This window comes from Cavia porcellus, unplaced genomic scaffold (genome assembly GCF_034190915.1).
Source record: "Cavia porcellus strain 051 isolate PalLab524CR breed Dunkin Hartley unplaced genomic scaffold, mCavPor4.1 scaffold_1, whole genome shotgun sequence".
Classification (NCBI taxonomy): Eukaryota; Metazoa; Chordata; class Mammalia; order Rodentia; family Caviidae; genus Cavia; species Cavia porcellus.
In genome coordinates this window covers 14379277-14518867 of record NW_026947484.1, presented here as the reverse complement: position 1 = coordinate 14518867, position 139591 = coordinate 14379277, and the positions used below count along the sequence as shown (strand labels likewise).

The 139591-nt window shown below is 49.9% G+C and overlaps 5 protein-coding genes and 2 pseudogenes across 22 annotated transcripts in view; 4 read left to right on the top strand and 3 right to left on the bottom strand.

Annotated features, from left to right (window-relative positions):
• Positions 1–32813, top strand: part of Cfap65 (cilia and flagella associated protein 65) — a 38247-nt gene extending 5434 nt beyond the window's left edge. For 5 of the 11 annotated variants that reach the window (XM_063245411.1, XM_063245397.1, XM_063245407.1 and 2 more), the window contains 31 exons: positions 652–836; positions 4272–4374; positions 4935–5101; positions 5224–5423; positions 5704–5849; positions 6308–6530; positions 6885–7150; positions 8010–8210; positions 8432–8791; positions 13182–13319; positions 14615–14860; positions 15342–15566; positions 16425–16583; positions 16773–16923; positions 17342–17470; positions 18460–18673; positions 19003–19131; positions 24132–24308; positions 24601–24667; positions 24828–24938; positions 26759–26950; positions 27048–27206; positions 28300–28443; positions 28626–28739; positions 28926–29033; positions 29888–29932; positions 30182–30384; positions 30821–30937; positions 31436–31912; positions 32417–32554; positions 32639–32813. In XM_063245411.1, coding sequence (XP_063101481.1) covers positions 652–836; positions 4272–4374; positions 4935–5101; positions 5224–5423; positions 5704–5849; positions 6308–6530; positions 6885–7150; positions 8010–8210; positions 8432–8791; positions 13182–13319; positions 14615–14860; positions 15342–15566; positions 16425–16583; positions 16773–16923; positions 17342–17470; positions 18460–18673; positions 19003–19131; positions 24132–24308; positions 24601–24667; positions 24828–24938; positions 26759–26950; positions 27048–27206; positions 28300–28443; positions 28626–28739; positions 28926–29033; positions 29888–29932; positions 30182–30384; positions 30821–30937; positions 31436–31912; positions 32417–32554; positions 32639–32759 — 5415 coding nt within the window. In that variant the 3' untranslated portion in view covers positions 32760–32813. Of the gene's footprint in view, positions 1–651; positions 837–4271; positions 4375–4934; positions 5102–5223; positions 5424–5703; positions 5850–6307; positions 6531–6884; positions 7151–8009; positions 8211–8431; positions 8792–9806; positions 12800–13181; positions 13320–14614; positions 14861–14952; positions 15305–15341; positions 15567–16424; positions 16584–16772; positions 16924–17341; positions 17471–17651; positions 18301–18459; positions 18674–19002; positions 19132–24131; positions 24309–24600; positions 24668–24827; positions 24939–26758; positions 26951–27047; positions 27207–28299; positions 28444–28625; positions 28740–28925; positions 29034–29887; positions 29933–30181; positions 30385–30820; positions 30938–31435; positions 31913–32416; positions 32555–32638 lie in introns of those variants that run through there. The other 6 variants (XM_063245417.1, XM_063245423.1, XM_063245428.1 and 3 more) reach the window with 6 other exon arrangements.
• A 9389-nt stretch (positions 32814–42202) lies between these two features.
• Cryba2 (crystallin beta A2) lies at positions 42203–45346 on the top strand. Its single transcript, NM_001173072.1, has 5 exons — positions 42203–42233; positions 42402–42573; positions 43474–43615; positions 44637–44779; positions 45137–45346. The coding sequence occupies exons 2-5, from the start codon at positions 42413–42415 to the stop codon at positions 45282–45284; spliced, it is 594 nt and encodes a 197-aa protein (NP_001166543.1). The 5' UTR covers positions 42203–42233; positions 42402–42412; the 3' UTR covers positions 45285–45346.
• A 3873-nt stretch (positions 45347–49219) lies between these two features.
• On the top strand, positions 49220–53471 carry Fev (FEV transcription factor, ETS family member). The gene is made up of 5 exons (XM_003464032.4): positions 49220–49259; positions 49389–49494; positions 49657–49913; positions 50637–50711; positions 52484–53471. The coding sequence occupies exons 1-5, from the start codon at positions 49220–49222 to the stop codon at positions 53050–53052; spliced, it is 1047 nt and encodes a 348-aa protein (XP_003464080.3). The 3' UTR covers positions 53053–53471.
• A 15860-nt stretch (positions 53472–69331) lies between these two features.
• Cdk5r2 (cyclin dependent kinase 5 regulatory subunit 2) lies at positions 69332–70758 on the bottom strand. The gene has a single exon (XM_063245369.1). It carries the CDS (start codon positions 70592–70594, stop codon positions 69476–69478), a length of 1119 nt encoding a protein of 372 aa, XP_063101439.1. The 5' UTR covers positions 70595–70758; the 3' UTR covers positions 69332–69475.
• Positions 70759–71027: 269 nt separating this feature from the next.
• On the bottom strand, positions 71028–88470 carry LOC134475235 (uncharacterized; annotated as a pseudogene).
• A 14558-nt stretch (positions 88471–103028) lies between these two features.
• On the bottom strand, positions 103029–138567 carry Wnt10a (Wnt family member 10A). Of its 8 annotated transcripts, none has more exons than XR_010046406.1 (6): positions 138017–138567; positions 136770–137032; positions 129715–130094; positions 126657–127609; positions 103462–103727; positions 103029–103209 (listed from the first exon to the last, which is right to left on the bottom strand). XR_010046406.1 is itself a non-coding variant. In XM_023562534.2 (4 exons), exons 1-4 carry the CDS (start codon positions 138127–138129, stop codon positions 127112–127114), a joined length of 1254 nt encoding a protein of 417 aa, XP_023418302.1. In that variant the 5' UTR covers positions 138130–138567; the 3' UTR covers positions 126447–127111. The 8 variants fall into 8 exon arrangements, 1 of the variants encoding a protein (XP_023418302.1); XR_010046413.1 differs by having other exon boundaries at positions 103553–103727; XR_010046404.1 differs by having other exon boundaries at positions 103029–103727.
• LOC134475234 (large ribosomal subunit protein uL22-like) lies at positions 113867–118944 on the top strand (annotated as a pseudogene).
• Positions 138568–139591: the final 1024 nt, after the last annotated feature.

Below are 139591 nucleotides of genomic sequence, written 5' to 3'. Positions count from 1 at the left end.
CATTTTTTAAAACTTTAAACATCCACTGTACATTTTTATCACACCATGTAGATAGGCATCATGGAACAGCCTATGAAGACCTGGTCAGTTAAGAGTGGGGAAACACTGGCACAGTGCATGTCCAGCATTGCCAGGATCAGCACCAGGGCATGGGTGGGGCTTGGTCATGAGCCAATCCGATCCTTAGTGAAGGATGGGAGGGTAACTGGGGTGCATCCTACAGTCTGAAAGAGTCCTGGGATAGACCATTGCAGCGGGGAGAAGTTTCCACAGTGAGGAGCAGGATAAGGAGGAGCAGGAAGGGTGGGGAGGAGGAAGAGGAGGAGGAGGTGGCCAGAGGGAAACATACCTTAGGGTACACAAGGAACAGAATCAAACAGCGAAGGCCACGTTTGTATGCTGGCTGCAGTGGCTGGATGGGTGGCCCTTCAGTGGCCAGGGCATTGCTGGCAGACATTCCAGTGACCTTGGAAGGGGTGATGTCTGACTTCAGGGTGCACCTGCCCCTGTCTTCAGGAGAAATCCCAAGTGCCAGTGGGGTCCTCATTTACTACTTGCTGGCAACAGGGAGAGCATGATCATTCCCTGGGTCTCTGTGTCCTGCCCTGCTCATGAAACCTTCCTCTTCCTCTTTCCCTGCTACCCTGACAGACCCTCAGCCCCACAGACACTCAAGTGTGCTCCCCTAAGAAGCAGGAGAGAGTGAAGAAGAGGGTGGTCTGGGGCATTGAGGTGGCCGAGGAACTGCAGTGGAAAGGCTGGGAGCTGGGGAAGGAGACCTCGAGGAGCCTGGTCCTGAGAAACCTCACCTTGAAAATTCAGAGGATGAAGTACAGGTAACGGAACGAGGGGCCACAGCACCCCGCCACTGAGCTCTGAAGCCCCAAACCAGACTCCCTCGAAAAACAACTTTTAAAATGTCACGTAAAATCAGTAGAGTGTTCCAAACATTCCAGTTAGGAGAATTCTGTCAGGTGGGATTTGGGGGACCACGTTAAGTCCTAGAATAGTGACAGTGTCTTCCCCCCATCAGTTACGTCCATGATTTACCCAGGAGCAGCTGCGGTTCACTCCGTGTCCCTGTGGTCAGTAGCCCTGCGCCTGTACCCGCACACACTCATCTGGTCCTGTCCAGGTATCTGAGTTGTTTCCAGCTTGAGGCTGTTACCAGCCAGTTTGGACCTGGTTCCAGGTGCACAAGTCCAAAAGCTTTTCTAGGGTATCGACATAGGAGTCAGACATACACATGTCCACTTTGTGTAGGTAAAGGTCAACTATTCCTGAAGGTCAAGGCTTTCCTGTTCCCACCACGGGAGTTTCCATGCTTTTGTGGCCTAACCAATAAGTGCCGTGGTTGACGTTTTACATTTATGCCCATAATGGTAACTTGTAGTTTTAACCTGCGTTCCCCTAATTATTGACTAATGAGGCTGGGTACCTCTTCAGAGGTTATTGACCATTTGCATTTCTTCATTTGTGAAATTTGTGTTGAAGTCTGTGCTCGGTTTTCATTAGATTGTTCCTCTTCCTTCTCCTTTTCCTGGTCCTCCGAGTCCTTCACTTTTTTGACATAATTTCCTATGCTGGATACTAATCCTTTGTTGGTTGCGTGTTGTGAATATCTTCTCACCTTGTGATTTGTCTTTTTTTCTGTTGTCTGTTTTGCAGAATAGATGTTCTTAATTTTGAAGGAATAAGAGTTTTCAATTTTTTTCTTTCATGGTTGTTGCTCTTTTTTTTTTTTTTTTTTTTTTTTTTTTTTGTCTTTTTCATTTTTATCAGTACCGGGGATCGAACTCACGACCGCCTGCTTGCAAGGCAGGTGCTTATGCCGCTGAGCTAAATCCCAAGCCCTGCTCTTTTTTTTGAGACAGGGTCTCACTGTGTAGCCCAGGCTGGCCTCAGTCCTCCTGCATCAGCCTCCTGAGTGCTGGGATTACAGACATGTGCCACCATGCCTGGCTGGTTGTTGCTTTTTAAAGAGTTTCTTCTTTAACTGTAGGCCATGAAACTATTTTCCTATTACTGTGTTTTCTAAAAATTTTATAGTTTTTCCTTTCATGTTTGTCTTTATGGAACTGATTTTTGTGAATGGAAGTTGGGTCCCAGTGACATATTTTGCCTGAGTTGATTGTCCAGTTATCTAAACACCGTTTACTGAGGGGTTTGTACTTTCTAGGTGGTCACCCCTACCACTGGCATGTATCAAATGTCCATTTATGTCCAGGTCTGTATCTGGGCTCTTTTTTTTTTTTTGTTCCCTTTATCTACTACTTGTTTATACCTTGGCCAGTTTTGAATTATTAATTAATTCTGAGAATTTATCGTAAATAAGAATTAATTATTAATTCTTAGAACTTATAGTAAACAGTGATATCTGGTTGTATAAATCCTTCATCTTCCTTCAAGATTACCTTGGCTTTCCTTGACCCTTTGAACTTTCATGTCATCTTCAAGTTGGTTCATCATCTATACACATAAAAACTTTTTGTGACTTTTGATCAGGATTCATTTGAACCTCTGAGATAAGTTTGAAGAGAACATTCATTAAAATACTGACTCTAAATCCACAAATACAGTGGCTCCTTAGATTTCTGTTATGTCTGTTGATAAAGTTTAAAGTTTCTCCATAAACACCAGGCACATTTTTAGTTAGCTTTAATCCCAAGTACTTAGTATTTCTGATGATAGTAGATATCTTAAAGTTGCTTTAATTTTCTGTATGTTGCTAGTTTTAAAAAAAATACTATTAGCTTTGTGTATGGGTATTGTGTCCAGCAGTCTTGGTAAAGCCTTTTATTAAATCTGTCAGTTTATTTGTTGTCTTTTTTCTTACCTGCATATTTGTATTTTATATGAGAAATGGCATTTTTCTTTACTCCGTTCCAATTTTATGTTTTTTTCTTTCTGTCTTTCTTTACACTGCTGTTAAACAGCAAAGTACTGAGCAGAAATGGTATGAAAAGATGCTCTTACTGGGTTCAGGATCTCAAAGTGAAAGACTGCACTGTGTCACCATTAAGCTGGGGGTTTCCTGCGAGTTTTTTTTTCTTCTTCTCTTTCTTTTGGTAGGAAGGATAAGCACGCTCCCTTTTATCCATGTTTTGTTGTGAAGGTTTTTCTCATATGCATGTTGAAGTTTATCTAACTTTTAAATTGAGGTGATCACTTGATCCTCATTATTAATATGCTAGATTATAGAAACTGATTTTCTGTGTTAAACCAACCATGTATTTTTTCTAATAATACCAGTGGGTGTGACTGAATGTGTGTTCTATACTTTGCTAAATTCTTCTTGGTAATATTTGGTTTCTAAGATTGGTCTGTAATTTTTCTTTCTTTTCTTGACTCTGCCAGGTTTTTGTAGCAACATTGTGATGATTTCAAAGGCTATCCTGAAGCAAATTTCTTTATTTTATATTATCAGGAAGAGTTTAAGACTGAAATTTTTCTTCTTTTTTTTCCTTTTGCAATATTGGGGACTGAACCCAGGGCCTTTGCACTTACATTTCTGGCCCTTTTAAGATTGTTTTTATGTTGAGACAGATGTCTCTAAGTTGCTGAGTTGCTTAGGTTAGCCTTGAATTTGTGATCCTCCTGCCTCAACTTCCCAGAGTACTGGGATTTCAGATGAGTACTCATGCTTGGCTTGGAATTGTTTTTCCTTAAATGCTTTATAAGACTTTATATGAAACCATCTGGCCTCTTATTTTCATTGTGGGAAGATTTTTGACCACCTATTCCATTTTTTTTTATGATTTTAGGGTGGCCATAAGGTTTATTCTATAATTCTTGAGTCAGTTTGTTGAGTTAGGTTTTCCTGGGAATGTGTTTATTTCACCTAAATTTACACACTGGTTTGTACAAAGTTGCTGACAATCTTGTCTGCTTATTAATATTTGAAGAATCTGCAGCATCTGTAGTGTTGACTTGCTCTGGGGCTTCCTATCCCTGGTATCTCCCTGGTTTCCCAGTCCACTGCTCAGGGATGGCCTATGCCCACCTCTGTCCTCACAGGCCACCCAGTGTCCCTATCAGAGGCACAAATACTGCCTTTCCATTCTGAGTGATGGTCCATGAAAGCGGAAGGAGGTAGGAGGCGGCTGCTCTGGTGATCCGCCTTGCACATCCCTATCAGTACCCGTGGCCTTTTTCTCCATGGCCCTGAGGACTCCAGGCCCCTGGCTCTGGGGTCTTCTCCAGTCTTCCTGTCTCCTCTCTTTGTTTAGTGTTCAGAGCTGAAGCACTCATGCCCTGGCTCCTTCCCGCAGGCCTCCCAAGACCAAGTTCTTCTTCACGGTCATCCCTCAGCCCATCTTCCTGAGCCCCGGCATAGCCTTCACTCTCCCCATTGTCTTCCGGCCTCTGGAGGAGGTGAGTGGGGGGTGGGAGGAAAGGCTGCTGAGACCTCAGCAGGAAGCAGGACCAGGCAGCCGGAGCTTCCCCTGAACCCCCCCCACGCACACATCCTGCCGCCCCGGCCGGATCCCAGGCTCCGGAAGTCCTGCGAAGGCTCCAGGCCTGCTCTCCTGAGATGGAAGGGTGCATGCCCCAGGTACCAGGGCTAAATTCTATAGTGCTGTGTTGCCATTAAAAGTCCTAAGTTCCCCATAAATCTCAAAATTCTTTGCAAAAAATGCTATGTCAAGACAGGATGGAGTGAGTCTCGTTGTAGTGCCCAGTCTGGCCTCAAACCCCTGAATTCAATCTCTTCCTCCCTCAGCCTCCCAAGCAACTGGGTTTACACAGGTGTATGCCACCACAGCCAGCTCCTCCAAATTCTTCTTCACCGAGGAGGCCCTGATCTCCGAGACTAACTCACTGCAGGAGTGCAGGATGTGATGGTGGCCCTTGTCATGGTGCTGAGGGCCGGTGGGACACCACCTGGGTGCCACTGACCCCTGGCTGCCTCTCCCTCTTCTTCTGCCACACAGAAAGAATACACGGACCAGCTGTGGTTTGAGAAAGAAGAGGGGGTGTTCAGTGTGGATCTGAGGGCTACCCTCCCCTGCCACAAGCTAGTCTGCCCACCACGCCTGATGCTGCCCATGTGTGCCGTTGGGGACACAGTCGAGGCTGGGTTCTGCCTAAACAATGTGGGGTGAGGGGGAGCTGAAGCCCAGCGGTGGAGGAAGGTGCTCTGGGGAGAGGGCTCTTCTGCAGGGAGGAAGTGGCGGTGGCTGTCCAGAGCCTCTCTGCCTGAGCCATCCCTGCCACCCCCAGGGACCTGCCCACCTTCTTCGCCTGGGAGTTCGCCAGCCCGTTCCAGATACTCCCCGCCACGGGGCTGCTGGAACCAGGCCTGGCCTGTAGGGTCAAAGTGACCTTTCAGCCCCACATAGCTGTCATCCACGAAGTCCAAGCCACGTGCTGGTACGGGGAGGGCAGCAGGCAGAAGAGCAGCATTCAACTGCACGCTGTAGGTGAGGCCAGCACCCAGCTGCCCCAAAGCCCAGGCGCCATCTCTCCCCACCTCCTGAGGCCTATGTGTGTTCCCTCGGGCCCTCTTGTGGCCCTCAGGGCCTTCCTCCAGCCTGTCACTCTCACCTCAGCACCCGGTCTTGCTTTTTTTATTTTATTTTTTGCCTACCATCATGTCTCAGACTAGTTTTGCCCCAGGACACGTCCCTTCTAGGGGCTGCCCCGCTGGGGCCACAGAGGCCCAAGTGGATTCCCTCCAGGACTCCCCCATCTCTGCCTCAGCTAAGTGCGCCCAGCTGCTGGTGAGCATAAGGCACAAGCAAGCAGGGGACCAGGACACGGAGAGCTCTCAGAAGCTGCTGCACTTCGGCTCCGTCGCTGTGGGCTGCAGCGCCGAGAGGCAGATCAAGCTGTGTAACCCCTCTGCGGTATGCTCGGCCCTCGGGCTGGCTGCCCTTCAGATCCATCCCCTCTACAGAGTGCCCCCTTCTCTCCACATCTCTGACCCAAAGCCTGGCATAACCCTGGTGTGCTCACACGCACACTCATCAACAGCCTGCGTTTCTTTCTCCTCCTAGCTGGGGCTGGGCTCAGGTATTCTCTGCTCCCCCACCAGAGGACCCCTAAACAACCCCAGAGTGTCCCAACCCCATGACCATGGCTATGCCCCAGGGTGTCTTTTGAAAAACGAACAAGGGCTTCCCCCTGGGCGACCCAAGGCAGACATGTGGTCTGGCCCTTTCTTCCACCTGGCGGAGGCGGTTTCACCCCACACTCACTCTGGCCAGTGGGCGCAGGCTGATGCCAGTGCCTCACCCCTCAGTGGGTTCACGCATAGACTGTCTGACCCAGTGACCTTGCCCTTTGCTCCCAATCTGTACTACAGGTGAATGCCCCTTTCAAGATTGAAATGGCCACAGACATGCTGGTCAAAGACCAGGCCTTCTCATGCTCCATGGCCCAAGGCATCATCCCCCCAGGACAGAAGAAATATGTGTCAGTGTTCTTTCATCCCAAGACCTTGGACAACAGAGCTGTGGACTACTTTTCCATCATACCTTCGGGTGGTGCCTCCCAGACCCTGCTCCAAGCTGTCGGTTTCAGTACAGGTACGGGCAGCCTGAGGGCACCGTGCTTCTGGGGACGGGAGCAGCCTGTGCTGGATTCCGAAGAGCTCTATGCCTGCCCCTAAGAGGCCTTCCTCCTGGCCCCTCAGCCTAGCTAGGTGTCTGGTGCCCCCTGGTGGCCCAGTGTGGAAGCATTTTGGACGCCTGGTGATACTGTCTTGCCGGTCACCCCTAGAAACTGCGGAGCTCCACTTGTGCTACAGGGGCCTTGGGCCTCTCCAGCCTGGCTATCTGTCTCCAGGCACCCTCCAGGCAGTGGTCCTCTCAACAGAGGGACCCTTTCCGAAACACTTAGGTGGCAGGACACACTCACAGGGACCTGTCTCTTATGCCCAGGTCCTGCTGTGTCCCTGCAGCACTACTGCGTCAACTTTAGCTGGGTCAACCTCGGGGAGCGCTCAGAGCAGACCCTGTGGATTGAGAACCAGGCGGACTGCACGGCCCACTTCCAGTTTGCCATTGACTGCAAGGAGAGCGTCTTCAGCATCAGGCCCCACTTTGGGAGTCTGGTAGGCAAGGACCGCATGACCCTGCGCTGCACCTTCCAGCCCACTCACCCCATCATCTGCTTTCGGCGGGTGGCCTGTCTCGTCCACCACCAGGTGAGTGGTAGGGAGCAGCCGGAGCTGAGGGGAGCTACGTGTCGATGAAAACAGGGCGGGCACTCCTCTATGTTCTGGAACTTACGCTGCTGCCTGCCTGGGTCATTTCCTTCTTGAAGGCCCCTGTGTGGGCCTTTGGAAGCAGAGCATGGCCAGGGGCACAAGGAGTCACTCTCAGCCAGAAGGGTGTGGCAAGTGTGCCCTGACTGCTGCCAAGCCAGAGGCTTCGCTGCTGCTGATGCTAATGGGCTGGGGAGACAGAGGTGTGGACATCATCCCATAAAATGTGCAGGACAGGGAGCTTTGGCGTTAGCGCCTGGACCCAGGGCCCAGGGCAAGATCATGCACACAGTGTACCAACCTCTGGGTGCCTAGCTAAGATAGCAAGGAGGAGCTGAAATCTGGCACTTGCACAACTGGTGCCTGGGCTGTGTGCTGTGTTGCTCTGCCCAGAGAACGGTACCCTTTTGCATTTCTCATATGGGTACAGTATGGTTTCCGGGAAGCCTTATAGCAGGACAGAGCTGACTCAGTTTCGGCTCACTGAGAGGGGGCCTCAATGCTGGATCTGTGGGCTCCCGGCTGCCTGTACCGTAAATGGGCAGTGGACTGCCCAGGAACCATGCACAGAGGGGAAATGGGTGGGCAATGGCCGAGCATCCCATCCTACGGCTGCCTGTTCTCTGGACTGGCACTGAACTCCCTTAGCTGGCCAGGCAGTGTGGAGAGACTCCCTGTAGCTTCTGTCCTGCTGTCTGGGTCATCTTGTCTGCCAAGTATCCATCCTCAGTTCAACCCCTGGCACCTGCTAGCTCTGTTCCTCCTCCTGTGGCCCACCACACATCAATGAATGTTGCAGGACCCACTGTTCCTGGACCTGATCGGGACCTGCCATTCGGACAGCACCAAGCCGGTCATCCTGACCCCTCAGCACCTCACCTTCTATCGCACACACCTGGCCCGGGGCCTGACGCTCTATCCTCCTGACATCCTGACTGCCATGTTGAAGGAGAGGACACTGCAGCGGGACAGCAACGGGACCCTCATGCTACCCCCTGAGGTATCCGGATCCCTCTGGGCCTCAGTTGTTCTAGCCCCTGGGGTGAAGGCCTTCCCCAGCTTCCTGGGATTCTTGGGCAACCCTGAGTCCTCAAAGCTCTGTGGACACTCCTGTTCTGGGGTGAGCTGTGTGCAGCTCCTGCAGCTTTGTCCAAGAGGAGGGGCAGAGGAAGGCAGTGGTGAGAAGAACTGCACGTGAGCTCCCTGTTTCTCCCTGTGTAGGACCTGCAGGGACCAAAAGCCCCGCAGCACCCCAATATCCCCCCCATGATGGAGTACTTCTTCGATGGCACCAGGGACACAGCCATCTTCCCCCCGCCTGTCAGTGTAGAGCCAGCCGAGGTGGACTTTGGTGGCTGCCCTGGGCCTGAGGCCCCTGCCCCTGTCCCGCTGTGCCTGAGGAACCATACCAAGGGCAAAATCACAGTGGCCTGGACGCGACGGTCTGGCTGCCCCTTCTGGGTGACCCCCGAGACCTTCTGTGTGCCCCCACTCAAGTCCATGGCCATGCACCTGCACTTCCAGCCGCCCGGCCCCCACGGGCTCTACGCTGTGGAGCTCGAGGCCTTTGCTGTTTACCAGGTGCGTATATAAGATGCTCTGGGAAGGCGGCACAGTGCCTGGGGCCTGAAGGGCAGGGATGGTGTGGGATGGATCACAGACGGTGCTGCAGGGCCCTACCCTCCATGCCAGGATTCTCCCACTTTCTCCTGGGCTGGACAGCAACCCCCACTGCTTTGACCCTCCCAGGCACGTGGTTCAGCTCTGGTCTCCTTACCTATATCTCATTCATGTGTGGCCTCCCTCTTCTGGGGGGAAGAACCAGGCCTGGATCAAGCCTTTTAGGAAAATTTGGTGCCCTGGAAGTAGCTCCATGGGGCATCTGACTAAGGGTTTCTGATTTCTCTTCTAGTTCTTGAAGTAGAAAGTGGTCTCTTAAAAGCAGGGATCCCCAAACCCCAAGTCACAGACTGGTGCTATGGCTTGTTAGGAACCAGGAAGCACAGCAGTAGGCAAGCAAAGCTTTGTCTATATTTACAACCACTTTCTATCACTGAAACTGCTACGTGAGTGCCAGCTCCTTGCCAGGTCAGTGGTGGCATTAGATTCTCTTAGGAGTGAACCTGGATGTGAACTCTGCATGCAAGGGACCTAGCTTGTGTGCTCCTTATGAGAATCTAATGCCTCATGATCTTAGGTGGAGCTGAGGCAGTGATGCTAGTGCTGGCTGTAAACATATATTAACATCAGCAGAGAAGTTTGACTGCATAGAGACCATAATAAATCAACTGCTTGCAAACTCATACCCTATCAGTGAGTGACAAGTGACATTTAAGCTGCACCTGGTGATAGCACATAAAGAGGCAAGTGAGTTGATGACTTCAGTTGTACAGCCACATATGAAGGTAGGCTTTAAGTCAGAACCTAATGCTTACTTTAGTCCACACATGACCTGCCCATTATTTTGTTTACCACTTCCATCCCTGACTCTTTGCAGCACTGTGCACGTGTCTCAGTCATAGTTTTGGTAGCCCACAAGCTAGCCGTGGCCAAAATAAATAAAATACAAACATAACTGGAGAACTTCTTTGAAAAGGAGGAAGACCCAATAATAAGTCAGCCGAAAACTCCAAGATGGCCAAGAAAAGAAAGCTGCCTTTGGAAGAATACACCAAGAGTCCTACTTAAATTATGAGGTCCCTGAAGCAGGTGATTTACATTCTCTAAGCCCGCTTTTTATAATATATGACGACCAGTTATCTGGTAAGGGTCAGAAACCTTCAAAGCTGCTTTGCCACATGGAGACCATGCATCCTGGATTAAGAAACAAATCTTTGGGCTGGGGATTTAGCTCAGCGGCATTAGCACCTGCCTTACAAGCAGGTGGTCATGAGTTCAATCCCTGGTACCGGTAAAAAAAAAAAAAAAAAAAAAAAAGAAACAAACCTTTGCTGGGCGTGGTGGCTCACGCCTGTAATCCCAGCACTCGGGAGGCTGAGGCAGGAGGATCATTGTGAGTTGGAGACTAGCCTGGGCTACAAAGTGAGCTCAAGGCCAGCCTGAACTGCATAGTGAGACCCTGTCTCAAAAAGACAAAAAAAAGAAAGAAACAAACTTTTGGGGTTTTTCAAGAGAAAACACAAGGGGCCAGAGATATAGCTCAGCAGCCCAGTACCTACCTGGCAAACACAAGCTCCTGAGTTTGAGTCCCAGTAACAAAAACAAAACAACTACAAACATGAAGAATACAAATAATGATTGAAAGTTACAACTTCATCACATGTGCGTGTACTGAGAGCATCATTCCTATTGGCATTGCTAAAGCTAAGGAGCCCTTGACTGTTGGTGACGAGTTGATCCTGCCTGCTGCTAAGGACAGCTATGAACTTTCATGAGAGTCTGTAATTCAAAAGGTGGGACCCGTTCCTCTTTCCACCAGTACCATAACGAAGCCAGCTGACAAGGCCAGTGGATACTGAGTCACAATTGTTAGAGACAATTAGTGAACACCATGTCGTGGGATCCAGGTTGAGGAGCCTCCTGACGTTTTCAGCAAGGCAACAGTGCTTGTTCTTGGCCAATGTATTTTTCAGGAGGGTTGCGTGAAGATATGTTATTGGCACCTTGATTGCCAGTCAACACCACCAATGAGAGCAAGTCAGGTCCTTGAGTGATTACGTGTCAAGGAAAGGGAACTGTTCATTTCATATCCGCACACACATGAGCAAAAGTGCTTCTGAGACCGGGAGAGCCTTCTGGTTTCATTATGCAGGTCAAAGAGCTGGCTTCTGGTTGTAAATCTAACACTGCCATCCACAGAGAAATTCTGGATGGCTGAAAATTTTCACCTGAAATTAACAACATTTTGCAGGATGTGATTAAAGCTGTTAAGCACCTTAAAGTGCATGCCCTCGATGCATGTTTGCAGCTCTGTGAGGACATGGATGCAGAACACAGTCTTCTCTCTTCTTCTTCTTTTTTTTTTCTTTTCTTTTTTTTTTCTTTTGAGACAGGGTCTTGCTGTATAGTTCACGTTGGCCTTCAGTTCACTGTGTAGCCCAGGCTGGCCTCGAACTTGCTGTGGTCCTCTTTCCTCAGCCTCCCAAGTGTTGGGATTACAGGCATATATCACTATGCTTGACATAGTTCTCTTTGATAAACAGAAATAAAATGACTCTCTTAATACACACTGGCCAGGAATTTTGAGCTATAACAGCTCCTCCCGAGATTTCTTTTGGGGAAAAAAAAAAAAAAAAAACAGTTACCACTGGTACCACATTTCAGTGATAAAGAATGGATCACTAAACTTTATTATTCATGTGACGTAGCCCGCTCAGCAAACTCAGTCTGTCACTTCAGGGGAGAATGACAATGGTGTTCAAGTCAGCAGACCCATCTCTCGGCATTCTGGATTGAAGTCCAGTGAGAGTACCCTGAGATTGCCACAGAAGCACTAATCATCAGCCTGCTTCCAGTGCTGGCATCTGGTCTGGATGAGGCAGGGTTTTGTGCACTACCACAATGAGATTATAGTATAGACTGGACATAAGCCACACACTTTGGGTACCACTGTCTCCTGCCACCCACTGACAAGACCATGTAGTTGCAGAAAAACAAGTTCAGGGCTCGAACTGATTGTGCATTGTAGCAAGTTGTAGAATTATTTCCCTACATATTAGATTGTAATAATAGAAATAAAGCACACAGTAGGTGTAATGTGTTTGAATCATCAAAACTGTCCCCCAACCCCATTCATGTAAAGAAGCTTTCATGAAACCCAAATCAAGAAGGTTGGGGACCACTGCATTAAAGGAGCTCTCAGCAGGCAGGAACCAGGTCTGGGGACAGAGGCTGGGTGCCTGATAATGAGGTGTGTCAGAGGAGGGCTTTTCTAGCACAGCCTCCCTTCTCAGGACCTCAGCACTCAGGCTGGCCCCAGCCTGGGACCTCTTAGATCCTGTGTGTCCCCAGGCAGCCCTACTCTCTCTTCCTTCCCAGCTCGGCCTGGTGCTGGGCCAGAGAAGAGCAGATAAGTATGCAGTCAAGACCAGTCACAACAGGGGATACAGCTCAGTGGCATAAGCGCCTGCCTAGCAAACTCAAGATCGTGAGTTTGATTCCAGTACCAAAAAAAGAACAGTTAACTACCAGCTCTGTGACTCTGGGCAAGTTCCTAAATGTTCCTACCAGCCCTGGTGCTCTCACCTATAAAGCTGGAGGCCGTATCCAGGCTTTCGAGAAGGCTTTCCAAAGCAGTCTTTACCTGTCTCCCTTCTGGCATCTTGGCAGCCTTCGGGGAGAAAGTGGAGGTTTGTACGAATAAAGCGCAGACTCCTTGCTTGGCCTCGGCTGAGTGCATCAGAGTTTTAGCTTACAGCACTGTGCTGTCTGATAAGACAGCCACCGGCCACAGGTGGCCACTGGGCACTTGGCATGTGGCTGGTCCAAACAGAGATGTGCTGTAAAGTATAAAAGATACACAGATTTCAAAAGAAAGCAAAATATCTCCTGACTCATTTTATGTATATTATGTGTTGAAGTGATAAGATTTTGGATCTATTGGGTTGAGTAAAAGATGATTGAAATTAATTTCACATGTTTTACTTTTTTCATGTGGCCAGTGGAACATTTAAAAATCACATTTGCGGCCAGCATTTGTGGCTCCTGTTCTATTTCCATTGGCTGGCACTTCCCAGGGTTCATTCCTACAGAATGAATGGTGCTTTCACATCCCGCCCCACCCTCCTCTCAGGCAGCTGTGGGGATCCAGAGAGGGTTTGCAAGTGCTCAGTCCAGGTCCTGGCTTGTGCAGGAGGGACTGCGCAGGGCTGCTGCTCTAAGCGCTGTCTTCTCCTTTCTGTGCTCAGCTTAGACCCCTGTGGCCCATGGGGCAGGGGTGGGGACAGGCAGAGCAGCTGCCTTCCACCTCGGACTTGGGCCCTGAGCTGCTTCTGGGGGTGGCCCCCTGCAGGTCCTGCAGAGCTACCACAACATCGAGGAGGACTGCACCGTGTGCCCATCTTGGTGTGTGACGGTGCGGGCTCGAGGCCACAGCTACAGTGCTGCCTTGGAGCACCACGTGCCCCAGTATTTCCTGGATGCACCCAAGGTGAGCATGGCCCCACCAGCAGTCGGTGGGGAGGACGCCTGGCTTCTGCCTCAGCCAGCACAGCGCTCTTCTCCTGGTGGCCTCAAGTCAGATCCCGCATCCTCACGTCCCCACCTCCTGGCTGGCCAGTGGAAGACTTGCCCCTGGAGCATGGCACTAGCACAGGGACAGTCTGTGAGTTGGACACCGGGCCCTCGCTGCTTCCTCTGAAATGTTTGCTCTCAGGTTTACAACTTTCCAGCTCCTTCATTGGTTGGTGCCTTGTTTATTGAGCATCTCTAGGCACCAAATCCTGGGTTGGACTCTAAGGATACAGCAGCCCAAACCAGGAGGCCCTGGGGCACACTATTCAGGAGTCAGCATCCCTAGGCCTTCCCCAAGACCCTTGGAGGCCCTCTTGGCCTGTGAAGCCTGATGGTGTTGGCTGAGAAGTTGAGAGCTGGGGACCAGGCTGCCAGCACCCAGCTCTGGTTTGGCCTCTGTCCTTCCTCCCAGTCTTCATCACTACCCTCAGCTCTCCCATTGGTCTTACGGATGGAATGGTGCCCCCTTGAGACAATAGCTTGGATGATTCTCACTCCCCCCAGCCACACTTCTGCCCTGCGGTTCCCATCCCCCACCCCCCACCCCCAGCCAGCTCAGGGCTTGCCCCTTCCCAAAGTGCCCCGCGCCTCTCAGGGTTCTCAACACTGACACCCTCTTTCCCTCTCCTGTGGTCTGCAGCCTTTCCCAAGATCCCGCAGACTTCACGCCAACTCACACTCATGCATTTGTTGTCCTAGATGGGTGGGAACTTGGGTCAGAGACTGTGAGCCTTGTGTTCTGTAGCCTGTGCAGCTCTTAGCATAGGGCTGGCCACTCCCTGGATTCCCAGGAGAGGTGGGGATCTGGGACTTAGGCTGGGCTCCCACTAGCCACCTGCATGAGAGTCACCTAGAAGGAGCTACCTATCCTTGAGCTACTGAACCCAGATCTCTGACAATGGTTCTTCCAAGAGCAAAGGCACTTCACTGAAAGGACTTCTCCTCTAGCCATAAGAACGGACCTCGGAGGCTTATGTTGCTCCAGTACCCAGACCACCATGTCTGGAGGTCTCCAGAGGGCAGAGCGTTCTCTGAGCCAGGCTGTGGCCTCTTTCAGTTCCCAGCTCCTAGGGTATCAGCTGGGCTGTAAGCAGGCATCTTGGATCCCCTGGGAGAGCCCTGCCCAAGCCCACACACACCCTGGTGTGTATCTGGAGGGTGTGGGGATCTGTGCAGAGCTTCGGCTTTCTTCCTCTTCCCTCCGGCCCCTAGCTGTTTCCTGCAGTGCCTGCCGGCAAACCTTCCTACCGCAGCCTGCTCCTGGTCAACAAAGGCTCCATGCTGCTGACCTTCAGCCTGACCCCCAATAGCAGCTCGGACATCACCCTGCGGCCCACCTCAGGCCTCCTAGCCCCGGGTGCCCACCAGATCTTCCTCATCAGCACCTACCCCAAGGGCACCTCCTGGAAGCAGCACATTTTCTACCTGGAGTTTAATTTTGGTTCCCAGTATCTCAAGGTAAGAAGCAGGGCCAGGAATATCCACAGTCCAGAACTTCCTGATCGGGGGTTGGCTTTTAAAGAGAAAGCCCATTCCTCTTTGCAAAGTAGCATCCCAGAGAAAGATCCCTTGGCTGCCTCTGTGGACAACTCTGCCGCCCCTCGGAGCCCTGCCTGTCCCTCTCACAGAGTACAGGACCAGCACAAAGGGTGCAGAGATCCCAGACTCACTCCTGCAGGTGGGAGAGCAGTATCTGGAGTGAGCCCAGGGATAGGCTTGGATAGAAGACCCATGTCCAACCCCACAAAATGGTCCATCCGCCCCTTCTCAGTTCAAGTTCTTTTCTGTCTGCTTGTGACAAAAGCTGCTATGTCCAGGTTGGTAGACGGCCTTTGCTGCCCCTTCCAAAAGGAAAAGCTCCCACCTATGGCAGCTTGGATGTGGAGGGATGCAAGACCACAACGTGAGGTCAGATACTGGCCTATTTCCTTTGGCCCAGGAGGTGAGCATGCAGAGTCGAGAGGAGCCGCTGCAGCTGAAGCTGGACACCAGCAAATGTGTCTTCTTCAAGCCCACCTGGGTGGGCTGCTCCTCTGACAGCCCCTTCACCTTCCGAAACCCCTCCCGTCTGCCCCTGGAGTTCGAATGGAGGATCTCCCAGCAGCACCAACAGACACTGGCTGTGCAGCCCTCCAAGGGGCTGATCCAGCCCAATGAGAGCCTTGTGAGTGTTGAGGGCTGGGGTGGGTGGGTGCTGCCTTTACCTCTGTCACCTCTCACTCACGACTCTCACTGTCACTGGCCGTGGTGCCTTTCAGCTCACAGTCCCCTCCCCTAACTGAAAGGAGGTGTTGTTATCACCACCCCCTCAACCTATTCCACAGTGAACTGAGACTTGCGGGGAAAGCCCTTCACTGAGACCAGGGTTAAGATGTATAGAGCTGGGAATGGACTCAGGGTTTCTGATGCCAGGGCCCAGCGCATGTTCATGCTTTGCCATCCATGGTCCCCAAAGACATAGATTGCTGGTAGTGGTGGCTTGGAGCAGCTGAACTTAGGGTCAATTGAGTGGCTCTCAGTAAAGGGTGAAGAAGGGGATCCCCAGAGGTCCCAGCTGAAGCATGAAGGGGGACGTAGTGTGGAATCCAGAATAGCAAATCACATTACAGGCTAGCTGGGGACAGTAGACTCAGAGCAAGAACCACTAATACATGGTATCCCAAGAGCCCAAGGACAGTAAGTAGTGGTGGGAGGGGCTGTGCCTACTCAGGTGTCAGCCTTGAGTGTCCCCCCGTCCCTGCCCTCACCAGCTGTCTGACCCTGAGCCAAGTCCTGGACTTCTCCAGTTTCTCATCCCAAAACAGGCCTTGAAAATAATACTACTGAGCTGTGGCGAGGACCAGGATTGAGGGCTCAGGGAGAGGATATGTTGTCTGAGGTGTGCAAAGTGCCCAGTACAGGGTAGATACTCAAGAAGCATTGCTAAAGCTTGACACCCAACAATGGGACCTTCACTGGCCAGGAGTTCCAGGGCAGTGGCATTCTGAAGGCCTCCATGCAGTGACCATCTCTTTGATCCCAGACACTGACATGGATCTTCAGCCCTTTGGAGGAGACCAAATACCTGTTCCGAGTGTGGATTTTGGTCTGGGAAGCTGGCCTGCACCCAGATGCCAAGCCATCTGCCACTATGTACTACATGATCCGACTGGTGGGCTTGGGCATCACCAGCAGCCTCTCTGTGAGTGGGAGGTCTGGGGGCAGGGAAGGATCCTGGGTGCCCAACTCCAAAGGACAAGGAAAGGAGCCCTCTGTCTCCCTAGCCCATGCCCCTGGACCTGCCCTGGCTGGGGGGATACTCTGAGGATGGGACCAAGCAGCAGGGCTGGGGGTCTGGGGGAGCCCCTAGCAGTCCTTAATGTGGCCTCAGGCTGAGACAAAGGAGCTGGACTTTGGAAACATGCTGGTGGACAGCAGACAGTCCAGGAGCCTGGTGCTCCTGAACGACGGCAACTGCACCCTCTACTACCGCCTGTACCTGGAGCAGCACAGCCCCGAGGGCCCTAATCAAGACCCCCCTGGTACTGGACCTGGGCTGGACTGGGACCAGGGGAGATATGTAAACATGGGGGTGTGGCAGGGGTGTCCCTTAAGACAGGTTACTACACCATGGTCTGGGGCAGACTGAGCAGAGCTTGAATCTTAATGTCTCCACTTCATAGCTATGTGCTCTGGGCAGATGATTAGGACTCCCTGAGCCTCAGCTTCCTCAGCTGTGAAATGGGGCTACTAGTGATATCCATCCACCTCACAGAGCTGCTAGGTGGAGAAAAGTGCCCATGACACAAAGAAGTGTGGCTCTTCTGTGCCAGCCTGGGAGGAGAGTTCTGCTCCATTTCCTGACTAGGTGTTGTGCTGGCCCAGGGAGGGTAGATGAGAAGGCACGGGCGAGGCCAGGCTACCTCTGCCCACTGACCCTAGCTGCACCACCCCAAGCAGCTCTGCAGCTGGAGTGCTGTGAGGGGAGTGTGCCACCTCACTCCCAGGACACCGTCATCCTGACCGCCTGCCCCAAGCGCAGGGCCCAGTACTCCTGGACCATCAGCTACTCTCTCCTGTCCCACAGAGGTACCTGGGCATCATGTGGAGAAGCCAGGGCCAGGGAAGGCAGAAGGGAAGTGGAGGAGCTGTATGGGGCAGGGCTGGGCGCATGCTGAGGTCAGAACCACTGCATGGGGATCAGGTCCCTGCCAGATTGTGCCCTTGGGCGTCTGCCGTGGACACTGCGTCTTTCTGTGTGAATCCACAGGTGTGCACACCTGAGCTGTGGAAAACCCCACAGGAAAGGTTAGGGGCGTGCTGATTTCCGGTGAGCCTCAGCTTTCTGCCCCATCAAATGGAGTCATTATTAACCTTGCCCTGTGGCAGGCAGGTAGGAGGAGGCATCAGAAGGACGCTGACTCAGTGGGATTGGAGCCTGGCTCCCACACTTACTTAGCCCCTGGGTAGTTTTAGCAAATTGTTTCGCTTCCCTGGGCTTCGGTTTCCTCATAGAATGTGGCACACAGGCCGCAGAAAGGAATGGCGCAGTGACATGTGCTGACATGCAGAGGGAGTTTGAAAATATGATGCTAAGTAAAAGGAGCCAGTTGCAAAAGCCGCACATTACATAGCTCCATTTGTATGAAACATCTAGAATAGACAGAAACAGACAGGCACAGTGCAGACCAGAGGCTGCTAGGAGAGGAGAGGAAGAGGGGTGCAGGGAGAGAGGGTTAATTAGTACTTGCTGTCCTCTTGCAGGTGATGGAAACTTTCTAAAATTAGACAGTGGTGAGGGTTACACAGCACTGTGAATATACAGAAATCACTGAATCATATGTGTTAAAAGGGCAGATTTTACAGGAGATAAGTTGCGCCTCAATAAAGCTGTTACTAAACATTAGTTTGAAAACAAAGATACACGTTAAACGTGAAGACATGTGCCAAGTACTAAGGACAGTGCCTGGCACAGAAAAATATCGGGCAAGGGTCAGCTGCCCTTGGAAACACCCCAGAGCCTAAGGCGTAGTTCTGGGAGGGAGGCTAGCTGCTGTCTCCCACACATGCGCCCCCAGATAACAAGGTTGGTGAGAAGCAGAAGCTGTGTCAAGTCTCCCTGGTGGCCGTGTACCCCTTACTCTCCATCCTGGATGCCTGCGCCCTGGGTGGGGCTGAGGGCATCACCCGGAAGCACCTGCGGCGCCTCTTCTCCCTGGACACCCTCAATACTTACTTGGGGTGTGACCCCACCCCCCGTGAGCTCACCTACAAGGTGCCCACCCAGCACAGGTGAGCAGAGGCCAGAGGGAGCCGGGCCTGCTGGGGATGTTTCTGCAACTGTCTACCCATGCACCAGCACCAGGCTGTGTCTAAGAAGCTGCTTCCCATCTGTGTAGGGGAGGGAACCCCAAGTTCTTACCCTTCCCCTGGAGGAGATTGGAGAGGCAAGGCTTGGCTTGAGGTCAGAAGAGCTGACCCATCCCTGCCTCTGAGTTCCCTGTTCTCTGACTCCTAGTTTTGAGGGATAGGAGGAATCCATGCCAGTCGAACACACACCCCCAAAACCCCACCCTGTCCCCATCTCTAGCTCTGAGCCCAGGGCTTTCTCTGCTTTGCAGTGTGAGCCAGATCCCCCCTGTCTTTACCCCTTTGAAACTCGACTTCAACTTTGGGGCGGCGCCGCTCAAGGCTCCACCCTCCGTGGTGCTCCTGGCCATGAAGAACAGCGGCGTGGTGCCCTTGGACTGGTATGGCTGGGCTGGCAGGGCTGCTGGGGGGCTCAGGGTTGGCCCTAGAGGCCAGGAGGTTGGAGGAGCCACTTCCTCTTGTCAACGGGAGACTTTGTCTGCAAGGAGTGGGACCCCACTGACAGACTGTGGAGGCCCAGCTGGTCCTGGGGTCACCCAGAAACACCCAGAAGCAGCCTGTCGCTGGCTGACCCATGTGTCAATAGACTCACGGCAGAGGGCCCTTGCTCTGATCAAGTCTGCTGTAGCTGTCTCAGTGACTGAATGAGTGAGAACCTCTCGCTGCGCCAGGCTCCAGCTTCATCTGCAGATGCTCCCAGCAGGGGGAGGGCTGAGGCCACTCAGCAATTAGCCAGTTCAGACCCCTTCACGTTCTACCCCAGGGCCCCTGCCTACACTGTTAGCCAGCTTCTGCATACCGGGATATCCAGGTGCTGGCTGCCTGGCAGGTCCTACTTTAGTCACAGAGGCCAGGCCTGGAGCTCTGCCTCCCTGGGCTGCACCCTTGTCCTGTGGGGGCCCAGAACTGGTGCCCAGGCCACATCTTGTTCCCATGCCAAGGTTTGTTCTTCTTCCTCCTCCCTGCCTCTGCTAAGCGCCTGGATTTCCTAGTAAATGTCCTTTAGATGACTTCCAATTTTGCTGGACTAGCAAGAAGTGAAAAAGGAGGGTCCCTGGCCCGGCATGGTGGTAGTGGGAGAAAATGGAAGCACACGGGCTGGGACTTTGTAGCAGGAGGCCTGCCTGCTGGAGCAGAGGAAGTCCTTGGATGGGAGATGCAGGCAGGGTGGGGTGCACGGTCAGGTGTGCCCTGCTTAAGCCCTTCTCGCTCTGCATGGGGGAGTGAGATGAAACTGGCTTGCAAGCAGGTCTGCCTGAGAAGGGCAGAGCTCTGAGGACATAAGGGCTTCCAGTCCACAGTCTCTGTGGCAGCTTGGCAGGGCTGCTGGCCCGGGGCGTGGGGCCTGGCTCTACGCGCTCCAGATCTGCCATTCACCAGGCTGGGAGGCAGGCTGGGAGCCAAGCCCCACAGGGCCGAGTGTTGGCCTGGCTCCCGGAGTGGCACGGGGCGTTTGGGGGGCCGCAGACTGTGTGTGTTTGGGTAGGAGCAGTGCAGCTCACACTCTGTGGAGAGGGTCCAGGCTGCTGGAAACCAAGGCGGGAAGAAGCCCAGGCAGCGTGCCTGCCGGCAGGGGATCACTTAAGGTACAGGAAGGCGGGTTGTGCTGCTTCCAGGGTTCCGAGGGGCCTGGCTCTTCTGTGCTTTCTGCGTTGCTGGGTTTCCTTTCAATTTCTTAGAAGGCTATTTTTGCAAATTCTCGCCTGTCTCTGCTGAGCTCATAAGGAACAGACTTATTCCTGCCAGGACCAGTCAGGCGGGGTACTTGGCTGGGAGGCAGCAACAGGGAGGACAGAGGAAGAACCCCAAGTGGGAAGGGGAGCCCCCACGTGGGGAACAGGGAGCTATACAGCTAGTCCTGCGCACCTATGCTGTGCTCCAACTCAGGATCTTGCATTTAAGAAGAGGATTCGTACAGATGTCAGGTGTGCTGGTCAGTGTTGTCTGTTCACCTGTGCACTGTCTGTCTGTCTGTTCCACTGGCTGAACCTCCAGTGGTGCTCCAGAGCTGCAGGCTTCAGGCTCATCCTCAGAATAGGTGTCAATGGCCCAGGGACCAATGGCTGGGGCCAAGCTGCCTTCCTCTGTGGGGTGATGTGTGCTGTGAAGAGGGTGTCAGCCTTCAGAGCATCACTGCGACGTTTTGGTTGGGGCCAGAGCACCAGAAAGTCTTCCTACAGAAAGGAAGGTGGGAAAAAGCTTTCTACCTATTTCCCCCAAAATAAAATCGGGTGTTACATTAATTTTGGCTCCAGCAGGATGTGATGGCACATGCCTGTTATCCCAGCACAAAGGAGGCTGAACCAGGAGGACTGCTGTGAGTTCAAGGGCAGCCTGAACTGTAGAGTGAGACTCTAAAAATTTTTTTTTGCTCTAAAAGAAGCAATCTGGCTTACTTTCAGGAGAAGTCTTATTTTGTGTGTGTGTAACAATCTACATTTATTCATTTACTCGTATAAAAATCTACATTTATTCATGTACAAAAATCTACATTTATTCAAATTCAGTCAAGTTATCTTTTCTGGACCATCATCATAACTCTCTAAACCCCCAATTCAAGCTTGAGTTTCTTGCAAGTCCTGGAGAAGCATTGGCCCCAATCGCTTATATGCAGTCGTAGAGCTGTCTTTAAATGACTGCTTCTTGTCCGTATAGCCTGCTCACAATGCCTTGGCAACCCGGCTGTTGGGGATTATATCCCAGGAATTCTCCACAGCCAGTCACAGCCTCTTGCAGGCTGAGTTCACAAAGTTTGTATGACATCAAGTGTTAACTGAAGGGCTACAAGATGGCAGTGGCCACAAAATGACAATAGCTGAGAATGATGGTCCACACAAAAGCGTCGAACAGTTGCAGGCCCTGAAATCCAGAAAATGTTGCTTTATTTCACATGAGTGTGTTGGGTGTGTCCTTTACTATATGTGCCATGAAGACTCACACTGGAAGTGTGCACATCTGCCATGCGCTGTATCTGTCCTCCAGTTGATCATTTGGCAACTTGAAGTTTCAGGTTCATCCATTTACACAGGAATTTAACTCCTTTCTAAAGGTACCCACTTAGGTATTTGCAGGTATTTGATTATAATTTATGTTGTCATTTATTTTAAGGATCAACGTCAATGGGATGTGTTTGTATTTTATTGTTTGTTAATATCACTATCTTGTAACTTAGTTCCCTGTGACGTGGATGTACTAAATGCATCCATGTAGCTCGTGATCTCAGCTGGAGCTTATTTTCAGGGTATGGCTTCTATTGCAAGCATCTTGAAAAAATCATGTTAGGACTTCTTTTCCAGTCACACCTATTTTTAAGAATTCATGATAGAGAAAACTACAGCCAAGCTGGACCTGAAACAGGAGGGCAAAATGCAGAAGGCTGCAAAGCCTTCACATGAATCCTGGTGTGTGTGTGTGGGGGGGGGCGCTGGAGGGACAGAGGAGAGACCCTAGGTGCAGCTGGAAAGAGGCGGGGCCTGGAGTCTTGCTTCTGGGACCCTGGACTTCCTCCTGGGGGATAAAGGCCTGTCACTGCTCTCCGGCTAGGATGGGGCAGCAGCTGAAGCCAGAGACAGGTGTGGCAGTCACTCACAAATTGGGCACAGCATCCACACTAGAGGCCCTTCAGGGGGGATTATTTAATGGGGACAAAGGAGATGCTGCTACTGCCCTGAAGACCCCCAAACAGCAAAATCTCCAATTTTTCTGCTGTTTATTAGGCCTCAAATAAAATGACAAAAGTAATTTATTCACCCATAGTAAGTCAAATGATAGTAAGTCAAATGATACACGGGTGATGGGAGAAAAGTAAGGCCCCCCCCCCAAGAAGTCCACTGCCAAGGGGTGAGGGCTTGGAGGGGGCTTGCTGCTCTCAGCGTTTGCATAACACGCAGACTCATGTATTCAGAGCAGGACACATAGATCCAGCTCCTTCTTTATATTTTATTTATTTATTTTTGGTATTGGGGATTGAACTCAGGATCGCGCACTTGCAAAGCAGGCGCTTAAGCTGCTGAGTTAAATCCCCAGCCCTATCTCCCTTTGAACAGTTGCATAGTGCTCCACACTCACAGGTGAGCACTTAGGCTGTTAAGTGTCTGTTTCCCTGGAAGATTGAGTTGTTCCCAGCTGCATTTTTTGCCACTGCAAAAAGACGAAACATGTTGTAATAAACACTTTGTGTGTTTGTATGGGTGTGTGTGTATGCATATGCACATGCACATGCATACTTTTATTTCTGCAGTTTAATTCCCCAAAGTGGGATTTTTAGGTCCAAGGGCATGCACGTTTTTTTTCCCAACAGATGTTTCCAAAATTTTTTCCAAAACGTTGAAGCATCTTCCCTCTCTCCTGCTTGTCTTTGGGGTTTCTGTTCTTCTAAAACTTAACAGCATTGGCTATAACTTATCTTTAACATTAATAATGTGAAAAAATTTGAGACTGGTTCCTCTGGAGAGTTTTGGTTTGCATTTCCTTGTCTCCTGCTGAAGTTTTCCAGAGACATGTTAGTTGTTTCCCACCCACCATCCCCTGCCTCTTCCTCCCGGGCTGAATCTCTTTTTCCCTTTCTGGATTATTCTCTGCTTCCCTTGTTGGCCTAGTTTGTGGCTGGAGCCAGTTCTGTGCCATCTCTGTGAGAGAGAAGGATGCTCCGTCAGACTGGCCTCAGGGCCCTCCATCACTGGTTTTGCCAGCTGGAGGGCATTATCTACTTTCCTTTGTGTGAGCCACTTCCAGGACAATTACTCTATATAGACTTGCTTATTACCATAGTGTAGGCCCTAGCTTTACGTGGTGGTACATGTCTAGCATTCTGGGAGGCTGAGGCAGGAGGATTGCAATCTCAAATTAGTGAGACTTTGTCTCAAAATAAAGAGCTTCATGTGAATACCCTGAGTTTAATCTCTAATGCCACAAAACACAAGCATGCTGGGTGCCTATCCTTTACCCAAGTGGCTGTTTCCAGCGTGGCCTCCACTCTCTCCTTCTCAGGAGTTCTGGGTGGGTTGCCAGCATTCACAGAAGCCTCAACTGGCCCCTCCCCAAGAGCTTTAGTGAAGAAGGGTTTGCATCCTGCTCTAAGCAGCTCGCTTGATTTCTGGCACCCACAATGGGACCCCCAGTCTTTACTGCTCCTTTAGTCACTGCGGCCCTTCTTCTGTTCCTAGGCTTGGGGGCCATTTAGAAATGAGACTCCGCACCAGCCACATCTGCTCCGCCAGGCAAGGGACACCTGCCAGCTGGGGGATGGTGTGCAGGCGGTGTGAGCGAGGTCTCTGTCTGTCCTGCAGGGCTCAGAGCACAGCGCTCCTGCGACCCTCTGTCCATACCGACCGGTTCTTTGCACAACATCACCCACATTTTCCTCTGCACCCTTCTCCAGGGCCTTTCTCTTTCCAAGTGACCAGAAAATTGGCTTGGAGCTGTGGGCAGAGCAAATAGAGTTTGACTGCACTGAGCTCCACCAAATGCGCATAGAGGATAATCGAATCTTTTCCATCAGCCCCAAGGCTGGAAGCCTGAGCCCTGGGCAGGAGCAGATTGTAGAGCTCAAATACAGGTGCCCCACCCCCACCCCTACCCTGCACTTCTGCCCTGATGCGGGGTGGGGGGGGTCCTTTCCCTGGCCTTTCACTGCAGGATGCCTGAGTGCTGTAAATAGCCACGCCCCTGGGAGAACCCTCTTCCCATCCCCGGGGGACTCTTAATGTCCTTCTTACCTCTCCCAACTCAGGGGTGAGCTGCTCCCAGGAGCTAGGTGGCTCAAAGCCCCTGACATGCCATGTCCATTTGTCCTCCCACTTGCACCAGGGCTCAAAAACTCACTTCCGGATGTGTCTCCTCCCTTCTAGCCACCTGTTCATAGGCACCGATCGCCTCCCTGTGCTCTTCAAGGTGTCCCACGGCCGGGAGATCCTGGTGAGGCCCCAGCACTCTGGTCCTGGCCTCTGTCTTAGGCTGGAGGATGGGCTAGCTGGACAACTAAGAAAAGCACAGAACAGAACTCCCCTGGGGAAGCGGGTCCAGATCTCTCTGCAGCGTAGGTGAAGGATGCCACCCGTGGACTTTTTATTTCCAGCTAAATTTCATAGGTGTGACAGTGAAGCTGGAGCAGAAGTACGTTCACTTCACGTCCACGATCCACCAGTTCATCCCTGTCCCCATCGGAGACACGCTACCCCCACAGCAGGTCAGTGCCCAGATCGTGCTGGTAGCCAAGAGAGCTAAGTGCTGATTAATGCATGTATGTGTCAGCCCTCCTGAAGCACCTAAGAGGCGGGGTTGGCAGGTTGAACCCCCAGCCTAGGCAGCTGGGGAGACCCACAGCAAGAGGCTTCAGTTTCCTGGTACCTGATATGAGGCTCTTTCGCCAGGCTCAGTTCTCATGCAAACGGGGGTGATTTTTCTCCTCTAGCATGTGGTTCTTCAAACCTCTTTGACCATGAGCCATAATAGTTTAACATTTATAGATGTTTAGATGGCGCTATATGTACACATCTGCAGCCAAACAAAAATACCTCAAATATGTATACCTAGGCTACCCCATGCAAAGAATGCTGATTTCTCTTTTTTATTTTATTCTGTTCCATTTTTCTCATTTTAAAAAAACGCTGAATATGACTTACTAAACTGATGTAGAATGCCCAGTAATAAGTCCAAGCCACAGCTGGAGGGAATCTGGTACATTTGTTCTGACAGCGTATGCTGGAACTCTTCAAGAAGGGGCCATAATATTTTCAGCAACATTTCATAGCCATGAGATCTTAGGCAGAAGCCGTATGGAATCCCATGTAGAAGCTGCTGCAGTTCTGGGCAGGGGTCTCTAGCTCTGTTCAGACCTATGCACTGTCTGCTCCCCCCAGTTTCCCAGCAGCGTGACTTGAGGCTGGGATAGAGGTAGCTGGGTTTGAACTGCAAGGGACAAGTAGTGCCACTGAGGGTGGGGGCAACAGATTCCAAGCAAAGACTTTGGTTTTGTTCAAGTCTGAGAGCTCTGAGCAGCAGAGGTTGGATCTGGTTGTCTGTTTGTTCTGGCTGCTATAATAAGTTACCACAGATTGAGGGACTTATAAAAAACAGAAATTTCTTTAGTTCTAAAGGCTGAGAGGTCCAAGAGGAGGGCCTCGGCAGGTGCTGTGTCTGGAGAGGGTTTGTTCTCCTGGCGCATGGATGGCACTTTGTCACTGAGTTGTCACGCTGTGGGAGAAACCAGTGGACTCCTTTGGGCTTTTTTGCAAGGGCATGGATTTCTTTCATGGGAGTTCCACCTTCATGCCCTAAAGACCCCACCTCTTAGTCCTGTCACACTGAGGTTTTAACACATGAATTTTTTGAGGGGGGAGCAAACATTCAGCCCACAGCATCAGGTTGGGAGACTGATGGGATGGGCCAGGCTGGAGAAATAGCTTATCCAGGATCCAGTGCTGAGAACCATGAAAAGGGTCCAGGACTGATCCAGGTGAACTCTACTCTTCTGGCTTCAGTTTTTTCTCACCTCTAAAAAGGATTGGCCCAGAAGACCACCGGGTTCTCCCAAGCCATTCTTTGGAGTCAGTCTTGAGGCCCTTCAGAGATCCCTTCCATCCCCTTAACTGCATGGAGCAGGACTTCCTCTAATGGCAGACATACAAAGTCCTCATGGGGGGGCTAGAATGACAGCCTATAAAATGATGAGGCGTCTGGGTGGTTCATACGTTGGCTTGGGCTTAAACCTAAATCCTAGCACCAGGGACACTCACACTAGGGTTGCTTATAGTTTGACAAAGGACAGTTGAAGGCAAATAGAGTAAGCTGCATCTTTACAAATAGGATTACAGGTTAACCTAAAATGTCATAGCTGACTATACAGATGCATCTTTTTACATGATCAAGTTTTCAGAGGAACTTAGGGATCTCAGGGTGGCACCATGGAGCTCAACCTGCTCTCCCCTAATGGATCTAATGTATTGGACTCTGATCTGAAGTCTTGGGCTGCTGTGGAGATATCTTTATTCTGCCCTTCCCCCACAGATTTATGAGCTCTATAATGGTGGCTCAGTGCCTGTGACATATGAGGTCCAGACCAGCATTCTGTCACATGTTCAGGAAAAAAATTTTGATCATCCCATCTTTTGCTGCCTCAACCCCAAAGGGGAGATCCAGCCAGGCACCACTGCTCAGATCTTATGGATCTTTTCACCCATCGAGGCCAAGACCTACACGGTGAGCAAAGTCTGGATAGTCAGGTGAGGGATGGAGCAATGCTTCTTCTCCAGGACTTGCTCTAACCAGTCCCTCCTCCACCGTCCTGACTTCCCAGGTGGATGTGCCCATACACATCGTGGGATGGAACTCAGCCCTCATCCAGTTCCAGGGTGTGGGCTACGACCCCCATGTCATGGGGGACACGGCCCCATTCCACAACATCTCCTCATGGGACAACAGCTCCATAAACGCGAGACTGATGATTCCTGGACAGGTCGGTGGAAAGGGAGCTAGAGAGGCTTGAGGCTTTGGATGAGGTCTTGGAACCCTGCGTAGACAGGACAGAGGGATACAAAGGCTGGGGAGGAAACAGGATGGGGTTGAGGAGGGAGGGATGTAGGGGTGAGGTCTGGAGCAGCCTTCTTCCAGGTGTAGGTGGGGAGCACCAGCTCCACAAGAGGCTTATTCTGCCACCTAGTGCCCACACGTGTCCCTGCTGAAGTTGCTCCACCTGCTGCAGGGCTTCAGTCCAGCCTCTTCTCTTGGGCTAGAAGTAGGAATGTTGGAAGTTTGGAAAGAAGCCCTTCTATTCTAGTTATTATCGTCACACCTGAAAGATAGCAAAGGCCAATGACACTGCCTTTAGTTCACACGCTTCTCATTGTTGGGAAGTCTAGTCCATTCATTTTTCCATGCAGTCATTCATGCACCCATTCATCCACCTGCCCATCTTGCATTCATCCACGTCCCTGTCTTCCCAGTTGCTACTTACTGATCTGGGTACCCAGCCAACCAGTTAGCCACATGCCCACCCTTCCATTCAGACCCACCTTACTCCAGGATGAGCATGGAGGAAGCCCTGGGGACCAGAGAAGAACCAGACAAAGTTACTGCTCTGGAGGACTTGCTGTAACCAGTCCCTCCTCCACAGTCCTATGGAAGCTCACTTGGCCCTTCTGCAGGGCCTTTGCATACTTCCCTACAGAGCTCCTTTTCTGTGCTCAGTGAAGATGCCAACTGGTCACACCTTTATTCACAACTCAAATTCTAATTAGCCTTAGTTCAATGCCCTCTAAGCTAAATTTGATTCGGTCCTTCCAAACTTACATCAAGGGCTTTAGAGTGACCTGTCTGGGTTTACTCCAGCTTGGCATACTCCTTGGAATACTCCTTTATACTCTCTGAAGCTCAGTAGCACATCTGTCAAAGGGAACAGTAGTAGTACCTAGGTCACTATGAGGCTCAGATGCCTGGGGAGCACCTCACGCAGTGCCTGGACTGCAGAAAGCACTCAGTAGCTGGCAGTGGGGATGCGGTTGTCACTTGTTCACCCTGCAAAGTTGCTGCTTTGTTGTCTCCATTGGCAGAATGTCTTCCTGTCCCAGTCTCACATCACCCTGGGAAACATCCCCGTGCAGAGCAAGTGCAGCCGCCTCCTCTTTCTCAACAACGTCTCCAAGAATGAAACAGTTGTCTTTGCCTGGCAGCCACGGCCTCTTGACTTTGGGGAGGTGGGGGTCCTTGCACCCACCAAATCAGAACCTCCAGCAGGGACCGGATGGATCCCGCCCCAGCCCATCTCACTCCATGCCATCCAGAGTCACCTAGCCTCATTCCGTTTCATCTTGCCCCGTCCTATCCCATCCAATCCCATCCCTGAAAAACTCCAGAAATTCCTTTCCCAAATTGACAGGTATCTGTGAGTCCCATGACAGGGGAGGTGGCTCCTGAGGAGACAGTCCCATTCGTGGTGACTCTGAAGACCTCAGTGCATGCCAGCTTCTACAGCGTGGACCTGGTATGCAAGGTAGGAGCCAGCCACAGAGGGAAGTGGGTGGGGTGCATCTCCCAGCCCTGGGGAGAGAGAGGCTCTGAGACCCCCAGGCAACCAGAGAGGCAGGACCCAGCCATTGGGACGGTGGGTGGGATAGCACAGGCCCAGATCAAGCCCTAGCTGAGACCTGGGCCTGCTCTTGCTTTGCACCTGGCCCAGGTATACCGGCAGGAACTCATGAGACAGTATCACAGGGAGCTGCAGCAGTGGAAGGACGAGAAGCTGCGGCAGGAGACGGAGTTCACTATCACAGACAGGAAAGTGGAGGTGAGGAAGGCTCAGTGGGCCTCACACACTTGAGGGACAGGCAGTGAGCAGAGGTGGCCCTTCATAGCAAAACCGCCCTGAGAGCCTAGATCCCATGCATAGGCTCTGGACTGATTCCTAACTTTGCCCAGTTTTAGCTCAGTGAAATGAGGGTAACAGGACCCTGTTATTTGCCTCAAGGTAATCCAAAGGTGGAGGACAGGTGGGGTAAGTTTGCTATAAGTTCCTAATTGTTAGAGCCGAGCCGAGTGACTGGGAAGTAAAAGATTCTTAGGAGCATTTGTTCCCCTTCTGCAAACAAAAAATTAAAAATATTGTCAATGCACGTGAAATAACCTGCTTTGCAGCACTGTCATGAGATGTGTAGCCCATCGCTCTGTGAGAGTCCCCTAAATGGGGTCTGGAGGAGCCAGTAGTACACAAAATTCCCATCTCGGTGCCTCCCAAGGTCACAGCTTTCCCATACTGGGCTTCCTGAGCTTCAGCCACTTCTCTTTCTACCACACTGAGCTTCCAGAAGGGCTCTGCCCGCTCTGAGCTCTGACCTGTGTGACTACAAATCCCTTCCAGGGAGAATGAGACAGGACGAGGGCAGGAGGGTAAGGAATCTGAGGAAACTGCTTCCTTGTGTCATGTAACCCTGGGCATTTTCTTCTCTTTTTTTCACTTGTGTAACAAGGTTGTTTCTCTCTACAGGAAGCGCTTCCCCAGGGAATAGGGTGTGACTGGGAGGCGGGCAAGAGGGCTTGGAACTAGAAGTGGTTTCAGGCCCTCTTCATGCCAGGGAGAGGGCATGGAAGGGTGGACATGAGTTAGGCCTCCTGCATCTTCAGCAAGGATCTGTGTGTCCACAGAGGAGAGCATACTGTACAGCCTGTGACCCTGTGAGAAGGTACAAGGTAAGGCCATGAGCCCCAGGCCCATGCTCTTGGGCTACTTGGGAGCATCCTTGTTTGTTCCCAGTCCCTGGTCCCGCCTGGTCCCACCACCTAGAAGGGCAGGGTGAAGGTGCCAATGGGTGAGCCATGCTGGGTATACCCTGTTTACACAGGGTGAGACCTGTTTAGGGGCCAAGCCAAAGAACCAATCGGAGATGGGAGTGTGGTCCTTAAGCCCCATGTCATCCATGTCTCTCCTTTTTTCCAAAGACACTGCCCCCTATCATGAATCAGCAATCTCTTGGCCGGCCAGCCAGCTGGAATCTTCAGATCACACGGGAGGACATAACCTGGCCATGCCCTCAGCCACCCATGCCAGACATCCTCAGCCTGGGCCTCACTGCCAGAGCCCATTCCACCGACTACTTCCTGGACAACTTCTTCTCGGAGTTTCCCTGCCACTTCTTGCACTGGTGAAGTCTTGGGGAGTCAGGGGTCTCCATCCTTCAGTCTTAAACCCCTCATTCCAGAGCAGGGTTTACTCAGAACAAACCTTTGTTGGGGGTTGGAGCAAGGGCAGGGGTGGGGGGACTCATTGAGCTTGGTCCAAGATGCCCAGTTATTGCTTAGGCCTTCTTGAGGCCAGGGCCCCCTGGAGACACCCCGTTGGGCCTCCCACCACTCTACGTACCACCTCAGAGCCTCTTTAGGTTCTGCAGTGACCTGAGGGCTGGGTTGGCTTCCTGAATGCAGTACCGTTGCATCTGCCTTAAGCCTGGGCATGCCTCCCCCCACCCCCACCCCGCCCCACATCTCTGTCCTCATGGCTGGACAGCTACCACCATGGTCTGTGTCCCCCAACCATCACGGTGGCTTGCCAGTCACTCAGAGTATCATGGCCTACCCCAGGGATCTGCCAAAGAGAAAGACCCCCGGGGAAGAGTCAGAGGCTCCTAGCAACCAGGAGGGCCCAATTTCCAAGCAGAAGAAGCAACTCTTGGTCGACTGCCTCACCGCCATCATCAGGTGCCATCTACTCTGCCAGCCTTCATCCTCACACACCCCTCTCTCCAGCTCAGTGGCCAAGGCCGCTTAAGCCCCAGAATACTGTATCTTGAGGCGCAGAACTTCTTTGCAAAGCCCCACTACTGGCGGACCAGGACCCTCAAGATAGTACAGCTTTAATGGCTGGTAGAGAGCTCCTCGGGACCCAGACCTGAGTTCTGCCTGGTTCCTGGCTAATAGATGAGAACTGGATCCATTTCCTTGTTTCCCCCAAGGCCCCTTGTCCATGTCATTTGGACGTGCCAGCTCTCCCTTCTTTATACCTGTTCACCTCTAAGAATCCATGGGGCCCAAAGATGCCTTTTTCCAAAGAAGGGAGGAAAAGGGTCACCGACTGGCTGCTCCCTACTTTGTAAAAACAGTAGGCAGAGACTTTCCCTCGGGATGCCCCAAAGCCAAGGCTCCCCGAAGTCTGCAAGGCCCCTCATCAAGGCCCATTTCTTCCTCCCTGCCCGCCAGGGGCCTGCTGGAAGACAAGAACTTCCACGATGCCGTGAATCAAAGCCTGGTGGATCAGGTGCCTTACTTCTGCCAGTTCCGGAACAAGGAGTCAGCCCGGTTCACGGCCCAGAACACTCTGTACTTACTACCAACTCTGCCTCTGCCCTCCAGTGGCTTGGAGGCCAGGAAAGGCGAGGAGCAGGAGAAGGATATGCAAGGACTGGGGAAGCAGGAAAGCGGGAAAGACACGGGTGAGAAGAAAGAGGGGGAGCTGAAGGGGCTGCGTGAGGAAGAGAGTGAGGAGGAGGAAGAGTTGAGCGAGGAGGAGGAGGGAGAGGAGGAGGCAGCAGAGGAGAAAGGCGGGAAGAGGACCTGGCCAGGGACGAAGTCCGCATCGAAGCACTGGCCCAGCTCCCCACAGTCCCAGCCGTGGCAGTGGCAGCAGGACCTGAAAGTCGAGGAGCAACAGCAGGATGAGAAGGAGGCCACTGGCAGGTGAGCAGTCTGGCCAGGGAGGCCTAACAGGGAGGCTGTGTGCAGCGGGTTCCTAGCATTCCGTAGCTTTGGGAGCCTGAGTGCCACTTCCTAACTGCTGCTCAGTGACATCTGCGTGTGGTAGCTTCCTGCCTGAGTATTTACAGAATACTGAGTTTTGTTTTCTCCTGCAAGAGTCCACAAAGTCTCTTCAAAGAAGTACCATTTCTGGCTCTGCCTCTCCCTGGGGATACATTCTGTCCTTTCTGAGAACTCCCTAGGCCCCACGAAGTCCCTTCTGCGCCCTCTCATCACTGCCTTTCTCTAAGCCTGGCTCTGCCTCAGTGTGACGCTCATGGCCCTTACACTCGCGGAGCATCTGTGTGATGGGAACAGGATGCCCTGGAGTGCTGGGGAAGGGGCAGGGAGCTCCCCAAATCTGCAGGGGGACAATGGCACCCCGTGCATCCGGAGCAGGGCAGCACCAGCTGTGTCCCCCTCTTCCCCTTGTCCTGCCCCTTGCAGGCTGCCCGCCTTCGCCAACCTGCGGGAGGCGCTGCTGGAGAACCTGATCCAGAACATCCTGGTGGAAGCGAGCCGCGGGGAGGTGGTGCTCACCTCGCGGCCCCGCATTATCGCCCTGCCGCCTCTCAGCACGCCCAGGTGGGGGCCGGCGGCCACGCGGAGGAGGCTCCAGGGCCCGCAGGCGCAGGCAGCCTTCCCCTACCCGGGCTTTCTGTCTTCTAGAACTCCAACCCCACTTCAGCTGCCGCGGATCCCTCCAGCGGCGGTGCCCGACGCGCTGGCTCTACGCAGCACTTACTCTCTTGTGATGCCCGTGAGCAGCCCCTCTGGCCTGCCGCCCTGACTCCGCCTGACCCGGTTCCAGGCCCCGTCAGTAAAGATCCAGCCCTTTTCTGCATCTAACTGGTCTTTATTTCCCGCCAGTCGGGGGCAGCGCGCGCGTGCTGAGTCTCACGGAAAGCAGGGCAGCCAGGGTGGACGCTGGTGACCCGCAGGCGCTGGGGGCTGGGAGGATGCGCACACCCCACGCCACCGCACCCCGCCACGCGCCTCTGTCTGGCAAGAGTTCGCGCTCGCCGCAGGGCGCCAAACCCAACCGGCCAGCGGAGGGCGCTCTGGGCGCGGCTTGGTGCTCAGGAACCAAGCGGCGAGCCCGGTTAGGCAAACAGGTGGCCAGGGGCAAGGCGGGCTCCTCTTCGCATCGCCTCGTGCCCTGCTCCGAGGCTCAGCACCCGACGAGGGCCAGCGTTTTGCCATCTGCTGGGCTTCCGGAACTCGGCTAAGAGGCTGGAGAGGAAAGGAAACTGAGGCACGCCGCTGCCAGGTACCGGCCAAGGTCAACAGTGGACAGCGAGCCTACTAAGCAGCTCTTAGAGTGGCTCCATCCCGGACAGGGTGTCTGCCTGCCTTCTCTAGGACGCTCACCACGGAGCCCCCGCACCCCCACCCGCAGCCTCGTCCTCTCTGCCCCCCCCCCAGACAGGTGGGTGGAAAAGTGACATCTGGTGTTGTTCCAGAGGCGCCCAGGTCCCCAGCACCCTCCCCTCCTCGCTGCCAAGGCCTCCGAGGAGCTCCGGTCTCGGAGCCTGGGCGCGGGAGGGAAGGGGGCGCTCCGCCTCCATGAGTCAATATTTGCCCCGAGCAAACGGGCGCCCGGACAGGTGTGAGTGTGTGTGTGTGTGTGTGTGTGTGTGTGTGTGTGTGGCTAGGGGCGGGGACTGAGCAGACAGTATAAGAGTACGCTGAGCTCGGGCTCCAGCACTAGCTCCGGGGCGTGGGTTGGGGACGGAGCCAGGCAGGGCCGGGCCGGGCGAGCCGGGCAGAGGTGGCCGGGCGGGGGTGGGGCGAGCCCGGCGCGCACCTGCGGCGGCTCCGGCCCGGGCCCGGCTCCGCTCCGCGCGCCGACGACGTGTCAGCCCGGCGCTGCGCAGGTGAGGGCAGCGGCCGGCGGGCGCAGAGCCGCGTGGCGCGGACCGAAGACCAGGACCAGGAGACCGCGAGGGCCACCGCCAGGCCCCGGGCCCTCCGTTCCCGCCCCGCGACGAGCCCCTCGCACAAACCGGACCTGAGCGTTTTGTTCGTTCGGCTCGCGTGAGGCAGGGGCGGCCTCTCAGCACCAGCCCCGGGGCCGGCCGGATCGCCACGCAGACACCTGCCTGCCGCAGGCGCCAACCACCATATGGGTCGCAGAGTCTGCGCACCGCTCCTGGGGGAGATCTGGCTCCCATCCGGCCCAGCTAGTCCTGCCCGCAGATTCTGGGCTGCCCGGTACACTCCGGGTAATGCGGGTTTAGCAGGCTCCTGGGGTGGCGGCGGAGGGGGGGGGGGGCAGAGAGGGCCTCAGTTGGAGCAGGTGTCATTCTGGAGGTGGAAACCCGGCTTCCAGTCCAGCTCTGTTCTGGCGACCTCTGTGGCCTTGGGCAAGTCATTTCCCAGCCTCTAGCATTTCCCATTTGAGAGGGTCGGCCTGGTTTCCCGCAAGGATGAGAGCCACCCCTGCCTCCTGATTCTGGTACCTGGGCTCCTAACCCCACCTGTGAGCCCCCACCTGAGAAGATGGAAGTCCTCCAAGCACCGGAGCCAAATCCAGGAGGTGTGGAAAATCTAGGATGAGCTGATGGAGACTCACATCCCTGCTCCCGGTCTTTTTGAGTCTACTTGCGTCCTGAAATTTCACTTCTTGCCACCTCCCTGGTGCTTCTTTTAGTTCATCCATGTCTGAGATTGACTGAAAAGAGGGAACGCAGGGTCCCCCAGACACTGCAGTCCCAAAGGCCACAATCCACACCTCTATTCATTCAGCAGGGGCTGACTGGGGCTGAGTAACCCTCACCGCAGGCAGGTCCCACAGATCTTTAGCCACAACCCCAACTTAGGACAGACCGACCCCTTCCAGCAACCCAAAGTGTTGCCGTCTGTCCTGTGGGAGGGGGGACAGAGATTGCCCCAGGCCTTAGCTCTTGCTTAACGAGCTCAGAACTCAGGGCTCCACACAAGGCCTGGGGTCAGAAAGAGCCAGAGCTGAGTCTTCATTCTGTGACACCAGGTGTCATAGTGACACTGGGCCAGCCCCAGAAGAAACAGGGCTGGTTGGTTGTAGGTCAGAGGGTGCAGAAGGCTCCCTCAGACAGCAGTGAGGAACCCCAGTTGTCCTGAAGGACAAGGACCATTATGTATTCAGGCAGGCAGAGGAAAGCCCCTGGGGTCAGGAGCCATGCCAAATGGGATGATCCTGGGGGTGCTGGCTCGTCCCCTCCTCCAGCTGCCCTGAGGCCCCCAAGGATCTACTGAGTCCCCATCCCAGGAGGAGGAGGAGGGGAGGGTGGGTGACAGGTCTCTGACAGACCCCAGGTTGGCCTGGAGAGAGGGTGGACTGCAAGGGTCTCTCACCGGGGCAGCCCCAGGGGCAAAGATAAAGGTCTCCACTGGCTGTGTGTAGCCCCCATCCTAGCTTCCCTGATAGTCTCCTGTCCTTGGGCTCAGCCCCTCCTCCTTCCCTAGCACTGAATGATTTACTTGTCAGAGGGGGACACCTTTCCTATGGCTTTCAGGTGTCCTCTCTCCTTTCCCACTGATGGCAGGAACTGGGTTACAAATCTTGGGGGCCACACCACAAAAGGCTTCCCCTTGGAATGGAGAGTGACAAGAAGAATGAGGCCATCCAGGGGGCTGGGTCTGCCCTAATAATGGAGACCACTGCCCCTGACAAGGCCTGATTTCCCAGGACCTCCACCCCCTTCACATCCTCAAAGAGCCACATTTCCTGGCCATTGCCTGGGACAAGGCCTTTCCTCCAGGTTCCTCCTCCTCCCTTGCTGGAGTGGGCGGAGTCTCTGGGAGCCTGGCAGGCCTGCAGGTGCTGGACTGGGGGGGGGGGGTTGTGCTCAGCAGCTGGCTTGCGGGCGGCCCCTCCCCCTCCCGCTCTGAGCCAGAGCCTGCTTCCTGTCATCCCTGTCAGCACCCGCTGGAGGAGGGCACAGGTAGTGGGGAAGAGGAAAAGGGACTGAACAGTTGGGGTGCAGCAGCTGCGGGGGAGGGGGAGGGCAAGAAAAATGGTGAGAGGGGAGAAGAGAAAGGGGCCTGAGAAGGACCCTGAGCCACATGAGAAGCACAAGGAAGTGGAGATCCATCCCCCCACCCGCACACACCGTCCAGCGAGGGCAGAGACAGAGCACAGAAGAGGAACAGAGCGTACACACATGAACAGTGTGAGAGAACAGTGTCAGAGGGTGAAGGCACCAAGTGTGTGGAGGCAGTGGGGGCACTTGGGGTGCACAAATGACCCTCAAGTCACAGAGGTCAGTGCAAATGGGGCAGCCAGAGTTGAGGAAGGGGTGGTTGGTGATGTCCCTGCATTGGCTGCCCATTACCCTCCAACGAGAAGGTCAGAAGGTAAAAAAGGACAATGCCATAGCTGGACACCGAGGGCTGTGTGGGACCATGGTCTGACTCCAACTCTCTCCCTTCTTGGTCACTACTGGGCAAATCAACATCTGGAGAAGCTGCCCTGCCCCCCACCGGCTCCCTGATTCTGGCCTAGCCTTGGAACTTACGGGCTTGGAGGCTGCCCAGTGTTTGTGGGGCTAGGGTGGGTACAGTTCATACCCAGGTGCTAATCCCCATCCAGCCAAGGCAGTAGGAGAGCCTCGATGACCTTCGCAGAGATTAGTCCCCATGGTGACCGAGGCAAGCCGCCCCCTCAGCTCTGGCCAGCCTGGGGGTGGCTGGGTGGGGCCAGCGCTGGATGGAGAGGGGAGGAAGGCTTCACAGGATCACAGCAGGCAGGGCCTGGAGGCCCCTTAGGATCCACAGCCAGCTTAGTTTACAGGCAAAAAAAAAAACTAAGCCCCCTCCCAAGTGGGGGTGACTGGCCAAAGACCAGGGATGGAGCCAAGAAAAGCACAGGGGCAGAAGGCAGGTCCCTGGCTCCATGCCCCAGAGTTCTTTCCTGGAGAGCAGAGGCCTGAGCAAGAGCTAGGGAATTGTCGACACCACCTGACCTTGCCAGACTCTGGCCGAGGGCAGAGCAGAGCGGCTCAAGGTGGTGAGGCACAATGCCAGCCCAGCTCCTATGCTCAGCTGGCTTCCTTGGCCAGGTCAGGAAGAAAGATACAGACTCCAGAGCCCAGCTTGTTGTCCTGCTCACCCCCACAACCCAGCCCAGAGATGGTGGTGGTGATGAGAACTATGTGACAGACAAAATCATTTACAGCTGTAAATACAGCAGGGGCTGCAAACACTTGGCATTTCCTGGGCACCTACTGCCAGGCAGTTTTGTGGTTCACAGACACTTAAATCTTTGTAAGTCTTTAATACAATTATTCCCATCTTGCAGACGGGAAGACTGAGAAGCAGCGTGCAAGATCAATCTATAAGCAGCAGAGCTGGGATTTGAACCCAGGCATCAGCCTGCCCTCTTGGTCTTATGGTACTTATACGATGATGGCTGGGTGGCAAAGATGGGATCTCTGTGGGTGCCCGTGGGGTGGGTGTGCTCATGTGAGTGTGAGCCCAATGCCCCATACTGTGTCTGGCACATAGCACACCTTATTAAATATTCAAGGCATAAGTGAGTGAACAAATGTCTGCCTGTGATGAACATGACACAGAGCTGTCTGCTGAATCCTAGACCTTGGCCGTTGACATGTGGAGTGCGTGGGACGCATCCATGTGGCTGGAACTGGATGACTGTCTCCACTTGACCGTGAATGTGCCAGTCTTGTCCCTGCCTTGTCACAGGAGCCCTAGGCTTTGGCTCCTGGAGAGGCGAGGCGGTGGTGGTGGAAGCTGCCTCCCACTTTCCTGGAAGGTAGCCAGTTGCCAACCCCACTGAGGGCCGGAGAAGGGGGGCTTTGTTTCTGGAAGGATGGGACAATGGGTCGGCGTGGGTGGGGCTCCCTCCTGAGCCGCCTGAACCTGGCCTGGAGTTATCTCTGTCTCCTGGGAGACCAGCCTCCAACAGCCCCAGGGAAGGAGCTCATCTGCCAGTTCCAGACCAGGGGATGGGGGGGACCAGCCCAGCAGAGCTGGAAAGGAGGGGCTGGCTATGGGATCAGGGTGGCAGAGGGCACCATCCACTGAATTTGCATCTTCAGTCTCCAGAGCCCTGCATGATTTCCCAGTGAAATGAGGGAAAGGCCGGGCAGGCCACTGGAGGAGAGGACAGCAGGCGCCAGCACTTCTAGGCGGCCAGCAGCACCAAGAAGCTGGGTTGACCTCGGGGCGGGGCTCTCCGTGAGGGAGACGTCACTTCTTGGGGATTCTCAGGGCCTTCATCTGAGATGGAGACCTGAGTGGGAGCTGGGGACTGGGACTGAGGGTTTCTCTATAGGATCTTTATGTCCGACCACATGGCAAATCTGGCTGGGTTCTGGGATCAAGCTCCATGGGGTCTGGGGCTGTCTGTACAGTCCATGTGCTGTGGTCACTTGGAGAAAGGATGGAGTCCTGAAGGAGTCTGTTCCATCCAAAGGGTCCTGTCAGGAGAAAGGACTGGATTGGTGGCAGCATGGGGGGTTCTCTGAGGACAAGATCCCTAGGAGAGCTGAAGGTCCCCCTGAGGTACCGCTCTGAGGACACAGAGATTTTCCTAACCTCCTGCTCTCTGCATCAGGCTTGTGAGTTCGGAGGGGGTGAGGGCGATCGGCTAAGCTGGCAAACAAAGCCACCTGGGCATCCATCCTTCAGGAAGCTCGGGGCGCAAGCGACCTGGGAGGACAAACAGGAGCAGCTGCTGGGGTGAGGGGTCCAAGGGGGAGGCTCTGGAGAAAGGAGACAGGGAGGGGCCACAGCGCCCTCAAGAGCCCTTCTTGGCTTCTTCCCCACGGTGGCTTCTCTTTCTGGGTGGCCTTGCGACCTCAAGCAGAGGGCAGGCCCGCGAGACACTGGGCTCTCAGTGCCGTGGGTGGTGTGGGCAGGTGGACCATTTGTGAGCTGTCTGTAGCTGTCTGCAGCAGCTCAAAGCCATGTGGGTGTCAGAGCTTCCACACCAGCTTCCCGAGGAGGAAAACAACACACAGAAACCAGAGAGGGTGGCTGGTGTCAAGATTAGCCCTTCGGACTGGGAGGGGGATCCTCACACTCTGGAGCCCACCCCAAAACCCAACCAATGCCTTTTAGTGTGTGTGTGTGTGTGTGTGTGTGTGTGTGTGTGCAAGCGCGCGCGCGCGTGTGTGTGTGTGTGTGTGTGTGTGTGTGCGCGCGCGCGGTACTGGGGACTGAACCGGCGTTTTCACACTAAGCAATGTCCCTGGCCTTTTTGTGTGTGTGTGTGTCTTGCTTTGAGACAGTGTCTCCCTAAATTGCCTAGACTGAGTTTGAACTTCCCATCCTCTGGCCTCAACCTCCACAGTCCTGGGATTACACACCGGCCACCACGCCCAGCTGGGATGCCGGGTTCCGTCCTGGAGCAGGGTTACACGGCCTTTGCCCCAGCCCCCTCCCTGAACGCGCAGCGCACGCCCCCACCCCTCCTGCGGGATGCTGTCCTGGGCCCAGCACCCCTCCCCCACCCCACCTCCAGGCTGGAACGGCCTGCCCAGACCCCAGGCCGGAACCGCACAGCCTTGGGACTGACAAGCAGCCGCGTCACAGACAGCGCGCACGCACAGCCTGACGCATTTGCTGCCCGCTCCCCCGCCCCGCGCGTCCCGCTACCGCCAATCGATTCTCCTCCCCTCGCCCGCGCTAGCTTTGGGGCCTGCGCAGTGTGGTTGCGCCCCCTGGTGGCAGAATCTACAATTGTCGGATGGAAATAGCGGAGGTGGAGCGGGTGTGAGATCTGATTCCTCCCGCCTCACACCTGCGGGAGGCCTGGACTTGTGAAACTGACAGCAAGAGCTAGGACACGGAGGGTCCAGGACGGGCTCTTGATCCACTCTGATTTTGGATGCCCTAGGGTTTGGTGGAAGTTGTTTTGGATTTTTTGATACAGCATCTATGTAGCCCAGGGTGGCCTTGAACTTGCAATGGTCCTCCTGCCTCAGCCTCCTAAATGCTGGGATTATAGGTGTGTGCCACCACGTGTAGCACAGCTGGTGGCAGTTATACCCAGGTGTTTTTGTCTAGCCCTTCTCCAGCAGAGAGGATACCAGACTTGGTGCTACTCACATTCAAACTTAGCTGTGGCTGTCTCATCTCTAACGTGGACTCTACCCCCATGCCCAGTTCCAGGGCCCTTGCCCTCATGATCGTGAGCCCCAATAGCTGTTTCTCACCAGTGAGAAGAGAGGTCCAAGGGAGATGCCACCTGTCGTAGTGCCTGTCCCCAGGAAGCCATCAGGAATGGGGGGTTCATAGTATGGGCAAACTGCCCCTCCACCCTCACTGGAGGACTTCCCCCCCTTGCCTTCTGTTGAATCACACTGAACCATTTTGTTCATTCACTCCAAAGGTTTTATTGAGGGCCCACTGTATTCAGCACACACAGCAATGGGGAACAAGTGAGACATGAAAGGAACTCACACCACAGTAAGGGGGTCCCATCAGCATGCCATGGAGAGGTTTACAGAGCAATATCTCCAGAGAGAACCAGGGCTATGTGACAGGTGGTGAGACTGCAAGGGACAGCACCCCTGGGAAGTGTCAAAGGAGTGAGCCACCCCAGACCTTGTGACCAGGACATCCCAGGGAGCGGAACCAGCACCTGCGAGGGCCTCTGAGAGGGGATGAGCCCAGCAGGCTGGGAGGACCCATTGTGATCGGCTAGGCTGTGGCTAGGCCTTCGGGGCAAGGGCAGCTGCATCTGTGAGCCCCTTCAGTCACAGGCGTGAGATGGGCAGTGGTAGAGCTCTGGCTCTGGCTTCCAAAAGTCTGTATTCTACTCTTGCTAGGAAAAACAGCTGTATGAGTTTGGCCAAGGGCTTGCACCTGCTCAGGGCCTCAGTTTCCACATTTATACTGCAAATCCACGTACTTGGGTTCTGATGTCTATTAAGGAAGCCCTTGGCTAACAGAAGCAGAAATATTAGTTCCCTAACACCCACCCTTGCATTGCCGTCAGAATACCCCAGCCTACACACTGCAGAGAAGGAGCTCGCTCACCATTTTGCAAGAAGCCTCATGTCTGGTCGGGGGTTAATTAGCTCAGCAGCACAAGCGTTTGCCTGGTAAGAGCGAAGTTGTGAGCTCGATATCTGGTACCAAAATAAATAAAATGAAGAAAAAATAAACATTAAGAAGCCTCGTGTCTCACCGGCAGGTACAGTGGTTGGGGGCTGCAAGCCTTGGCCTTGGCCCCCTCCTCTCCTCCTCAGCACCTTGGCACTGGGGCAGCGGAGGCAGAAACCTAGGACCCGCATCTCAGCTGTGACACCTTGCCCACATGCTGGACCCCGTCTGGGCCTCATTTCTCCCTCTGGCCATTGCAGGACAGTGACGGCTCCATCTCGCGGTGCCAGGCTCAAATTCAGCTGAGACCTTGCACCGCAAAGCCTGAATCAAGAGCCTAGCTGGAACTGAGCATTCAGTTAACTGTCTAGCAGACGTCGGGACGGGGGACCCCAGACCCTGGAGCTTCTTAGGGGACTTGGCACCGTCATGGGACAGGGAGGAGGTAAGGGTTGGGAAATCCTTCCTACTACAGTTAGCTCCTTTTGCCACTGTTATTGCTAAACGCTTTGTAAACCGGCGCGCTTGCTCAGGCTGTCCGCGTTGCCTGCGTTTAGCGCCGCCTAGCGGCCGGTCCCGGTCACCGCTCCCCTCGGCCGGGGAGAGAGCTAACTGGGCAAGGGCTGAGCGCCGTCTGGGAAGCGACGCTTGGGAGGAAAGAGCAGCGCTGGACGGATCCTGCAAGGAAAGCAGACTCCGGGGATCGAGAAGAGTCATTTGCGGACAGCCTTTTCTACCTCTGCCCTAGGTTCCCCAATAGAGAGGCTTCGACCTCGGGCTGAGGAAGAGGTGGTGTCTGGAGCTTGGGGAGAACTCCGGGGACGCGTCCCGCGAGGCGCGGTCTTATTCGAGGCTCCAGGGAGGCCTGGGTCCTGGGCCGAGGAGGGCGCCTTCTGCCCCGAGGCTGGGTGCGCCCTGCTCGGCTCAGGCCCCAAAGAAAGAAAAGCGCGGAGTCAGCCCTGGCCAGCCGGCTCGCGCTGTGCGCCTCAGCACTTTCCGTTGTAATCCCCGTGGGCTGGGGCCAGGTCAGCGGCTTCGGGAAAGGCCTTGGCTCCCCGGGGAGACCGGGGGACTGGTGCCCATCCGCTGACTCAGCTCCCCCCACTGGACGGAGAGAGAGCGGGGCAGGGGCGAGGCCAGGGTATAAAGCCTTGTGCGCCCGGCGCGCGCGCAGCCTCTCCATTTTCCTCGGCGCGCGCTCACCCACCCGGTGAATACCCGGTGCTGGGGCGGGGGAGGGCGAGACGCGGGAGAGCTCGGGGCAGCCGGGTCCAGAGTCAGGCGGGGCCCGGCCTCCCGGGTCCTTCACACCCTACTGGGGTTGGGCAAGCTTAGCAAAGGGGCTCCCAAGAGCTGAGCGCATGCTTCGCCTTTCCAGTTCTTAGCAGCATGAGCAGCGCCCCTGCGCCGGGTCCAGCGACCGCCTGCCTCACCCTCTGGGACGAGGAGGACTTCCAGGGCCGCCGCTGCAGGCTGTTGAGCGACTGCGCCAACGTCAGCGAGCGGGGTGGCCTGTGCAGGGTGCGCTCAATCAAGGTGGAAAATGGCGCGTGAGTGATCTCCCTTCTGTGGCTGGGTTAAATTGCGTTGTGCTGGGCTCCCCCAGCCCAGATTGGGAGGGTAGGACCTCATCCTGGCCCTTTAAACTCCGAGGAAGACTCTCCAACAGAGGAAAAACCCTTGGCCTGGCCTCTGCAAAAGTCCCCATCTGTAGCAAGGCAAGGCAAATCGTGGGGAAGGGCCGGGTGTGGTGGCCCACTCCTGTAATCTCAGCACTCATGAGGCTGAGGCAGGAGGATTGTTGCAAATTTGGGACCAGCCTGGGCTGTCAAATGAGCCGAAAGCCAGCCTAAATCACGTAGGGAGACCCTGTCTCAAAAAGACAAAAAAAAAAAAAAAAATGTGGGGGAGAGAATGTCCACATGCAAGCCAAAGGGACTAAGGCGAAAAATAACCCATGACTCGTGAAAAGTCCTTCCCAAAGTTTCTCTCTGCACAGACAGCTCTATGCTTTGTTCAAGGAAAGAAGCCAAATCCCTCCCATTGGCCCCTCTCTGGTCTCCTGCAGTCTATCCTGGGGCCTGGCACAGGGGCAGCTTCTTCACTACAACAGGGGGTGGAGGTGGTGGTTGGAAGGGGGTCCCATACTTCCATAGGCCAGTACCAAATCCTTAGGGTGGCAGCACTTAATCGGGTGATTGTAATCTGAAAAATTCCTTCCAAGCTGGGATCCCTGACTGGGGAGGCTGGGTCTCTCAGATCCCGAGTAGCAATCAGCTTGCGGCCTTCAGCTTCTAGAAGGGCCAATTGCCAAGCGATGGGTGTGTCACACCAAGGGCCTGGGGCTGGAGAAGACGGCTGGCATTTCCTGGTCTTTTCAACCTCAACAAGAGGAAGGTGGAAGGAGCAAGGGGCTGGGCAGAGCCCTCCCAGCTCCCCTTCTTTTCCAGATGGGTGGCCTTTGAGTACCCCGACTTCCAGGGACAACAGTTCATTCTGGAGAAGGGGGATTATCCTCGCTGGAGCGCTTGGAGCGGCAGCAGCGGCCACCCCAGCACCCAGCTGCTGTCCTTCCGGCCGGTGTTGTGCGCGGTGAGCCCAGCACGTGTCCCCTCTCCCTTGCCTCTTGGCCCTGCCATAGCGCCCCGGAAGGGTCACTGCCGGCGCACAGGAGCATGGAAACAAACCTTACACATGACCGCCGCTTTACTTCCCGACACCGGCAGAGTCTGGGAGACAGTGGGTTGGTGGGCTAGGCCGGGCGCTTGGGTATCAGCACCATGGACAGCGACGAGGGCAGCTCTTTGGGGAGCGCCCCACATCCTTCGCGTTACTCCACGCGGTTACGCAGCCCTGGGAGGGCGGGCGGCCCCCGTTAGCGCCACACACAGGAGTGGAACTGGGACTCTGAGGGGCAGTGGGGCTTCCGGTGGCTACAGGGTCAACGTGAAAATGAGGCTAGAACTCAGTCCAGGACGGGGGTGAAAGAAAGGAGGGTCACATGGTCCCCGCGCTCACGCGGGGGTGTGTGTGGGTTGGTTTGTGTCAAAAACACTGAGAAACACTGAGAGGAAGATATTTTTCTTTCCCATTTGTGGTCACTTAGTGCTGATGAGGCCTGGGGCTGGGGGGGGTGCTGATGAGGCCTGGACCTGGGGGTGGGGAGCAGAAGATCCAACCTGGTCCAACTCTTCTGTTCCAAACGTTGGGGCCTGCTGCGCGGGGGTGGGGCGGGCGGACTTGACAAGGACACCAACCAATGCGCTGGACTCTTTCGGACTGTGCCAGCCCTTAGCTGGGCCACTCCAATGTGGACAGCCCATGAAATCCTGAAGAAGCTGTCTTGGTTAATGGACTGTCTTATTTTCCCCCCAAATAGCAGGCCTATGTCATTCGAAGTCCTGTAGCTTTGACTTGAAAGGGTCTCCAGAGCCCTTCTAATCTCACCCCATTAGCTCAAAGGCAAGGGCGGGGCCAGGTGGAGCTCCTGGGAAGCCTGAGAAGCTGCACAACTTGTGCAGAGGAAGGCGGAGGTGAGCGGGGCTGAGGATATACCCATTAACACCCCTTCAGCGGCCTGGCCTCTCTGACCCCTCCCCTTCCTGTGCCTCAGAATCACAGCGACAGCCGAGTGACACTGTTCGAAGGGGAAAACTTCCAGGGTTGCAAGTTCGAACTCAGTGATGACTACCCGTCCCTGCCTTCCATGGGCTGGGCCAGCAAGGATGTGGGTTCCCTCAAAGTCAGCTCTGGAGCGTGAGTCCTGGGGCCAGAAGAAGGGCGATGACAGGAGAGGGAGGTGATGGGAAGGGTGAAGGGAGGGTGCTGAGAGGCTGGGGACTTGACAGCCAGAGGAAGTGAGAGGGTGGAGGGAGGAAGTGATGAAGAACAGGAGCCAGGGGAACAAGATAGGGGGGGAAGGAGGGGGAGGAGGGACAGGAGGCAGTGGAGGGTGGGCATGGAGGGTGGGATGAGGCAGGTGGTTGGAAAACCCAGAGCAGCAGGCATGGCAGGAGGGGATCCAGGTAAAAGAGTGGGAGCCATGTTTGGTGGCTGAGAAAGAGGTCTACTAACACAGAACCTGCTCATCACTCCTGTCTCTGCCCTGGCTAGGTGGGTGGCCTACCAGTACCCAGGCTACCGAGGCTACCAGTACATACTGGAGCGAGACCGGCATAGTGGGGAGTTCCGGAACTACAGCGAGTACGGGACACAAGCCCACACTGGGCAGCTGCAGTCCATTCGGAGAGTCCAGCACTAGGCTCCACGGGCTCAGTCACCTCCCCTGAAGGCCCTCAATAAAGGATCCAGAATCTGCCTGCCCTTTTGGACTCCTTAGTGTCTCACTTTGTGGTGTTAATTTTCACCCTTCTGGAGATGTCAACCTGACCAGGATCCAGGGTCCTTGACTATGAAGCACAAACTAACTTAAGATGTATGTGGGTAACTGGCTTAAAAGAAAAAAAAAGATGTATGTGGGTAGATTCTGATGGGAATGAACAGAAATTGCTGGTAGGAGTCTCATGGGAATCCTGTTAAATGCAACCAGTCTCTCTACCCCCACCAGCTGGGGCTAGATGTACTACAATCCCAGACAGCAGACAGCATGTCGACACATCCATGGCAGGTGGGCTTCACTGCTGGGTGCCAGGGTTGGGTACCACCATGCATGCAAACCTTCCCCAACCCTGTACAGAAGCTCGATCATGTTCCTCTCCAATGTCCAGAGCATCTTCAGCTGTATCTTCATCCTGGTCCCCACCCAGCCAAAGAATCTGCCAGCCTCTTTGATACTCTCTTTCCTCCCTTCCCTGGAGAGGAACCCATACTCTTCTGAGGGGGACATTTCTTCTCTCTATACCTGGCCTCCAGGCCCATTGTCAAAATAACAGTCCCTTGCATGATATTTAGCTCTAGTGTTTATGAATTATGTTCATTCATACCCTTCATTTCTGCTACTCCAAACCACTCCCTTTCATTTTTCCTTTCTTTCCCTTCCCTCCGAAGGATGGGTGAGCAAAGCCCAAGACATGGCAGGACTGAGTACGGCAGCAGCTGTCAGAGTCCTTGGCACAAGTGTGGTCCCCCCTTTGGCACAGTTAATGGCATCCCTACCCTGACATAGACAGAGCCCCTGGAGGTCTTCTGGCATCCTGTCATGCTGTCTTTTAGGGATTCTTGTATTGTCAAGACCCCAGTAGGGAGGAGTGGCCAGGGTCACTGCCCTAGCTCAGGTGAGGCAGGCTGAAGCTGGGGAGCTACCCCTTTGGGAAGAGACCTAGGCTGTAAATTAAACATCTGGAAGCCAAACACATAGCATCCCGGAGCCTCAATTCCCTCAGCTGGACACTGGGGCTATTAATCCCTGCCTTGTGTGTCTCAAGGGGCTGCTGTCAGGGTTCAATGAGAAGCCCTTGAAACTGTCTGTGGTGTCATGGAAGAGCATTGTAGAGAGCAGCCTGTGTAGGGCCCTTATTTTCCCTTCTCCCCATGGGTCTTGTGTTGGGTTGGGGGCCAAGGATGGAGTTCTATGTGGAGCAGGAATTCTGCTTCATGCTCATGTGGATTGTGTGGTCCGTAGCCTCTGTTACTCTTTTTTTTTTTCTTGTTATCGGTACCAGGCATCGAACTCACGACTGCCTGCTTGCAAGGCAGGTGCTTATGCTGCTGAGCTAAATCCCCAGCCCCTGCCTCTGTTACTCTTGAGCCTCCTAACCTCTTCCATTCTTCATTTATTTCACTAATGAAGAAGCTGGGCTTGATGATGTAACCAAATGTCAAGTCAAGATTTGAACAGGGATCTTGATGCAAAACTCAGGCTTGCCGGATGTAGCCTCACACTCTATAATCTCAGCATTTGGGAGACTGAAGCAGGAGGATCACTGCAAGTTCAATGCCAGCCTGGACTACATGGTGAGACCTGGTCTCAAAAAAACCAAAACAAAGCAAAATAGTAGCTAGGTGTGGCACCAGGCTTGCTGGCTTGAAGCTGCCAGGAGGATCAGGTCACTGTGAGTTCAAGGCCAGCCTGGATTACATAGTGAGACTCTGTCTCAAAACGAACAAGGATGTGCATGCTTGGTGGTGCATGCCTGTAGTCTCAGCACTCTAGAGGCTGGGGTTGGAGGATGAGTTTGAGGCCAGCCTGGGATATGAAGTGAGTTCAAGGCCAGCCTGAACTGCACAGTGAAACCAGGTCTCAAAAAGACAAACAAAAAATAGTAGCTAAGTATGTGTCATCTACCCCCAAGCACTTCAAGTGCATTATAGAATCTTCAAAATTCTGATTTCAGGTATAACAATCTCCATTTTACAGGTAAAGAGTACCACTGAGGTTATGTGACTTCTTTCAGAATCACACAAGTAGAAAACAAGGGAGCTAGGAGTTGAACCCAGAAACCAGACAAATGGGGTCATTCATCGTCTAGCAGCTATCTTCCCTGCCTCTTCTGGGAGCAGGCAGTGGACAAAGGGAGATCATCATCTGCCCTCTGCTGAACTGCTAGACTCCCAGGAATGCCTGGGCACTCGGAAGAATCAACCAGAGGCTTTAGGAACCTGCAGTGGGACCCCAACAGGGCACTGGCTGTGGGTCTGAGTTTTTCCCAATACAGGGGAGGATTTGGGGGAGGTAATATTTGCTAACATAGATCTTTCAGGTTTTCCTGGACCCAGGGATCAAGCTCTTCACATCCACGTGCACAGGCAGCTAGGAATGGGAGTGGAAGGGGCCAGTCTGGCCCGAGTGTAGTGTTTTCACCTGCTGCTCTTCCTTCTTTTCTGGGCAAGCTGATGTTTTGTAGACCCAGCCAGACAGGAGAGGGAGGAAGGGAAACTGGCTTGTACCCTGGCTGCCCTGAGAGTAGGAGGGGCTGGAAGAGAGGTTGGGATCCATGTAGGAGAACACACACGCACTTTGCCAGCACTTGAGTCCTCGGTCAGGCTGGGCAACAAACCCAGGCTGTTGGCCTTTATCCTGGGAGCTCTCTTGCTCTCTTCTCTCTGAGAGCTTCTTCCCTCCACCCCTCAGCTGCCTCCTAAAAGCAACAGCAGTGGACCTCGATGTCTCCAGGCTCCCCCAGCACCGCACCTAGGGTCTTGCTGCTTGCTGTCTGTCAGAAAGGCCACACGAAACACTCAGGGCACAAGATTGAGACTTGTTCCATCTTGGCTCTTGCCAGATTCCAAGCCCAATCCTGAAGCTCCCATTATGTGTCTTCCTAGCTGGCTCCTCTGAAGCCTTCATCAACAAAGATGGACATAGTCAGCAGTGTAGCAAGCAAAAGTGTTTGGAGGGTGGCAGGGCTCTGGGAGTAGGACTTTACTGCTAGCCCCAGGCCCCCCAGGCCCAGGCAGCCTGCAGGAGACCTGCCCACTAACAGGAGTCCTCACCTCTGGGCTCCAGCAGGTAGAAGGTCCTCCAGACACCAGTCCTGACAGTAGCCTCCCAGCGTGCTGCAAGGTTGCAGAAGCTGGGCTCCTGACCCTGGGTTCGGGTGTCAGTAACTTCCCTCTTTAGTCTACCTCCGCGGTGTCAGGAAGTCCCACAAGGCCACGCTACACCAGTCCAGCCTCTCTGGGCACGGGAGAGAAAGGCATGTACAGTACACAACCCTAACTCCACCCTGCGCCTCTAGAGCTTGACTTTGGGATAAGCAGCTTGGGAATGGAGACAATGGCGGGGCAAACTGGGATGACCGGGAATGGGAACGGTGGAAGAGAAATCCTTGCAGGGAGAAGTGGAAGGGGAGCCTGCCAGGAAAAGCCAGCAGGGGCTCAGGGCTGCCCTCAGGCTGGGCCACAACCAGTCTGTGGGGACCAAATGAATAAGAAAAGTGGGGAGACCCTACAGGGGTGGTGGATGTAGGAGAGAAAACAGGTAGAGACCAGATGCCCAGGAGAGACCTAAAAAGGGAGGTAGGGAGGAAAAAGAGGGTCACCCAGGAGAAGCTGCCAGGGGAGAAGCCTCAGCATCCGGGTTGGGTTGGGGTGGGGGTTGGCAAAGAAGGTCAGGAGACGGGGAAAGAAAAGAGGGGAAGACAGGGCAGGGGATCGAGTCTCCAGGGAAGGGCAGAGTGGGAAAGGGGGAGGAGGGAGAAGGCGCGGAGAGGGGGGGGAGATAAGGAGAGCAGCGGCTGTGGGGCTGGGAGCGTAGCGACAGGCGAGAGGGAGGGAAGCGGAAATTTAAAAGTGAAGATGCAGATAACGCAGCCTGGAGACGGGGACCCGGGAGGGGGTAGGGAGGAGAGTGAGCAGGAGAGGGGCGGGAGCGCGCTGGGAGGAGGGCTCTAGGATGGAGGATGCGCCCTCGGGGGTCCGTGGGGGGGGCAGGTACTCCCCCCTCCCGCCCCATTACTGTTTGCAGAGTCGAAGAGGTGGAAAAGCAGCGCGCTCCTGGTCACCGTCCGAGGGCGCGGCTGGGGCCCATCCCCCGCGCGTCTCCCGGGCTGCGGGGCGCAGGGGGCTGCCGGGTGCGCTTGGCTGTGGCACCGCGCATTGGAGACTTTATTGCGATGGGAAGATAAGCAGGGCGGGGGCGGGGTCCGGGGGGCTGAGGCGGCCGCACTTTAATTAAAACGGAAATTGCGGCCCCTGCCCGGGCGGGGGCCAGAGGGTTCCAAGCGGCCTTGTAGCCGGGAGCGTCGCTCCAGGAACCCCCCCCCATTCCCCCACCACACCCCGGCTGCCCCCTCCTGCCAGGCCCTGCTGGACCCAGCGCCGTCTTCTCCTCCCTGTCACCCGCAGTCGCCTGGGGCGGGGATCGGTGCCCCCAAAGCGCAAAGCCTGACGCGCCCCCTCCCCGTCCCCCCATCTCCCACCGCCCAGTCCCCGGCAGCGATGAGACAGAGCGGCGCCTCCCAACCCCTGCTGATCAACATGTACCTGCCAGGTACCAGGGACCACCCGGGAGCTGGAAGCCCCAGGACCCTGGGCGGGAATCCAAACCAGGACTTGGGGAAGGGGCCTTGCGGTCCAAAGGAAGGGGCTGCACCCGGACAGTCAGGTCGCGGGTGGAGGGATAACTGCGTTTTGGGGATGCAGAAACCTAAGAGGCGGATAAGAAGCCCTGGGGCTTCAGTGCAGGATCTGGAGACCCACAAGTGAGCAGGCTGGGAGCCTGAAAGGCTGAGGTGGGGGCTTAGGGCCCAGGTGAGCCCGGTCGGGGTCTTCCCGTGGTGGAGGACTCCGCTGGGCTCAAGCCGAGGAGACAGTGGTCCTCTGGGCGTTGCCTCGATGCCCTTCTAGCTCCTCACCTCTGCGCCCCAGCGCTCACACCGGCCAGGCCCCTCACGCGCCCTCCTCTCCGCTGCGAGGGCCGCTGCTCACTCAGACTCGGCCAGCTCAAACCCCGCTCAAACCCCGCTCGGCTTTATAAGGCTCCTGCCGGCCCCTTCCGAAAGCGGATTTCCTTTTTCCTGGACGCGTTTCCTGACTTGGGCTCCACGGAGGGGCTCTTCGCAGCGCGCGCCGGGGCTGGGCTCCGGGAGGAGGAGCTGGGTGGCCCGGGCCCCCAGAACACAGCAGGCCCCTAAAGACTTGGCCAAGGCCCTTTCAGTCAAGCCCACAACTTCTTCTGCCCGGGTCTACCTGACTGTTCTCTTCTGCGCCGCAGATCCCGTCGGAGACGGTCTCTTCAAGGAAGGGAAAAGCCCGAGCTGGGGGCCGCTGAGCCCCGCGGTGCAGAAAGGTGAGCCGGCGGGCGAGCAGGGCTGGCGGAGGTGAGGGTAGTGGGTGGGGACTGAGGCATGGACCTCAATAGGAGCGAGGCATGCCACTTGGCCGAGAGGGTGGGAGTACTGTGCACCCCGGATTCTGGAAAGAGGCCTGCCTGGGGGAAGGCCTCTGGGGAACATTTATTCCACCTTTGGTTCTTACATTTTCTAAGCCCCAAGGGCATTTTGAGTTCTAAAGAGAGGACCCCATCTCCAGACCTTTTTCTGCTGTGTGACCTGGCTCCAGGGCCAGGGCTGAGGCAGGCACAGCACAGCGAGCAAGGGAACCAGGAGAATTACTCCCCTGCCACAGGGGCTGCACCATCGGTAAAACCCCTCGGAGCTCCCGGCTCACCCACTCACCCACAGGAGCCAGCTGACACATGCATCTCTGCCCTCCAGTCCGAAGGTGATTGTTGTCCCAGGTTGGCTGCTGTCTCTGAGGGTCACTAAATTACCCTGTTGTCAGCAGACCCTCCAGGCAGCAGCTCCTCGCAGCCACCACCCTAGTCACTACCCCAAGACACAAGAAGAGCTTGGCAGCTGCTTTTTCCAGAAGGGGAGCATGGAACATGACACCCATGCAGACAGGTTCCCAGGCCTCTTGTCTTTGCCATAGTCAGTGGGGAGGCACGTTCCACTCAAGCCTTCTCTTGCTTCTGACATTAACACTCAACTCAGACAACCTGGATTTACATGGGGTGATTTATCATGGGATAAAGAAGCTTCTGGGTTCTGAGCCCATGGCTGAATAGGAAAAGGGGTTCCTTAGACTTGATTAGATCCAATAATTGGACAAACTAGAGGAAAATCCATGTTATTCCAAAGGGAATGGAGATGGTTGCATCAAGATATTTCTCCCCTTAAGCTCCAAGTCAAGGGAGCAGGAATTACAGGGCCTCAACTCCTTCACTGATTGCATGTCTGGGGAAGACCTTGCCACCTCCAGCAATCCAAAAGTCTGCAGGGAGATTGGATGGGAACAGGAGCCAGAGTCCATCCAGTACAAATGTTTCTCAGTCCTCTCTCCCCGCCCCAGCGCTGTCCATCCAGCTCCTGGGAACCATGGCACCTTCCCTCACAGGAAATCCCGCCTGGTCTGAAAAGAGAGCCCTCCAGCGCCTTAGCAAGGAGCTGCGCACCTGAAAATGCTAGGATGGTGAGACCCTGGGAGTTGTCTCCAGTACACAGGGCCTCCGCTTCTCACTCCCACCCGACCAGGTGTCTCCAGGACCCTGGGCGCCAGGGCTGGTTAAGTTTTGTGCAGTAGTGACCACCGCTGTCCTCCTATTGCACACCTGACCCTTCCCTTCTGGGTCTCTGGACAGGGTCAGACTGAGGCGGGCAGGCCTGTGCCTTCACCTTCTAGGGGCAGCCCAGTGCTTGCTCTATCCTGAATACGGTGCTAGGCAAGGAAGGAACTAGGGGCTGACATGGGCTCCTGATCACCTTGGAAAGCCAAGGGCTTTGGTTCCCTCCCGTAGAGTAGAGAAAGCGCCTTCTAACCCTCCTAGTTCTCATGAAACCATGCAACTGAAGAGCCCTGTCCCCAACTTGGAGCTGTGCTTCCATTGTGCAACCCGCCGCTCTCCGATCAGCTGCCCCAGCCGCACTAGCTGCACGCTGCCCGAGCCCTTTCCTCCCCACGGGGTCCTCCCGATTTGGAGTCCTCCCGCCTCTCCTCTCCCCGCAGTTTCGGCCTTTCCCGTCCTTCCGGCCCGTTGGCTGACCGTCCCCTTACCCGCAGGCAGTGGTCAGATCCAGCTGTGGCAGTTTCTGCTCGAGCTGCTGGCCGACCGCGCCAACGCCGGCTGCATCGCGTGGGAGGGCGGCCACGGCGAGTTCAAGCTCACGGACCCGGACGAGGTGGCGCGGCGCTGGGGCGAGCGCAAGAGCAAGCCCAACATGAACTACGACAAGCTCAGCCGCGCGCTGCGCTACTACTACGACAAGAACATCATGAGCAAGGTGCACGGCAAGCGCTACGCCTACCGCTTCGACTTCCAGGGCCTGGCGCAGGCCTGCCAGCCGCCGCCCGCGCACGCCCACGCTGCCGCCGCCGCCGCCGCCGCCCAGGACGGCGCGCTCTACAAGCTGCCCGCCGGGCTCGCGCCGCTGCCCTTCCCGGGCCTCTCCAAACTCAACCTCATGGCCGCCTCGGCCGGAGTCGCGCCCGCCGGCTTCTCCTACTGGCCGGGCCCGAGCCCAGCCGCCGGCGCCACGGCAGCGCTCTACCCCAGCCCAGGCTTGCAGCCCCCGTCCGGGCCCTTCGGCGCCGTGGCCGCCGCCTCGCACTTGGGGGGTCATTACCACTAGAGGGCGCGCCCCAGAGCCTGGCCCGCCGGGGGGCGCTCCCTATACCCAGATTTCACTCCCGACGGGGAATCGCAGACCTCCTCGGCTTCCTTAAACTCCAGGAGGGCGACCGTGCCCCCCTCTTCATTGGATCTCCCTCTTTCCCTCCGCCTGACCTCGCACCCCTAGAAGCCCCCCTCTCCCTGCTGTGACCCCTTGCGTCCCAGGTCCAGATCTTTTCCACTTTTTCTCTCCCCCACGAGCTGCCCCAGAGCGCGGCGCCTGGAGGTCTCCAGCCTCCGCTCTTCCCGGAACCCGAGCAGGTTTGGGGAAGCCCGCAGCGCCCCCTGACTCACGGCCCGCCTCCTCCTCCCGCACCCCGGCTAGAGAGCCCGGCCGCTCTGCTCCCGTTCGGCCCCATTAAAACTCCCCAGCTCCCACCGCCTGGCTCTGATTCTTCGCTTCTGCGAGGGGAACGAGGGAGAGCTCAGCGCCGGCGCCCGGCCCGGGTGCTGCCGGCCGGAGCCGGGGGGGGGGGGGGGGAGGGGCGGGATGGGCTCAGCCCGAGAGGGGGGCGGCTTAGTGCCGCCCGGGCCGCCCCGCTCGCCCGTCGCACCCCAGCACCCCGTCTCCGGCCGCCTGCGCCTCGCTGCCCCTCTGTCCCCTTCCACTTCCTTTCCCCGCTTCCCCGCGCCCCGCGCATCCTCTCTTCCCATCCAGCTCTCACTCCCTCTCCCTCTCTCTTGCTCACACCCGCCCGCTGCCCAGGGTAGCTGCGGCCACCTCGTCTCCGGCTCTGCCGCTCACTTTTACCCGGTTCCCGCTCCCACCCTCCCCTGGTTCTCGGCTGCCTGCCCCGGCTGCACCTCCTTCTCGCGGGCGGTGCGCGCCCTCTGCTGGTGAGAAGAGGCCAAGCCAGGGTTGCACCTACACCTGTGGAGGCTTGGCGGGCTCGCTCGCTAGCCCGGGCCTTGCCACACTAAGACCCAGCGGCTCTCCGAACTTTCAGACTTTGATGAGAAGGGCAAAAGGAGGTCCCTGGTCCTACATCCCAGATCCAACCTTGAGACATCGGACATCATCCTGGCGGTGTCCGTTTCCTCGCCAGCAACGACTGCGTCTCAATACTCTCATCCAGTGTACCCTTGCTCTTTGCTCTTTTCTCTCCTTTTCCAAAACTGGTTGGTTCCTCAGCCTTAAACGCCTAACAAAAGCAAAAACAGCCTCAGAGAATCCCTGAAGTGCTGGCCAGGCCTTTCAGTTGCACCAGCTTTCACTCTGTTAGTCCTGGTGTTTCCTTCCCAAGTCCTATTCTGCTAAGCAAGGGCTGGGCTCTTCCTGGACCAAAGTATGCAAGGTGGGAGGTGACAGGTGAGATGTCCCTGTGCCCCGTGGACAGGAAGGGGAAATGTAGGTGGAAGGCTGGACATTAGGAGTAGGGTGGCCCTTGAAATCTGCTTCCCAAAGAATGCTGACAACTGTCTCATCTCCTTCCTTTTCTCTAAGCCTAAAAAAATAAGATTCATGATGCTTTGCCTTCCTCACTCACATGCTGGCACGGCCTACTCCATGTTCTTAGGTCCTCTAGGCCACAGGGCAGGAGAATGAGCTGTGGGAGGACACAGAGTAGATGAACCAGGGAGAGTCTGGCCCACAGAGGGCTCCGGTACATGCACTGGAGAGGAAAAGGGTCTTTTTCCAGTTCTATGGCAGGGAAGGAAGATGCCAGAGGAGATGAAGCCAGCATCCAGAAACAGCCTGCCAAGAATTGCAGGCTGAATTCATGAAGTGAGCGAGAGAACCTTTAAATGAAACAACAGGCCAAATGTGGGTCCTGGCCAGGGCAGGACTAGGAACTACTGGAGTAGGTTTGCGGCCTAAGTAATGCTTAGGCCATGTAGTGTGAGATGCAAAATAAGTCATTGTGCTCTGAGGATGGGGCAGAGATGTGGCACCCATGGAGGAAGGACCCCAGTAGCTTTAATAATTTTGCTCCTAGAAATATGCACACAGTGTTGAACAACACAGGAGAAGAACAAAGGGAAGACACTCAGTGTAGCAGACCAGGAAGTAAAAGGAGAAAGAAGTCTGGAAAACCAAGCAGTGCAAGGTGGCCTGGAAGGTCATGGGGAAGGCAGCTGGGACTGATCTTTATTCAAGAGAAGATTCTACTCCACCCACACCCTGAGACCGGCATCCCTTTGCCACACCCAGGTTCCTGGTCGTCCAAGCCTGTCCTCACTGGCCCTTGGCCTTTCAAAGTACTGACCTCGCTGCTGCTGCCCTCTCTCCACCCAGGGCCAGCCCCTCTCGCATTCCCTGAGGTGCTCAGCCTTTTCTCTAATGCTTTGTTCATGTCCTTGGTGAAAACGAGGCTCACTGGCTTGCCAGACCTCACCAAGGGCTTGTACCACGGAGATTACTAGATGCCTTCATCCTTCCTGTTTTACCCATCCATGCAAGGTTAGGGAGGAAGACATGGCACGTATGACTTTATGTGCTCGGAAGATGAGTAAAGCACGGGCCCCGATATTAAATGAGCAGGCCAAAGTCTCACAGACTGTCCAGGACCTGTGCTTCCCCTGCCAGATCCTTCCCCACCGCTCTGCTTTTCTTCCCTGTTATCCCCAGTGGCCTTTGACTGCCTGGTTTTAGGTCTTCCTGTAACATTTCCCTCCAGTAACATGTGCTGTGTGTACCGAACTCCCTCTGACATCCATCAGAGATGGACTCGGAAGCTCTGTCAACATGCGACGTGAGGACAACAGTGTCCACACCAAGACTTGCGTGGTCACGGAGCAACCACACCGCCGAGGCACCTAGGCTGACAGCTCTTTCTCATATATTAGCTCATGGGACCACTCCACATGGATTGGTGGGATCCACTCTCCCAGTGCCTCCTGCTTTCTGGCCTGCTTCTTTCCTTCGGTACGTCTTTAAAAGGTTTCCAAACCTTAGCTTGTTCCCTTGAGCTATTTATAATTCACGTCAGGAGGCCCCGCCGTTAATAAAAATAGGTCTTATTACACACTGAACCTCACCCTGTACCAGGTTCTGTCCTAACCTAATGTTTACAGGCATCTCCTTCAACCCGGCCACAATGTGCCAGGGGCAGGTGGTCACCTCTGCCTTCAGATAAGGAAAATGAAGCTTGGAGGGGTTAAGAGGCCCAGTCCATGACCTTAGAACTCAAGTCCTCACAATCCTTCTAGTTAGTTCTTTTGCTGGGCCTTGTGCATGGCTTCCTCATAAGCTGCCCGTCCTGCAATACCCATTTTGTGCCCAGCCTAGCTGTCCATTCACACAGTGGAACACTGGCTACAAAAGACAAGTTGACAGCTTTGTCTTATAAGTTTCTTGCTGGCTGGGTGTAGTGGTGCTTGCCCATAATCCCTGTACTCGGGAGGTTGAGGCAGGAGGATTACATAAATTTGAGGCCAGCCTGAACTATATAGTAAGACCTTGTCTTAAAAAAAAAAAAAGACAAGACAAGACAAGACAAGAAAAAAAGATACTGTCTTACTGGGGCCCTAACTGATAAGGAACAAATTGTGTTCTGCCAGCCTTCCTTTCCTACTTGTGGCTCCACATGCTTGGCACAGGTCACCGTGCTCAGACACAGGAGTGGTGTGTGATCGTATTTTGCCTGGGTGGTGTGTCCTGCCTTGGCCCAGCCAGCAGGATTTCTCCGTGACTGTCCTCTGTCCTGAGGTGGTATATCTCACAGCTAAGGGCAAATGGTTCAGGGTCCCACTGGCTGTGACTTATTCTATTTTTGAGATTACTCTCTTGGTGGATCCTGTTTGCTATTTTCTTCCTCATATGCCATTCTTGTGATCAAAAAACAACATAGCATGGCAGTTAAGAGCAAGGGTGCACATCTGGCAAATGTTAGGTCATGTATTTGATTCCTGGTACTAAAAATAAATAAATAAATAAATAAGATCAAGGGCTCTGAGTTGGACTTCCTGGGCTTAAGCATGAGCTCTGTCATTTATAAGCCATGTGACCTCAAACAAGTTACTCTATTTCCCTGTGCCTTAAAGACATCATCTATAAAATAGGTATAATAGAAATAGAATGTACCTTACAGGGTTGCAATAGAGATGAAATGATTATATAACTACCTTGGACCATCGGTGTTTTCTATTATTAGACAAGCAAAACCAACACAAAGTAAGCATGGTCTCCCCTAATCCCAGCCAGCCAGATGTCCTGGGAAGGAACCCCAGTGACTGCACTTCCTTTTCCCTGCCAGTCCAGTCCAGGCCTCTGTCATGGTTTATGTCTGTGTCCCCCAGACCTCGTGAGTTTGCATTGTGCATTTGTGATAGTTCATTGTCTAGTGCTTGGATTGATGGTGTCAGTGCTCCACCCACATAGGGGTGGAGCCAGGATGTGATATAATGGCAGGAAGAAGGTATGTTTTTCTCTTTGCTGGTTCAAGCTTGCTGTTGGCAGCTGCCATGAACTGCAGTCCAGCCGTGCCTGCCTATCTTGGAGCCAACTGAGTGTGGACTGAAACCTCCAAAAACTTTAGAGGTTTAAACGTAGAGGTTTAAACTTTAGAGGTTAAAAACTTTAAATGTAAGAAATAAACCTTTCCTTTCCCAACTTTGGACCTCAGGTATTTTGTCTCAGCAACGAGTAAAAAGTAACTAAGACAGCCTCCTTCTGTGCCTGGTGAGCTTTCCCAAGACCAGCCTCTTGACAACCACATCAACATGCAGGTTGAATCCCTGTGCTCCTTTTCTTTTTTGTGGTAAGAAGAGAATCACTAAATTTAGAATTATATGATCTCAGCTAAGATGAGTTATGTGGCTTTGGGAAGATGTCTACCGTGTCCTGAGAGCTAGTTTTTTCCTCTAAAATGTGGATGATAGCAATACTTCTGAGAGATGTGTGGGCTATCACTTGAAATTTGGAAGTAAGAGGTTTTGCAGCAGCTAATATTACTGTAACTAATACCTGAACTGCATTTGATTTTGTTATTTGCTCCCTTCCTTAGATCAGGAAAACTGAGGCACAAAGTAGTAAATAACTTGCTTGGGATCACAGAGCAGCCGAGTGGTAGAGGTGCAGTTCAAACGCTGGTGGTCTCGGTCTTACTCCCTTCCCCATCCCTAATTTCCCTGATCATTCATGGAGGAATTTTCAGATTCCAAGAGGCCCAGGAAGCAGTAGGTTGATACACCCAAACCTCAGCCTCACCCTGAAACAGGGTCCCAATTCCAGCACTCACCGAGCGATCCAGACAAGTTTCAAAGTGAAAAGCGCAGTTTAGAAATCTTGTGGCCCTTGTACTTGTATTTATCTCTACCAACACGGTGGAGTAGAAGAAACTCAGAGGGACGCAGCTTTAAATGCAACCGCAGCCTATTTTTTTGTGGGACCGAGAAGGCTACTTACTGTCTCTGAGCCTCAGTGACCTCATTATAAGGACCCTGCTCAGACCCACCTTGATGGATTGCTGTAGGGACAGAGCTTGTGCTGAGAGTCCAATCCAGGGGGCTGTTCCATGCCTGTCATTCTCTCCAGGATTCATCAGCTTCAAGCAGAGACCTGCTCTGCAAGCTCCTGACATTTTCCACCGGTTTAGCCCTCCATTTCTGTGCCTCAGTTCTCCCTCAATGAGTCAGAAAAGCTCCTGCCTCAAGGTCAGAGAAAGAGTCACTAAAGGGCTAAAGCTGAAAGGCCCAGCCCTGAGTGTTGAGTTCCTCTTTCTGGAAGAGGCCAAGTTGCTTAGCAACACTGCAGCAGGCATCAGGGAAGCTCTAGGCAGTGCGGCCCTTTTTTGTTCTGCCGCATGGAGATATGGGGCAACACTGCATAGGAGATGAAGGAGGAAAGTGGGGAGGGGTTCCAGGCCCTGACAGCCACATCTGTAGCTATACACCAATAGGGCAAGCTCCAGACTGTCTTGTATTTATTCTATGCTTTCCAGCCTACAAATCACACCCATACACATGATTTCACCTGATGCAATGGCCTCTCTAGCAGGGGGAATGCTATTACAGTCAGCATTTGTATCCATGGGCCTCACATCTGAGTATTTAACCAACCATGGATAGAAAATATTTGAAAATAATTTGCATCTGTTGCTAGGCTTGGTGACACCTGCCTGCAGCTGATGCAGGAGGACTGCAAGTGTGAGGCTAGCCTGGGAAAATGCGTGATGCGCTGCTGCAAAAACATTGTATAAAAGAGGTGAGGCTGTGGCTCACTTGCCTGGCATATGGGAGAAGAAGTAAAAACAAACAGAAGTAAAAACAAATAAATAAATACTGCGTCTGCACTGAACATGTGCAAAATTATTTTGTCTTTATTCTATAAGTAACACAATTAAAACAACTAGTTATACAGAATTTATACTGTTAGGTATCACAAATAACAGAGATGACTGAAGTTATATAGAGCACGCGTAGGTCGACATAAGGCACTCCAGCACCCAGGACTGTGATAGTCACGGAAGGCCATGGAGCCAGTCTCCCACAGGCACTGAGGAATGCACAGGCTCCTATGTGACAGGTGAAGGAAGCAAAGTCCCATGTTCCACAGTGAGCCAACAGGAGAGCCTGAGTTTGCTGCAAATCTCAGGTTATTTCCTTCACTCCCTACTAGCATGGATGCTAGTTCAGGCAATAGGGGCCACAGGTGTGCGTGTCATTCTCATGGCTTAGGTGCCTCCCCGATGCACCCCTCCTCAGCCTTGTCACCAGGCTTTAGAGGAGGGTTCAGCCCTCCTTCCCTGCTGGCCTCAACAGACCTGGAGGGAGGCTCCTGGAGTGAGGAGACTCAGGAGGGGTCTGTCATGCTGCCCCAAAGGCCTAGGCTCAGGAATGCTGCTTCCCTGGGCCAGGCTAGCACAAATATCTACAGGCCAGCAGCTGAAGCATGTCCCCTGGCTGACGTTCCAGAGAGAGGCATGTGGGTCTCACTGGAACCCAGGCGTGGCAGCAAGGAGTCACCACATGCCACCCAGGTCACAGGAGAGCTTAGGGGAGGCCCAGGCCTCTGCCACCTGTCACTGTCTCACCAGCCAGCAGGGCAGGTCGGAGCGTCCCAGGGCTCCATTCTGGAAGGTGCTTCTGTTCCTATTTATTAATAGCACTCACTACCATCGCATAGTTGTCACCCCGGCAACGGTCTTATTGTTGCTCCTACCATAGACATTTGATTAACACAAGCAATCCAAGAGTCTTGTTTCTATCTGAGGCATCATGCCCTGAACTATACTCCGAGCCCTTTTCTTAGGTTTTGTTTCGAGACAGGTTCTTACTAAGTTGTCCAGAGGAGGCTTGAATTTGTGATCCTCCAGCCTCCTACCATAGCATTCCAGTTTGTGATAGTTAGAGTTGTGTCAATTTGATTGTCCTGGGAGTCGCCCAAGGCATTGGTGGAACACACCAATCCGGGTGTGTCTGGGAGGGTCATGGAGGCGTGGCCTTGGGTACTGAATCTGGTCCCTGGACCCTTTCTCTCCTGTGCTTTGCTTCCTGGCAGCAATGAACATAGCAGCCTTGCTCCATCACACTCTTCTTCCTTGAAACCCACCAACTGTGGACATGGTTAGCTTCTCCTGAAACTATGAACTGAGTTAAGCTGCTCCTCCTTGAAATTGTGGGTGTCAAGGATTATGTCCCGGCAACCATGCAGCTGACTAACACATTGAGAAAATTGAAAGTCAGATAGATGGAACAATTGTTTTAGATCACTAATTAGCAAAGAATAGACAATCTTCTCAAACCTCTGATTCCTAGTCTTGTTCAACACACCACGCTGTCTTCAGTGTCACAGGAGAGAAAGGAATATTGTGGGGGAGGAATTAATCTACACTTCCTATATTTCCCAAATTGTATATGCCAGCATTGCATTGTCTGCCATGGTTCAGCTGATACTTCATAAAAGAGGAGTAATTGTAGAAACATCTCAATTTAAGTTTTATCAACTTCTAGGACATGATTTGAGATGATTTAAAAGTAGCAATGTACCTGCAGCAGAATACGCAAATTTTTTAAAAATGCAAAAGAAGTTAGTGAAATATGAGAAGCAATTCCACAAAAGTTAGGGACTAGGCAGGGATATTGTTTTCATTCCTTTTAACTTTGTTATATTGTTGCAATTGAATTTTGTATCAAAGATCTTAATACAATAAGACAAGAAAAGTTATATGCTGTGTGTAAATATCAAGGAGAAAGGTATTAATTTCCTTTTCTGCAGACAGTATAACTTCCTAGCTAGAAAATCCAGTGAATTCAATTGGACTCTTTTTTATTTATTTATTTTGTCTTTTTTGAGACAATTAAAGCCAATGAAATGAAATTTCAATAAGATATACGATCAACTTGGTTAAATCTGTGGTTCTCTTATAGTTGCATGAAGAAAAAGAACTGAGAATAACAGATTTATAACAGCAATAAAAATATGTTGCCAGGTCGACCTAATGGAAAACACGGGGATATCTAAATTAAGGAAACTAGATCTTAACTAGAGAACATAAAAGGAGACCTGGATAAATGGGGAGACAGCATGCTCCTGAGTGGACTGATTCAAACTGAGCCAAATTATCAAATCTGTCGTGATTGAGCTATAACAGTGCTGTGGTCCAGATTCAACTTTCAAAGGAATTTTATAGAATTTCACAAACTTGGTTCTAAATTTCTCAAAGAAGATGTTTAAGAAAATACAAAACAATTTTAGCAGCAGCAGCAACAAAAAAGAGCATAGTGCAAATGCTTTACTAGCTTATTAGTTATTAGAAGTATAATTTTAATAACTGAACAAAATACAACCTTGAAGCTAATCCAAATATGTATGTGAGAATTTTGCAAATAGTAAGATGGTATTCGCTGGGGAGAAAGAAAGACTTTTAACACTGGCACAACTTGCTATTAATTTGAGAGAAACAGTTATATATCTACTTCCTACCACCTACAAAAATTCCAAAATAGAGTAACAAATGAAATAAGTACACTATAAAAGTACCAGAATAAAATGTTTAAAAATTGAAATGCAAAAATAAACGAACCCCTAAGCCTGGCATACAAGAACTCTCAAAAGAGGAAATATAAATCATTTAGGAAGAGTTATGGTATTTGGCTGTGTACTTATCGGCTACTAGAGACAAACATGGGACCCACCACTTTTTTTTTTTTTTTTTTTTTTGGTTCATTGATTCAGTGGCCTAAGGAGGTGAGTGAGAGAAGATCTGACACATGGATGCTTATTATAACATTGTTTATAATAGCACAAAGCTGGATACAGCGTGCCAACGTGAGTGGGCACCGGCTCTCATTAACTGAGGGAGTACCGCACGTCAGGCACTGTGCTAGTTAACACTACTTGTTTAAAGGATGTGAACAAGTTAACACAAAGAGGAAAGTTATCCTGAGCTTTATTATTTGAATAAAAGACAACAAGTCCTCTATGGTACCTGTTAAAAAGAGAGAGACGTGTTCTTTAAATGGTTTTCAATGGACCACGTGAGGGTGTGTGTTTATGCACACACACACACACACACACACAGCAAGGGACATGGGATGGGTTTGGAAACAGTTTAAGGAGGGAGACAGCAAACTTTGGACGTTTAGTTGTAGCGGTGGTAATAAGGGATGGGAGAGGAAGGGCCGGTCCTGTGGATGGTGATTCTCCTTTTCCAGACCCTGCCTTCCCTCCCTCTTTCCCTCTCCCTCCTCTTTCTCCCTCTCACCCACCCCATTTCCTTCCGTGTGCCCAGAAGTATGCTAGGTACCTGGGAATCCAGCAGTAATCGAGGCAGATATTTTATTGAGAGGATAAAAAATATTTTTAAAATTTTTGAGTCCAATGGTCAGAAGAAAATCAGATGTATATGATGGTGACCGTAGGGCAGGCAGATATGAATTCATCACAAAGGAGGTGGCTATTAAGCCAGGCTCTAAATGCTACATAAAGATCTGTCTCTCTCTCTCTCTCTCTCTCTCTCTCTCTCTCTCTCTCTCTCTGTCTCTCTGTCTCTCTGTCTCTCTCTTACTCTCTCTCTCTCTCTCACACACACACACACTCACACACACACACACTCACACAGAAATGTGAGCTCAGCTTGAGGATGTAGCTTAGTGGTAGAGAAGTGGTTAGAATGTACAAGGCTCTGAGTTTGATTCCTAGCATTCAAAAAAAGAAAGAAAGAAAGAAAAGAAAAGAAGAAATAGGACCATGTCATAATGTTTTTAATCTATTTTTACAACTTTGTCATGGTCAGGTTGTCAGGTTGGCTTTGAACTCACTATGTAGTCCAGTCTGGCCTTGAATTTTAGTGATCTCCCTGCATCAGCCTCCTTGGTGCTGAGGTTCCAGGCAAATGTCACCTCATTTGCTCCCCAGTTAACTCTTTAGAGCAATTTCTGGAAATCTGGTAACTGGGTCAAAGAGCACAGTGCTTTCCATACTTTGATCCATAGCCAGACTCCCAAAAGACCAAGTGAACACGTTCATTCCCCCATGGTTGGAATTTCTATTTCTATAACCTTTGCTAGTTATAAAAGCTATAAGTGTGTTGATTTAAATTCTTTGGCTAAATTCAATGACATTTCTTTTTGTGAATTAACTATATCTCTTCATAGTTTTAGTTAGTTTTCTGTTGAAAAATATATTGCATTGCAAATGTATTCCCTCAGTTCATCGATAGTCTCTCAACCTTATTTTTTAATTGGGAGGATACAAAATCAATAAGAGACAAAAATCAGTTGGGACAAAAACCAAGAAAATAAATCGGGCATGTGATAGAAGGTAACTTTTTCTCTCCTCTTTCTCTTTATGTTTTTATTTTTTATTTTTATTTATTTATCTTTCTCTTTCTTGACATTCAAAAATTTAAATGGAGTCTGATGAATGTACACTTTAAGTCTTTTTATCTCTAAAAAGGACTTTCTTTCCTTCTGAAACTGGGGATCGAACTCGTGACCTCACACTTGCCAGGCAGGCACTTGTGCTGCTAAGCTATATCCCTGGCCCCTAAAAGGATATTCTCTATCTGCCTAAGATGCAATAATAGTAATAAGCAACCTATAGTTTCTTCAATTTTTGAAATTCAATGTTTATTCTCATATATTAATTACCATCTTTTAACTACATAAACAGTATAATAACATGTTTAAATGCAAAAATAAAGTGAGAGCCTTTCAAATAGCAGTACTCTCAATTCCTTCCCACAAGTGACTTGTTAAAGGTGATATGAACTTTGGTTCAATCCATACAACCAAAACAAAACAAGACTCCTGAAACTCCTTCTCACAACTTTGTGTACTTATTCAAGTATTAGATTGACACCAGCACTGATACTTCCTGTTGGGCTTCCTGAGTAGAAATGTATGTGCATGTGAAATGCTAATAGATATTTCCATACTGTCTTCTATTCTAAGGCTTTCATAACCATTTACTTTTTTATTTAAATCTTTGATCTGTGAATTTATTTTAAGGTAAAGAATGCAAAGAGATTGATCTTTTTTCTTTATGCAAAACATTACCCAGTTGTATTAAAATCATTTACTGTCTTTTCCCAATTAATTTCAAATGGTGCTTTTGTCCCATATTAAATTCCCATGTACGCCAGAGTTGAGCTTTGGGTTATCTGTTCTATTTTACTAATATATCTATTCCTGTATCAGTGGCACATATTTTAGCTACCTTAGCCCCTGATGTATTTTAATGTCTGAGAGAGCAGGCTCTCTATCACTGACTCTTTTTTCTTAGGCTTTTTATGGCATTCTGCATTTTTTTTCCTAGGATAATACATAAGGTTTTTCCCTGCTCATTTTTGAGATGGAGTCTCACTATGCTGCTACTCTTGAACTTGTAGGCCCAGGTGTAGCAGCCTCCCAAGTAGCCAGGAATAGAAGTGCACACCATTGAGCTGCTGCATGATTGTTTTAATGGTAGCATGTAGAAAATTTGTAATGCAATTTTAATTTCCATGTGTATATTGTTCATTGTCATGCCTCCTTGCTTTTACCTTACCAAATAAAAACACTCAGATGGTCTAGATGCAGCTCAGTGGTGATGCACATGCTCCTAAAAAAAAAAAAAGTCTTGTGTTCAATCTCTAGTATCCACCTAAAAATATATACATTATAGCCAGCCATGGTGGCACACACTTGTAATCCTAGTACTTAGAAGGCTGAGATTCAGGAAGATATTCACCCTGGGTCACATAGTGAGTTCGAGGCCAATTTAAGCTACATAACAAGACTGTCTCAAACAAACAAACAAAACAAAAAGAGTTATGGGCTTAAGTAGAAGAAATTTAAGTAATTTGAGTCCTGAGATTGTTGCATTGCAGTTTATCTACCGTGTACCTGTTAGAGTTTTCTTGGTGCAATAGAGAAACAAAAAATAAAAAAAGAAACAAACGTGTTAAGCAGGATGTGGAAAGGAGCACACAACCCATAATGGTTGGGCTAGATCCTTTCACTAGATACGGGTGTGGCTGGGGGTATATGGGGCCTTTGACCAGGTGTGGCTCTTGGGGTGGGCATTTATGATGCGTGAGGAGTTGATTGGAATTTTCTTGGAGCACATGGGAAAGGAAGGAGGAAGTTGTAATCCATTGAAGGGGAAGAAGGAGGATTTGGCCAGATTTGGCCTTCAGCCATGTTAAACCACTGTCATAATGTCCTGTAATTTATTCTGGGGTAAAACTCTTTCAGTACCCAATCTTTTCTAACATTGATCTAAACAGTTTTCTACTTGTCATCTAGACACCTTTCCTGTGGGGCTGTAAATAACTTTCTTTGTAGACTATATAGCAAGGAGCTGAAGGGAAGGTCATGGTCTTAAAGGTCTTCAAGTTTCATCCCTGCTATCTTGAGGCCATTTACAGCAAATGTTGGCCCTGTTTTATAAGGGGATCAGAATACCACGTACAAGGTCACGGGAAAGCACAGAAAGAAAGTCAGATCCATTATTCCTGGCTTCCTGCTGTTCTTGGTCACAGCAGCCTCCCTGGAGAGGTTATTTTTGCAGGCGCAGTTGTAGAAATCATCCACAGGTGCCCACTGGGTGCTTAATGCAGTGTCCCAGGCGTCAGAGGCCATAGGTTGTCCTCCTGTATATTGCCAGATGCTCTGGTTGCTTTGAACTCCCGCCTAGCAGGCAAAGCAGTTACCATAACAACACTCTCCCTACCATGTCTGTAGATTTTTTGCATTTTTCTTTTTCCAATCAGTACCAAGGTATTCTAGGGACAGGGGAGCACAGCTCTCAGGACAGAATGTCCTCTGCTCCAGGAAGGCCAGGAAAGGGCAGGATGAAGATGTGTATATTTTATGATCGAATGAACCTGCATCATGTAAGGTTATAGATCGGTGCCTGTATTCCATGTGTCATGTGAAGGGGTGGGTCACTGGCTACTCACCCATTTGTTTTCCCGCGCCTTTCCGCGTCCATCCCCCACCCCCACCCCGTACTGGAGCAATGGCCCCAACCCTTTGGCAGAGGAAGTGCTGAGTCACGGCCAAGCTGGGTTTCTGTCTCCTATCCTTCATCTCCATGCCTTCCTCAGTCTTCCCTTTGGCCTGCCAGGCTCCCTCTAGAGCGCTGGGCCTATTTCACCACTTCCCCGGGGCCACTCCCAGGCAGTAAAGGGAAGGCACCTCACTCTGCTTCTGCACTTCCTCTTCTCCTTCGGCCTCGGCTGACCGCCTGTGACCTGGGAGGCTTATTCCTCCATGTGTGCTCACTGACCGTCCTCCAGTCCTTGCCTCCCTAATCGGATTATAGCAGTGCCTCATGCTTTGGGGCCTAGCAAGAAAAGTGGGATTTAACTCGACACCACCCAGAGGCTTATATTCCCCCGATTTTAAGTCTCCAGTGTCAGACCACAGATTCCCAGAGGCCCGCGCTGGAGTGTGTAGAAACGGGAAGGTGCTCTATCTTAGGCTTTGGCGGCAGGATCTAGGTGTTCTGGGTCCTCTCCGGTCTCTTTGCACTCCCTCCCGTTAGTCTTGTCTAACTCAGAAACTTGAATCAAGTAGCTAATCTCGCTAACTAGTCCCAAATAAAGCAACCAGTATTGTTTCCCCAGAAGGGGGTGGCGGGTGGGGGTGGGAGGGAGGAGGGCGGAGGAGCGGCCCCGCCCGCTCCGTCTGGTTACTATGGCGACAGCCGCGGAGTGACCCAAGTGATACTCCCTCCTCCTCCCAAACCCAGAGAGATGACGGCACCGCGCTGACTGCGCCAAATTCCAGCCAATGGGCGACTGCTCCCGCCTTCCCTCACGCCCGCTCGCCCCCTCCCCCTCGGGAACTCGATTCACAAATCTGGCCTGAGGATTTCCGGCTCCACGACCCGGTGCCAAGGCCCTGGGCCCAGGTCGAGTGAGATCTGAGTCTTGCCTCCCAGAGGGCATGTGGGAAGCCAGGTTCCTAGGTTCTTGGGCCAAACTTCTGTAACTCGCAGCCAAAATAGCTCACACTGTACCCCGAGATTATCAGGAGACCTTGTCGAGGCCGTGTCCCCAACTGTTCCGGCCCTTTCAATCCCCCGCCCTGCGGAAACACGCAGTATCGTCAGTACCACGGACAGCGAGCCTGGGGCGAGGTTTTTGCCTGACCCTCCTGTTTCTCTCTGGATCCTCCTAGCTACGGTGGCAACCAGCATGGAACCCGCGAGCGCTCTGCTGAAGCAAGGCCACCAGGGGCAGTGAACGGGGCGCTTGGCTCTGCGGCTACGAGAGCAATGGGGACTGAGCAAGGGTCTCCTCTTTCAGCCTCAAAGCATGGTTTCCCACCTCCCCTTTCATGTCTGCCTGTCTGGGCCTCTCGGGTCTTGAAGGGCCAAGCTGAGTCTTGAGCAGGGAAGGGGCTCCCAGGACTAACCTAGGTGAGTGTGATTTAGGCAGCCTCCAGGGGCCCAGTAGTGGTGACAGTTGGGCACATGGTGGGGCTGAGAGTGGCAGTCAGGTTCCGCCTGAGGGAGGTGAACACAGACTTTGGCCTCGCTGGTGGAAGGGAATAACAGGCCAGGTAATTCTCCCTCAGCAGGTCACCTCTTGGAAGGGAAGTGACTTCCACTGTCCTCACCCCATTCCTAAGCAGGCTGGGCATTAATGAACAGCTAGTTCAGACAAGATGGAGGCTAGAGTGAGGGATATTCAATCTCACCCTTGGTTACCTCATTTCACTCTGTAAAATGGAAGCCAATTGGGAAAGGGGTAGCAGGAAAGTGTAGCTGCCGTCAGGGACCTGACCATCCTCATTTAGGCCCCTGTCTCTGGCCCTGCTGTCCTATGGGTGGCAGTTTCATACCATCTCCCTTTCCCACCCTCCCCGGGGCCCAAAGAAAGGCCGGCGCAAAGCCATCTGCAGGCGCTTCCAGCGCTTTATAGTTCTCCGGGACAGACAGACAGACAGACAGTGCGGCCCGCGCCGTCGGCCCGCATCATTGGCACCTTGGACACAGCCCCGGGCCCAACTCAGTCCCTGGTACTCCCCCGGGAGGATTCCAGTCCCGCTCCAGCTCAGCACCTCGGACAGTTCCCGATCCAACCCCCGCCCTCCCCCCTCCCTCAGGAAACAGCGAAATAAATTAAAAGGGGTGAGGGAATAACAAGAACTTAAGGATAAGGAAGAGAGGCGCCCCTCCCCTAGAATAAAAAGAGTTTTCTTTCTCTTCCCACCCGTCCACTGAAGCGCTGCCGCTGCCGCCGCCAGTGTGGTCTCCCAGATTGATTCTGCCCCCCAAAATCGTAGCCTCCAGAATGAAGCCGGCAGCCCCTTCCCTCCCCAACTCCCGGCATGCAACACGTTAGAAAAGGTAGGAGAGGCAGTGGGGTGGGTCGAGGGACCACCCCGGTGCTTGTCTGGGCCCCTGGGACTGCAGTTGCTAGTTGCACTTCAGTCGATCCGAATTAAAAACTGACAGTCCCATTGATCCGGAGAGAGGCACACGGGGACTCGGTCTAGGGAAGAAATACAGGCTGACACTGGCAGAGAGAGAGGGCAGACAGGAGGAGGTCGGTGACACCAGGTGGCAGGGAGGCGAGAATGAAAGGGAAGATAGGGACACAGGTGCAGGAGGAGAAGTGGGTACGGCGAGGTACGCGGAAAGGCAGGGGGAGGGATGCAGACGGCAAGAAAGATGAAGACGCAGAGAGTGGGCGAGGAGATGGACAAGCCCGCGGAAGGACGCACAGACGCGCACAGCGGGGCAGGGGAGACCCAGGCAGGAACGGAGAAAGGGGCGCATGGGCGGACGGAAAGGGTGAAGCTGGGGGTGCCCTTCCCGCCCCCCACTCCCGCTCCACGCCCTGCAAATCCGAACACTACGGCCTCCCCCGACGTGCGGGCCTCCACCTCCCGCCGCTTCTCCCCGGCCCGGCCCGCGCTCGAGGCGGCGGCTCCGCGGTCCCGGGAGCTTCCCAGCGTGCGTCGGGGGCTGGGGCAGCGGGCGAGCGCGGCCTCCGCGTTCCCTAGCGGTCCAGGTTCATGGTCCAGTGCTTGGCTCCGGCCGCGCAGCTGTCCCTGGCGGCCGAGGGGGCGGCGGCGGGCGCGCCCCCACTGGGGGGACCCCCGGCGCCGGCGGCAGCGGCCTCGCCCTCGTTCTTGAGGTCTTGAAAGACTTGCGTGAAGAAGTGGGGGTCGGCGTTGAGCCGCAGCATCTGCGGGCTGAGCCGCTGGATGAGGCGCAGGCAGCGCTGCCAGAAGCGCTCCTTGTCGGGCTCCACGAGGAAGGGCTTGAGCGGGTAGGAGATCTCGTTGCCCATGTAGGAGTAAGCGAGGTAGAGGCAGGTGAGGAAGGCGGCCTGCAGCTCGGCCGCCGACGCCAGCTCGTCCCCGCGCAGCGACTCGCGGCACAGCAGGTACACGAACACCAGGTTGGCGGGCGTGATGAAGGCCTGGTCCTGCCAGCCCTGCAGCAGCAGCGAGCGGTCCACGCCGCGGAACCAGCCCACCAGCTCGCCGGGGCTCAGCTCCTTGAGGCGGTAGCAGCGCCGGCACACGAAGTCGCCCAGGCAGCGCAGCAGCTCGCCGGTGGACGCCTGCACGATGACCCGGCGCGGGGAGCCCCCGGGCACGGGCGGCGCCGCCTGCGGGGCGGGGGGCGGCGGCGGCGGCGGCTTCCCCCCTCCGGGGCCGGGCGGCGGGGCGGCCGCGCTGCCCCCGGCCGGGGGCTCGCAGGCGGCGGCGGCGGCCGCGGGCACGGTGGGCACCGGCACAGCCAGGGGCTTGGTCGCGCCGCCGCCGCCGCCGTCCGGGGGGTCCCGGCCCTTGCGGAGAAGGTTCTCGCGGTTGCGCTGCTGGACCAGCGGGTCGGGGCCGGCGCTCGCCGGCTTGGGCGTCACCTTCTTGCTGCCTTTCTTCTTCTTGGCGGATGCTGCCACCAGGCGCTTCCAGGTGAGCGCCGAGATGAGCACTGACGGCCGCTTGAGCCGGCTCTCGCCCTTGCCGCTCTTGCCCGCCGGCTGCGCCCCGTAGCCCCCCAGCGCCTCGTCCCCCGCGGGCGGCGCCTTCTTCTTCTCCTCCGGCAGCCCGCCGGGCCTCCGGCCCTTGGCCGAGGCGGCGGGGGACAGCGACAGCACCGTGCCCATCCTGCAGAGCGGGACCGGCGCCCGGGCCCCGGCGGGCACCCTGGGCGGCGCCGCTGCTGCTGCAGCCCCGGGGGACCCGGCGTGGGGGGCCTAGCCCCGACCCCCGCGCGTGCACCAACAGGGGAAGGAGCTGCTGGCGGCTCCGGGTCTGAGCTGCGCCAGCTGCAGCGTCGGCCCCACCCCTTGGGCCCCTGCTTTCGCCGCGCCGCGCCCCGCCTCATACAGCCAATCCTCGCCCGGGCTGCTCCTCTGACCGGCAGCTCCTTTGACCAATAGAATCTCTCATGCCATGCTCCAGTCCCGCCTTATATCCCACCCTCTGTCCTAGGTTCTTTCCCTCACCCGAAGGGGAAAATGGGAAAGGGGGAGGAAGTGGCTGTCGTTAGAGGGTCTCTCAGGGTCAGAGCCGGGGAGAAGACGAAGAAGGCTGCTCTCATCTGCTCCAGGTCCTAGGGCCGTGGGTCAGGTTGCTTTGATGTACTAGGTCGCCGAGGCAGAAAAGCCATGGGAACGGGCTTCCTTTCCTTCGCCCCATCTTGGCGGGGAGTGTGTACAGGGGCTGCTGCCTGGCAGCAGGTGCCTTCAGCCCGGCCTTAGCTGGGTCGCGCTGCACTGGCTCCTCCAATCTGACCGCATGGTGGGTTTTCTGGTCGCGCCCCACCCCCACCCGCACCCCCAGGCCACTAGGGAGGGAGCAGCAGGCACATTCTTACTCTTCGCGTTGATGGAGGAAGGTGGAAGCTAAGACTTCCTGCAAGTCAGAACCTGCTTCCTTGGGGGTCTTTGCTTAGGCAAGAGGGGCAGGAGGGAGTAAGACTCTAGGATGTGTCCCCATGTGATACTGAGTTGCAATCTGCTCCCTGGGCAGCCCTTCTTGGTTTGTTGCCCCCCAGCAACGCACTGACACCAACACACAGGTGGGTGATGGACTGATGGTTCTTAGGAAAATACTGGAAACTGGAAACTGGATCAGTGATTATTTCTGGGCTTGGACAGTGGTTGGGGTCTTCTGTGTGGAAAAAGACCCATGAAGTTGACCCAGTTCTTGGTCCAGGCTGAGGTGAGTTTTCGTTATGAAATGTTTCCTGCTACTCAGGTCCCACTGTCCTCAGCTCCAGTGCCGACCTTTGGGCCTGTATCCTCCCTGTGACTTTCTGGGTCTATTTATTCCCTCCTCAGTGCCCTCAGGGCTTCTATCCCAGCTTTTGGATTCTAGTTCTGGGCCTGTTCCGTATGCCTTACAGACAATGTCCTTCCTGCTCTGTGACTGTCCATCACAGGCGTCTTTATTTCTTTTCTTTTCTTTTTTTGAGATCTTCACTGTCTATCGTATTGTCTCTTGTTTTCTTCCAAATAGTTGCCCATGTCTTCACATACAGAGAACTCATACAAAACAACATAGTATAAAACTGATCTGAACAGAATGAGGAAGGCGATTTAGGTCTTCAAAACCAGATAATAGGGAAGTCACTAATGGCTGCCTCTTCAAAATAGCTGTCCATACTTTCATGTATATTGAAGTTTCTTAAGTAGACTTTGGGCAGGAGTTTGGGTTTAATGGGGAGAGGAGGCTCTGCCTGTGAATTCAGTAAAATGTTTAGATGTCTCTGGATTGGCCTCCCTGTTTCTCATAGACCCAACACAGCTCCGAGGCTCCACCAATCCTGTCAAGGCGAAGGGGTGCATGCATTGCAGGGTCCCCTCAGGCCACAGCTCTAGTCAGCAGAGGCTGTAGTTTTTCTCAGCAACCTCACAGTCCCGGCTCACTCATGCCTTCCTAAAGGCACATGGCCTGGTCATCTTGAGTCCTTTACTATGGCCAGAGTCCCACACAGACTTGATTCTTTTCCCTGGGAGTTCATAGTAGGATCTCTCCAGCTTCCCTGCGTCCGATCTTCATTTTCTTGCAGTTCAAGCTGACTTGCTGAACCTCTTATCCACTACCCACCCACCCCCCCGACACACACACCGTTGCAGGAAAATGTTTCTTCTTCCCAGCCCCTGTAATCGGTTCAGATTCCTCCTACAACGCCTTCTGAGTGAGACTTTATTTGACACCAAAGGAATGGTTGGCTCCACTGGTAGTTAAGGACAGGCCCCACAGAGACTGAGTTGCTGGCAGAAACACCGGGCACGTGGATCCTCCCAGCTCTGCTCTCAAGAGTCTTTTACTAACCTCAGGCCTAGTGCTGGTGTCATTTAGTAAAAAATCACACAGGTATCACTGCTGTGCTACCCCTACCCCAGGCCTGGCTATGACCTGCCGTTGTCCTCATGGTCAGAATCAAGAATTTCTTCCTCTGCTTCAATGTCCCCAAATCAGGTCTCATCAGAAGGTCTCATTCTCCTCTTTTTGCTCTTCACCTTGCCCTGCCTCAGAGCCTCTTTCTGGTTCACTTGCCCATCTCAATCCTGCTCTGGTTGTCATTCTTAAACCTCTGTGCCAGAACAGGCTAGGACTCTCCTTCAGATCACCACTCTATCCCTGTGGAATTCTTGAAATCTTGCTTCCTCCAGGAAGCCTTTCTGGGGTGCCCAACAACTTTATTAAAGGGTACACAGGCCCCTCAGTTAAGAGGTAGCCCAAGATGTGCAGGATGAATTTTAAAGGACAAAAAAAAACTAATTAAAACAGATCCATAAAAATTGAGGGATGAAAGGGAAAGGGATTATATATCTGCAGGGTGAAAGCTGAAAGGAATAAAAGTAGTAAACCAAGAAGACTCCATGGAGTGGGTGGGTTTTACCAAGCAGCAGTGGCTCCAGTGCCACATCTGCAAGTGTGCTCTTCTGGCTGGGTTATGTTTAGGGTCTCTACTCTGCGATTCATTTATATATATTCATATCTAGACTGTGCTTCTCTTCTGGCCATTTCCAACACACTCCTCTGCACAGTGTGGGCTGTGTCAGATAGGAAATCCCCTGAAGTTAGGATACCTGTATGTCTCCATCATTCTGTAGTTTACATACAATGGCAGTCTGTCCAAATAACATGTCATTGCCAGGCGGGGTGGCGCACACCTCCCAATACTTGAGAGGCTGAGGGAGGAGGATGGCAGGGAGTTCAAGGCCAGCCTGGGCTACAGAGTGAGTGCAAGGCCAACTTCAACTGCATAGCAATACCCTGTCTTAAAACAAAACAAAACAACTCGCAATGTGTCATTCCCAAAGGCGTTTTAAGGCAAAACTGCAGGCCCAGACCAAGAACTACAGGGCCCCGTGGTCTTAGCCCCTGCAGGACTGTGGTCTTAGTGATGAGGATCAACACCAGTTTCACCTGAGAAAAGCCCTCACTCACCTACTTGTGTAGGTGAGGCCCATCTTGAAGGGAATTCTCCCACAATGCAGCACAGATTCTTTCCTCCCTTTGGTGGTTCCTACTTCCTCTGTGAGGGACAATAGTTTAGGAGGCAGTAATCAGAAGTTCTAGTCTGTGGTCAGGTAGATGTGTGAGATTGGAGAAGTCATTTCAGCTTTCAGAGTCTCTGTTTTTCCATTTGTGAGATTCTGCAGTTTATTTTTATTATCAGATAAAAGTGACTATTAAAGGAATAAAATAGTGTTTTAGAAACTGTGCTCAAAGAGCATTTCTAAAATCGCTTCAATTCTGCTGTTTTGATTCTAAATCAAACCTAGCCTACAAATCTGTTTCACTCTAGCTCTAGCCGTGTCTGGTTCTCCCTAATCTGTTTCTGTCTGCCGGCTCAGCCTCTGTATGCACAGTGTCCGAGTGAAGCCTGTACTTCTGCAGTTCAGCCTGGGAGTCAAAAGAGAGGGGAGCATGGGCTCCTAGAATGTAACTCTTCCTAGGTCCCCCTAAGCTTTAGATGGCCCCTCCCAAAGGCAGAGAGGCGCAGAAGAGGCCAAGAAGACCAAAGTGCAGGAAGCATATAGTCCAGAGAACCCAGACCCTAAGGGATTGCTCCCCTATGTGTACAAGGGGCGCCTATGAAGAGGACAGTGGCAACACAGGTTCTTAACACAGCCAGGAGGGAGACCCAGCTTGTGCATCTGGATGTCTGGATTCTGCTCCTCACCAAAGATCCTTCAGGAATCTCTTACCCCTACCCCAGCTCTCAGTCCTGAGATGTGTAAAGGGGGAAAGGTATGCACTAGCCCCAACCCTCTCCCTTACTCGGAGAAGTTGGGGTGGAGAGATAGTGGAGGGGAGCAGAACATCTCCCCAGGTAACAGAGGAGAGTAGGGGTTGAGGAGATGAGCAAAGAATTGAGATGAAACCAACAAAGGAGGTGCCACTAGCTGTAGGATGGAGACACCTCCATTCTCACCTCTTTGCCAACTGCAGGCTCCTTGCTAGAAGGATTTAATTAAGGAGCTCAAATGCAAGTTTTTTAGGGTGGAAAAGAGGGTTGGGAGCATAGATTCCAGAGGGTTGAAAAGTGATGCCCTGGGGTGGAGAGAAAGGACTGATTTTAAGATGGTGAAGGGCCCAAGATGAAGGGAAAGAAAAGATAGAGGTGACTGGGGGGCTCCTTTCCCTCTAACTTGAGTGCTGCTTCCTTCCCTGATGTCAGCCCTCTCCCACCCTCATCTCTGAGCTTCCCGGCTCCTGCTTTCACCCTGCTTTACTGCCCATCTGAGAACAACCCTCCCTGACCAACCCTCCGAACCCTCCCAGCACTGTTTCTCAGTTTACTTTCTCCCACATCTACCAGGCTTCCTTTCTGGTCTCCTCCCTTTCACCCCACACCCCAAGCATCACCCCCACTTGTCTCCTCATCGGTGCCCAGGATAGCACTACAGATGCAGGAGCAGATCTAGAAGGGTGGGGGTGGTGGCTGTTGCTTGGCTGAGATATTCTTAGCCTGTCTGGGGGCTGGAGCTGAAATCAGCGTTTCCATCTCAACCAGGCAGGTGGCTGCTAGAAGCTGCCGCTGTGGCTGGGTCTTCATCTAGTGCCACCTCCCTTACCCCATTTTGATTTCACAATGTGAGTACAGACCCTGAGAAGCCTGCCTTCTCACCACTGTATGCTAGGCCAGGAAGTTCCCTCTGCACCTGGCCTTAGCATGGTCAGAAATTCAGCTCCTGGGGGCTCTCTGGGAAAGAAGAGGGCCCTTTGAGAACTCTGCTTGGATGAGGCCCAGAGCTGTACACAGCCTGCTCCTCTCTGCTCCAAAGCCCACTTTCATCTGCCCTCAACAACCCCTGCAGGGTAGTTGGGCCCTAGCCAGGAACTATGAGAGCCTTTCTTATCTTGATTTACAGGAGTCACTCCTGAGATGGGCTGACCCCTGCAGACCAGGCCTCCTTTGGGACCAAACAAGGGACTCACTGGCCCAGATTCCTTCATGAGCAGAGGGAAGACCCAGGGAGAAATCTGACTCCTTCATGTGACACAAAAAATGATTACCAGCCATCCAGAGGCCCACAGTGTGAGGGCTCCTAGTGGATTCTAGAGGCACGCAGGTCTGAGTTCCAATCAAGTTCCTCCACTTAGGAGCTGGGGCCTCTGGACAAATTTCTGAATTCCTCTGAGGTCTTTTAAGAATGGCCCATCCTCCTATGGTTATTGTAAGATTTTCACTGAATCTTAGAATTATTAACAAAGCTTGTAGATCACATGCGCATGCTGATAGATTACTGTTCAAAAATGTCATTTGTTATAAGCAGAGCATTACTTTTACAGAGCAAGAAAAGCTTGCTTGACCTACACAAGCAGGATGTTTTTGTTTTTCTTTTTTCATCTTATTAGAACATCTTTCACTGCAGAGCCTGGGTGAGACTCTTTTTGTTTGGTTTCTGACACCCAATGTAAAGCTGTTGTCTCTTCTCTGCCACTGTGCTGGCAGTCACTAAGAAGTCAGAGGGCTCTGGGAGGGTAGCTCAGTTTTGTTCCTGAGGTTCTGAAGCCCCTCAGTGTATCAGCACTTGTACCTTCTCGGGTCTCACTGCAGGGCTCATTAATCCTGTGACCTGGGGCCTGGGGATTTAACTCAGCGGCGTAAGTGCCTGCCTTGCAAGCAGGCAGTCCTGAGTTCGATCCCCGGTACCGATAAAAAGGAAAAAGACAAAAAAAATATATATATATATATATATTATAAAAAAAATCCTGTGACCTGTTGTGTGCTGGCCCCACATTCTGACCGTTTTTTTTTAGAAGCCGTTCTCTGGCTGTTCACGACACACACTACATGTCTCTGAAGCCCCTATGGGCAGTCAATTCTGCTTTTCTAGGATTTGAAGGAAAGTAGTTTTGCAAAATTATAAAATCCATGTAAATAAATACTTTTGAGAAACTGTAAGGGACTGGGGTGGGTGGTGGGAAAAAAAATATGAGATAGGACTCCAGCTCCCAAAGAATGTACAACATAGATGAGAAAATGGTAAAATAGGAATAAAATGATCAGCCTTAGGATCAGTTACAGGGATGAGATTTTCCCGCTCTGTTAATCCTGCCCAACCCCCTCCAACTTCTATCACTTCGGCTAATCCACCTCCAGCTTGTCCTAAATTCTCATGAGCAGCGAGTTAAAATCAACTCTTAACAGAAGTCCACTTGGTATTAGGTCCTCTTCAGTCCATGGCGTTCCATGTCCAACCCCAAGCACTTATGATAAGCACTTTTCTGGAGGTAGAATCAGACCCCAGGAATTGCCTGTGCACAGTGGCAAAAATTCTACCCCCAAACATGACAGAGGTTAAGGAGTGACTCTTGTGAAGGGCCTGGTGGGACTGCTGACTGCTCCGGTATCTTTGTCTGTTTACCTCTTAGTTGTCCAGGGTTAGGGGCAGGTGGGAGATGGGCTTTGAAATACATTTATTAATTTATACCTGACTCCAAAATATATAGGCAACTCTATTGTGATCTCCTCCAAGTAAAAGGCTTGCCTATTTGTACAAGCTAGGGACCCATATAGCTTTAGTTTTGATGTTGAGTATGGAACAGAAAGGGGTAAGATAGCCCACTAAATTAGTGGTTTCTAAACTAACACCTGGGGGATTTTGTGTGTGTATGATGGTGGCACCCAGTATTGAACCCAGGCCTTCACGCCGAACTACATCTCATATATATAAAGTTTTGTGACAAGTTCTTGCTGAGCTGCCCAGGCTGAGCTCAAGCTTGCAGTCCTCCTGCCTTAGTCTCCCAGAGTGCTCAGGTTACAGTGATGTGCTATCACACTTGGCCTATGAAAATTTTGTAAACACAGAATCTCTGGGCCACATCTCATCCACAGAATCACATCATCAGTAAGCTCAACATGGAATCTATGTAAGAAAAAATCAAGAAGGAGATAGCTGAATCCCAACTGTCTTTCCAAGGAGCATCACTGTATCTGCTGGTGAATAGCCAGCCCCCCACTTTTTAGAAAGAATACCCTAATTTACCTTTAGGAAATCACCTGGCCTGTAATTTGAATCTATGTGGCCTACATAGTGTTAACACCTTCCTGAACCCCAAAGGTAGACACAGACATGGAGCTGACAAACTTCTACCCAGGTCTCAATGGTTCAGGGATAGGGCTGGTGACCCAAACCAGTTCAGTGAGACTGAATTCTTGGGGTTTTGGAAAAGTGAAACTTCCGTCTTCTGAGTTTGCTGCACTGATGGGATGAAAGATGGGTTTCTAGTGAGTCTCTTGCCCTACATAGAGAGGTTACCTGAAGTAATGCGTAGGAAGAGTAGAGTCAACAGATAGAGGGACAGATTTCCAATACAACTTTATCCTGATGTAGTTACAAAACCCTCCTCAGATCTTTTTCTAATCTTAAGATAATTGAAGTTGCAAACCTAATATGTGCAAAGAAAAATATCCCGATATATATTTCTGTCTGGAAACTTTCCTTGGGCAATTTCTGTAAATTCTGTTTGTTTTTTATGCCTGAGGTATGCGGTCTCTTATAAATGACAGAGAATAACTGAATGTGGGTAAGGCACTGTTGACTGCAACTTAGATTCTGACCGTAGACCTGATTTCCTGCTGGATTCCTCCCATTTCCCTGTTCAAATCACAGCTAGTGTTCAGATCTCAGTGACCATTCTTCAAAGTAAAACTTCAACACAAGAAAGCTATTTCCCTACAGCCCACACAAATATCAAATCTTTCTTCTGGGCTGCTGCCAGGCTGCATTCCGTAGGTATCAGCTTCCTGCTTAAGTAAATTGTGATTGTTCACCTTCTGTTTTGCTTCTGAATCGCATTTGCCTTCAACTATGCATGAGGCAGCTGTGACCACACAGAACAACAGAGGGGCGCTGGGTATAGGGATAGGGATGGGCTGACGCTTGAATCTGCATTCAGATCTCCTTGTCTGGGCTGTTTGGGGGCAGCTTTATTGGGAGAGTGGCTGGATCTTTGATCAAACCACAGCTACTCATTACAACTGATTTACATGTCTTTTTTTTTTTTAAACTCCAAGGCTGTTTATTTTGAAGTAACAGTACAATATTTTCCTAACCAACATAGGATCCTATGAGTACTTAGACATTGCTATAGTTTGGCTCTTAAGTGTCTCCCAAAGGCCTGTGAGTTAAAGGCTTGATCCCCAGAACTGTATTGAGAAATAGCAAACCACTTAAGGGGCGGGGCCTAGTTTGAGGCCTTAGATTGCTGGGTTTGTACCACTGAAGGGGACAGTGGGACCTCATTCTCTTCTTTTGTTCCTCTGTCATGAGCTGAGTGGTTTTGCTCTTGTACGAGTGCCTGCCGTGACATGCCATCAGCGCCCCAAAGAAATGAGACTAACCAATCAGACTGAAATCTCTAAAATGCTAAGCCAACACAAACTTTTTGAAATTAACTTTATTATTTCAAGAATTTGTTACATTGCCAAAAAGATGACTGATGTGAGTATCCACTTATTATAATTCATCTTTTTTTCTTCTCATTCATTTGGTCAATAAAAGTTTGTGTACAAGTGCTCATTTAGGTAAGTCTGACTTCTAGGCTTGATTGTATTGGAGTGGAGGACCAGTCAGTCTTAGTAGCTGTGAGTCTGCTTCCCAAAAGTTATGTGAAATCTTTGGAGAATGAAAAGTCCAGCTCTGTCCTTTGAAGGAATCCATGACCCAAGCCCACATAATCCTGCAAAGTCCAGCCTCTCTGGTGTTTCTAGACTGGGACTAAGCACCAAGAATCTTTTTTTTAGCACCAGGAATCTTTAAAGTTGCTACACAATATATAAGACATGCAAAAGACACACAATTGAAACAATATCTCTATCACCTACTTTAAATAATAAAATATGTTCTATACAATTTAACCTCCTTTATCTTCCTCTCTTCTATTACCTGTCCTTCCTACCAAGCCCCTCAAAATTACAATGTTCTCGGGGCTGGGGATTTAGCTCAGCGGCATAAGCGCCTGCCTTGCAAGCAGGCAGTAGTGAGTTTGATCCCTGGTACCAATAAAAAGGAAAAAGACAAAAAAAAATTACAATGTTCTAAATCTGGTATTTATCCTTTCCATATATCTGTATCTAAAGATAGATATTGATATAGATAATATATAGGCATAGATACTCTGTTTTAGCAAATGTGTGCATGGTTTGTCATTACATAACTATTAACCCAAATTTACACTTTTTTTTTTTTTTTTTTTTGTCTTTTTCCTTTTTATCGGAACCGGGGATCGAACTCACGACTGCCTGCTTGCAAGGCAGGCGCTTATGCCGCTGAGCTAAATCCCCAGCCCCAACATTTAAAGACTCAAAACAATATCCACTTAATAACTCACTTGTGCAGGTCAGAAATTCAGGTGGACTTGACTCAATTCTTTGCTTAATATTTCACAAGGCCAAAATAAAGGAAAGGCTTTTATCTGGTGGTTCCAGAAAGAGTCAGTTTCCAAGCTCGTTCAGGTTGCCGCACTTTCTGTGGTTGTTGAACACTTCAAGGATCCTCCTGCCTCGGCCTTCTAAGTGGTGGGGTTATAGGCGGGCACCATCACACCCAGCCATATAAAGTATTATAATCATTTTACATCATTTTTTCCTCCATACATGGTGACCTTCTTGAAGACAATGATGATTTCTCATTTGTCTTTATGACTCTGTGCCCAGGACAATGATTTGCCTAGTAAATCACAAAATGACAAGAGTATATTGAATATTTACCCTGCAGCGGTATTCTTCTGTGTTACATGTATTGTATACTTCATATGTATCATGTCAGGTCAACAACCCCATGAGGATATTGTATTATCATTTATCTTTTACAGAGGAAGATACTGGGTCACAGAAAGAATCAGTAAGTTGTCTAAAGATGACAACTGGATAGTTATGAGAATGGGATTTGAACGCTGGCTATCTGGCTCCTGAGCTTGTCTTTGTAACACCACACTGATACCTACACAAAACTCTTCTGCAGAAACTATGAAGTCTAAGCATTAGGGATTCACGTGGCCAGACTCATTCTGAGGTCCTGGCTGGGACCCTGGTAATGTGTTCAGAGGGCTCTGTACTTTATGAAAAGCCAGTATTTTAGCCCAAACTGCTTAGGACCACAGTCTCCACTACAGCTTCTCCTCTGTCACACATTCTCCTGTGCTAGAGGGTGCTGAAACACTACAGCCGCTACATGTGGGATATCATGTATTTAATTGGTGTGTAGTGAGGTGTATTCATTTCAAGGACTGCTATGACCAATTACCACTGTCTTGGTGGCTTCAACCAACAGAAACTTCCCTCTCATGGTCCAAAGCCCCCAGTGTGAGCAGTGCTGGTTCCTACTGGAGGCTCTAGTGGAAAAGCTGTCGCCTACTCTCTGCCTCCTTCCAGGAGCTGCGGGAATCCTTGGCATTCTCAGGCTTGCCACTGCACCCCTTCAATCTCTGCCTGTCTCCACAGCATCTTCGCTGGGCCTCAATTCTTCATCTGCCCATCTCTTAGGAGGGTACCTGCCCCTGGATTTAGGGCCCACTACAAATCCACGCTGCCTTTATCTCAGGATAGGTAATTACCTCTGCGAAGACCCTCTGACCAAATAAGGTCATAGCGGTGGAATCCCCAGGTTAAGACACAGATGTTATCTACTTGGCATTCAACCCATGCAGTGGGCAGTGGGTAATAAGCAGATGTTTCTATGTGTAGTTGATTATTGTATGAATCTTCCAGGAATATAGCTTGTGCCTACTCACTTCCCCAACTGGTCCAGCATCCTGAAGCACGCGAGATCTGAGGGTGTGTCACCAAATGGATGTGTCCCACAGCACCAAACCACAAGTGTGTGAGTAAACAAGACATCTAGGATTCTTCCAGTCTTCAGGCACATGAACTTTGTAAGTGGAGAAGCCAGTTCTCACTGACACAAAAATGGGACTCACCAGTTATCAGGAATATACACATATTTGGTTATATTCTGAAAACATACAGCTCATAGTTGCAAGAAACTTAGCAGTGTTTCTGAATTAGATAACAATCTTAAATTTGTTTTTGTCTTTTTCGGTACCAGGGATCAAACTCACGACTGCCTGCTTGCAAGGCAGGCGCTCATGCCGCTGAGCTAAATGCCCAGCCCCAACAATCTTAAAATTTTTTTACAGGATGTTATCAATAGGGTTTAAAGCCCAAATAAAGCTTTTTAAAGCTTTGGAAGAAAAAAAAACAGCTAGGCATGATGGTACATACCTGTAATCCCAGGACTCCAGGAGACAGATTACAAGTTCGAGTTCATGAAGGCAATTTAAAGACTTAGCAAGACTCTGTCTCAAAACAGAAGATAAAAAAGATCCAGGGATACAGCTCAATCCTCAGTACTAAAACCAAAGCTTTTTTATTTTTGATCACTCATGCTAGAAGACTGACTCATTGATAATTACAAAATTATTGTCATAGAAAGATGTGATTGCAGGAGACATAGCCAAAAATACAGTTTTTACAAAGTATTACCGAGGAATGTTGTCTTAGATACTTCTTACTTGTTGCTGGGACAGAACACCCGATACCCAAAATGAAGGAAAGGTTTATTTTTTACAGTTCTTGGAGGTTTCTGTCCATATTCAGTTGGCTCCAAGGCAGGATGGCATGGTGGGGCAGCCATTCATGGCTGCTGCAAACAGTAAGGCTGAAACTGGCGAGAGTGAGACACACCTTCTTCCTGCCGTTACGTCATAACCTGGCTCCACCCCTAGACAGGCAGAGCACTCACACCACCAATCCAAGCGCTAGACAAGGAACCAATCACAAACGCATAATTGCATGAGGCTTGGCGATCACTGACATAAACCATGACAAATGTGTCAATCAATTAACCGATTAAAAAAAAAAAAGACTACGTCACCCTTAATGCCAGTTACTCAGGAGGCAGAAGCAAGAGACTTGAAAGTTTGATGCCAACTGGACAACTCCGTGAGACTGTCACAAAATACAAAATAAAAATTGGGCTGTAGATGTAGTTCAGCTCTCCATAGGATCAACCCCCAGTACTGAAAAAAAAAGTTTTCTGTGGGTTTTTTTAAAAAAAGAATTTATAATTGCTTGTGATTTCTTTTCTCCTTTTTCTTTACCTTCTTTCTTTTGAGACAGGGTCTTACTACGTAGCCTAGACTGGCTTTGAACTTGCAGCGATCTTTCTGCCTTGGATTCCAGCATGCTGGAATTAGATTACTTTTCTCATTCTAAACAAATATTAGGGCTGGGGATTTAGCTCAGCGGCATAAGCACCTGTCTTGCAAGCAGGAGGTCATGAGTTCGATCCCTGATACTGATAAAAATACAAATTAAAAAAGAATAAATATTCATTTTCCTGCCTAATATTATATTTACGACTTTATAACTTCATTTATTTAGTTAGTTATTTAGTTATTGTCCCAGCCTACAGGTAAGTCCACGGAGACCCTAGAGGGGGAGTGGGGATGAAAGGGGACAAGAGATGCAAAGAATGGAGACAAGACAGAAGTCTGATCAAGTCTCATTTATTCAAGGAAAAAGTAACAAACATATAGGGTATTGAGGAGGAGGGAGTTGGGTTCTGAGACGTTAGCAGGTAACTTAGCAACAGTGGCAAGACTGAGGGTTATAGGTTAAATCAAATTTTCAAATTTCCAAGCAGGCTCATAAGGTGGCCTGATTAGCATAATCCCTTAATGAGCCAAACAAGCTAGACAAGGAGATGCTTAACTACCAAACTTAACTCCTAGTGGGAGTTAAGGTGGTGCAGCCTGCAGATATAAGGTGGCAACCAATTACAGGGCTTCCCACAAATTATGAGACAGTGTTTCACTGAATAGTTCAGGCTGGGCTTGAACTCACTTATGTAGCCCAGGCTGGTTTCAAACTCGCAGCAGTCCTCCTGCCTCAGCCTCCATGGTGTGCCACCATGCCTGGTTTTACAATATCTTTTTTAAAAAGATTTCATACATTTCTTACTGAACCAATCCACTGGTGCTGATCACAGGAAGAAAACAGATTCCCAGTTAAACATGTCCAACTATGACATTTTCAGCTTAATATGGTTAGATGACTGTGAACCTGGATACAGAATAAATATATGCCATCTTGTGACCTTTACATAGAGTAAATGTGCTGCACCCATGTACAGTTTTGTGTAGCTGCAGCTTGGTCTTCCTCTAGCATTTCCTCTTGGAGTTGTACTTGATTTTGTTACCAGTTTTCAGGTGAATCCATTGAGGAAGGAGATGTTTTTTGCTTTTGCTTCTTGGATGTGAACTGTTTGATGCTGAAAGTCCTATGAGAAGACATCATGAGGATCAGAGGAAACTGTGTACCCCGATGGCAGAAAAAGCAGAAGAGCGCACTCTGTTTTAAGAAGGGCCCTGAAGACTGCGCGATCTTGAGATTCCACAAAACCAGCCTTTGCTCCTTGAATGAGAGGAGGACAGGAATTCGCACCTCGTTTTCACCATTACAACAAAGGAAGGTACTGGTCATTCCTCCTGCAGTAGGGGTTGCCCTGCCTGCTCTGTGTACCTACCCTCAAGACAAACCCCTCCAGAATAATCACAGTTCCCTTTATCTTGCTTGTGTGCTTATCAATTGATGTTATTATATGAACTTCTTGCTTGACTTGAGGATAAACTGCCAACATGATGCCCCACAAACCACAAATACTTTAGTGTGTCTTTCCTAGGCCCATCTTAGTGCATTTAGACTGCTACAATGAAATATCAGAAACTGGATAGTCTTAAACCAAATAACTCAGAACAACCTGCAGCCTTAGGGTTTTACTTTGTTTATTTATTTTTTATTTTTTGGACTTCATGTGCCCATGATTGAATCATGTCAACTTATCATTATTAGAGAAAGAACAGCCCCATTTTATTTTTATTTTCATTTCATTTTTTCTTTTGTTATACTGTACTGCTTTGCTTTGTATTTTATTTCATATTTTCTCACCATTCTCTTTACCTACTAGCTCATTCTCCTCCCATTAGAGGCACTCAGCTCTGTTACATGTATTTAATGTTTGTCTTTTAAATCTACTTTTCATAAGATTTTTAGACATACCTACCTCACTCATACAAAATGTGTGTGACACTAATTATATAACATACAGTATTAAAATTGTGTCTTATTTATTTAAATAATGTGCTATAAAGCTATTACTTTCCATACTTTGATTTAACATTGTCTTTGAGAAATTCTATGCTGTGTACATAAAGTTGGCTTACACTTTTGAAATCTGAAGCTTAGTCTATCTGGTACACCTGCCAAACTGTACCTTTCACTATTGGTAGTCAGTTTAGCTACTGTCAGCTTCTTGCTACTACATGTTAGCAGAAGTAAATGTACCAACAAAGCATTCTCTTTAGAAAACAATGGGTGATGACAAAAAAGGACAATATTTATGAATTGTAGAGACATCCTTTTTCATGTATAGATTTTATTCTTTAAAGCTGTTTTAAATCAAAGAAAAAAAGCAGAAAGTACAAAATTATGTTTGCCTCACTTCTCACTTTTACCTATTATTAACATTTTGTATTACTATGGTATATTGTTTTGGAGTTGATGACAGAATATTTAAATTATTAGCTGAAGCTCTTAGTTTACATTTGGGTTCACTCTGAGTTATGTATTTGCTCATTTGTTTCTTTGTTGAAAGTCATAAGAAGTTTGTAAATATCTCTGGAAAATTATTCTAGTTGTCATTATTTACCTTTTCAAAATTTCATAAAAATTTTGTTCTGTAAAACACACACAAAAAGAAACTGGATAGTTTATAAACAGTGGGACTTTATTTCTCATTGTTCTGCAGGCTGACAAGTCTCTGCGTTCTGGAAGACCCCATGTCTGGTGAGGGCTCCTCTTCTAGCTTCACTGTAGCTTCACATGGCTGAAAGGGCAAAGGAGCTCTTTGGGACACCTCTCTTATGACACTAAGCCTTTTCCCCCAATTTTTAGTGTATATATTTGTAGTCCATGATGATTCATGCTTCATAGGGAGTTGGTACATGTACACAATATGTCTCAATTCTTCTGCATCTCCTTCCTCTACCCTCTGTCCATCTCTCAGTCCCCTTCCATTTGCAAAAGATCTATTTCCCTATCTCCTAATTTTTGCTTTTCAAGGACACCAATCCTATTCATGAGGACTCCAACCCAGTGACCTATTCACCTCCTAAAGCCACTACCTCCTAGTACAAAGGCCTTGGGGTTAAGATTTAAACATGTGGGAGGGACACAGGCATTCAGTCTATTGCAAAGACTTTCTCCTATACCCACAATGCAACCATTAGAAGTTGGAAATTAATGCCCATACATTATTGCTAAATAACATGTACCTTTATTCAGGTTTCACCAGTTATCCCCTTAAGGCCCTTTTCTAGTTCCAGGAACCATTCCAGAACCTCACATCTGCTAGCTTCTCAACAGTAAGGTATTCTTTTTTTTTCTTTGAGACTATGTGAATATTCCATTCCTCATGAAATTTTGAATTAATTAATTTACTTGTCATACAAATTTATGGATTCCTATTTTATACAATGTGTTATAATCTGTAACTATCTTTATTTTGGTGCTTGTACTGTCTCAGATTTGGTCAATGAGACCTCCTGTGAGCTAATTTCTTATGCCCCTTTGACAGAATGGATATAATTCAGTAAAGCCTCTCATTCTAAGCCAATCCTCCAATATACACACTAGTTTTATCTTTTTTTCCACATTTATTAACATTTTTCTCTAACAAGGAAAATCTAGGTTTCCCCATCTCCTCTTTTTTTCCGCAATCTATTTCTTCACTGCATTAATTTCTTTGTATGTTACCAATCTTGTGTCATCACCACAGGAATGCTCCTCTAAAACTCCTTGGGATCTGATACCCTCCACTGGATCAGCCCCACTGGGAAAGTTCATCTCTCTTTACAAAAGGTCTGATGCTTTGTGCCACATAAGCCCTCATATGAAATCCTCCTCCATCTTCCTGGTCCCTAATACCCTCTACTGGACTCTTGTTCCTGGGGACGCCTTCTACACCCTGTTCCGGCTCCTGTGCCCCAGGTTCCCCTCATGTGCAGCTGCTCTTCTCACCCACATTCAGGCTGAGACACGGTGCAGGGCATTCTCTACATTAATCATCATAATAATAGTAAACTATTCTGGTTTGATGAGAGAGAGAGAGAGAGAGAGAGAGGGATGGAGGGAGGGAGAGAGTTGAATTTGTCTGGAAATCAAGAAGCCAAAATAGCAAAGATCCTATTGAAGAAAAAAGTTTATGGCTTATCTAATAGATATCAAGATTTATGAATCACAAGGTGCTTGTGGTAGGAAGCATCTATAATCTTAGTTACTAAGGCTGAGTGGAGAGGACAGTGCTTCGAAGTCAGCCTGGGGAATGTAGTGAGACTCTACCCCTCCCCCAAAAGGAAAGGAGGACAGAAATAAAAGATAAAAATTAAGCGGGGAGGAGAACAAGAAACAAGCTCTCCCTGCAGGTTGGTGCCCTGTGCAAGCTGCTGGGAGAGAACCAGACACCAGCCTTTTCCCATCAGTTGGCACCACCCCTCACCTCACTCCATCATAAGCAACTGGCTGATCTGGAGAAACACAGGCTGTTATAATATTATGTATTGAACTGAGGTAAAATACAGCTTAATGCTTATAGTGTTTAATTTTTCACTGATTTTGCAGACCTAAAGCTGGTACTGTGATCATCTATTCAGAGGATAACAATATGCAGTGTAGCACCTATGGGGGAATCTCTTTCTAAAGGTGGTAGCCATATTAATTCCCTGTTGTCTTGTTTTGAAGTCCTGTATCATTCTCATTATTTTGATGGGTTAGATTGGGTTGTATTCTATTTTGTCTTCTTTGATTTTATTAGATCTGATGGCATGGGCACTATTTCAAAGATAACAAGATGTATTACAGTAGCCATTTTGTATTTACTATTATCTTGTTTTGAAGCCTTTTACTGTGTTCATTGTTTTGCTTTTATTAGCTCTATTCTGTTCTGTTTGATTTTTACTATGTGAAAGTATGGGCAGCTATTTTGAAGACAAGAGGCGTTATGGTAACCATTGCTGATTTCTTATTATCTTGTTTTGAAGTCCTGTATCAGTTACACAGTTTTGTTTTGATTGGCTTTATTCTGTTTTATTTTACTTGGTTTTATTCTCTTTAAAAATTACAAAAAATAAAAAAATTTAAAATAAAGAGTAAAACTTTCATATTTAGTGATGAAAGGATAAACAAATGAGGAAGACAGTCCATGAATAGACCCCAAACTTTACAGTTACTTATCATTAAGGTACTATTTCAATGCTCTAGGGAAAGATTGCTTTCTAATTTAATTTAATATTTTACAATAAATATTGCTGAAATAATTGTAAAATTTTAACTTCTAAAAATTGCAAATTTTTTAAATTGTAAATTTTTAATTGACAAAAATCAATCCTGTGTACATTATAGACTGAATAAAACTTCTGGGGTTTTGGGGGGATTGGCTTTTTTTTTTTTTTTTTTTTTTTTTTTTTTTTTTTTTTTGGTACCAAGGATTGAACTCATGACCTTATGCTTGCCAGGCAGGTGCATAAGCCACTGAGCTAAATCCCTGGCCCCATGTTTATTTTGCTTTTTTTTTTTTTTTTTTTTTGCAATGCTTACAATCCAACCCAGTGCCTCATACCTGCTAGGCAAACACTCTGCCACTAAGCTAACCCTCCCACCCCGAGTAAAGCTTTCTAAAGATGACATAGGAAAATATTTTCATGACTTTGGGTAAGCAAAGATTTCTTAAATAGGATGTACAACTGCTATGGATAATGATTAATACATTGGATTACACTAAAATTTAAAACTTCTATTTATCCAAAGTCACAATTAAGAAAATGAAAGGAAATCCAAAGGAAAAGAAGAAATACTATATACCTACCAAAGGACTCACTCCACAATATAAACATGAATTTTAGAAATCTAAAAAGAACAAATCAATCAGCAGTTGTAAAAAAAAAAAACTTTTAAAATCAGTAGAAGACTTGAACAAGTGTTTAATAAATACAGATGTCTAAATGGCCATTAAGCTTTCAAAAGGGCAATAAACTTTATTAAGCATCAGAAAAAATGTAAATTCAAAGCACAATGAGGGACTGGGAATTCAGCTCAGTATTGGGGTACTCCTAGTAAGTGTGAGGCACTGTTTTCAAAGCCCAGTACCAAAATATAAAATAAAATAAATTGAAGAAAACTACAGTGAGATTAGATTACAGCCCATCAAAACTAAACTAAAAGAAAAAAAAAAAAACTAAACTAAAAACAATAGAAAATAGCAGCCAGCATGGTGGCAGATATCTGTAATCCCAGCACTCTGGGAGACTGAGGCAGGAAATGATAAGTTCAAGCCCAGCCTGGGCAACTTAGTGACAAAGTGAGACCCTGTCTCAAAACAAAAAAAGGGGTAGGAATACAGCTAATATGAAGGCTTTGGATTCAATCTCTAATTTGGAAAAAAAATAAAAATCAAGTGTTGGTGAGAATATGAGCAACAGAAACTCTTCTGCACTTCAAATGAGGGTGTAAATCGATTCCTACACTGTGGAATCTTTGGCAGTATTCCCTAAAGCTGGACATATGTATGTTCTATGACCCAGCATTTTCATCCCAAGGTCTACATCTAGCAAAAATGCACATGTAGGGGCTGGGGGTTTAGCTCAGCGGCATAAGTGCCTGCCTTGCAAGCAGGCAGTCGTGAGTTCGATCCCTGGTACCGATAAAAAGGAAAAAGACAAAAAAATTTTTAAAAAAATGCACATGTATCCACCATAAAACAAAACAACATTGTGATGCTCTTAGCAGATGTATTTGAACTAGCCAATTACTCTGATGCTAATTATTTGTTATCTACTGTCACACTTAAAAGTCACTCCAAAACTTGGTGGCTTGAAATGACAAATATTAAAAAAAAGAAATGACAAATATTTTGGCTAATAGCCTCCAGCATCGGGCGTTTGACAGTGGTTTAGCTGGATGCTTCTGTTCAGGTTTACAGTGGAAATTGCCGGGAAGGGACTGAAGCCCTCAATGGAGGATCCAAGGGCAAATTCATTCATCCCGAGGGACCCTCAGTCCCTTGTTGCTGAGTGGTCTGAGGTTCCTAACCACATGGGCCTCCCCACAGAATTCATTCTGTTTCTTTGCCTTTTTCTCAGATCTTTCTCCTGTGTGGTGGCTCTTACCTACAATATCTGTAATTTTATCTCTTTCTCTGAATCCTTTCTATCATTCAAAAGTTTCACTTCAATATTTAATAGTCTCCCCTTTTCACCGTCTCCTAAGGCATTATTTGCTATATAAATTCACTCTTAATATTATCCCAATTTAGCCTTCTCTTTTGAGCTCACTTTTCCTTTCATTTTAATTCCTTTCTGATTTCTCCCACCATACTTGTTTTGCTAACTCTGGTTTATATTCTGTTATGTCATGCATTATTCCTAATGCCTTTTATCTTTTCAAATAGTTCAGGTCACAGTTATCATTTGCTATGTGTCTTTCTGGCATGCTTTCTGTGCTTGGGGGTATTAATTGTTCTGTTTTATTTTTTATAATAACTATATGTGACCTGGTCTCCATACCTTTCTTTTTTTTTTTTTTGCATTTTTCCTTTTTATCGGTACCAGGGATTGAACTCATGACTGCCTGCTTGCAAGGCAGGCGCTTATGCCACTGAGCTAAATCCCCAGCCCCCTCCATACCTTTCCGCTGCTTATTTTTACATGAAGTTAATTTTACTGAACTTTTAGAGAGAGGTGTGGTTCTGAGTAGCTCTTCTAACAGCAGAATTCCCTTTCATTATCATGTAGTAACAAAAACATGGCAGCTGCTTTCTGAGCTTTCCTGGCTTTGCTCCCCTTTCCATTTGGTTCTGGGCCTTGTCTTTGTCTTTAGTGTCCCCATCATCCTCAATTTTGATTCTCCTCTGCTGTGACCCACGCAGCTCTTGAACTTTCCAGGGTGAGGACAGATAAGGGTGGTGAGAAGGTAAAGAAATAAAGATGAGGCACAGAAGGCTGGGATCAGGCGGAGCCCTCTCTCCTGATGGGGGAAAAGGAACTGCTAAACACTGTAGGTTTACTTATCCTCTCAGGAGGATGAAGTCAATTTCAACCCCTCTGCCTAGCAACTTGTTTGCCTAGGTGGCCTGGGCACCTTGCCTTTTCTGCACTGGTGCACTTGTTTATGTGACTTGTTTTGGGCTGTGTTCTCTCTTGCTTTAACCCCCATGTGCAATCGATCTCCAGCTTTAGCTGCTCCTCATAACTCCACATTGTGGTCCAGTCTTGGAAGACAGCCCTGATGGTTGGTGTTGAGAGCTCACAAGGCTAGAGCAGTTTGCTTTGTTCAGATCTTACTGCAAGTGGGCTGCTTGCACTCAGTCACTAGTGAATCAGGGCAAACCCCATCCAATTTCTGCAGCTTTCTCAGCTCATCCCATGAACCTGTTGGTTATTCTGACATTCTGGTCTTGATTACATCAGAAACACCATCACTTCTGTTTTCTTCTACATAGACAGCAGTATCACACAGGTCTTCTTGCCTTATGCTCCAGCCTCTCCCCTCACCACATTGCCCCTCATTGTCTGCCCTCCAAATACATTAGCTTTCTTTCAGCTCCTGCACATTTTATGACCCCATACCCCACCCCACCCAGGGCCTTTGCACAGTCTTCTGCCTAGAGTCGTCTTCTCTCATAACATCCAGTTAACTCCCAGTTACTCTTAAGACATCAGCTTGAATGTCACTTCTTCAGGAAGGCCTTCCCTGGTACCCACTCTAATATAGATAGTTTTTTCAACCACTCCTGTCCACCATGAAGCTATCTTCTGTAACACTCAAATCAGCTGTAATTGTATACTTCTTTAACACTTAACTGAGAACCATCCCTCCTTTAGATAGAATGTAACTCAATGAAGATTTTGCTTGCCATTGTGTCTCAAGCACTTAGAAGAGTGCCAGGAAACAAATATTTATTTCTCTTGAGTGAGTGGACAAATGAATCCTTAAAACTGCATAGTACTAACAGGGCAACTTCTGCTGTACAGATAGGGTCTGATACCATATGGCTTGATTCTGAAAGTTCCCCGCTCTGCAGTCGTAAAGCCGATCTAGATTATCTGGGTCCTGCTGTGGGGAGAGTGGGTCTCCACACTGCAAAAGTTGGGTCTAGCATCAGCTGTATTACCCTCTTATGCCTGACTGTGAATAGATTAACCCAGGCTTTTAGCTTGTCCTCTGATGAGGCTGTACTAAAAAGCAGCCAGACAGGTTAGATCCTGCCAAGTGGCATCTTCACACAGAAGCCCCCAAGCTGCAGCTCTAAACGGCTGGCTGCTCTGCAGGTCTGGGCTTGGAATACTTAAGGAAGCACTTAGGGCACCCACTAGAGTTCATATGGGGCTAACCAGAGAATTCCTATGAGTCGGGGTTAATCCCTGTCTTATCACTTTCTCATTGCAGAGACACAGTACCTGACATCCACAATTTAAAGGAGAGAGGGTTATTTCTGGCTCACATTTCCAGTCCCTGACTGGGTGGCTCCAAGGTAGAAACAGCATGTTGGAAAGGCCTGCTTGGAGGAAAGCTGCTCACATCCTGGCGACAGAAAGTGAGAGGGAAGGGAAGATCTAGGGAGGGAGACAATACCCTCTGGTCATACCCCAGTGACCCACCTCTTCCTACCAGCCCTCTACTCCTGAGAACACATCCAACCCTGAACGCATCCCTGGGGATTAATACACACAAGAATACAGTGCTCCCTGATCCAGCACTTCCCAAAAGCCCTGCCTCTATGCACATGTGGCTTTGGGGGGGGGCATTCTAGATCCACACAATACTTGCTCTTTGATGTTATTCTGGGTCCAAATACAAAACCTGTCCCAGACCTCAGAGCTATGCATCTGGATGCCTTTGGCTAGAAGTTAAGATTTCTTGGCTGGCTGAGTTTCTTACCACGCAATCCCAGGTGTCTGGAGATGAGGTGGTCTGGGTTTCTTTAATTCAATTTTAAATTAAGTTCTTTAATATTTTATAGAGGGCATGAGGGCTTTCCATTCCTCCTTTTTTAAAAAAAATTTATTTGAAGAGAAAAAGAAAAAAAAGCAGAAAAAGGGTACAAGTTATACAGAATTTCAGAAAAAAAATAAACAGTAGGAAATCACTAGTTAATGGATTACATATTGTCATCTTAAAAATATTTGTTCAAATTACAAAATTAAAGCTTATAAAGTGGACATTCAAACAGTGAGACTGGAAACAGTTCTATTCAATGATCCAACAAAACTCCGTAATGTCATTGTTTATCTTATACACTTAAATATACATGCAGTTATATCATTTAGAGCACTTTCTTTTCCTCTCTTTTGTACAATGACTATTACACATTTTGGGTTTTATTGTTCCCACAGTTCTTATTACTTTTTTCGAAGAGAGTAAAACCAAATGTGACATAACAGAACAGAGTTGGTCAAATCAAAAGGCTGGACATAATGGATAATGTAAAAGCATAATACAAGGTGATCAACAATGGTTACCATAATGCCTCCCGCTATCTCTAATAGAATTGCCTATATCATTAGTTATAATAAAATTGAACAAAACACTAAAGAACAAAACCAACAAAACCAAAACATTGGAGACATTACAGGTCTTCAAAAGTAGATAATAGTCAACCAGAATGGGCGTCATAATGAATCCCACTATCTTCACAACTGTTGCCTAAACTTTTGAACATGGTACTATCAAGCAAAACAGAATAGAGGAACATCAGTCAAAACAAGATGGTGAGAGCAATACAGGGCTTCAAATCAAGTTAATAGAAAGTCAAAGTGGGTTACTATAATATATCCTGCTATTTTTTAATTTATTTTTCCCTTAATTAAAAGGATAAAAATAAAAAAGTAAATAATAAAATGGAGATTGAGATAAAAGAGGGCATAACAGCAAAACAGCGCAGATCAAAACATAACCATTTAAGCATAATAGTGTTTCACCACAAGATAATCCCGACATAAAAGTAGTTACCATATTGTCTCTTTCCTTGAAATTTTTGAGTATAACTTTATATACTGTAGCATCAAATATATCAAAACAATGTAAAACCATTTAAGAGAATGACAGTATTACAGGGTATTTAGAATCAACTAACAGAAAATGAACAATGATTTCTGTATAATCTCCTTGTCTATAAAAGTTTTTGTTTATACTATCAAATATAATATGCAATAAGATATAACATGTTAAGACCAATGGAGACAGAAGAACAAAAGCTTGATGAGACTTCAAAACAAGATGATACTAAATCAGCATTACCTATTATGATATCGTTTTCTCAAAATGGCTGTTATCATCCAATCTTCTCTGCCTCATTTCTGTTGAGCTCTTTTTCTGTCATTAGTTGTCAGTTTGTCTTCTTCATTTTGTTTTCTGCTCCATTCATTGTGGCCTCTCTGCCACTATTTCTGGATTCTTCATATTTTTCTTTTTTAGAATATCCGGCAGTATTCTCTGTAGAGTTGAATTGATGGTTGCATATTCCCCTAGTTCCTCTTTATCTTGGAAGCACCTTTTTTTCCCATCAATTTCCAGGGATGGTTGTGTAGGATATATCAATCTTGGCTGGAGGTTATTATCTTTCAAAGCTTGAATTATTTCCCCCCACGCTTTTCGTGATTTGATGGTTTGTGCCGAGAAGTCTGCTGTAATTCTGATGGGTGTTCCCTTGTAAGTGATCTGTTTCTTGTCTCTGATGGCTTTTAATATTCTGTTCTTATATTGGATTTCTGGTATTTTGATTATTATATGCCTGGGTGTAGCTCTGTTTGGGTTGTAGGTGGCTGGGTTCCTGTATGCTTCATACATCTGAGTACCTTTTGCTAAATTAGGATAATTCTCCTGGATTATTTCCATGAGTAGCTTTTGTAGTTCATTTGTTTGTGTCCTTACTTCTTCTTTTATGTTCTTAATTCTTAAGTTATAGATCCTCTTATCATCTTCTAGTCTTTGTATTATTGCTGTTTGTTTCTTTGTTATTTTTAAGAAGTTTTTCATTTCATGCTCCCATATTACAAATCTGCCTTCCAGTTCAGATAATCTGTCCTTAGTTTCTTTCAAGCTGTTATGCCAGTTTTCGATAGAGTTTTTAGTTTCCTGGTAATCTCTTTGAACCTGCTTCACGTATTCTATGCTTTCTCTATTTTCTCCATCAAACAATTCTCCCCTCTTTTTCTGTTCTTCCATCCCACCATCTGTTTTTTCTTGGATGGTGCTTAGCATTTCTCTAACTATTCTGCTTATATCTAGCTTCAGGTCATTAATAACTTCATTCCTGAACTCGTCTATGAGGCTCTGGAGATAGCGCTTTATATCTATTGGTGCCATGTTTGCTATTGCCTACTTCTCAGGATTGGGGGCCAAGGGGCCTTTCTTGTTGCTGCCTCTTCCCATATTCTTTGTTCCTTATATATGCAAGCGTATATAGGAGGCCCAGCTTCCTTCCCTGTCGGCCACAGTCTGATTGAATTGCGTCAGCCAGGTGTTCCCACCCACCACAGCACACCAGGAAGTTACAGACAGGCAGCCTATGTGGGGCCCGCCCCTCCAGGTCAACCTACCAAGGGCTTCACTGCTAGGGTGCACCTTCAGGCACTGGGACCTGGGTTGTTCTAGCCTACTGGGTCTCAGCCAGCAGCGTCACGTAGGCTAGGCACTGCTCACCAATCCCACTTGAGAGGGGGATATGTGACTGAAGTCACTACAGTGCCCTGTTCCCACAAGTCTGTCCAGTCCCAGAATGTCTTCTGTTGGAGCTTCCTAGACCGTGGAAGAGTCCCAGTTTCTCTCACTCACCACAGGTGGATGCACGGCTCCCCGCCCGTCCTGCTCTCAACTCCGTTCACTGATTCCCTTTCTCAGAGCTTTTGCACATCTCTCTCCCTGCCGATTGAGACACAGCCGACTGAGACACAGTAGCAGCGGCAGGAAACCCAAATCGCGGCTTCCAATGTCGAGGGCTCCAGCTTCCACACTGAGGTTTTATCTGTTCGTGTTATAGCACCAGGATTGCATTCCCAGTTGGTTTCTCTCAGCCCAGTTTGTTCTTGGATCAGCAGGGCATATCTCTGCTTGCTTAGGAGTCCTCACTCCGCACCATTCCTGGATTCTAAGCTGGGTCTTTCAGAGAGCCTCCGTAGCTGCTGCTATCTGTCCGCCATGTTCTCTGATTCCCCTCCATCCTCTTTTTATAGGAATAGCCTGTCCATTTGCTTTTTTCAGTTTGTCATCCTGGAAATCACTCTTAACAGGACAGACAGTTATCTTATCCTTTATATTCTATTTTAAAAAGATATCAAAACTTATTTACCTAAAGTGTTCCTGATGAGTATTTAGCTTCCAATCTTTTGCTATTACAATGATGAGGTGAATACTTGGATAAAAATTATTTCACACATAAATGCATTCATCTGAAGATAAATATCTAGACATGAATTTGCTGGATTATGTACTATGTGCACTTATAATTGTGACAGATGCTGCCAGTTTGCCTTCAGTAGGGGTTGTACCAATTCACATCCTTCTGTCCCCAGATCTTTAAGGTAGTACTTCTCTCCTTTTTGGCAACTTAAACAAAGCCTGGAAAAACTATGATGAGTGTCTAGATGTGCTCAGGAACAGAGGTGAGTTACTTATCAACTCACATGTAAACTGGTACCAACACATACCTCTGTCCTTCCCACGGATGCTCCCACTTTCACCAGTGTTGGTGGGGCCAGACTTTTCATGCACAGCCTGGATTTCAGAATTTAGCATATGCAACTTGGTCATCCTGTCCACAAACTAGCCCTTCCTAAGTGGCTTCTCCCCATCTCAACCTGTCCATATCCCAGTCCTCCCTCAGGCCCCACTGAAGGGCTTTCTCCTCCATTAAACTTTATCAGACACGCCCGGGGAAAATGTGTCACTGCTCACACAGGATTTTGTTTACCTCTCAATCATTGCTTGAGTCACCCATAGGTAAAATAATTACCCATTTACCTGTACTTCACCCACCCTGCATTCTCTAAGAATGGAAGCCTCACCTTCACCTTTGGGTTTGCACCTCTGTACCTGGTACCTGGCCCATCAACCATTCATAGAAAAGAATGCTGAAAGGAAAGCAGGCCAGGACACAATTTTGCAGTATCTGGTGGCAAAGTCAGACAGCATTTATCATTTTCCTTTTCTGGTAATTTAGATAGGGTTAAAAATATAAACACTTTGGAATGTTTTTTTCTTTCTTTGTTGCTGGACTTTCTCCTTTGCCTAGAATCTGTCTTGTTCAACCCTGTGTCTTCAATGCCTAGAATGTTGCTCAAGAGACAACAGGTACTCCCTAAGTACATTCTGAATGAATCCATGTGCCTGACCCAAAGGAGCTCCCTTAGTAGTCAGAAATTACTCCCTGCTTGATGTGGCACAGGGTATTTCTAAGTCTTTCCAAAGCTTCAACTTAGTCTCTCAGGTGACCATTTTGTGCATTTGGGCTTTCTCTCACACTAATGCATATTCAAGTGCTTAGAAGGGTTCCAGCCACTTAGTAAGCATTCAGGAAACACTATTTTTTATTATGACTCCTACTAGCCCAAAGGTGTCCTCATCAGTTCAGCCCCTGTGCTGAGCTCTTTATCTCTCTCTCCACTAGACAGTGTGGACTCCGTCCCTAGAAGACAGCTGGTCAAGTGCATAGGCTTCTATTTACCAACTGTGTGATCAAGGGCCCATTATTTAACCTCTCAGAGGCTCCATTTCTTCTTCCTCTTCCTCTTCCCCTTCTCCTTCTTCTTCCTCTTAATTTTTTTAAAAGAGAATAAAACCAAACCAAATAAAACAGAATAAAGCCAATCAAAACAGAATAGTAAAAGCGATACAGAACTTCAAGTCAAGATAATAGGAAATTGGGCAGGGGTCCAGCTCAGTGGTATAAGTGCCTGCCTGGCAAGCACAAGGTCATGAGTTTGACCCCCAATACAAAAAAAAAAAAAAAAAAGATAACAGGAAATCAACAATGGCTACCGTAATGACTCTTGTTTTCTTCAATATCGCTGCCTATACCATCAGATATAATAAAAACAAACAAAACAGAACAGAATAAAATCAATTGAAACAAAACAATGGAAGTGTTACAGGACTTCAAAACCCAATAATAAGAAATTGACAATGGCTACCATAGTATATCATGTAATCTTCAAAATAGCTGCCCAAGCTGTGGCCCCTCCAGGGGGAAAACCATCAGCAGCTCCTGAGATCTGCGCCATGTTGGAACTTAGGATGCTGAGAAACCAAGCAAGCAGCTCCCCTCCCTGGTAAGCCGCTGTGGTGTGGCAGGTTGCAGCCCCTCCAGGAGGAGAACCACCAGTGTCTCCTGAGATCCACGCCATGTTGGATCTTAGGATGCTAGGAAACCAAGCAGCCAGCCTGCCTCCCTGGTAAGCAATAGTGAGCCTATTGGTGCACAGGATGAGAGTCTAACATCCCACTTTCCCTACCCACCCCCTCCTCTACTCCCTCCCCACCCCTGTTAGCAAATGGGAACCAGAGATCTGAGCATCTTTTGGGAGGTTGCCCATAGCAAATAAGGGGGGATTTCTTTCTACCATCTCTTTGAAGGCAAATATTTTTTATTACTGTTTTGCTTTATTCTGATTAATGGTACTGCTCTATTCAATATTCTGTTTTCATAAGTTCTATAATGTTCTGTATTTCATTTTATTTTGATATATATGATTTAAAGTACAACTATTGTGAAGATAACGAGATATACTGTGATACCTATTACTGTTATCCCAGTAACCTGCTGTGAAGTTCTGTACCAATTTCACTACACTGTCTCAGTTGGCTTTATTCTGTCTTGTTCTGTTGTATTTTACTACCTTCAAAATAAAAATTAACAAAAAAATAGCTGCCCATACCATCAGACATAATAAAATCAAACAAAACAAGAGTGAATAAAACTAAATCTAACAAGACAATGAAAATGACACAGGAATTCAAAACAAAATAATAGGAAATTAACAATAGTTACCAGCTTCCCTTTTTAGACATTTCCTTTCATATCAATTTCACAATATCTACTGTACATTTTTTTTTTTTGTCTTTTTCATTTTTATCGGTACCAGGGATCAAACTCACGACCGCCTGCTTGCAAGGCAGGTGCTTATGCCGCTGAGCTAAATCCCCAGCCCCTATTGTACATTTTGAATCCCACTAATTCCTTCAGTTTTTTAAGCTAGGGAGAGAACACGATCACCCATGAGTACGGTCTCAAATTGCATTTACCTGCAAGAGTCTCGAGATTATCCTTACTTACAGCTGAGTAGCTTTCCATTGTATAAAAATACCATTTCTTTCTTACCCATTCTGCGGTTGATGGGCAAGCTACTTCTGCTTTTTTCTAGTTTCCTGTCACATGGAACATTGTTTTCTCCTTTGACTTTTGGTCTACAAATTCCCTTTCAAGTTTAAAGTATTTCTTGTATACAGCATATTGATGGATCTTGATCACTCTGTTTTTCTTTTCATTGATGAACTGAGACCATCTACATTAATGGTTATAACCTGAATGTATTAGCCCGTCTTGGCCATGCTCTCCTCCTGCTGTTGGCGCCCCCCCCCCCTTCCCCCTCCGTTCACCTACATGTCCTGTTTGGTGATCCCCTTGTGCTGCTGTTCCTGGAGCCATGGTCATCTTTATTTGTACTCTAGAATATCCTTTAGCATTCTGTAGGGTTGTTTTGGTGGTCAGAAATTCCTTCAGTTGTTATCATGGAAGTATCTTATTTTTTCATCAATTTTAAGACTGTTTTGCAGGGTACATCAATCTGGATTAGAAGTTGTTTTCTTTCAGGATTTGAAACACTGCTTCAAGCTGCTCTTGACTTGATGGTTTATGTTGAGAAGCCTGCATGATTCTGATGAATTTTCCTTTATAGATGATATTTCTTTTTTCTAACAGCATTTAATAGTCTGTTCTTGTGCTGAATGTCTCAGATCTTGATTATTGTATGTCTGTGTGTAGATTTATTCTGGCTATGGCTAATTGGAGTCCTATATGCCTTGCTTATCTGTATGCCAAGTCCTGTTACCATGTTTGGGAAGTTGTCTACTATTACCTCTGTAAATAGTCTTTTTATGTCATCTGTGTTGACCCCTGATTTTTCATTAACACCTATCACTATTTTTCTTTGCATTGTCTTACAGCCACTCAATTGTTACTTCCTGGTTCCTTGGGTTTTGTTTTGTTTTTTGTTGTTTTGTTTCTTTTGACTGGGGATCAAACTCATAACCCAGCACATGCTCTACAGAAGTTTGTGCCACTAAGCTAAATTCCTGGCCCTTCCTTATTTTTAAGATTCTTTTTTTTTTTTCATGATTGCTAACTACAATCCTGTCCTCAATATCTGAAAGTCTGTCTTCAGTCTCTTTCAAATTTGCCAGTTTCTGGGGCTGGGAATTTAGCTCAGCAGCATAAGCACCTGCCTTGTAAGCAGGCAGTCGTGGGTTCGATCACTGGTACCGATAAAAAAGGAAAAAGGCAAAATTTAAAAAAATTTTTTTCCAGGTTTTGATGGAGTTTTTAATTTCCTGGATATCTCTCTGAATCTGTTTCATGCATTATAACTCCTTCCTATATTGTTCATTCAAGGTTTCCATCACTTTCTTATGCTCCTTTTTATCTATATCTTCTTTAGATATGCTCAGCAATTCTCTCATTACATTTGTGATTTCTTCTTTTACCTGAGATATTATTTCTGATCTGGTTACTTTTTACAGCCTCATGAAGTTATTTCTTTACTTCAGCTGCTATCCTTTGAGAGATTTCATATGTAACTTCCATTTTCTTCCATGTCTATATCTCCCAGACTTGTCCTGTGTGGGCTAGAGGTCTGAGATTGCCTTTTGTTCCTGCATCTTGATATTTTCCTGAGTTCTTCCTGACAAGCTGGCTGTGAGGTCCCAGGTGCTTCCCATGTTGGCTGCCACATTCACAGTGTAGGGGAATAGGCCAGGCACCTAGGTTTCTCTAAACCCAGGTTCTCAGGGAGGCAGTGGAGAGTGGGGCAGGCTTCTCCAGATCCACACAGCTTCACCAAGGCTTTCCCAATGGCCAGGGGTCTGGGGTGGCAGGGCTGCTTCTTCTCTTGGCCTATGTGGCTACACTGGGACGCCCCCAATGGGTACATTGGGCACACCACTATTACCTAAATGGTATTTATGGGACTCTCAAAAACATCAGCTTACACATCCTTTTCAAGTGGACAGGGAAGAATTACCAAAATGCACTATATTTTGACAATAAAAATTATCCAAGTCACACAGTGCATATTCTCTGATCAGAACAGAATTAAATTAGAACATTAACAGAAGGCTCTCTAGAAAATCCCCACATATTTAGAAATTAAACAACATTCTTCTAAATAGCTTATGAGTCAAGTAAGAAATTAAAACAGATATTAGTATTTTGAATTGAATAAAAATAAAACATGAGGGGCTGGGGATTTATTTCAGCGGCATAAGCACCTGCCTTACAAGCAGGCAGTCGTGAGTTCAATCTCCGGTACCAATAAATAAATAAATAAATAAAAACATGAGCTGGACATAGGGCCCACAACTCTACTCCCAGCACTCTGGGAACTGAGGAAAGAAGAACTAAAGTTGAAGCCCAGGCTGGACAACTTAGTGATTTAGCAAGACCCTGTCTCAAAAATAAAAATAAATTTAAAAGGGCTGGAGATGTAGCTCATTGCAAAGGCCCTAGGTTCAATACCCAATATCACAAAAACAAACAAACAAAAACCCAGAAATTATCAGAATGTCGGGGATGTTGCTAAAAGCAATACCTACGTGAGATGAACAGCACATAACCTTTTCAGACAGGGAGACCTCGAATGGATGACCTTAGCTGCTAGCTTATGAAACAAAGAAGAAAGGAGAAGGAAAAGAAGGGAAAATAATAAAGTAAAAACAAAATTTTAAAACAGAGAAATCTTTAAACTATTTAGGGTCATAATGATTACACGTTTACGGAGTTGGCACTGTGCTGGGGGCCAGGGACACAAGGAGAAGACGAAAAGCTGATGAGAGTCCGCCTGTACCCTGCAGCCAAGACTGCAAGTAAATGTCTCCAAAAGTCTTAATTGCAAAGATGGGGAGCTGTTCTGCTTTTGCAATGCTAGGGATCAACTAGGGCCTTGTGCATGCTAAGCCAGTGGCCCCACCTCACAGAGATGGGGGGAGAGCATGTATCAAAAGAATGCAGCTTTTCTGGGTAACATCTGAACTGCACCAAGGCAGGAGAGGACTAAAGGAACCCCAAACACACAAGCAACAAAAGAACAGACAAATTGGATTTCTTCAAAATTATAAACTTCTGTGCTTTAAAGACCTCATCAAAGTCTGGGGGTGTGGCTCAGTGACAGAGCACTTGTCTAGCATGTGTGAGGCTCTGGGTTATCCCTGGTCCTGTGGAGTGGGGAATCCAAGCTACTCAGGAAGCTGGAGTTTGAAGTCCGTGTGGCAACTCAGTAAAAACCTGTTGAAAACAAAATTTACAGGGAGAGGGTGCTCAGTGGCAGAGCACATGCACAAGGCCTTGGTTCAAGCCAGGGCTACACACACACACACACACACACACACACACACACACACACACGACAACCTGAGTAATGGGAAAACATTTAAATGTCTGCAAAGCATATATCTGATAAGGGACTTCTATACAGAATAAATGAAGAACTAAAATTCAATAATAAAAAGATAACCCCATTTTTAAAATGAGCAGAAGATTTAAACAGACAGCCACAGAGCTATAAAAATGGCTAATAAGCATGTAAAAGGATGCTCCACGTCATTTGCATCAGGCAAATGGAAATAAAAATCAAATGAGACACCATTTCACCTCCAGGATGGTTACAATAATCTTTAGATGGAAAATAACAAGTGTCACAGGGTGTATTAATTTGCTACAGCACATAACAAAGGAACCACACACTGAGTGGTGTAAGCAACAGAAATTTATTGTCTCACATTTCTGAGTACCAGATGCCCACGGTCAAGGTGTCACTGGGGCTAGCTCCGTTGGAAGTTGCTGTGGGAGGACTTCTTTCAGGATGCTTTCCTACCTTCTGGAAGTCTCCTTGGGCAGTAGCATCTGCTAAGCTCAGAAAATGATGGCACCTGGCATACACAGTATTTTTAATGGAAACAGACAAACAGTCTGGGAAGCAGCCTCAAAACACAAAACCCCTTTTTGATCTCCTGCCCTGTCCTGCTGCCTGCTGTCCTCACTTTCTCGCCCCAGGCAAGCCCTAGAAACTAGAATTCCTCTTTTTTATGGCAGATCGGAGAAACTAGAATGCTTTTCTCCCTGAGACACCCATCACAGCTGTATTTCCTGGGCTGGGCATGAAACGTTAACCTAACTTATACCTTCCCCAACTGAGTAGCCGCTGAGCATGCAGGAATTAGGATGCTCATTCCTGAAGGGTCCTTTCCCACACCAGAGAGGAAGAAATGCTACCACAGAGCGCACGAGGAAGTTGAGCAGCCTGGCCTTGATGGGTTTCCCGGCTCCATCTGTTACCGTTAGTTCATATCCTTCTTGTCCCATCACACCTCTCCGTGGCTGTCCCTACTTCATCCAACCTCAGCATAAATTTAGACAGTGTCTTCCGCTGTATCTTTGGGTCTTCACTCTGAAGCAAAATAAAATTTTGATGCAATAAATATGTTACGCTTTTCTTTTACTAGCCTGTCTGTTTTGTCATATGAGGGTCAGCTGAGTCCTTTTTCTGACTCCTACACAGTATAATTTGTCTTCAGTGGCGTTGTTCCTGTGTGTTTGTGTGTGTGTCCCGATTTCCCCTCTTTACAAAGAACATCAGTTATACTGGATTAGGAATCTAACTACGCCAGAGTAACCTCATCTTAACTAATTACATCTGCAATGACTACTTCCAAATAAACTCCCCATTTGGAAGTACTGGGGGTTGGGACTTCGACATGAATTCGAGTGGGGAATACAACCTGTAACAGCAAGGATGTGGAGAAACTGGAACCCTCATTACTGCTGATGGGAATGTAAACTAGTGCAGCTGCTGTGAAAACAGAATGGCAACTTCTGAGAACACTGAACACAGAGTTATCGTATGACTCAGCGATTCCACTCCTAAGAATATACCCAGGAAACTGGAAACATATGTTCATACCATCACTTGTACCGGAAAATAGCCACTTAACTCATCATAGCCAAACAGTAGAAACCACCCAGATGCCCTTCAACTGATGAAGTGGGTAAGTGAAACATGGCATAACATACAATGAAATATCATTTGACAAAAGGTACTGATACCAGCAATAGCACGCTAAGCGAAAGAAGCTGTTATAAAAGACCACATGATGGGGCCAAGACTATAACTCAGGGGCACAAGCATCTGACTGGAAAAGAGCAAGGTTGTGAGTTCGATTCCTAGTACCAATAAATAAATAAATAATAAAAAGATCCCATGCTTCATTTATAGGAAATATCCAGAATTGGCAAGTCCATACAGACAGAAAGTAGATCAGTTGTTTAGGGCTAGGCACATTGTAGGGGAAAGCAAGTGGTTATTAACAGAAACGGCTTTTTTCTGGAGTGAAAAAGTTCTAAAATTGATTGTGGAGACAGTCGCAAAACTCTGAATATTCTACATTGTGCACTTTAAGTAAATTTTATAAAACTCCTCTTTCTTCTTGTGTATGTGCACATGCCTGTATGTATGTGATTGTGTGTGTGTATTAAGGACTGAACCCAGTGTCTTCCACTGAGCTACATTCCCAATCTTTTCTTTTTAATTTCAAGACAGATTCTTGCTAAGTTATTAAGTCTCCTGGGGTGGTTGTGAATTTGCCATCCTCCTGCCTCAGCCTTCCAGGGTGCTGGGATCACAAATGTGAACTACCATGCCAACAAATTGCATGAATTTTAAGGTATGTTGAAATATATCTCAATAAAGCAGTATCAATAATATTGGGGAATATCAATAAATATCAATAAATCAATGGGGAGAAAAAGGAAGAAGAAAAATATTTCAGCAAGGAACAAAAATCAGGCTTGTAATTCCAGCATCAGATACAGAGGTGGAGGTTCCAAATTCAAAGCCAGCTGAGATACTACAGGGAGACCCTGTCCAAAAAACTAAAGTGGGGATGGGGAGGTGGAACACATATCAGTACTATCAATGGGAGGTGAGCTCTAGAATGGCAGAAATGTGTGCCACTCTGTTCCCTGTGGTATCTCCAATACAACAATGTCTGTTAAGTAGCACTTATAAATAAAATAGCGACTGAAGGCACATATGTGAAGGCCTTGTTATCAGGGCCGAGCAGGACTCTGGAGAAAGGAAAAATGAGTACATTTGGACTGGGGTAACACCAGAGACTGGGGCCAGTCATGTGAGTCTTAATCCTAAAAGCAGTGAAGATCCACTGAAGGAGTTTAAATGAAGGCTGACATTTGAAAAGACCACTAGCAGCAGGAAAGAACAGATTAAGGCCTGAAAAGTTGGTTTTAGCAGCGAAGTTGTTAGTGACCTTGGAAAAATCAGCTCAGGTGGAAAGCTGGGGTGACTAATTTGGGGAAATGCAAAGGAAACGAACTGGCAAAATTATACTTATGCTTGGTAAGGTCTCTCCGTACTCCCCACCAGTCTCCAGGGAAACAGACCAAAAATACACTTGGCTTGAGAATTAACAAAAGACATGTTCCTATGCATATTCACACACAGCCGGCTCACCGGTCTATTCTGTTTTTGGTTTTTTTTTTTTTAAAGGGAGGGTGAGACAGGGTCTCAATATGTAGTTCAGACGAGTCTTGAACACACTGTGTAGCCTTGGCTGGCCTCAAACTCATGCTGATCTTCCTGCTTCAGCCTCCCATGTACTGAGAATACAGGTATCCAACCATCCTTCCCAGCAATCAGTTTATTCTGATTCTATTTAAGAGTCGCATACTTCTATCCCTAACAGAGGGAACAGTTGCTCAGGGGTGCAGTTGCTCAGGCTTAATCTTCACTGCAGGGGTGGGAGGACACAGAGAAGGCTGCTCTCATCTGAGATGTGAGGGCACTTCAGAAACCAGCCTGCCCTTTTGCCTTTACTAGGCTCTCCTACAACCAGAACCCAAAGCAGGTCAAGTGGGTGCACTTAGGCCCTACCCCCTGAAGATGGTGGGAGGTTTTAGAATAGGGCAATTACCCCTGGTGTGAACTGAGAACCCAAAGATTCGGGTTGTGCCAGTCAAAGCCACAGAAAAGCAACATAACCACTCTGAGCTGCCATTTTCTCAACAACTAAGAGAAGAAACACATGCCCTGCTCTAATCAGAGTAGTCAGGAGGGAGCAAAACTATTTAAGGGCAGATTTAGATTTTGTGAGGCCAGAGCTTTATGTAAATTCATCTTCAAAAACTGTGTTTCTGAGAAAGAGAATTGCTATGTTGCCTAGGCTGAGCTCCAACTTCTGGGCAAAAGCAATTCCCCTGCTTCAGCCTCTCAAGTAGCCAGGACTAGAGGCACAAGCCACTACACAGGGCCTGGCTTCATATTCTTTGAGGGTCTCTTTAACAATTTTCTGGAATTTCCTAGGGAGAAACTAAGAAGCTCAATGTTATGGTTTAAATCTAAAATGTCCCCCAAAAGACCCAGGCATTTGGAAGGTGACTGGATCACGGGATTCATCAAAGAATTCAGTAGCTGCTGGGAGGAGGGTCTCTGAGGGTGTGACCTAGAAGGTACATTCATGTCCCCAAGACTAACCCTCAATCATTTAGTCTTTTTGCTTTCATGGCTGATCAAAATGTGTTATTACAGTGATTCCTCGTTATCCTTTGAGGATGCATTCAAAGAACCCCTGCCAAAGGCCGCCCAAAACTTCAGACAGCTGCCCTAGGGTGATGTATTTTCCAACACATATAACATATCTATGGTGAATCAGTCACAGTGAGAATAACATTGTTTGTGGCAGTGCATACCTGTAATCTCAGCACCAGGGAAGCTGCAAAAGGAAGATAGCCCTGAGTGTGAAGCCAGCCTGAGCTACATAATGAGTTCCGGGCAAGCCTGCACTCCCTAGGGAGACTGTCTCAAAAAGCCAAAAAGTAAATAAATAAGAGACTAACAAAAATAATGAAATAGAATGATTATAAAAACATGGTATAATAAAAGTAATTAAAAACTTACGAATTATTTTTGGAATGTTCCATTGAACATTTTTGGACCCAAATTGGCCACACATAGCTGAATCTGAGCAAGTGTAAAAGGAGAGGATTACTGTATTGCTACCTTAAAAGATTCTTTCAGGGGCTGGGGATTTAGCTCAGTGGCATAAGTGCCTCCTTGCAAGTGTGCAGTTGTGAGTTCAATCCCTGGTACTGACAAAAAAAAAAGTCAAGATTCTTTCAGCTTTCCAACTCCTTATTTTAGAATAGCTATCAAACTTAGGGAAATCTATCAAATTTTTTGTGGGTTGCCCCACCCCTAGTACTAGAATTGAACCAGGGCCTTCACAGAGTTACATCCCCACCCCTTTTTTTCCAGCACCTTTTAAAATTTTGTTGTTTTTACTTTTTTAGGTGAGACTCTGCTAAATTGCTTAAACTGGGCTCAAACCTGCCATAATCCTGACTCAGGCTCCTAGAAATGTTGGGATTATGGGCCTGTGTCACTAAACGTAGCTTTCAAACTTTTCTTTTCTTTCTTTCTTTTTTTCTTTTGGTATGGGGATCCAGCTGGCAACCTTGCGCTTGCCAGCAGGCGCTTATACCGCTGAGCTAAATCTCGGGCCCTTCAAACTTTTCTTATTGAGCTGTATCAGAGAATTTCACATTGTCCTGTGCAACAGCTAGTCTTTCAGGTGAAAAGACTTCTGGCACATTTAGGTCACATTTGCAATTCACTGCAGTGTGGGTTATGAGGTATCCCTACTTAATTCTAGACACTGGGAAGGCTAGCAATAACTTAATCCACATGAGCCATATAACTGTATCCCACAACACTCTTAATTCAGAGCATTCCCGACAGTAAAATCAAAAGAAAAAAAAAAAAAGCCCACAGCCACTCCAATGCCCCCAGATCCGAGAATTCTCAATAGAAAAAGACAATGGTCTTTACAAACTCGAGGAGAAATACCTTCGTTTTGCTAACGTGTACAAACAGGAGAACGTGAACGTGTTGCTAAGGCGCCTTCCACAGTCACAGAAGGGCCCGGGACGTGACGCTTCTCCGCACCGCGGTGCGGGCCCCGGCTCCGCGCGGCCCAGCCGCAGCTGGCGGGGCGCCGCTGTTCCGCAGAGGCGCCGCCGAGCTGCTTGTAGCTCGGAGGAGGAGGAGGGGCCTCAGCGACCCGGGTGCCAGCGCGTGGCCAGGACAGTGGCGCTCCCGGCCGATCTCCACCCGGAGGTCCCGGGAGGCCCCGCTCCGCCCTCGCTTAGCTTTCAGCAGACAAAGGGTCCGGACACAGCCCTGAGCCCTGCCTGGAGTTCAAAAGGAGCGCGCGGCCCCGCCCGGCCCTCACTTCCGGTCTGCGCGCGCGGCCGCTGAGTCTCGCGATGGCGCGCGTCTTCTCGCCTGCAGCTGGCGTGGGTGAATCCGCGCTGGCTTTGTGGTGCTGGCTCCTCGGGTGGCGTTTGGTGAGAGGGCCCGTCGCCTGGCCGGTTTTGTAGCAACACGGACAGAGTTTAAGGTTACCGGTTCGTTTTAAAATGCACCTGGTCCTAAGGTTCCGATAGGGAGGCTAGGAGCTGCAGCGGCCTAGCGTGAGCGCAGCAGCGCAGCCCTCCTGGGGTTCTGCCTGGGGTGTGTGATCCAGGACTCAGATGCCAAATCTCCTCACGCGACGTGCCCGATGTCTCATGTAGTTCCCACAGTAACTCCCAGGGAATGGCAAGGGCTTTTTACACTTTATGATACAGCTGGGCAAACTGAGGCTCAGAAAGAGTGAAGGAACATGCCAAGGATCAGAGTAAACTGTCACCAAAGCTCTCGAATTCTTAAACCAGGTTTGGTAGCACACTCCTGTAATCCCAGCACTTGGGAGGCTGAGGCAGGCGGATCATTGCAAATTGGAGACCACCCTGGGCTACAAAGTAAGCCGAAGGCCGGCCCGAATTGCATAAGCTACCCTGTCTCAAAAAAGTAAATAAAACAAAAACACAAAAAATCAACTCAAATTCAGACTCTCTCAAGGCAATCTGAGGTCTCATTTCTGTAAGGTCTACCTGTCAGATTCCTAAGGAGCACTGCAGGTCCGGGCTATGGGCCCTCGAAGACTGGTGCATAGGAAAATCCAGACACTTTCTTCACTGTGTGACCTTGAACAACTTGCTTAACCTTTATGAGACTGGTATTTTTCAACCGATAGATGGAATTGTAATAATGTATCATCAGATTATTGGAAGATATGTTTAGTGTCCACTCCAGAATAAATTCTCAATGAAAACTATAGTTATTAACAATCTTTGTACACCCCCTTACATGTTTTGCATTGTTCAAGTGTAGGAAGTACTTAATAAACCATAAGTGAATGAGGAAGAAGTCAAATAAGCCTGGCCAGACACCAGGTCATCCCCACCTCCAATCTCCTGGTCTCTTCCTGGATGTGGAGCCATCTCAAAGGGCTTAAAGTGGAGGATGACTGTTCATCCTAGTTGTGTGTGTGTGCGTGTGTATGTATTACTCTGTTATTGAAGCAGCATACCTAAACGTGTACAAATGTTAAGGATACTTAAGTTTTACAGAATGAACCCAGTAGTGTAACTATGCAGTGTGATCAAAATTGGTGAATATTTTAAACTTTAAAAATATTTATTACCGTAAAAAAAATCACATTGCTCTTAATCCCTCTCAAAATACTCCCCCTCACTTATCTCACCACTCTTGCCACTTTCTGAGGCCGCTCTGGAAATCCTTTTTGTGGCTGTCTCAGTTCCCTGAAGTTTAACATAATTATCTTTCACATTCATTTTGGCTTTGGGAAAAAGCAAGGAAGGTGTATGCCCACATACCATACTATCTTTATTTGAAATCAATATAAACATTTTGAATTGACTCAGGGCATCAGGGCAGTCACAGAAAAAACACACACACACACACACACACACACACACAAAAAAAAAAAAAAAAAAAAAAACCCTGCCAGAACTGCTTCAGAAAGTGGCAAGAAAGATGGAATAGGGGCTGGAGATTTAGCTCAGCAGCATAAGTACTTGCCTTGTAAGCAGGTGGTCGTGAGTTTGATCCCTGGTACCAATAAAAATGAAAAAAAAAAAAGATGGAATAAGTGTGCTTGAAGCAAGGGGGAGAGTTTTGAGAGATTTGTGGCAAAGTGTCCACTGTAAGAATTTTTGTTAGTTTTTTTACTTACCTATTCACCATAATTTTACACTTAAAGGAGCCTGATGAAGAAACAGAACATTACCATTCTCAGAATCCTTCCCATGTTTCCTTCTGGTCACTTTTTGCTTTGCAGGGATAACCACTATCCTGTCTACTAACACCTGTAAAATAGTTTTGCCTTCTTTTGCATTAGATTTAACTCAAATCCTACAGCTGCATTGTCTAGCAACTTCCCAGATCTCCATGTGTCATTGTCTTCAGTAGGAGTCTCAGAAGAAGCCTGATAGTCACCCTCCACATGGTCAGAGCTGCTGCCCAATGCCACCCATCTCATCACACCTGCTGCTTCTCGGCCTGCCCACTGGCTGTGGTCTGGCCCACCTGTGATGTCTGTCCTCCTCACGCACACCAGGGGAAGAAGCACTTGTGCTTCTTGCTCCTGGCCCTTTTGTAAGAGGTGTCTGTGCTCCCATGACCTTGTCCTTGCCATTATATCCCAGATCTTCCCTGCTCCACCAAGCAGGCCCTGAGAAAGTGGAGGATGGGAATACACTGAACCACAAGATGGTCAGGCCCAGCTTCATATTATTTCAAATAAGACTCCTGGGCCTGCTCTGTTGCATGTCCCATTTACCCATCCAGCAAGACCTCTTTTTCACTCAGGGTAGTGAGCTCATGGGCCCCTACCGGAAGTCCAGCATTCCCCACTAGACATGGCTGCATATGTTGGAACGCCAACTGTGTCCATCCAGAGAATTCCCAGTGTCACGCTGTCACAGGACAGGACTCAGGGGTCTGGGCTATCTACCTGCAGGGGGCAGTGTTTCCTAATCTTGCAAAGCAGCCCAGTCAAAAGTCCCATTACACGGATATTATCCTCAGACCCCTGTTACGTATGAGGAAAGCAGGACTCAGAGGAGTTTAAGGGACTTGCCAGAATCGTGGCATTCATAAGTGACAAGAATGAGGTCCAGTGTGCCATTGGACACAGGTCTAGAAGCTTGGGTAGTGAGACGAAAGGGATCCAGACAATTAGATGATTTTCCTATATTAGGTCCTCAAAGCAATCCCAGAAGGTAGGTATTTTTATTTGCGTAAAGCAGATGCAGATGTGGAGGTCCAGAGAAATTCACTGTCTTCCCCAAGGACATGTGAATAATCAGTGATGAAATAAGATTTAACTGCTCAGGGCTGGAGGTTTAGCTCAGCGGCATAAGTGCCTGCCTTGGAAGCAGGCAGTCGTGAGTTCAATCCCTGGTTCCATAAAAAGGAAAAAGCCAAAAAAAGAAAAAAAAAGATTCAACTGCTCCTACCCTACAAGCTGACTGCAAATGCTCACTTTTTCCTCTGCCCTATGTCAGGCAGAGGGATATGTGTTTATGTGTGTTTCCTAGGAATCAAACCCAGGACCTGAGCTACATCCACAGCCCTTTTAAAAGTAATTTTATTCTGGGACAGGATCTGGCTAAGTTGCCCAGACTGAGCCAGAACTTTCAATCCTCTTGCCTCAGCCTCCCAGAATGCAGGAATTACAGGCATGCACCACCGCGCCCAGTTTCAGCAGTGGAATTTGGACACACCAAGACATGAGTGGGCACACAGCTATGACCAGACAGTGGGGGGACACTCCCAAGGAGCCAAACGTATACCACAAAAAGCCTTTTCAGTTCTGCTACTAACAAACCACCCCAAAATGTAATGGCTTAAAATAGTTCGTTATGATCTCTCACAGTCCTGGGGTTGAGCACATTTAGCTGGGGGTTCTCAAGCAGCTGCTGTGAGATGGAGGCTGGTGTTGGAGCCACCTCAAGGATCAGCTGGGCTGTGTGTCAAGGTGGCTCTTTTTAATCACACATCTGGCCCCTCATCTGAAGCAACTGGAACAGACAGAAAAGGCATTTTTTTCTCCTCACTGCCTTCACATGAGGCTTGGACTCACTGTATGGTGGTCTCTGGTAGACAGAGCTCATTCTTGGTGGCTGACTTTCCCCAAAGGAGACATTCCAAGAGCTTGAGACAAAGGCCGCAGGGATTCTGGGACCTCTTTTCCTCGGCAGTCATGCAGCACAACTTTCCCAGAGTGCTTTTGGTGAAAATGAGTCACGTGCCATCCCAGATTTGAGAGGTGGGACAACACATTTGCAGCATGGTCCAGTATGGGCCATCTTCAGAGAGCAGCTGTTACAGGGGCTGCGACAGGACATCCTAGGTCAGAAAACTGCCTGCAGTCATTCTTTGGTGGAACACAGGTGCAAGGGAGAAAAACTGTGGGTGTTGGGGGTTGATGAGGGTCTTCTGTTTGTGGATACACATTGGGGTCTTCAGCTTCAAAGCATCTGAGCCCCTGTTCTGTGCTGGTGGACCCTCTCTAGTGTGGCTCTCACTAGGAAGTCAGATACTTGCTCCCTTGACCCCTCACAGGAAGTTCACAGCCAAATCAATGCTACCCCGCAGGACCCTGATCTTGAGTATGTGCAGGGAGGCAGCACGTATGCAGGTCATAGTTTATCCCAGAGGCAGTGAGAGTCCACGCTCAGGTGGTGGGAACCGGTTGAGGGTAACCTCCAGGGAACTGGGGCTGCAGCCCCCTAATCGAGCTGTGTCTAGGGCAGGATAGGGCTGAGATTCTGGCTGCCCAGCTTCTCTTGGCGCCTGCCTCCTTCCCATGCTTCTTTCGTGAGGCTTCCTGCCAATTCTGTGAACTGTCTGATATCATCCCACGATATTCCTCCTCTGCTTAAGTAGACTAGAATCCTTTTCTGTTGTCTGTAATTAAGAACCTTAATTAGTACAAAGACCTACTGAAAGCTTCAGTCAGAGGAAATGACATGATCATTATGGGAGAGGAAAATAGAAATTGCTGATGGACATGGAAAAAAGGAACGAGAGAGGGTAGCTGGAAAGCTGTTGTGATCTTAGAGGTCTGGGGGACTCTGGTATTGACTGTGTGACTAGAGTGGAAGAAAGGGCAGATCCTGACCATTAACTGAATATACAAATGAAAAGGGGTGGATAGAGAATATGCAAATGACAGGAGCTCCACAGGGCTAGCAGTTTTGAAACTTGGTGACTGGGAAAATTATGATGTTGCCAAGAGAGACAAGCAAATCAGAGAGACCTAGCTTGCAGGGGAAGGTCATTCATTTATTCACCAAATATTAAATGCCAGCTCTATGCCAGAATCTGAGAAGCACCACGAAGATAGCTGCAAACAAAATAAGGTTTTGATCTTTTAATTAACAAATACATAAGACAATGAGCCTGCATCCATATAGCTTTGGTTAGTGGTGCCATGGACCCACAGCAAAGCATGTCAAGCTGGCAGCTGGAACTTCTAGAAAGATTCTCGGAAGGAAAGCAAGAGCTAAAAACAGTTAGTATCATTTTCATAAGCACTTGTGCATTCATTTGCTTTTATTGAGTACCCTCAATAAAAGCAAATACACAGTACCACTCCTGGCACCATGAAGTATGATTGAAAAATATGGTGACAGCAGTCGTGGTGGCTCATGCCTGTAATCTCAGCACTCAGGAGGCTGAGGTGGGAGAATTGTGAGTTTGAGACCAGCCTGCGCTACAAAGTGAGCTCAAGGCCAGCCTGAACTGCATAGCGAGACCCTGTGTCAAAAAAGACCAAAAAAAAAAAAAAAAAAAAAAAAAAAAAATATATATATATATATATATATATATATATATATATTATATATGGTGAATGTTTAAATTTTTAAAGTTTATTACAGTAAAAGGCATATTTTTTTTTAAAAAAAAAGACATTATGAGAAGGGGATCTCTTGATGGAGAGAGGGGAGGGGAAGAGGAATGAGAAGAGGAATTAAGATGTGTTCTGTACACGAACGTACCAACTCTCCAGAAGGAACATAAACATTATGTACTGTAAATACGTACAAATAAAAATAAATAATTTTAAAAGGCACATTGCTGTAAGATGTGAAAGGGTTTTGGCCCAGACAGGACACTGTAGCCAGGAAAGCCTCAACCGGAAGCAGGAAGCCCCTATTTCCCCCACACCTGGAAATTTACATATGGTGCCAAACCTAGGACCAATGGGCTACCTGTGCATCCCTAATACCCTCCTTAGGCTCCACCCCAAACCGAGGCTATTTACATACCCCCTCGGCCACGTGTGGGCTAGAGAGATCACCAGTCGCCAGCAGTGGGGGTGGTGCCAGTCATCATCTCTCCGTGTTCTCAGAATAAAGGCCGCTTTTTATTTTATACTTCTCATCTTTTGGAAATAATCCTATCAAGATGAATGTGTTCTCACTTGGAACGTATTCATCAATCTTGCAACTTTCTTTTTCTATCATTTTTTCCCCTCTTTAGTTTTTTAAAACAGGGTCTTACCATGTAGTTCAGGCTACTTTGAACTCACTAGGCAGCCCATAGCCACCCTCCTGCTTCAGCCTCCTGAGGTCTGGTGCACCACCAGGCCTGGCTTCTTGCCACGTTCTGAAGCAATTCTGGAAGTTCTCTTTCAGGAGTACCTTTAGTTTCTGTATCTTGGCTCCCTTGATGTCCTAAAGCGATTTAAAACGTTTGTCTTTCAGGCTCATTTTGCCTTTGGGGAAGAACCAGAAGTCACAGGATGCCAGAGCTGGGGAATGAGATGGGTGAGGACACACTGATGCTTTTACAAGCTGCCTGTTGGGTGACGCTGAGTGGCATGGTCACCAAATTTGTGAAGACACTCAGAACAGATACTCTCAGACCTGCTTCAGAAAGTGGCAAAGACAGTGAGATAAGTGAGGCTGAAGTGATGGGGAGTATTTTGAGGGGGATTAATGACATAATGCAATGCATCTTTTACTGTACAACATTTAAATATTCACTGAATATTTTGATCAGATCATGTAGAAATGCAGCAAAAAGTAAACAATCTCAGTTTTCTTGAAGTTTCTAATATAGAATGTACAGGAAGAAAGTAAAATGAGTCAAATGTGTATACTAAGAAGAAAAATAAAGCAAAGGTAAAAGGAAATTTGCTATTTTATGTATGATATTCTTATAAGGAGATATTCGAGCAAAATCTTGAGTGAAGAGAAGCAACATCACGTAGCTATCTGGGGTGACACCCACTTCATGCAGAAAGTGTAATAAGTGCAAAGGCCCTGAGGCAGAGCAGTGTTTGATTTGTTCATCAAGCTTCCAGAAGGCCTGCCCTTGCTAAAGCAGATGGACGATGGAGACCAGTAAGAGATGAGTGAAGCAGGTAGTGAAAGGGTTTTGGCCCAGACAGGACACTGTAGCCGGTAAAGCCAAGGAGCTCTTATCTCCCCCACCCTTAGGAATTTACCTATGGCGCCAAAGACCAATGGGCTACCTGTGCATCCCTAATGCCCCCTTAGAGTCCACCCCAAACTGAGGCTACTTATGTGACTCACTCCACATGTTCCACGGAGAGATCATTGACCCCAGGGTGGAGATGCCACACCCCAGAGGATTGGGGTGTCTGCCCCGCATTCTCAAAATAAAGGTCATTTATATTTCATACTTCTTATCTTTTCAGCCGCTGCCAGTCCCCCACAGTTCTATCAGGTAGCAGGGATCCAGATCCTGTGGGGCCTTATAAGTTATTGTAAATGCTGTGTTTTGGCCCTTATTCTGAGAAAGATTTCAGAGAATCTTGAACAAAGGAGACATACATAACTCACACTTTAAAAAGGTCACTCAGTGGCTGGGGATTTAGCTCAGCGGCATAAGTGCCTGCCTTGCAAGCAGGCAGTCGTGAGTTCGATCCCTGGTACCCATAAAAAGGAAAAAGGCAAAAACAAAAAAAAAAAGTCACTCAGATGTGTCAGTCACAGCACTGCTGGCGGGGGGAGAAGCAGAAAGAAAGCTGTACAGCCTCCCATGTGCCTCCTCTGCCTGCGGGAGAGAAGCAGAAAGGAGGCTCTGTCTGCTGCCTCCTCCACCCCATGAAATATCCAGCACGTGAGCTGGGAGAGAAGAGTTCCCCCAGACCCCTTAAGCAGCTAGCTAATCTGGAGGAACACAGACTGAGATGATAACAACAAGGAAGTAAAGAGACAACCTAAGGTTTGTATTGTTTGACTGACTTTGCAAGCCCATAGCCGTTATTCTGAGCAACTGTCTAGAGGTTAACAATATGCAATGCAGCAACTGTTGTGGATTCCCTTCTGATTTATCAGTGTTTGGTTTTTATTGTTTTGTTTTATTCCGTTTAAATTAAATATAAAAAAAAATAGATCACTCAGAATGCTGCTTACAGAATAGACTGAAACAGACAAGGCAGAAAAGGGGGGACCAACTAGTAAACAACTATTCTCAATCAAGGGAGAGATGATAGTGACTTAGACTAGGATGGTAATGATGGAGAAGATGACATACGGTCAGACTCTAGACACAAACTGCTGGAAAAGCAAAGGATCTGCTCATAGATTAGGTGAGAAGCTCAATAATAAAAGAGTCAAATGACTCCATGGCTTTTAACTGGAAGAGCAGTTGTCACCTAACCTATGGAAAAGGAGATTGAAAACTGTCTAAAGTGCCGGGACTGAGTGGAATTGTTCCAGCCTAACCCAGGACCTTCTCACTGAGCTACATCATTGGCTCTTTTTTAATTTTTTATTGGGGTCTCAATAATTCACTAAGTCGTCTGTGTTAGGAGCCACTGGAGCTGGAGATCGATCACACTCGTGGGGCGATCACACTCGCAAGGCTGTCTGGAGATGGCTCCGATTTGTGCAGATATCGGCCCCTCCGATGTACAGGGGTTTTCTTGGCAGCAGCTCTCACTCTGGTTATTCACCCACAGCGTATAGGAAAGGAAAAAAAAACAAGTTTACTTGTGCCAGCTGCAGAGTTGAGGGACTTTTGTCTGAGATTGCTCTGCTGCTCCTGAGGGCAGCAGTCATTATCTGTTGCTTCAACAAAACCTTCGAGGGCCGGGGATATAGTCCAGCAGCACAGCGCCTGCCTGGCAAGTGTGAAATCCTGAGTTGGTTCCTGGTACCCAAACAAACAAACAAACAAAAAACTTACTACCTTGTCTCCAAAGTGTAGATGAGGATATCATTTGGCCACTTGGTATAGATTTAAAACTGAGAGGGAAGAGCCAACCTATTCCAGAAAACTTTCAGCAGGGTCTGCCACGGTCCTGTAAACAGGAGGGGTGCTATGGCTTGGAGAGCCTCCCTGAGACAGTCCAGCCCTGCTCAGCTCAACAGCCTTCTAGTGGCCGTGTCCTGATTTGTGGTTTTCTGATTGTTGTTTAAAAAATACTCTCACAATAGGCAATTTCAAATAACCAATATGACACCAACCAACCTGTAAAACTTGTAAACGTTCAACATGTGGCTCCAGCATATCACTGTCTCACTATGGCTTCTGTAATTTGTCTTTTTATTTATATTTATATTTATTTTTATTTTGGGGGGCCAAGAATCAAACTCATGGTCTTGCACTACTGAGCTAAATCCCCGGCCTATAGTAAGTCTTAATATCTGATAGTGTAAATTCTCAAATTCTGCTGCCTTTCAAAATTGTTGTTTATTTTAGAGATACTTGCTTCAAATTCATGATCAACATAGCTTTACATTTATTTAGATCTTTTTTGCTTTCTTACACAAATTTTTCAATACGTTGACACTACGTGTATCTTATTAGTCATATATGTAACTGTTGTATGGTTTTTTGTGCTGTTGTCTTTTATAAATTCCTATGTAAAATAAAGTGGCTCTTCCTGTAAGTGGCTTGAAATGACCTGTGAAAATGGTTTGCTGCTCTGTTGACCCAGAAAATCATGCAAATCAAGAGGCTCAAATCTCTGTGCTCACTTTAAGAACACCCCTGAAGAGGCTGAGGATTTAGCTCAGCAGCATAAGCACCTGCCTGGCAAGAGCTAGGTCGTGAATTAGATCCTCAATCCTTGGTACAAAAAAAAAAAAAAAAAAGATTTAAAAAAGAACACCCATGAAACCGCCCAAGCCATTGAGGGTGCACACATCTAAAAGGCCGTCATGTATCTGAAGGATGTCACATTAAAGAAGAAATGTGCAGTGCTAGGGATTTAGCTCAGTGGCATAAGTGCCTGCCTCTGTCCTGCAAGCATGAGGTTGTGAGTTCATCCCCCATACCACCAAAAGAGAGAGAGAGAGAGAATGAGAGAAGCACTGTGTGCCATTCCAGCATTACAATGCTGGAGTTAGTAGGGATGTGCCCAGGCCAAACAGTGGTGCTGGACCAAGGGTCAATGGCCCAAAAAGAGTGCTGAATTTTTGCTGCACATGCTTAAAAATGCAGAGAGTACTGCTGAACTGAAGGGTTTAGATGTACATTCTGTGGCCATTGAACATACCCAGGTGAACAGAACACCCATGGCAAGTCACCATATTTACAGAGCTCATGGCTGGATTTACCCATACATGAGCTCTGCCTGCCACAGTGAGGGGATCCTTACTGAAAAGGACAAATTGTACCTAAACCAGAAGATGAAGTTGCACAAAAGAAAAAGATACCTCAGAAGAAACTGAAAAAACAAAAACTTATGGCACAGGAATAAATCAAGCATAAAATAAATGCAAATAAAAATTTTTAAAATGGTGGCCATGGCTACAGAGGTGGCAACTGCCATGTCCCCTGGGAGGGAGGGGATGCTGCTGTAACGGAGTCCATTTCACGCAGCGAGGCAGGCATTGACCCCTTCCAGTCACTGCCACCAAAGTATTGGTACAGGAGGGCAAAGCTGAGCGCCAACAGGGTACTGCTGGCAGGGAAGCTCACCCAGAACCGCAAGGAGATGAGAGCCTCAGCCAGAGGCAAAAGCAGCAAACGAGAGTCCCAAGCATCTAAATACAACATACAGGGGTTGTTTTTCCTACATATAAGACTGATATTGGCCCAGCCTATAGGAGTGCTGCCTTCCAAATATTTTGCAAAACTTTTCATATTTCCCTTACCACAAAAATTTCTTATAATCCCCAGGGTCAATTTTTAAAATTGTTAAATATGCCAAGGATAGAGCTCAATGGCAAAGCACCTACCTGGCAAGGGCAAGGTTGTGACTTTGATTCCCAGTACAAAAAAAAAAAAAAGCTAAACATGCTCGTCTTACACTCAAAATTTAATTACAAACACAAAAAGGGGAATTCCCTACAAAATATACCTTCATAATAGACTTGGAAGTATATACTATGAAAATTTTAAATCCTACTGAGGATGGAACTTCAGCAGAAAGATAATTCAATCAGATAAAAGAAAAAATCTAGGGAGGGTCCTTTGGAAAGATCTTCTTGCTGGACAATGGAAGTACCCAGTCCAATGCTAATTTGGAGTTGAGGGTATGCTTATGTTCTAGAGGATGCTAATGGCCTATTTGGGTGCCAGAGTGTGCTGCCTGGCTATATCATGGACCCAGATCCAAAAAAGTTGATTTCACCTTTCAAAAAGCTGATACTCAGTCCTATGACAGTGATGCCTCAGAGACCACACCACAACGGAGAGACAAAGATGGGGCAAAATACAACCTGGGACCAGTTAAAGGAATTGACCTAGGATGTTCAAAAGATGGTAACCAACAACAAAAATCAAAGGTCTGGGTAGGTGACTGATTGCATAGAGGTAACTAAATTAAAAGGAACACAACAGTTACTAATATTCTTAAGACAAAATAAAATACAAAACTATATATTAATCACAGATAATTTTGTTCCTTCCAAATTCCTAAGAGATGTCTGCTAATTGACCTATAACAAAATCTGACTAGTCTATTTATAGTTATAAATTCTAAAATTATAAAAGCTATTATTATTCAAATTGGTAAAAATTATATAAGTGCATTCTGATTTTATAAGACATTTGTCTAGTCTGTTAAGCTGTGTACTTGTCTGTTATACCTGTGAATAGCTGTTTTTTATTTGAACTTAACAATTTTTTTCTCTTTGCTTTTTTCTTTTACATTTTTGGAGCAGGAGAGGAAACAGCAGATAAAGCCAAATGAAGAACGTTCTATAGTGTATAAGGGATACATAATCCTCTAGATTGTCCTGGTCATGAAAATAAAAGAAAGGCTAGGCATATAACTCTGTATATGCCTCTCCTTGTTTACAAAAACTTTGTTTCCATGTTTTCCTTCTCTTCTGATTTTTTCTTTTCTCTTCCTTCCTTCTCCCTTCCCCTTCCCAAGTTTCCCTTCCCACTTGAACATTTTCTATTTCTCAATATCTATAATACATTTTGTTGCTGGCTGGGCAGAACCAGGAAGGAGATCAGCCACTACTGTGAGCCAGGTGGCGTATTGGTTAGGAGAGAAGAATCACCCCTCTAACTAACCAGCTGATTTGGAGGAACACAGGCTGAGATGATAACAACTGAAGTAAAGAACCAACAAAAACGTTTGTATTATTTGATTGACTTTGCAAATTCAAAATTGGTAGTCTGAATAAATATGTAGAGGTTAACAATATTTAGAGGTTCCAGCAATATAATAACCATTGTGGAGTTCCTACAGTCTTATTACTGTTTTGTTTTATTGTTGTGGTTTATTCCCCTTAAAATCATATATATATATATATATATATATATATATATATATATATTCCATTTTGGTCCTTATTTATATGTTTGGTTTTTCACACTAGAGAAGCTATTCAGTAAGTGTCTGGTTTATTTCACTTGAGTGTATCCATTTACCTAAAATTGTTGCAGGCTTATCTTTTTTTTTTTTTTTTTTTTTTTTTGTCTTTTTCATTTTTATCGGTACCAGGGATCGAATGCAGGCTTATCCTTATGGCACAGTAATACTCTGTTATATAAAACACACACACACACACACACACACACACACACACACATCTTTATCCATGCTCATCAAGGAGCTGAGGAGCATTTGGGTTGTCTCCAAGATTTAGCTATTACAAACTGTGCTGCTGTAAGCATGGGTTTGCATATATCGCTGTGGTCTGATGCTTTTAATTTAAAGAGGTTCTTTCTAAAAGTTAGTGTACTCTAATACATAATTTCATGCTCACATTTTGGGCCAAAATACCTTGTATGTAGAATCATTGTGCCCAAGTAATACATTTTTATAGGCAAATAAAGATGCAGATAAATACAGTAAAACGTAAGCCACCTATACTTCCCCACCCAAAACAATTTCTCAGCGTTTCATGCCTAGTTTACTTTTTAAAGGCACATCACATCTAAACATTTGTATTGCAGTAAAAGTAGGGCCCTGCGCTGCACTATTTTGTGTCTTAAATTCCTCCTCGACAAATGCAGAGCAAACGCTACCTTGATTACTGCTTCAACCAGTTCATTTACTTCAGTTCATCACTACTTCAGCCAGCGGTGAGGAACTCCACTGAGCAAATGGGCAGCGATTTATGTAATCTCGGTCCTGTTTCAGGGCTTTCACACTGGGCGGGGAGTGATCCCTAGCAGACCTGCAGACTGAACTCCTAGTAAAGAAGGTGGGAGATCCGAGGAGAGCTAGGTCCCAGGACGGGGTACGCCAATACAGGAAGAAGGGTCAGCAAGCTTGGCCGGCGGAAAGCAAAGAGCCTGTGAAGTCGAACTGGGGAGGAGACGAAGCAGAGGGCGGGTGATTCTCAAGGGCCATCACACCGAATGTTAGAAACCGGAGACCCCTGGATCTGGAACGCGGGAGACCAACTCTCGGGCCACGGCTGCTGAGCCGCCGCTCCGTACCAACAGAGGGCGCCGCGTCCTCAGTAGTTTCCATTGGATTTAGTGCAGCTGCAGGCCAGATGTGGGAGGCGCGAAGCTCCAACCCGAGCCCCTGCAGAGTAGCCCGCAAGGGACAGCGAAGAAGGGACGGCAGGGGGTAAGGGTGGTGGCTGTCTCAGCTTGCGGATTCCCAGATGACTTCCCTTCTGGTTCAGAACAGAGGGGAGCAGGGAGACCTCTTGCCCAGAGGGGACACCGTTTTCTAATTCCAACAAAAGCAGTTTGGACTGACAGCAGTTTTGGAGTGGCTGGTTCATCGTCCACCAGGCTGGGCGCAGGGCCAAGGAACGCACGTGGCAGTCGGCGGTGGGAAAGGGAACCGGCCTTGGGGGCCTTGCAGTCTTTGCATGCGCGGCCCTGGACGCCAGACGCTCCAACATCTGCACCACACAGCAGATCCTCCCTGTGCTTTTCCAGGTCAGAGCGCGATGTGCAATGGAGGAGGAGAAACTGAGGCACAGCATGTCCGAGCACTGAGTAGAACTCTCCTTCCCCATTGTCTAGAGCAGAGAAGCTGGACTAAATTTAAGGCCTAAGTCTGAAGGTCCAGTTAAGAACCCCAAGGCCAGTGACAACTCCCAGGGGCCCTGCCCCCTCGACCTGCTTCCTCCCCTCACCCCTAGCTTTCCCAGCGCAGCACTGCTGTAATTGGCGGTGAAGATCCACGCCGGAGGAGGGCAGCAGGCGGCCCGGGTCAGACATGGGGCTTAATTGCAGGGCGTCTGCCGGCAGTCTAGGCTGCATCTCCACCGGGAAAGGAGCTGTTCCCTTAGCTCGGCAGGCTGGGCCTTGAGAGAATCATGAAGGCCCTTAGGTCAGTGGTTGGGGGTCCCTTTCCTGAACATTAGGTTGGGGCGCTGAACTCTAGCAAGTGCGAGAGGAATAAACAGCAGGATGCTAAAGCAGAGCTACAGGGAGAGGTCAGATTCCAAACTCCCACTCCAATCTCAGGAGCCCTGGTTGGCGTTGCCCGAGACTCCTCCCTTGTTCTGACCACCCCCTTGCTCCCCTTTCTGCCGCCCCCGCCACCCTCCCCAGGGCGCTCCCACCCTAGGGAAGAATGTGCCCTCCTAGCGCACCCTTGCCATGGTAACGGCACACCCCCACCCCCGCGCACCAAAGCGGCCGGCCCGGCCCCGAGGGCCGCAAGAAAAGGGGAAGGCGGGAGCCTCCCAGCCCGGCGGACACACCTCGGCTGCCCTGGTTGCCACAGCAACCGGGAGCGCTTCGAAATACGCGGCCGCCGAGTGGCAAAGGGCTTGCTCTCGCGTACTGTCTGTCGCGTACTGGCGCTCTATCTCTCGTCTCTCTGTCTCTGATTCTCTCTTCTTTCCGACCTTTTACCCATCTAAACCACAAAAGAGGATCCCCCACCCACCCCGGCCTCCCGAGAGAGACAGAATCCCAATTTTAAAACACTGGGTCCAAAGAGGAAGGATCATGGGTCATTAGCTTCTACATATGGCAATCCCAAGGAGGAAAAGCCATCTGGAAGGCTCTAGAGAGCCTAGGACTTGAGAAGGGAGCCCCCTGTCGCCAACCTTTCCGTGTCCCCCAGCAGAACCCAAAGGGGGCGCTGGCAGCCGGAAGCTAAGGAAGGACCCGGAGGCGCGCAGGCCCCACAGCGGAGCTGTGATTACAGGGACCTGTACCTCCCGCCCCCGGCTCCCACTCTCATTAAGTCATTTTTTCCCCTGTTGGAAAGTCCCCGTGCCTTGAGTGCAGGGGCTGGGGCGACCGCAGGCAGCTGCCGGCAACCACAGGAGAAGGGGGGCAGAAAAGGGAGGAGGGGGGCCCGCGACTAGGGTCTGGCCACTCTCCAGCTGGAGGGCCCCCTGCCGGGGCTAGCTGGAAGCGCACTAATTTAGGGAGAGAAACCTAAATGACCTTAACCTTGCTTCTCACCATGGCGATTCTAGGTGTGGGCCCCCTTCTTCAGGCGACTGGAACGCCAGATGCTGGGTTTTGACCCTGCCTGACCTTGACCCTTAACCCCACCGCTGCCTGCCGCTCTAACTCCCACCCTCATTCCGTTAGTCCCTTCACTTCCTCCTCTTGGGACAGCCTGGACTCCCACTTCTGCTTGCAAGGTGGTAACCTAGGGCCCATCAGGTGAAAGGTGGGGAGACAGGGGAGGTCCTCTCCTCTCCAAATGACCTCTGGTCCCCTCCTGTTCACACTTTCAAGTCTCACCTCTGGCCGTTCTCCATCTGAGCCCCACCCTCCCACTTAAATTCAGTGATTATTCCTGCCTCACCCTCCAGCCACATGGCCTAAGCCCACCACCTCTCTCGCACCCTCTTTTCCCATGCTTCATCATCTGTATACCCCACTTTAGGACCTTACAAGTCCCACACCCTAACCTCTCTTCTTCGAGATCCAGCCTTGGACTCAGGACTCACCTTCTGGCTCAAGGAGAAAACGGGGAGAGAGCTAACACCTTAATTCATTCCTTCCCCGTTTCCTCCCCTCCTTTTCTGGTCAGGCTAGCATATACCAGCTCCCCATGACCCCACTCACTAGAATGTGTCCCCTATGACTCCTGCTCAGCCCTCCGCTCCATCCTGCCACCCACCCTCCTCAGAGACAGCGTGCTCCGCAGGGTCACCTCTTCTACCTTATTCTCTAGCTTGATGCCGGAGCTCTCACCTCTAGTCTCCCCTACGCCACCCCAATCCCGTCCTCTACAAAGCGAGAAGGCAGAGGAGGGTGCAGCCCCAGCTATGACTGCAGTGGACATGCCTAGGGGCAAGAGTACCCCACACACACACCTCCAATTCCCCTAGCCACCAGTCTCTCCTCCACCCTGCAATGGGAGGGAATAAAGAGGTGGGAACCCAGCCCCCACAACCCTTCCAGGGTGAACAAGAGGAAAGGAATGAGGCAGGTGTGTCTACTGCTCCTGCCTACCCCCTCTCCCTGGGGACTCTCACCCGCCTGCCCCGCCTGTAGGGCCGTTTTTTGGGGGGGGAGGGATGGGGAGAGAAATGCTGTATCCACCAAAGCAGCAGAGCTGTGCTTTTGGAAAGGCCTGCTGCCTTATGCGTGCCCAGAAGCTGCTTCGATGCAGGTGACCAGAGGGCTAGGAGCCCAGGGCAAATCTCCCACCTGGGACCACAGGGATGCTTGGGCATCATGCTAACAGCCTTCTTTCCTTTTCATTCCCATCCAGGGTAGAGATACGTAGAACCCAGTAGGAAAATGGAAGATTTGGTAGGCAGCAATTGGGGAAAGGAACAAGACTTTGTCCTTTTCTCATTCAAGTGAGATGCTGTTTGGGGATAAACTGAGGCAGCCAGCGTGGTCCCCAGCTATGAGCAGCAGGAAGCTTCAGGGCAGCAGGTGAAATGTTCTTTCCCTGATAACCTGAGGATCTGAAAATCATCAGATCTGAGTCAAGGAGGTGCAACCAGGACACAAACTGCCACCTCAGCAGTATTCCGATGGGCAGGAGTACAGGGAGTGATTATGACCTGCTAAGGAGCACCCTGCGCAGGGCTCTCGGGGCAAAAGAGGCCCAGGAAAGCTGGCCCCTCAGCCTTGCTCACAAATCACATACCCTGCCTTCCCTGCCCCACTCCAAGAGCCCAGCTCCAGACAGTGAGTCTGCAGCCCGCCCCCTCCGCCCTCTTCCCAGCCGCACCTCCTGGCCCCACCTGTTCCCCCGGGCGCTGGGCTGGGTTGAGCTGGGTCTTGCCCAGGATTACTCCTCTCTGAGTGCCTCCTGTCTCTACCGACGGTTGCTGCTGGGCAAGGCCACTCGTCCTGGCTTGTGGCAGAGGGCTCAGGCATAAAGTGGGCGGTTGGAGCTCTGGCACTGAGGACTCTGGAGCCAGCCCCTTTTTGTCATTTCCATTGCCTCCATCCAGGCCTCATTTCTGGTTTGGAAGACAGCTGTAGCCCCCTTGTTGGCTTTCCAGCTGTCACCTTGTTCCTCTCAGCCAGTTCCCCATGCAGCAATCCACATGGGAATCAGACCATACTTCCCAGTTTAAAACTCCACACATTCCTATTCCTCCTGAATAAAACCCCAACTCCTTACTTAGGCCTAGAAAGCTACATGGCTTGACATTTGCCCACCCATTGAGCGCCTTTCCTGCCCATCAGCCCCCTGATTTCTCCACTCCAGTCACCAGGATCTCTTTATGGTTCCTCCAACAAGTGGAGGCCTTTCTTTCCTAGAGTCTTCACATTCCCATGGCCTCTTGTCTGAAAGTACTATTTCTCGATCTCTTAGCGGCTCCCTGTCTTACTTCGCAGGTCACCACAGGAATATCACAACCCAAGTTTCCTCTTTTATCTCCCCACAAAGCACTGTACACTGAAACCCTGCTTTATTTTCTTCACAGCACATAACATGGTCTGGAATGACTGTTTATGTGTTTACTGCTTTTGTCCATCTCCCTCTGCAAATGTAAACTCCTTAGAAGGCGGGTGCTGCGTCTCTCTTATTCACATCCTTGTCTCCAGTGCCTCTCCTCCCCCCAGGGAGCGCCACCAAGAGAGTGCAAAATAAATATCTGATACCTGAATGGTGAGGGGGATAAGGGGCAGAGGCCAGTGGGCAGGGTGTCCAGGGCCTTGATGGAATCATTTCAGCTCAGCTCCTTATGTCCGTTTCTTCTTTTCAGTCTTCCTCCCCCTGCTCATCAGGTCCCATTCCTCCTACTCTAGGGGTAGGGGAGAAAGGACACAGGCCTGAGGGCAGCTGCCTGGCTGACAGTTGTGCTAGGATGCAGGCACACCTGGGCAGTCTGAGCTTGGGGCAGGAAGAGGTGGGCCAATCAAGCCTGGGCCCAACGGGAGTGATGCTGTCAGAGAGGCCTGGACTGTTGTGCCCTGACTGCAGACCCAGTAAGATCCTGCAATCCAACCTTCTGTCCCAAAAGCCCAGGCAGGGTGCCCGGGGGAGACCTCTGCAAGAGGCAGAAGGCCCAGACGTAGGAGGGACAGCTTTCCCGGGCCCGGGGAGCCCGGGCCGCTCACTTGCACACGCTGACCCACTCGGTGATGCGGCACTCTTCACAGACCACGAAGCAGCACCAGTGGAAGCGGCAGTGGCAGCGCTCGCTGCGCGTCTGGCGCAGGATGTTGTGGCCGCGGCCGCAGCACATACTGCCGCAGCCGTCCGGGCCCGAGCTGCTCTTGTTGCACAGGCGGCCGACGGTGCCCGCCGAGTCCAGGCGCGGCTCCCGCTCGCAGAAGTCGGGCGACTTCTCGAAGTAGACCAGGTCGGCAGGATTGGCTCGGCGGCGCGGGACAGGGGTGCCTGGGGCCGGCGACGGTGCCCCCGCGGGGCCGGGCTCTAGCTGGCCGCCGTTGCGGTTGTGCGGCCGGATGAGCGTGGCGCGGTGGAAGCGGCTGCGCAGCAGCGCCCCCACGGCGCGGAACTCGGGCGTCACCTGCCAGCACGTCTTGAGCTGGCAGCTGCCCGATGTGCCGTGACACTTGCACTTTCGCCTCATGTTCTCCATCACCGCCTGCGGATGGAGGTAGCGTAAGGGGTTGTCACCGGCCAGCCCTCTGCCCTCCTCCCGCCACTGGGACTGGCCTGGGAGAATCTCCTAGGCTTTTGGAACCAGCGCCCATTGAACAGAAACCAACACTGAGGCTGGAAGCTCCCCAGCCAAGCAGTTAGGGCCCCTCTGCTCGCCCTAGTTGTGCCACTCTTCCATCCACCTCCCACCAGGCTAAGCCCCGGGGGGAATTCCCTCCTTCCTGCCGGCCTCCCCAGCAGCTGCAGGGGGCTCTTGGGGGTGGGGGCTCTTGCTTCCTGAGGGGGGATCCCAGATCCTCAGGGAAATTCCCTCTCCCTCCATAGCCCAGGTAGGAACCAGGAGAGGAGGGGGCACCTCCACTCCATCCAGTCCAAAGCCACTAGCCTCACTTCAGGCTGAGTGTGAGAAAACCCCGTCCCACCACCGAGACCCTGATCCCAGCTTTGCAGGGATCCAAAAGAGGGGATCCAGGGCCTAAGGACACTGCCACCTCCCAATATACTGGCTGGAGCTTACTCTGCCCTGAACTGAGTGCCAACAGGTGCCAAAGCTCTACCTGAAGGCACAACAGAACCGGAGAGGGCCAGGCTGTCTCTCCATGAAAGCGGACCAAGGTTCCAAGGGAGATGGGTGTGAGAACACAATCTATGCCCCCACCCAGCTCTCAACCCACCCTAAGGTGGTCTCCTCCCCCAAACCCCTTGGTGTCATCCTCAGCAGACACCTTTTCTCTATACCATTCAGAAAACCACACTTTCAGAGAAGGATAGCAAGGATCTGAGGCCCTGAAGCCAGGGAGGGAGACCATAAGAGAAGGACGCTGCCCTTCTGGGTCTTAAAGGGCTGTGCAGCCCGCGGTGTCAGCGCCACTTGGGAACCAGCCCAGTGCCTCCCCAGGCCAAGGCCCGGGAACATCTGCTTCCCACAGGCAGCAGCCATTAATTAAGCAGTTTAACGAGGAGGGGAGGAGGCACTGTCGGGAAGGCTGGGATGGTTCTGAAGCTTGGGAAAGGAGCTGTACGCAGACAGGGCAGGGCTGGGTGGGAGCCCATAGGGACCTAACGGTGGGCGTACCTCAGTTTACCTCACCTCTAAATCAAAGTGGGGGTTGCTCAATCAGCTGTATTGTGAAGAAAGAAGATGACATGGAGGGCTAAGAGCTCCAGAGGAGAAGGCGTAAAGGAAGCATGGACCTAGGCCTGAGCAGGCTGGGCAAGGTCAAGAGAAGGGACAGGGGTGTGCAGCCAGTTGCCAGGAAAGAAGACCACTGAGCTCCCACCAGGGCCCAAGAGGCAGCAGAGTGAAGACCCGGTATTCTATACACACAAGCTGTGCATAGTTAGGCCCCACAAATGAGAGCAGGCTGGAGCTCCCTGGCTGGGGATGGACTCCCATCTCACTAGTTGCACCATCTCTAGCAAGATTCTCACCTCTGCCTTAGTTTCCATAGCTGAATGCGAGGTTAAGAACAATGCTCACATCTTAGGTGGCTGTGAGAATTAAATAGCCTGATATGTAGTAAGGTACTCAGAACAGCTCCTAACATTAAGTGCTGAACCTCTCTCTTCTCCTTTTTAACTATTTATGTATTTAATGTTTTTGAATGACTGTTGTGACCTTTCAGGCTCTTTGGACATTCAAGGGCAGGGGAGAAAGGTCTGAGTGGCCCCTGGGAACTTCACTTAGCCCCTGAGCTTTGCAGTAATTGCTCCTTCTAGATGGGACAGGAGATCGTGGATGCATGGTGCCAATGAATATTAGAGCTGGGGGCCTCTGATAATGGTCTAGTTGCACCTTCCGCCTCTAGAAAGGAGACAGGGTGACAACCTAGGCCTGGCCCTCTGATGTCCTGCCAGCCAGCCCAGTCCTTTCTCCAGGATCACTGAAGAAAGGAGGTGGAGCAGCCTGGGGATGAGAGGAGCCCTACTTCCAGCGCACAATAGATCTTCAAGTTGTGCTTACTAAGTTAGGAGAGGACAATGAAAAGTTTGCTGAGTTTACAGAACAGTAGGAGCTACGGAATAGGTAGCCTGGGGGAGGGGCGAGGCCCAGGGATTTGGAAGGGGCCCAGGGGTCGGCGCTCTCACCTGCCTCCCGACTCGGTTGTTGTGGAGCCTCATGCGCGCGTGGATGTCTCTGTGAGGCTCCCGGGAGTCCAGAAAGTCCTTAGAGAAGCGCTCCCCGAAGCCCACGTCGGGGCTGCAGCCGCCCCACTCCCAGGAGTCCTGCAGGCCGGGGCTGGCAGGGGGCAGGGCGGGGTGTTCCGGAACCCCGTGGCTCAGGCCCTTACCGCGCTGAAGCGCGTCCAGCTGCAGGCGATGCAGCTTGCGACGAAAGGCCTCTTCGTCCCCGCGCCGGGACTCGTCGCAGCCGCAGGCCCGCAGTTTGCCCAGGGCGCACGCGTTAGATACGGCGTGCACCACGCCGGCTGCCGCAATGGCGTAGGCGAAAGCGCTCTCTCGGAAACCTGCGGTTAGAGACCCCCAAAAAACACGGGCTGTGGCGTGGCCTCGACGTCCCATCCTCTGCCTATCCTGCCCAATTTTGTCTTCAAATTAGTTTGGTGAAGGGTCTGGTATAGAGTAGGGAACCAAAGGGCAAGAATCACATCAGAAGGCAAGCATTCCGCAGGACACAGTGGGGAGGTCTCCCACCTAACTCTACATGGGACACTCCCATCCCTGGTTCATTAATGTCACCCTTAGCGAGTGTGGAATGTGTGTGTCTAGATCTTTCCTTTAGGGCAGAAAGCATCTAGTAAACACATTCTTCTTCAGATCAGGGATTTAATCTATTACCTTTCATGGTGATACTTGCGATTTTAAAACAGCCTGCAGAAAGAAGGCAGAGTTTAGCCTAAAGAATAAAGTATCAGTGATGGAATTCCAGGCCCCAAGAAATGCCAGTGGGCAGGAGGAGAAGTAAAAGGAGAAGGTCTCTTCCTAAAGTGCCCCAGTACAAGATCACCACAGGTGTGTACTTATCTTAGGCCCAGCCCACAACCCTCCCTGATAAGCCCTGTCCTCTTCCACAGGACATACCTGAAAGTCACCCTGTAATTGCCACCATACAGCCACCCTGCCTGTGGTCTGTCAAGGTCAGCTGAAGATATTTGAGGGATGACCAAGAGGTCCTCCATGGGCCCAACCTATAGCAGTGCTGAAAACCCAGGAGAAAGACAGGTAGGTTCCACTGATGCTCAGAAGGTCCAAGACTACTTGACCAGCCAGTCTCAGGGGCCCGGAGTGGGCCAGCCTGGCCACTTACTTTTCTACACTGCTTTCCTTCTCTGTGGTCCCACCTAAGCCACCCTTTGGGAATACCCTGGACCTGTGGCAGGAGGTGGCTTGCAGAGGTGGGTTCAGCTCTGAGGCCTGCCATCTACTTCTTCTTATCCTGAATCTGAGAAAAGAATAGCTAGGAGCAGTTCATGGTACAAGTCTCTGCCAAGCCTCTGGACCCCAGAGAGAGGGCAGACACTGGGAGAAGCTAGAAACAACAATAATCTCCACATAGGCAGAGGAATCTACCCATGCCATGGGCCCTTTCGAGACAAGCTAAGACCTGGCAAGAGGCTTATAGCCTTGAAGGAAGTTAGAGATTCAGAGAAAGTAAAAACTCTGGGTCCTTCTACCCCAGCTTCAGAGACCTAGAGCTAGGTATAGGTCTGGGACTGTAACCCATGTGACCTTGGGTTTTCCCATTTACATAGTACAGTGTATGATTGGTGGTGATGCTGACCTTGGAGAGCCAACGGAACTGGGACAGAGACCCTATCTCATTCTTACTTGGATCCTCACTCCTACCCACAGAGTCCTATCTTCATCTTCCTGCCCAGGCAAAGAACAACAGCAAACAGCAACAATGATATGATGATATCAGACGAGATGTTTGGCAGATAAGAACTGATCTCTGGAACCAGATTGCCTGGGTTCAAATCTTGGCTCTTCCAATTACTCTTAACTAGCTATGTGACATTGGCTAAGTGATTTGACCTCACTGCCTCAGTTCCACATCTTTAAAACAGAGTTATTATTATTGTCTTTTACTGTCATTCCAAGAACTAAATGAGCTATTAAATGGAGTGTTTCGAATAGCACTTTACTCGGTACATACTTCGTAAATGTTCACTTTTACTGAGAAGTTCTTCCTGCTACCTGACCCCACTCACTCCTGCTGCATTTTCAGGTCTTTGTTTTTTATTTTGCCCCGATCAAGGACAGAGTCCAGGGATTCATGATCCACTCTAAAATAAATCACTTGGGCTACTGGAAGCCCTCAGAGCAGACTCTTTTCGTGTGTTCTCTTTCCAGCTCATAGTATGTTTTTCTATAAGGGGCCCAGTCATGAGCTGAGGAGGGGATGGGAATTGGGCTGGAGCCTTCAAAGCGATCTGGGAATTGGCAAGAGCTGCAGGGGAGCAGAAACTGCTCCAGGATGGTGGGGCCTAAGGGGAAAGAGGGTGGACCCAAGTCCCTGGGAAGTGCACCCTGCATTTATCCCCTGTCTTTTATCTTTGGAACTCTGAGCACTTCTCTTATTGCAAGGGGAGTCTTTAGCCTACTTTGGGACACATGGCAATACTCAGATGTCTGCAGGCAGCCCAGACTTCAGAGATAGATTACCCTGCTGCAATCACCACCAATCACATACTGCACTATGTAAATGGGGAAACCCAAAGTCATATGGCTTATAGGCCCAGACCCACACCTAGCTCTCTCAGCTCCCTGGGTCAGCAACTTCCTGCTGAAGGACACTGGTCCCATGGGCATTTAGCCTTCATGAAAGAAATATCTCCGATAGCCCAGTTTCGATTTCCTGTAGGCCTGCTTATACTATCAGGAAAAAGCAAGTGGCTAGTCCTGTGGGGGAGAGGTATGCAGGGCCAACCACCATCTTCCAGACTCTGTCATGTTCAAGGGCAGGCCAGGAGGAATCTGGATGGATGGATGTAACCCACATCCTGCAGGGAATACTCCTACCCCATATAGCTGAAGATGCTTCTCCTCTACCACCCCAGGGCCCGGACAACTGTCATGGTCACCTATAGAGGGATCATGCAGAGTCTATATAGTCTCCCACTGGTTTATGCATCCAGGCCTCAGGAGAAGTCTAGCCTACTGAATCTGTGATATCCCCCCTCAACCCCACCCCAGCTCCCATTCAGGGCCCCAGTTTCGGTTCTGGCCCCAACTGTCTGGGGCAGATGCAGGCACTGTGCCATCTGGCCAGCTGGAGGGGGGGTGGAGCCATGGCCAGCTGGGCTGCCCGAAGCAGATGGGGGGGCTTGTTAAGATGCACAATTAGCCATCCTGCCTTTGATCTGGGACAGGGACTGCCAGCGTTTAAGTGGAGTCAGCTGCTGCTACAGGCTGCAGCCAAAGGCCAGGAAGGGGTTGGGATGGAGACTTGGAGGGCAGGAGAGTACTGAGGAAAGAGGATGAGAGGGGGCAGTAGAACCAGGAGGAGCTAGAGAAGCTCAAGCCCTGCCTACTCAAGTCAGAGAAGAAGAGAAGCCTGGTTTCCATCCTTCCATGCAAATATTCCGTGCATGTTGCATGTGTGGGGAGTAGGAAGGGACAACGAGAGAAATTGCGTACATGCAACAATGCTTATGCAGGACACCAGAGAGGCTATGCATTCACATAAGCATGGATGTGTGTGTGTGTGTGTGTGTGTGTGTGTGTGTGTGTGTGTGTGTGTTGTGTTTCTTGGAGTACACTCCCATTGCACCAGTTCACCTCTGGGCATAGTGGAGTTCATACTGGTCTTGCAGCTTGTGAGGCCATTGGGTGCAAGTTCTAAAATCAGCTGACCTGCATAATCCCAGCTCTACTGCTTTCTTACAAACTGTGTGATCTCACTGGCAAGTTACCCAACCTCTCTTAGCTTCATTTGTAAAATAAGGATAATAACAGGACCTACCACATATGGACAGTTTGAGGACCCTAAAGCGTTGGTTTAGACCAATGCACAACATACAACAAGAGCTTAATACATGTTGGCTAATTTATTGAGTATCATTAGAATAATAGAACCTTCTGGGACATGATTGTGCCTCAATTTTTCCATCTGAATGTCATCATGTATCCTAAGCTCTGAGGCCTGGATGTGAAACCAGTGTAAAAAAGGGTAAGTGGGAAAAGAAGGAGACAGACCTTGGAGAGTAGAGGCCAGGTACTTAACACTGCTGGTTTCCCCTGGGCTGGGTGCTTGGCTGGCTGTGAGATGTGCCACCCTCTTCCTATCCATTCCAAGTGGGTTTGGAGGTCAATAGCTGAACTGTGTGGGAACTCTCAGGACTTGCTTGTGACTTTCAGCTCTCAGCTCTGCCCACTCCAGTGCCTGAGCTCAGCCCCTAGCAGCAGCCTCCTCAAACCTCCTTCTTGTTCCTACCCTCTGAATGAAGGACCAACTTAGGGGTTCTCTATTGTTTGCTGACAGATCTTCTGTCCAGTGTCCATGCACCAACCTAAGTGGTCCTCAGTACCAAAAGTTGGGGATACCAGTGCCCTTTGGCACTAGGTCATATCTACCATTGGGCTGGGCAAAACAGCAGCCTGGGCTTAAGCCCCCCCCCCCAGTGTCCCCTGGAAGCCTTTATCCCCATCCTCACCCCTCCCCCTTCCCAGGCCTCTAGACTCCCCCTTTGGCTGCGTAAAGACCCATTATATTCCCAGGCTTGTCTACCATTGGTGCCCAAGCAACTATCTCCTTCCTCCATCAGAAGCATCCGTCTAGCCCAGCTCAAGGTGAGAGTATAATAGGATGACAGTAACAGTGTTAAGGAAAGCCCAAGGGACTGCTCCTTGCCCACACCAAAGTTTCTGAAATTTAAACATGGCAGAACCCACATTAAGGGAATCCCTTGGACGGCCTGGGTCAATCCCCTGAAAATCCACTTAGGAGAAATCATGGTCAGCTGACTCCACTCGCAGACAATTCATAGCTTGAAAAGCCGGGAGATTGGGAGAAGGAATCAGAAGGCTAAGGGCCAGCAGCCACCCTAATGGCCTCGTGGGGTTTAAATTTAGCTAGTCCTGAGTGAGATGGACCACAGTGGTCAAGATGACCCTGGAGGGTAGACCCAGATGTGGAGTTGGGCAGGGGAGCTGTGGTAGCCGGGGGAGCTGTGGTGAGAGGGGGATAGGCGGAGAGGCAGTCTTCTTTCCAAAAGAGTCTCTCCTCTTGGAGGAGGAGAGGTTAGAGATGTGGGGTTACTACGCGGAGCAGGAGCTAAGCAGGCAGGACTGGGTTCCGAGGCGCAGAGGAGGAGCCCCAGCCGCCGCCCCGCCCCCTCCCCCCTAGGTACCGCCCCGCTCGACTAGCCCCGGCAAGTTTCCCCTCCATCCCTAGCCTCTCCCCCCATCCCGTCCCCCCAGCTCACCTCCTGCTTATTAAACTGCAGGTGAACCCGGGAACGCCTGGCGCTGCGCCAACGCCGCGCGGCTCCACCGCTCCGAACTCACCCCCAAGCTTCAAAGACCCCAAGACTTTCACTGGCTGCACGGGTCTGACCGGGAGACCGATCAAGACGCCTGGGTTTACTCAGTCTAGAGGGAAGGAAGGCCCCGGGCTGGGGGACACCGAGGTGGGGCGAGGGCCGCAGAGCTTGCCCTGCCTTGCCTCACCCCCAAGCGGCTGGGGCGCGGATCTCCTCGCTTGTCTGAGTCCCCAGGGAGGTAGCAAGCAGCCCCTCAGGGCTCAGGGCGAGCGGGGGACCTAGGAGCCCAAGTGTGGAGCCGGTGCGCAGCGACCGAACCGAGGAGGTGCCAAGGCCTAGGACTTGGTGTCAGCAGCGCGGGTAGCCAGTGATTTCGGGGTCCCGGCCGCCGCCCCTAGACAGCTAGAGGGCTCGGGCTGGCGGGCGGGAGGGGAGGGGCGGGGCGCAGGGCAGGCACCCCGGTGGAGAGCCGCGCGGCTGCGGCCGGGAGCCGTCTGCGCGGCCCGCGGGGATTAGTTCGAGGCTGCATGCCGCCACACGCGCCCGGCTGGGCTAGGCCGGGTAGAAACAGCGCCCCAGGCGCGCGGGGGAGGGAGGAGAGAGCTCGCGGGGGCGGGGCGGGCCGCTTGTGGCTCGACTAGGGGAAGCTGGGGTGCCCTAGACTTGGGGGTCCGAGGGGCGCGAGCATGGGACGTGATGAAAAGGGAGGGGTCTTGGCTTTCTGAGTTTTTTCTGAAGTTGGATCAGGAATCTAACCACCAGAAACCTCAAGACCGCGGTACTTGGTTTATGCACACCCCTCCTCTTCCACTATCAACTAGACATGAACGAGTCCTAAGGAACCAGAGCCACTGGGTCCCTACACTGCCCCACCAAGCAGCTGAGAAGAGACAGATGTCCCTCCAGAGAAACACAGGAGGTAGGGCCCCCCATATTACTCCAAAGACCAGATTTAAGGTCTAACGTATCACCTCCTTTAGATGGTTGTGAGAGGAAGTCCCTAATCAAAGCTCCTGCCAGTCTCCAGCTCAAGTCAGTCTAGGGTGGGCCCTGGGTCACCCAGGAGTAGAGAGAAAGGACAGGGAGTGGGCTGCAACCCTCTGGGCTGAGGGGAGCAGGGGTTGGTGGGGCTGTCAGGCCTGCTGGGCCAGAGCCACCTCACAAGCAGGCAGATACCTGGTGGGCTCTGATTCAGAGAGATTTTGGGGGCGGTGAGGATGACACAGAGGCTGATGGTGTACCCCGATAGCCAGCAGAGCTCCTGCAGAAGGGCAGACGTTTACCTGCCCAAGCTTCCCTACCTGCACCCTTTGGCAGGAAGGTCCACCTCCTCTTCTCACTCATGCTGGGGTACCATGTTGCAGAAGTACTCTCTATCCTAAATCTGGTTTACTAAGTAAAGGGTAAACTGAGGCTAGTGCCAGAGTATTTCCTGGACCTGAGGTTTGCCATTTCCATGACACACGTCCAGAATTCAGGCACAGAACCTGCCACTTTCAGCCAGAGCCACACCTGTTCCATTTGTTTGTTCCCCCCTCCCCAATGGATTTTCTGAGACCAGAAAGAGGCAGGGGAGCATCATGCTTGGCAGGTGTGAGGACTTGGGGGCTGCCAGCCTGACAGTGGATGTTGGATGGCTGGCACAGAGGTTCTGGGGTGAGGGTGCTGGATATGATGGGGGAGGAAAGGGCAAGCTACCTCTGCTGAAGATAGGACTCTCGTAGGGGATCTTGTTTCGAGTCTCCAGGCTAGAGCAGTTCCAGCGCTGGTCCCGGAACTGGTGTTGACATTCATGGATGGCAATCTGAATGCCCTGGATGGCCGAGGCAGCCACATCAGGGTGACGCACGCACACCTCCATCTGCCTCCGGCTCAGGCCAGGCAATGTCAGGCACACTGTGTTAGCATTGAGCACAGGTTCTGGAGGGAGGCGGAGGCCCAGGATATCGTTGGGTGCTGACCTGCAGGCATGTGGGAAGGTGAGAAGGGGTAAGCACTTTTTTGGTTGGGGGAGGCTATCACAGCCCCATTTAATAATATACACTCGGTTCCAAAGGCCATAATCACCCTCAGCCCCAAGCCGCCTTCTGAAGTTTGGGCTTATCAGCACACTCCTAAAGATTCTCCTTTCCTTGACCTGCCCTCCATCACTCCCTCTGAAACAACCCTCCCAGCTGCACACCCACACAGGCAAACATGCAAATGTACACACATCTGTTGTGTCTGTGGACACATGATTTCATCACTATGTACCCGAGCACAGATGTCTGCATACACAAGCATGTTTTAGGCGGTCACAACTGCAGTCACACAGGGACATGCTGCATACATTGTGGTGGGAAAGAGAAACCCAGGAACACTTACATACATGTATGCTTCATCAGACTTAGGGACAGACCTAGGTACGGATATCAGACAATCAACGACACATTGATACATGCATTTGTCTTAACATACATTGACCTACAAGCTCTCACATTCCCACACACATACCCACACAGACTGCTGTTTACCAACCCAGCTTGCTGGGCTCAGCCACACAGAAATGGACCTTTCCAGCTGTACTCTCACTGGCCCACCTGGGATACCCCCTTCCAGACCCAAATGCTCATGTTTAGGGTTGATCTGCAAGATGGAATACACAGTTTCAAAGTACTCTTTGGCTGAGGGTTGATTTCCCCAGAGTGGCAGGGACTCACACTGCTGGTTGTTCCCTGGCATGTGCCTCTTCTAGTTACCATTACTCTCCTGGGCACTGCCCTGTCTGCCGGCACTGCCCATATTCTCCTCCTAGGAGGGAGCTCACTGTCTTTCCTTGGGCACCAGAGGCCTTGTGACCCTGACCCTCCCACATTCCGGGGTCCCGGCCCCAGCAGGAGCACTAGAGGCCCCTGCCTCGGGGGTCTCAGCTCTCCGGGAGGGCGGAGCGTGAGGTGAGGGCTCACCTGGGCACAGCGGCAGCCAGCAGCAGTAGGAAGAGCAGGAGCGCCCAGAGCGCGGGCCGCGGCTGGGGCCGGGGTAGGAGCCGCAGCCAGGGGCGAGGGTGGGCGCTGCCCATGGCGCGCTGGCCGTGATGGGTCAGGCGTGGGGGGCTCACAGCCCGCTGGGACTGGCGAGCCAGGGGCGGCGACGCATGATCGGCAGGGGTCGGGGCGGCTGTGACACGGAACACACAGCTCCGACTTGGGTCACGGCTCCGGGAGTAGACGGCGCCCGCCTCCCCGATCCATGGGGCAGCGCCCCCGGGCACCGCCCTCGGGGGTGGGGTGGGGAGCGGGCGAACCGGGCACCTCCTGGCACAGGGGTCCAGGGAATTTCCCGAGGCCCCCCGCGACTATTCCTGATGCCTCTTGAGGGTAAGGGGGGCCCGGAGGTGCAGAAGGCTGAGGACTTGAGGTCGGGTGCTGGGGAGTCCCCCTAATGCAGCGCGGCGAGCCTGGGCTTCCCAGGGTGTGCGAGGTGGGCAGGGGGGGGGCGGCGATGGCTGTGCCCGGCCCCACAGCCTGGAGAGTGAATGACAGTCCCAGCTCCCCCCATCTCATGTAGTGTCTTAGGGCTCTACCCCAGGTGACGTCATACGGGGTGGAGGCGGGTTACGTCCCGAGGCCACCGCGGCCGCTCTGGACTGGGGTCGGAGCCGGATTGCAGGGGCTGACGGAGGAGAGGCGCTGGGCTCCGCGCGCTCTCTCTGCCCAGGGAGACGCGTGTGTGCGGGGTGCGCTGGTTTGTGTGGAGAAGGTGTGGGTTATGGCGAGGTATGTGTGCCTGGCTGGGTTGCAGCTGCTGGGAGCGCCCCACCCCAGCCCAGCACACACCTGCGGAGGCTGCAGGGGAGGAGTTGCCCCCCATTTCCCTTTCTGCTGCAGGAGGGACTTCCCCGGAGCCTGCCTTGGGAGGCAGGTGTGGGGTCCTGCGAAGGGGTTTGGCAGCCTCTGGCTCTTCCTCTTCTTTGCTGTGGGGCCTTCAACAGGTGCCTCCTGCCGGTAGAGACACCCGCTGCCCCTTTAGGAAATGAGGTTAGTGGAACCCGTCTCATATTGTCAGTGAGACAATAAAGGCAGAAGTGCCAGGATTCTAGTAATGCTTGTTTAGGAGTCCAGAACCTTGGGGTGGTACAAACTGGGAGGAGAGATTGATTAGAGAGTCTTTTAATTCTTCAGGTGGGCTTTGAGTTCATTTTATTTAACGCCCTTTTATTTCAAAAGAAAATACTGAGGCTCAGAGAGGCTTGTGACTTACTTAGGGCCACACAGCAAATTAGTAAAAACAGACATAGCATCTAGTTCTCCTGAGTCAGCACAGCAACTCTGGCCCCAACACTAACCGCTGCCAACCTGTGCCCTCGAATGGGATGCTCTGAGTCCTGCCCTGGAAATGTCTGCCAATGGTCCTCTAGGACTCCTCTCCCATCTCTGGCTCCACTGGCTCCTCCATAATAGAGCACAAGGGCCTGAGAGTGAGAGGGTTGAAGGGAAGGAGGTTCTAGCTTCTGTTTCTGGTCTTAATCAGGATCTTGATAA

Excerpts from the sequence above, each read along its gene's own strand:
- Wnt10a (XM_023562534.2), bottom strand. The coding sequence starts at position 138,129 with ATGGGCAGCGCCCACCCTCGCCCCTGGCTGCGGCTCCTACCCCGGCCC. Across the intron at positions 130,095-136,769 it reads GAGTCCTATCTTCAGCAGAG|GTTTCCGAGAGAGCGCTTTC; the intron begins GTAGCTTGCCCT and ends CTCTAACCGCAG. Across the intron at positions 127,610-129,714 it reads ACAACCGAGTCGGGAGGCAG|GCGGTGATGGAGAACATGAG; the intron begins GTGAGAGCGCCG and ends CTCCATCCGCAG.
- Cryba2 (NM_001173072.1), top strand. The coding sequence starts at position 42,413 with ATGAGCAGCGCCCCTGCGCCGGGTCCAGCGACCGCCTGCCTCACCCTC. Across the intron at positions 43,616-44,636 it reads TCCGGCCGGTGTTGTGCGCG|AATCACAGCGACAGCCGAGT; the intron begins GTGAGCCCAGCA and ends CCTGTGCCTCAG. Across the intron at positions 44,780-45,136 it reads CTCAAAGTCAGCTCTGGAGC|GTGGGTGGCCTACCAGTACC; the intron begins GTGAGTCCTGGG and ends TGCCCTGGCTAG.
- Cdk5r2 (XM_063245369.1), bottom strand. The coding sequence starts at position 70,594 with ATGGGCACGGTGCTGTCGCTGTCCCCCGCCGCCTCGGCCAAGGGCCGG.
- Fev (XM_003464032.4), top strand. The coding sequence starts at position 49,220 with ATGCAGATAACGCAGCCTGGAGACGGGGACCCGGGAGGGG. Across the intron at positions 49,260-49,388 it reads AGACGGGGACCCGGGAGGGG|AGTCGAAGAGGTGGAAAAGC; the intron begins GTAGGGAGGAGA and ends TACTGTTTGCAG. Across the intron at positions 49,914-50,636 it reads GATCAACATGTACCTGCCAG|ATCCCGTCGGAGACGGTCTC; the intron begins GTACCAGGGACC and ends TCTGCGCCGCAG.